Source organism: Vipera ursinii (assembly GCF_947247035.1).
Source record: "Vipera ursinii genome assembly, chromosome: 5".
Lineage (NCBI taxonomy): Eukaryota > Metazoa > Chordata > Lepidosauria > Squamata > Viperidae > Vipera > Vipera ursinii.
In genome coordinates, this window is record NC_139518.1 from 18,150,785 (window position 1) to 18,294,963 (window position 144,179).

At 38.1% G+C, this 144,179-nt stretch overlaps 1 protein-coding gene across 1 annotated transcript; it reads left to right on the plus strand.

The window, feature by feature from the left end:
* Positions 1-292: 292 nt before the first annotated feature.
* On the plus strand, positions 293-85,222 carry WDR49 (WD repeat domain 49; the record flags this gene model as incomplete). The annotated part of the gene is made up of 17 exons (XM_083364875.1): positions 293-829; positions 979-1,155; positions 2,423-2,597; positions 9,777-9,944; positions 14,810-14,958; positions 17,944-18,180; positions 34,830-34,994; positions 38,091-38,206; positions 49,841-49,971; positions 52,507-52,605; positions 61,482-61,607; positions 65,431-65,618; positions 69,184-69,381; positions 70,989-71,173; positions 80,825-80,937; positions 81,865-82,011; positions 85,077-85,222. The coding sequence occupies 17 exons, from the start codon at positions 293-295 to the stop codon at positions 85,220-85,222; spliced, it is 3,057 nt and encodes a 1,018-aa protein (XP_083221001.1).
* Positions 85,223-144,179: the final 58,957 nt, after the last annotated feature.

Below are 144,179 nucleotides of genomic sequence, written 5' to 3' on the forward strand. Positions count from 1 at the left end.
AGAAGCACTGAACCAATCGAGTTGTGCACAACTCAGAATTATGGTACAGAAGTTGGGTACCCATATAAGTTTTTTAAATAAATACCTAAATAAAATATTGCTCCAATGTCTTCCTCCCAACATCTTTATCAGAATGATTACCTCATTCCACCTAACAGTAGGACTAGTTATAGTTGGTCAACAGTGACCTCTTATTTAGTTGTGCCAATCCCCGAATCTGCTCCAGATTGGAGTATGTTCATATACAATTTTCACATTGCTTAATGTCCCTATAAACTCATGAAAGCTTTCAATGAAGACTGATGAAATTGGTCCAGTAAAAATTGTTGAATTACTGCTATTTAATCAAAATATAGCAAACTTTAAACTGTGTTCTTCTTCTAAGTCCTCAGAATCCAGTGGAAACAGGGGTCTGATGACTCGAGAATCATTTATCAATACAATGTCTGCAAAGATCAAGCAAGGCACTAAGGAGGAATATGGTGAGCTTTTTGATAAAATAGATTTGATCCGGGATGGCCTTATCGATTGGGATAAATTGACTTCCTTTGTGCTTCTTGAGCTATATGAGAGAGATGAACGAACCAAGCTGTCAGTCATTCCCCAATGGAAAGATCTCCGGTTTCTCCCAACGATACATAAAGATGTTATTCAGAATGTGCTATATTTTAAACATCCCAGCAAATACTTGACTGTGAGCAGGAATGGATTGCTCAGCCTCTGGGGCGAAAGTTTAAAGTTACAAAAGATGGTGCAAATCACTACAGAAGCTGTGAAACCCAAAGACCTCTGGGTGACCTCTCTGATTGCATTACCAAATGTTAACAAGGTAGGTTGATGAACTGATGAAAATGGAGCACAATTTTTGAGGGAATGGTGAATAATAACGATAACTGACTGATGGTCCAAGAATGGTGGTTCTCAAGGAATATTCTTTTTTCTCCTTTTTCTGTCCCCACCCCTTCTCTCACCCTTTAGGTAGCTGTTGCATTTACAAACAAAGAGATCCATTTTGCAGAGTTAAATTTCAAAAAAGGGTTCTCGTGTCAATACAGGCTTCAAGGCTTTGAGGGAACAGTGACATGCATGCACTACTGGTATAACCCTCATGATGGAAATGAAGCTATTCTGACCCTGGGAGATGTCCGTGGACAGGCAAGTATGGCACAACGTCTAGAATTATGGTGCAATATAATTTTGTAATGCTACACATTCAGTGCTAACAATTTCATTATATGAACCAGAGAAAGTTCCCTACAGGGTTTGATGTAAGAGAAAGCTGGAAACAAGATTGTTTGGAAGATATGAAGCTAACCAAACCTGGTGGATCTGACTGAAGATTTGAGGTGACCTCATGATATGGGACGCGGTGGCCCAGTGGGTTAGGATGCTGAGCTTGTCGATCAGAAGGTTGGCAGTTTGGCGGGTCGAATCCCGAGTGCCGCGTAGCAGAGTGAGCGCCTGTTACTCGTCCCAGATTCTGCCAACCTAGCAGTTCGAAAGCACGTAAAAATGCAAGTAGAAAAATAGGGACCACTATGGTGGGAAGGTAACAGCATTCTGTGCGCCTTTGGCGTCTAGTCATGCCGGCCACATGACCACAGAAGACGTCCTCGGACAAATGCTGGCTCTTCAGCTTTGAAACGTAGATGAGCACTGGTCCCTAGAGTTGGAAACGACTAGCACGCATGTGCAGGGGAACCTTTACCTTTACATGATATGGACTAGTGAGTTCCATGGCTGCCCATGGATTTGAACTTGGATATGATCAGCTATAGTTCAACACTCTAAATCGTATACCACAATGGTTCCCTAGATCTCTTTAGATCTCTCTAGATCTATACTCCATCTAGTCCTACCTGGAGAAACAAGAAACTGAACTGAAATATGTTTGCATCCAACCCATTTGATCTATCAGTGATCAATATTATACACTTCCTCTCCTTACAGATTTTTAAACAGAGGTTAGATGGCACCCCTTAGGGACTCCTTGCATATTTTGAAATAGTTCCTTCACAATTCTATTATTTAGGATTTCTTCTCTTCCAAACCAAATGCCCCCTGAGCTCAATTGTTTCTCATTACTCCTGCTCTTGAGCTACACAAAACTAATTTGGGTTTCCCAAGTATTCTTTTACATCCTTTGACTAAGTTGAGTCAATTTCCCTTCCATAGTCTGGAAATCTTGCCCAGATACACTGATCTGAGTTGCTCCCATTGTCGTCTCCTAAATATTTCTCTGAACTATCAATAATAACTACTATTATAACAATAAAATAGTCTTAGCTGAGGCCATGAAGTTTAAATGCCTACAAATTATGAATTTATAACAAAATAGAGGTATTTGTGTGGTACTGGTAAAGGGTTGTCTTGAAATTTTTAGAAATAGTTTAAAAAATGAAAAAATTCTCTTCTTGTCTAGGTTCAAGCAATTGTCTTCAATGCAGCCTTAATTTCATTGTTTGAACGACCTCCCAGTTCTCTTGAAGATGAAAATGTGACAGTGACAATTAATTGGCAGGAATTGGTTTCTGGATATCACAAATGCTGCCACACCTTAAGACACAAAATCCATAATAAAGAATGGATTAAGCAAGGTACATATTTGAAGAGTAATAAAAGAATGTCTTCTTTTAATCTCATGTACTACTTTTGCCATATATTGTGATGTTAGAAAGAATATTGAAATGATGAAATCCGGCTTTTAAACGGCAAATGTATCTATGTCTCCTAAGCCCTATTAAATATCCTGTAAGCCATGTCCTCAAGTCAAGGTCAGCTTACCCATCAATGCAGTTTCCTGGGTTACAGTGCAGAAGTAGTTTGTCATTGCCTTCACAGATATTTTATTTTATTTTATTTTATTTATTTAACTTACAACCCTGGGATATTCTGGTACCATCTGAACCCTAACTAGATCTGACTTTGCAAAGCTTATGAATCTATATAAAGTTTGCAAGGAGCCATTTATTTTTAAAGTAAATCTAAGCTGAGATTTATTTTCTCAGAAAATGCTACCGGGAGGTCTTAAATGGAAGGCTATAAGAAAACTCCCAGAAATGATGGACAAAAAGATCTTTCAGCCTTGTCTGGAAAAAGATGTGTTGGCCTGTCACTTAAGACCTCTGGGACTTTGATCTCCATAGGGCAGGTCAACCTACAGAAGTTGACAGAGATAGGACTGTAGTTCAAGTCCTGCCCTTTTGTATGATGTCTTTTGAGGGTGGAGGAAAGGTGATAGATTTGGGAAGCAGGGGGAACATTTAACAACTGTTTTCACTGAGGTGGAATGCTGTGAAGGACATGCTTTTTATAGGCATTTAAAGGTTTTTGCCCTATACAGTATATCAATGATCAGTTGTCCACCATATCCTTCAGAATTTCAAGTCAAAGGTGGAAATAATTTAAAGTTAGAGAAAAGGAGGACTCCAATTGATTACCAGAATGAAGGATTCATTAAAATACCGTGTCCATCAAACTTGATCTCTTGTTTTTAGTAGTCCTATATTCTTTTTAACTCCAGCATTTGCTCACTTTTAAATGATAAATAATATGAAATGCTTCATATTATGAAGTCGCTCTTTAAATTCTAAAACAATAAAGCAATTTACATAAATGACATAAATTATTTATATTTGAATAATTAATTCAAATCACCCCCCTTTCTGCCATAAAAGGGTCCCCATTAATACAAAATTTCAAACTTTCATTTCAACATTGTCAAGTTGCAACCTGGAGACATCTGTTGGATCTATTTAAATCCCATAGTACAGTTTAGGAAAAGACAACCACAGCATCTATTCTGCTCTGTCCTATTATTCATTTCCCTTACCTGGATTTTCATTCCAGAAGTTAGAATAAGCAGATAAGTGGGACTGAGTGGAGAAAAAAAGACCCACAACAACCATCTGAATGGCATCAAATACTTCAATTAAGAGAACTCCAGGTTGCAATCTAGATGCCTTATTCTCCTCTTAAATATGGAGGTTTCTGAAATAATTAATAATAATAATAATAATAATAATAATAATAATAATAATAATAATAATAATAAACCTTTATTGTCAAAGTACAACATGTGTACATTGAGATTAGCTGAGCCTCCCCCCGTGCTCTCTCCCCCCAACAGTACTGTTGTGTACTGTGCTCTTTATACACTTATGATTGTGTAGCATCTGACCCATCCACTGTGATAATCAAGTTCGCAGATGATACAACTGTGGTGGGTCTTATTACAGGTGGGGATGAGGCAGCATTTAGGGCAGAGGTACAAAAACTATCCATATGGTGTAGTAACAACAACTTGCATCTAAACATTGGCAAGACGAAAGAGATGGTGTTAGACTTCAGGAGAAAAAAGGAGGAACCTGCCCCACTTTACATCGGGGAGGACTGTGTAGAGAGAGTTTCCTCCTTTAAATTTCTGGGAGTCTACCTCTGTGAAGATCTGACCTGGAAAGTTAACACAACCCAGATGGCTAGAAAGGCCCAACAGAGGCTTCACTTTCTTAGGGTCTTGCGGAAGAACAGGGTAGAACAACGGCTAATGACCCTCTTTTACCGGTCTACTATAGAGAGCGTCCTCTCGTATGGTATTGTGGTTTGGTATGCTGGTCTGACAGCCGTGGACAGGAAAGTATTACAGAGGGTAGTGAGCACAGCACAAGACATTGTGGGCTGTCCCCTGACACCACTGGATGATATCGCCAGGTCCCACTGCCTTGGAAGAGTGAGGAAGATTCTCAGGGATGACTCACACCCTGGACTGTATCTCTTTACTCTCCTACCATCCGGTAGGAGATATAGGAATATAGCCAGCCGTACCAACAGGCTGAAAAATAGCTTTTATCCGTGGGCTGTTAGGCTTTTAAATGGGACATAATCTTATGCAGAATTGACTTGGGAGGCTGGTGTGTGGTGTAGTTGGTTCACATGGTGTGGTAGGATGGTGGGTTTGTTGTCACTGTGTGTTGGGGGGAGAGAGCACGGGGGGAGGCTCAGCTAATCTCAATGTACACATGTTGTACTTTGACAATAAAGCTGTATTATTTATTATTATTATTATTATTGTATGCTGGGGACTGTCAATCACAGCAAGCCACTAGGACCAACAGGTGGCGCCAGTCAAGGCTCGGATTGGCAGGTCAGCATTCGGCGGGAATTCCAGATGTGGGGATTGGTTTTGGGAATGTACCTGGCTAGGTATTTAAGGGGGCTACGGATGGGCTCCATTATCCTTTGTTCCTGCCTGCACATAATAAAGACTGTTGCTGTGAATCCTGTCTGTTCCTGTCCATGTGTTCCTGACAATATACAACAGTTTCATTTGAATTCTGAGAATTGTAGTCCCATTGCAATGGAAAGTTAGTGTGACAACTCAAACATGTATCAACTTTAACCTTGATTTGTCTGCAGTCCTTTGATGAGGAGACCAGCGATCATTGTAGTTTGTGCATGTCAATGTACCTGGTTTCTTCTATCTCTAATCGTTTTTGCTCCCCATCGAAAGTAGACATTTTCCCCACAAGAGAATGAGCTATCAACAAAATTGGGAGGACAAGTGCCTGTGTCCTTTTCCCTCTATGATGCAGAACCTGTTTCAAGATACTTTAGAGGGCTGGCGGGATGTTTAAGAATTCTTTTAAAACAAGTATTTCATATGCTAGCTATTACAAGTAAGAGATCTTCATTGCTGGGGATTATCAGGGCAGAAGGTAGATATTTTTGTCTTATGAATTCCCTAGTTGTGCATTTTCTCCACCCAAACTAGTTAAATTAATAACCTTCACATCTATTTCCAATTCTGATTTTATCATTCTCCAAGAACATACTTTTCTGCTGTTTAATTTCTTCATCTTTTCTTCAGGCAGAGAGCATTTTAATTTGTCATCTGTGCTCTTGATGCAAAAATTGCTCCGACATCACCTTTCACAGCCAGACATCTTCCAAGGAGATTGATTTACAGCTTCATTTAGTCAGCAGCCAGTAGAATTGTAAAGATTAGTTGGCTCATAACATATATTTTATTCTCATAAAAGTCCCCAAGGCCTCCTGTAATGCTAAAGTATGCTCTTAATTTTTTTAAGGGAATTTTATTTCACTACATAAATTGCCAAGCAAACATTTCAGAAGCGTATAGCAAATCTGTTCCCCAAATACTTACACCTTCTGGTAGCAAATGTGTTTATTTTAAACAGGGGGTTGGACTAGATGACCTCCAAGGTCCCTTCCAACTTATTATTATTATTAATGTTTCATTCTTTCAGAGGCATAACAACTTTGAATTCCAGAGGTTTATTTGGCAACTTTCTTACCCAGTAGGTTTTTTTTAAAGGACGGTCTTCAATTGTTTCCACATGAGCACATAAAAAGTGCAATGTATGAACATACCACCTATACCAGGGGTAGGCAACCTTGGCTCTTTTATGACTCGTGGACTTCAACTCCCAGAATTCAGCTGACTCAGGAATTCTGGGACTTGAATTCCACGAGTCATAAAAGAGCCGAGGTTGCCTACCCCTGACCTATACATTTCTCAGATTGCTGAAATTCATGAGGGTTCTTTAAACAAACACTTACATGTTGGAGATTCCACGATGAGCTACACTGAATTATACCTGGCAAAGATACCAGATAGCTGTTAAAAATAAAATAAAAAAAATCTAATTCTGATATGGGAAAATGGTGAAGCCAAAATATGTAAATGTTTGGGGAATAAAAGCACAATTCTACTGTTGGTTTTTTTTAATTCCAGAGGAAATGCTGGGGAAAAAACAGGGAGTACTTTTTAAATCTCAAAACTCCAAGGGATATACAAGGAGTTGAGGAAATTCATTTCAGATTGATCACTAATCCTACCATCCTCATCAGAATGATGTCTGTGCTTTTCATTTACCAATAGGCTAATTTATAAGCAAAGTTTGTCTAGGATGCATGTTTATGAAGATTTTATAGCTGTTCCTAAAATATATTTCATAGGCATGCGGTGACTCAGTGGGTTAGGACGCTGAGCTTGTCGATCAGAAGGTCGGCAGTTTGGCGGGTCGAATCCAGAGTGCCGCGTAACAGAGTGAGCACCTGTTACTCGTCCCAGCTTCTGCCAACCTAGCAGTTCGAAAGCACGTAAAAATGCAAGTAGAAAAATAGGGACCACTACGGTGGGAAGGTAACAGCGTTCCATGCACCTTTGGTGTCTAGTCATGCCGGCCATATGACCATGGAGACGTCCTCGGACAAGTGCTGGCTCTTCGGCTTTGAAATGGAGATGAGAGAGTCAGAAACGACTAGCACGCATGTGCGGGGGAACCTTTACCTTACCTTTACTAACATATATTTCATTGACCCAAGTGGAGGCAGAAGCTAGATTCATCACAGGATACTTAAAAACTGTGCTTACCTGCCCTTAAGTAGATCTGCTACAAAGCATTTTAAAAATCTGGATTAGCATTAGAATGTTAAAAGCCTGATAATTTATGCATTGAATGTGAAGATGTGTGTGGGTCCTGTGAGGGTGCAGATGTCCTGAGAACAGATAGGTCCATTATAAGGGCAATGCACAGATATCAACCACCTCTCAAACTGAGAGATGATCAATCCTTAGACTATTAGGACACAATGGTATGAAAAGCAAATGGAAGTTTTGTTCCTGGGAAGAGATGAGAGAAAGAGAAAGCTAGCTAACTCCACATATGTATGTATATACATGTGTGCCTGTAATTGGCAATTGCTGCTTTTCAGCTGTAGTAACAGCTTTCCTGATAGTTAGAATATACAATAAACCTAATTTATCAGAAAACAGGTTCATCTCTGTCTCATAATAATAATAATAATAATAATAATAATAATAATAATAATAAACCTTTATTGTCAAAGTACAACATGTGTACATTGAGATTAGCTGAGCCTCCCCCTGTGCTCTCTCCCCCCAACACACAGTGACAACAAACCCTCCATCCCACCACACTATGTGAACCAACTACACCACACACCGGCCTCCCAAGTCAATTCTGCATAAGATTATGTCCCATTCAAAAGCCTAACAGCCCACGGATAAAAGCTATTTTTCAGCCTGTTGGTATGGCTGGCTATATTCCTATATCTCCTACCGGATGGAGATATATGTTCAAGTAATAGCCAGCATGAAGCCAGTCATGGATCTTCACTAAATCACACCAGGTGGCAGCATCTAGCTGATCTTTGCTGATCTAACAGGTTAAGCAGGGCTGTAGACCTGTGTGAGAAATTAAACATAAGGAATAGAATCCCAAAAATAAGTGATGGCAAACCAACTCACAATGGCTAGAAAACTGCATGAATGCAATGTCCAGGAATTAAGTTCAACAAGAACGTCTTTACCCTACCATTCTCAAAAAGGTTATGCCAAGGTTTCTGGAAGGACTCACAGCTCTGAAAGAAAAACAGTTAGGACATACTAAGTCTTCACTTCCATAGAGAATAAACATGGGGGGGAGAGAATGGAACCAGGACTTTACATGGTTAGATTTTAGATGGAGAAGAAGAGCATTCAGAGATCCATACTAGATATTAGCATATACAATATAAAGTTGCATTAGTTTGTTACAAACCTTTACAATTTTTGTAAGTTCTTCATCTTTGCAATAGAATGTTTCAGTGGTTGAAGTAAAAGCTGTTTCCATCCTATTGAGACATACAGATTCCAGAACAAAATAGAAATCAACTTGATAGTCTATAACTGGGTTAGCTCAATATGGGTTTAGTTAAAGACCTACTAACCTATATTTACACAATGTAATAGGTTTGGCTACTTTTAACTTTTGTTTGTTTTATTTCACAAATTTGGAAAACAGGTTAATTCAGTAATCAAATTAAATATGTTGTTCAATTAAAAGCTTTACAGTATATTAACCAAGAAAGATACAATTGGGAGTTGTTATTCAAGAAACAAAGCTGCCCATTCAGGGAAAAAGAAATAACAACTGAAGTATTAGTTCAAGAAGGTGACATAAAGTTCTCCACTAGTCTTTATTATGGCTAAATATATTTTCAAAGTCTGTTAAAAAGCTATAATAACCATGTTGTTTGTGAAAACAGAATCCAGAAGTGACAGTTAGGTCATCAGAAGTGGTACAAAATCACTGTCTTTCAAGCAGGAAGTAATTTTGTAGGGTCGCATCCACCTGCCTTTTAAATTTCATGTTGTTTACAAGGATCTGGTCTGTCTACATCAGTAACTAATTTCCTAAAATGTTTTCTTGATTTTAGCTCTTTGACTATAGTACTGTATACTTGGGAAAATAACTGGATGTTTTTTTGAATGCTGGAATTTAGTTTCTTATTCAGAGCAAAGTGTGCTTTAAATGCACATTTTTAAATAAAACGCTTTTAGAAATATGTGCATTGCATTTACTGTATAATATTGCATTTACATATTTTTGATAGAGTTATGCATACGTGAGCCACCATGGAAATTGAAATACACACACATGCATAAACACATTCACACATATAGACATACCCTTGCCCCTACAACTCAATCTAAATACTGTATATATCTGCATACAAGGTATTACAAAGTGTACAAGGCTTCTTACAGAAATCTACATATGAATATGGAAAAGAATGGGATGCATTTATGAAGAACCTCATCTAAAAGTTCTAATGTCTCAAAAGTCCTAATGACTCAAACATCCAATAATAAACCAGCAATAGTTGAGTCACCACAACTGATTCAGCTGAAGCTAAGAATTGTTGCTTTGGCAGAACTTAATTATAATGTTATCTCTGTCCTATTTCAGTTTTGTACAGCTCGTCTTTAGATGCATTCTTGTCTGTCACCACCAGTAGCACAAAAACATTGGTGCTAGCCTGGAGGGAAAAATTAAGTCCTTGCCTAACAATGACAGCTTTCTATATTGACCAAGGAGTCAATGCCTTTGACTTTCATTCCAGGCTTAACTTAATAGGTATGTATATTCCTCCTGATTTCTCCATTCTTATAAAATGTAATGGGTCAATTAAAAGAACAGAAGAGGACTCAGATAAAAATTCATAACATGACAGTAGAGAGAAAAGTTCACATATATTCTGGTTGGGATCTGCACCGACATGAGCATGTTGGGTCCCATGGAGGTTAATCTTGGTTCCCTTGGGCTTCTCCTTTAAAAAAGAAGATTTTATAGAGAAAGGATTATTAGTCCACTGACTATGTACATAAAGACTGACACTTCGAAAAAAATCTGCATTTCCCCCCCTCTAGTAGCTACCATTCTGTTTCATGAATGAGAATTTGCTTTTGAAACTTATTTCAAAGGAGAAAAGAATTCCAGAGAAATTCTCTTGGGTGGAATCTGAGGTTCAAGCACTCCCATCTTGGTTAATTGAATTTTAAATGTATGTTTTTTTTATCATTTAACATTTTATATCATATTTTAATTATAAGCCACATAGAGTTCCTCGGCAAGATTGGTGGCATAGAAGTCAAATAAATAAATAAATAAATAAACAAACAAACAAACAAACAAACAAATAAATAAATAAAGCAAGCAAGCAAGCAAGCAAGCAAGCAAGCAAGCAAGCAAGCAAGCAAGGGATTAGATAGCTAGGGATATACAGTCTTTCGCTATGCAGCTATGTCTGCAATGGTCTGCTTTCTTCCTGGCTATCCTTGCTTCAGTTAAATCCCAACGGAAGGCATTCTTGGGAATCTCTTCCCATTGGGCTGTTTCAAGTTAGAAGCAACATCCAGCTATCCAGTAAGCTCAAAACACCAGCAAAGAAATTCCCAACCATCATGAGTTTATAACTTCTCAAGAATAAAATATTTTGCTAGACAGTGGTGTCTGCAGAAGGAATCAAAATCTGCATGATTTAAGGCCCAATTATTTTGTATGTGCTTCAATATTACATGCATGTACAAACAAGGGCTTGAATTGTGATGGCTGGATTGTGATCCTGCAAAACCTTGAAGCCTTTGACCATTGCAACCTCCTTTGAAGATGTCTCTGCTGGTAGGAAGAAAATCTCTATAAAGCTACAAATCAAGTGTTGGCCCAGTGCTAATTCCAGATGTTAAATATATTTTTAAAACCATTTAAAAACCATTTAAAATATACTATTCATTTCCACAACAAAACTGTGCTCATTGCCAAGTAAGACAGAGTTGTCTAAAATTATTTTGCCTCCCTGAAATCTCTAGCTCTACTAATGGTGACAACAGCATTTGTGTTTATCATATACTGTATATGAAAAGCAATGTAAAATCAATCACTTGTTTCCTGGGTTTGGATTCCACCCAGAGAAGTTCGATAAATCTCTGTGAAGTTGTAAAACATAACATTTACTAAGTGGTGGTTGTTTCTTAGAGTTATATATCTCTGGCCTTTTGTATGACAAATGCATTACAAAACAGTCCTAGATAAATATATTCAAGATAGGTTTGCTGAGGAACTTTGCAAACCAAGTTTCTGTGAGAGCTTTGGAAATTCCGTCTTCCTATTCTCTTCACAAAAATGGCTGCACTTCCTGTAAAAACAAAACATTTACCCTGTAAGGCTTCTTGTACAGATGGATGATACACCTATGTCCCACTACCACTTCTGTGATTCATAGATGCTAGGCTGTAGCTTTTTGGTTTTTTGCCTCAGTACTCAGATTTGCAGAGAGAAGACATTTTAAAAAAAAGTCATACAGAATTCAGGACTGGATGCAGAGCAGTGCTGCTAGACAAAGTGAAAGACAGGGAGCTTGTCATGAATTGGATTGAAGTGAAAACCAATGAAGAAAATACCACAAAGAAGTCACAGGGAGGCTGGGCAGTGTGAACAAGAGGCAAACTAGAATAAAGCATATTCTGTTCAAGTTACAACTAATAGAAAAGCTTGAAGGAAACAAAGACTGAAATACTAGTATAATCCAATTGTAGAATAGAGTTCAGACATGTCTGAAAAGACATGTGCACGATAGTGATATTGTAGAGACCCTTGCTGCTAGTTGAAACATTTCCTCTTTATCCAAGTTATTAAAGTCAAACAGATAGATATATCCTGTATTATTTCATGTTTGAATGGGTTTAATGAGTATAAATATTTCAAATCTATGGCAGTAAATGGGAGGAAAATTGGATAGAGAAACCAAACATTTTTGGAAAAGCTGTCTTTCCCTAGTAGAGAAAAAAAATGTTGAACCAGTTTAATTTTGTGATATAGTATATTTGAGCTGTAACAGGAAGAAAAATATTTGGCAAGTATTTCTCAGCTGCCAGATTACTTGTTCTGGAGGTTTGCCAGTGTCATGTGGATAGATAATTCAAGGTTGATTTATTTTCTAGAAATCTGGTCATAAATTTTACTGCCATAGATTAGCATCTTATTAAGGTGATGTATGCCAAGGGACCAATATGTGTATACTGGTCAATATTCCTTCCTCTTTCTAGAGATTGCTTCTACTCCCCAATTCATTCTGAAGGAAGGAAGGGGATCCTGATATCCTTCATAGAGAGAAAGGTGTTTTCTTTCTGTTGTAAGAGAATACAAAGGTGCACACTAAAAAAGTGAGGGTTGCATGTGGTGTGGCAGGTTCTTGCTTGAGAACCTATGGGTTGGATGGAAAGACTAGGTGGGCCTTACAAAGCCAATGCCCAAAGGATGCACAAGAGGGTTTTGGAAGAACTCTCTCTCTCTCTCTCTCTCTCTCTCTCTCTCTCTCTCTCTCTCTCTCTGTGTGTGTGTGTGTTTGTGTGTGTGTGTGTGTGTGTGTGTGTGAGAGAGAGAGAGAGAGAGAGAGAGAGAGAGAGAGAGAGAGAGAGATTGAGATTGACTGAGTCTTGGCAACTTGCCAGAACAAGTCCCTGCAGTTTTCTTGGCAAGGCTTTTCAGAAAAAGTTTGTCGTTGTCATTCTGATTGGCCCAAAGTCACCCAGTTGGCTTTATGCCCAGGGCATGACTAGAACTCACCATCTCCTTATTTATAATCTGAGGCGTTCACCATATTCCTTCCTTATAAATATATTTTACCCTAAATGGACATGTGGTGGTACAAAAGTAAAGTATAGGAAGTAAAAGGAAAGTAAAATTGTTTTACAAGTCTTAGGGATTTGATTCTTATTTCTCTGTACGCAAGATGCTCTTTGGATACCTAAGCAATGACTATCATGCTACTGTTATAAAACATGGGGAATCATAGTTCTGAGTGAAGCTGTCTTCTATGCTACACCAGCATATTAGATAGATACCTAAAAGAGAGCCTGGTGATCAAGTTGTGGAATTTATTGCCTTGGTAAACACACAGTATGCTCCCTGCTACTGCCACAAGGACCACAATTAAAAGTGACTTTATTCTTATAGATTTTTAAAAATCTGGATACTAACACACTGGTGATTTTTCCTTTATTTAATTCTGGTCCATATTTCTATTGATATATTGATGTTAAGGTATAAATTAAGATAGTACCCTAACTATGTTAATATAGTAGAATGGTAGGAACTGAATGCTAAGAGAATTAATTGTTGCTTTTTAATAGGTAACCACATGAACTGAATCTAAAGGATTACATATAGAGTACTCTATAAGGTAGGGACGCGGTGGCTCAGGGGGTTAGGACTCTGAGCTTGTCGATCAGAAGGTCGGCAGTTTGGCGGGTCGAATCCCAAGTGCCGCGTAACAGAGTGAGCGCCTGTTACTTGTCCCAGCTTCTGCCAACCTAGCAGTTCAAAAGCACGTAAAAATGCAAGTAGAAAAATAGGGACCACTACGGTGGGAAGGTAACAGCGTTCCGTGCGCCTTTGGCGTCTAGTCATGCCGGCCACATGACCACAGAAGACGTCCTCGGACAAATGCTGGCTCTTCAGCTTTGAAACGTAGATGAGCACTGGTCCCTAGAGTTGGAAACGACTAGCACGCATGTGCAGGGGAACCTTTACCTTTACATGATATGGACTAGTGAGTTCCATGGCTGCCCATGGATTTGAACTTGGATATGATCAGCTATAGTTCAACACTCTAAATCGTATACCACAATGGTTCCCTAGATCTCTTTAGATCTCTCTAGATCTATACTCCATCTAGTCCTACCTGGAGAAACAAGAAACTGAACTGAAATATGTTTGCATCCAACCCATGCAAGTAGAAAAATAGGGACCACTATGGTGGGAAGGTAACAGCGTTCCGTGCGCCTTTGGCATCTAGTCATACCAGCCACATGACCACGGAGACGTCCTCGGACAAGCGCTGGCTCTTCGGCTTTGAAATGGAGATGAGCACCGGCCCCTAGAGTCGGAAACGACTAGCACGCGTGTGCGGGGGAACCTTTACCTTACCTTTACCTTACTCTATAAGGTATAGGTTATCACTATTTGTTTCTCTGAATCACATTGGGTTTAAATCAAAGTAAACAGTTTTATTAATGTTACAAAGAAAAGAAATGGAAAGAAAGCAGAAAGGAGATAAAACGCAGCCTTTCCCAACCTGGTGCCCCTGAGATACATACCAGATTGGGAAAATTATTAGAATCAGAATGTGTCTATCTTCTTACCAATGTGCCAAAGGCACAAACTGTCAAACTGAACAGAGCTGAATCGTATAATCAATTAGAGGAAAAAAGACGTGGCATGCGTTACAAAATGTTAAATCACTAAATCTATTCAGCGGCATCAATTCAACATTTGAATCAATGTGATAATTCAGGTAAGAACGTCAATTTAATTTGGAGATTTGATCAAATCACAGTTCACTTGAATCTCTGCATCAGAAATTTTTGCACTGATAATACTCATTAGTTACACCTTGGAACCGTTTTTGTAAAACCGTATTTCAACTTTATGACTCTGAACAGCAACTGCAGGAATTAATTGCTCCGTCTGCCTTTGGAATCCTTATGTCACATCAAAACCTGCTGGAATCCTGACAGGTCATTCAGACAGTGTAATAGCTGTCCAGTTCATTACTGAGCGCAAACTGCTCTTCAGCTTTGCCAAGGATAAGGTGAGTGTTTGAAGGAGCCTGTCAAACATAGCTCATTATACTACACAAGACCCCAATATAAAAATCTAAACTCACTGTGCCACTTAGTAACATTAATACTAGACTTATTTAGAAGTCTTCCTTAAACTATTTTTCTACATACATATTGAACTTCATTTGTCCTAATTCTCCCTTCTCTTCTTCATAGTACAGTTCACACAGATGTCTGAATCTAGCTGACCTTAGCTGAAATCAGAAAAACTAAGCAGAAGTGGAAAAGATTATTCCTTGGATAAGAGGCTACCAAAAAGTCCCAGAGCTTAGACTACACTATGATTAAAAAAAAAACCTCAGTAGAAGGCAATAGCAGACTACATCCAGGGTATCCAAGAAAACATCATTTATGTATCCAGAACATCTCTGAGAGTAAAGAAGATTAGCTGCCCACCTCAGTTCAGAGATTCATCACTTCACAAATAGTTCAGAGTTGCATCCATGTCCTTCCTCCTTGGCTAAGGCTTCCCAGGAGATGACATGTGGTTGAGTTTTGGTGGTAGAGAATTTGCCTTTAAGAAAGGGGTGGTTTTGCTGGGTCATGCAAAGGAGGTGATCTGCCTCATCTGGCCCTAATGATTCAATGCAATTTTCAAAATTTTTCCAACTTTCCCTTTTGGAAAACGGTATTGGAGAAGGAAATTGCTCCAGTCTGGAATAAGTAGATTATCTGGATACTTTTCAGTCAAGATTTGGATTAAGGTGTGAGACCAATATAGTATTGGTCACACTTCTAGATGACCTCTATTGACCATCCTATAGTTCAGGAAGAAGTATCATCAGTGTGCTGATTATATCAACTTTATGTCTACAACCCTGGCCACCTGAGTGATATGGTGAAGGACTCTTCTCATCTGGGGAATGTGGGGGAATGCATGGGGAACATCAAGCTTCATCTCAACACTAACAAGACCAGTTTGAAAGTCCACTTGGACTTATTCCCAAAGGGCAAGTGGCAATGGTGGCTCAGAAAGTCTTCACACAGGTACATGTTGTGCACCAATTGAGCATATTCTTGACCAGGAGGCACTGCTCATGATCATTCAATCCTGATTGGAAGATTGAACTATTTCAATCTGCACTACATGAGGTTTTCTTTGAAGTGTATCCAGAAGTTTCAGCTGGACCAAATGAAGCCACAAGGGCAATTATGGGCTTAATTCATTCAGTGCATGGAACACCTCAAGCTTCATTGGTTACCAGTATACTTCTGGGTTTAATTCAAAGTGTTGGTAATGACCCATTAAGCCCTTGATGACATGGGGCCAAGTTACTTGCAGAACTCTTTCTTCTCACTTGCATCTACCTATTCTATTAGAACAGCAGCCCCCCAACCTTTTGGGCACCAGGAACTGGTTCCATGGAGAGAGGTTTTTCCATGAACCAGAGGGGGCATGGTTTCATGTGCTACCTGCATCTGGTATATGGGTCTTCTCTTGTTTGCATGGACCAGTTTCTGGCATGCTGCAGACAGGTGCTGCTAGAGTGGTTAAAAATCACTTCCATTGTCACATGAAGACTTTAGATCAGTGTTTCTTAACCTTGCCAGCTTTCAAATGTATGGCCTCCAACTCTCAGAATTTCCCAACTATTAAGTCTGATTGGGGAAATCTGGGAATTGGAGTCCACACATCTGAAAAATGCCAAGATTAAAAAAACACTAAATAAAAGTGTCACATATCCAGTGGGTCAAAGATAAACTGTGCCCCTGAAAAGGTATCTCTATATTGGAAAAACATTTGTTAATTCAATGAGAGATAAATGCCATAGACACAAGCTAAAGTTGAAACTCTAAGCTAATTTCTTCCATTAATAATATCTCTCATGAAGATGTGAGCTTGGAACTTAGATATGGAGAATACAGAATATGCTCCGATTGAAAGATTGAACAAAAATATTATGTTATTAAGTTTCAATAATTATTTTAACACTTGGCTAACATTGTCTTCCCTTTGTTGTTCAGCCATTATTTTATAAGCAATCTTGTGTTGTTTTTGGCATTAGCATAAATCTGTTTCACCCTGATGGATGAATGGGCATCAGCAATGGTAGTTATTTACATACAAAGCCTTCTGCTCTGCTTAAGCAATCTCTTATTGACTGCCAGCAATCCAAATTAAACATCACAATCCTGTGTAGGACAAATGGCAGAATAAAAGAAGATAAAAAGCTTTCCTTTCCATAAAGGATAGCTCAGAGAAGAAAATGACAATGATGAAAAGCCTAACACTGGTTTGTGCGTCCCATGGAATAAGAATGACTCCAAAACCTTTTTAGAATCAGAGAGGTGGAAGAAGCCATTTCGGAGTCTTCAATATTCAAATTCACTTTTCTGTACTAGCAATGTATAGCTTATTCTAGAGACCTCCAAAGATCACTGGGCCAAAACAAGAATGACATGCATGGACAGGTTCTAATGATAGCTGACTAGGTGATGATACCACCAATGACTTGGACTCTTGGAAAATGACTTCAGGTTAGAAATTAACATCAAAGTGTCCCAAACATATGGCTGGTTGTTCATTGAGTTGATAGGAAGTCTGTCCAGCTCTGCTTGAACAGACATATTGAAGGGGAATTTCCTATCATTCAACCAATTTTTTTTTTACTATATAACATAAGATCATAATTTTGTACCCTGTACTCTCAGACAACAGAGAACAAGTCTCGATCTTCTTTCTGGAACTTGAGGAATTATATCTTTCTTAATCTTTATTCTTAAGGCTAACCTTTCCTTAAGCCATCTATAGGTTTCAGGACTGAGTATGCAATATTTTTTGGCCTGAAATTCCATGTTTTACCTTTGTGTATTGATGATGCCATGAATCATCAAAGTATTTGGGTTGAACACATTGGTCTGGCTTTTTGATGAGAGGTTGAGAAGACTTTGGATTGGGTTTTTTGTTTTTAGTTCTAATTTATTTTCCTCCCTCTCCTCCTTCCTCTGCACAGATATTAAGGCTTTGGGACATTCAGCATCAACTTTGTGTGCAAAGGATTGCCGGATCCTTCCCTAAAAGCGTGGATTTTCACTCCGTCCTTTATTTTGATGAATCACAAGGTCTCCTGTTCATCTCAATGAACAACCAACTGATGGTCCTGGAAATGGAACAGGAGTTAGGGAAAAGGAGAGTGGCAAGTCACAAGAAAGCGGTGACCTGCCTCCTGTACAATTCAGTGCTCCAACAGGTAAAACATAAAAGAAAAGGATCCTTTTGATAATTGTCTGAGAAGCTATTTGAAATTCACATTCACTGTTTTCTGGAATCTCTTTTCAGCAAGTAAAAATTGAAGCACAAGAGGCATTTACAGAAGAATTTCCTCTGTGCTGTGATGCAATAATTGTATTTCTCTGGCTTTTCTGTAAGACACAGGCATTCTGCCTTCTCTAGAATTTTATTTCAGTACTGGAGGTCACCCAATTTTTTGTAGCTTAATTAACACTGTTCTGAAGTCTGGCTTGCATTTTGTCAAAAGCTTTCTTCTCTTCTGCTTCTTCCTCTGCTTTTCTGTATTATTCTCAGGATGTGCAAGAATTTCTTTTTAATTTCTGCTGGCGGCATTTTTGAGCTGACTTTATTCATGGAATAATAATACAGTGCCACTATTTTCTTTTATACACTTGTTCTTCACTCGGAATTTCTGTGCCTGCCTCCACTTCTCCATCTGAAAAGGTTGCGTGAGAGGTTCTGTCACATTCTTCCTTTGGGATATAATTGAGGTACAGGAAATCAGGGATGATGCAGATAGTTGAATAGATGTTTCTCCAATGAAAGAGAGGATATTTATACATAGTCTTGGCATCATATTATTAAATAAGTATGAGAACTGTACTCTTAAAACAGGAAATTCTGTTTTCTTCTAGCAGCAAATTCTTTTCTACCACAGTGAGTGAAAACTTCAAGAAACCTTAATTATGGTTTTATTCAATTCAAATGTCTTCTAGAGTCAAATAGTGCAAATAGAGTCTTACTCTTTATTTTAAGTTTAAATAGATAAATAGATAAGTAGATGCTAGATAAGTAGAGATAGATAGATAGATAGATAGATAGATAGATAGATAGATAGATAGATAAGTAGATGCTAGATTAGAGATAGATAGATAGATAGATAGATAGATAGATAGATAGATAAGTAGATGCTAGATTAGAGATAGATAGATAGATAGATAGATAGATAGATAGATAGATAGATAGATAGATAGATAGACAGAGAGAGATAGGTAGATGGATGGATAGAGAGAGAGAGAGAGAGAGAGAGAGAGAGAGAGAGAGAGAGATGGTGAGAGAGAAAGAGAGGGAGAGAGCAATGGATAGATAGCTAGAGATAGAGAGAGATGGAGTTAGAGAGAGAGAGAGAGGCAGGGTAGTCCTCAGTTTACAACTGTAATTGAGCCTGAAAGTAAGGTCCTGAGCTGTGGTGGCACAGCTGTGGTTAGAATGCAATATTGCCAGGCTACTTCTGCTGACTGCCAGTTGCCTGCACAATTTTGTATGTGGAGAATGCATGGAAAGATTTACTACACCCTTACTTTGAATCGACCCAGTTTTACCCTTCCCATAATTAATTAATGTGGAACAACTGTTTCAAAACTGTAACAAAAGAGCTATAGTTGTCAGCTCCACACTGGTCCCGAATAAAAAGAAAGAAGACTAAGAACTGGGGCTGAGAAGAATAATATTTAATGAATTTGCTTTTGAAATATTCATGTAAAATCACCTTATGGCCCATGTCAGCTATAAAATGTGCAAACAATGTACTTAGCTCAGATCCATATATTGTCTTATACAATTTTTTCCAATAGAAATTCATAATATAATGGCCATGGATCATAGTTATATCTTTGATAGTAAGAGAAATGAATTAAACACACAGACACTTGGTATGCAAGCTGGATGTTCATTTCCTTTGTAGCACTGCAGCTCTTGTAAGCAGAGATTTACCTACATCTCGCCTGAGATTCAGCAACCCCAGCCATCCTAATACAAAATGCAATGAAATTAATCTCTTGGCAAATTGCCATTATCTCCCCCTTCATCCTTTTCTGAAACAACATGGTTCTCTTTTGTTCAAGGTTTAAAACAAAGCAGGAAAAAGAAATTATTTACTATCACAAGTGCCATCGCTGCTATGAGAAAAATAAATAATCCCCCAGTCTACCATAATATGAGTTCTTCAGCTTCTTTGTTTTTCCCTCGAATATCTTTGAACTTCATGCCAAAATTTGATGGCACAGATGACAAAATCAGGGATGTAGTGTCTGTCATTTTAAGGAGATGGTGGGAAAATTAAAGGATAAGTGCTAAAAGAACATTAGGAACATCTTTTTCCCCCCCCCAAAAGAAGTGAGCCTTGAGTCCACCCTCCAAACAGAAAGATTAGAAATATCCAGCCCCACTCATCTGTTTTAACCATTGAAGCCTTTTACTCCCTGGCTACCTCTGTCCTTTGTTTTTATATTTAACATGAACTTTGGCTACAGTCAAATGCACAGAGAACTGGAAGTAAGCAGTAAAAAAATCAAGAAATACTTCTGAGTTAACATCATATCAAGCTGTATACCCCATTTTCTGAAAGTGTTCTGTATTAAAGATCAAAGCCTGTGATTCTTAATGTTTTGAAGGCTTATACAATCCATAAGTAAAATGATAGCTCCCTGAAAATCTCTATTAATCACAATATCCTGGCTTTTGTAATCTCAGAAATTCTCTCCAGCTATATATTAGTATTCATGAGGATCCGAATTGCAAAACCTCTGTGCCTACCAAACTCTGTGCCTTTACACCCTAATGATATGCTGAGTGAACTTCTCTGATTTTGCTGCTCTGTGTGACAAAGTCAAAGATGAGGTGATAGAGTCAGATGCACATGGAATTGCTGCGAGTGAAGTTAGTGTGTATACGCTTCAGTCCAGTTTGAAATTTTACAAATTCAGACAAATCTTGAGGAACCATCTGTCTTTCAGTTTTGAAAATTCCCACAAGGAACCTGTCCAGAGTGAAAATTTTGACTGATTTTCTGTTATGCACATCTAAAATTATTAACCTATAAATCTATAATGGGTTACAATGGGAATATATATACATCCATAAATCTTTAAATAAATATATCTGTAATCAGAGTATAACAGGTTCTCTCTCTCTCTCTCTCTCTCTCTCTCTCTCTCTCTCACACACACACACACACACACACCAATTGCTTTTTTTCATTGTTAAAACCAAAAGAGAACACTCATAGTCATCATTGGATTAGACAGAGATTAGGTTGGAACATCTACTTACAAGGAAGAAACAATCAAGGATGGTTTAAGTCAGAGGTGTCAAACTCACAACATCACGTGACATGTTGCTATGTATCGTGACTTTTTTGCCATTGCCGGCAATGGGGTGGGTGCAGTTTCGCTATGATGCATCTGGGCCATTGGCCAGCAGTTTGACACCCCTGGTTTAAGTGAAGGAGAGATCAAGGACAGTTTGGTCTAATGGTTAAGACACCAGACTACAAAGCAGGAGACAGTGAGTTCAAGTCTGGCCTTAACCATGCAAGTCAGCAGGTGACCTTGTGCCAGTCCTTAATCTCAGCCCAACTCACCTCACAGGGTTGTTGTGGGGAAAATAAGAAGAGGAAGATGTGTTGGATATGTGTTGGATATGAGTTATTTGTAAAAATAATACAGGCGGGAGATAGATAGATAGATAGATAGATAGATAGATAGATAGATAGATAGATAGATAGATAGATAGATAGATAGATGATAGATAGATAGATAGATCAACAGACATGATAGATAGATAGACATGATAGATAGATAGATAGATAGATAGATAGATAGATAGATAGATAGATAGATAGATAGATAGATAGATAGATATAAAGATAGATAGCAGGCAGACAGACAGATAGACAGACAACACAAACACAGAAATAGATAGATAGATATGATACATAGATAAAGAGATAGATGATAGATAGATAGATAGACAGACAGAGAAAACACACACATAAACACATAAACACATAAACACATAAACACATAAACACATAAACACATAAACACATAGATAGATAGATAGATAGATAGATAGATAGATAGATAGATAGATAGATAGATAGATAGATAGATAGGATACATAGATATAGAGATAGATAAATGATAGATAGACAAAACACACATACAGACAGACAGATAGCTAGATAGATAGATAGATAGATGAGATAGCTAAATAACTGGCAGAATAAAATAAACCAATAAAGCCATTCATTCCCATTTATTCATGATGTTATGTCTTCTCCCCTTCTTCAATTTATGATCACATTTGGAACCATAATTTCCATTGCTAACTTAATAACTTAATTAAAATGAAGTCGTGCCTGATTTTACAACCTTTTTTGCCGTAGTTAAGTGCATCACTGCAGTTGTTAAGTGAATGTTGTGATAGTTAAGTGAATCTGGTTTCCCCCCTTGAATTTACTTGTTAGAAGCCAGCTGGGAAAGTCACAAATGATGATCAGATGTCAAGCACCCAAATTTTGATCATGTGACCATGGGATTCTGCAATGGCTGTAAGTGCAGGATTAATCATCAATGACTTTTTTTCAGTGCCATTGTAACTTTGAATAGTTGTAAGTTGAGGACTACCTGTACAGAAGAAGAGCAATACAAGAAACTACTGGGTTGGCAAAGACAACTGTAATTATATGTATATACTCACATACACACGCATGCGCGCGCGCGCACACACACACACACACACACACACAACACACACACCAGCCTTTTTCTTGTCTTTAAAATATTATTTGCTCTGGGGAAAGTGGCTGCATGGTCATTATGTACAAGAACTTCGGGATCCCTTTATTCTTTAGAAATCACCTTATAAATGAGAAAAAGTCTGTCCTGGTGAATATTCTTCTTGTTTCCATTGCTTTGCTTTTTGGTTTTCCTTGAAATCTCATTTTCTGCCTGCTATTGTGCATCTCAGCCATTCTGACTCAGAAAAAAAACTCGTTGCTCCTGTTGAGATTTTCATATTGCTATTTCACTTCTGAACACTCGTTCTGGCATTGCCAAGCTTCAACAGCTCTCTGGACCCCTGAGGCAGAATAATTTTAAAACTTAGAATTGCGCAAATGTCATATTGAGAATGCTTATAGAATGTCCTTCTCCATGGTGATATACTGTAACTGTGCCTACCTTATAACAGTACTGACAGTGTAGCTGCTGATCTCTCTGCTTCCATTCCATCTTTGAACTATTTGTCCAATAGAATTTTTTTTAGCAATGTGAAAATGTTGTTTAAAGAGCAATGTGGCATTTCTAAGGCACTGGGAAGGGAATCATTCATCTCTCCTTCAGCTTGACTGCCTCATTAATATGTTGATGATTTTGACAGTACTGCTGGACATTAGCATCCTGTTGCATTGTAAAAATGAGAGGAGGACTGTGTAAAAAATGCTTCTAAATAAATAAATACATAGTTCTTTAGATTTCCAATGCAAACATAAACATGTTCAGCTGATTAACATATTTTGTACCAGCTGTTCAGTGCAACAAGTACTATTTTACAAACTGGAAGTACCCACAAATATAAATAAATATACAGAAATATATACAGGTATCAATAATGAAGTTCATGCTAGAGAACAAGAAAGAACATGGAAAATTTGAAAACATGAAATGAAGCATATGGAGAGAAGGCCATTGTGTAGGAGTGGAGGTACACCACATGATCTGTATGCAGAAAATTTTACAGTCTGTTTCTTGGCATCTGCAGTTAAAAAGGATTCATTCCAAAAAAATCTACTGGGCTAGATGGATAAATATACTAATTAGTTGAAAGGCAGATTCACAGTATCCTAAAAGTTGCATAACTAGAAAAAGCAGCTATGAATAACATGGAATAATTTAGAAGGATATAGATGATGGTTGTGTATAGCAGGAAGAGAGAGTGGAAGAAAATTGCAAACTAATACTTATAAGTTAAGAGTTTTCCAATGTTCCCTTGAAATGTTCTCAGATAAAACAGAGGGGGGAAATTAGAATAGAATATAATAGAATGGAATGTAATGGAGTGGAGTGGAGTGGAATAGAATTGGAAGGAACTTTGGATGTCTTCTAGTGACTAGAATCTAGTCCAACTCTGTGCTTGAGCAGGAGACTCTATACTGGACAAATGACTGTTCAGTCTTGTTTTGAAAGCCTCCAGTGATGGAACACCCACAACATGTGAAGCCAAGCTATTCCACTGCCTGATTGCTCTCACTGTTAGGAAATTTCTCCTTAGTTCTAGATCGCTTCTTTCCTTGTTTAGTTTCCATCCATTGTTTCTTGTCTTGCCTTTTGGTGCTGCTGGGAAAGATTGAGGGCAATAGAAGAAGGGGACGACAGAGAATGAGGTGGCTGGATGGAGTCACTGAAGCAGTAGGCGTGAGCTTAAATGGACTCCAGAAGATGGTAGAGGACAGGAAGGCCTGGCGGAACGTTGTCCATGGGGTCACAATGGATTGGACACAATTTTGCAACTAACAACAACAACAATCTTTGTAGGAGCCCCTCAAATATTGGAATGCTGCTAACATGTCTTCCTTAGTTCCTCTTTTCACTAGATTAGACATACCCAGTTTCAATTCCTGCAACCATTCTTTGTATGTTTAACTTCCAGCCCCTTAATCATTCTTGTTGCTCTTTTCTGCACTCTTTCCAGAGTCTAAATAGATTTTTTTTTAATATTGTGGTGACCAGAACTGGATGCAGTATTCAGTTCTAGTCATAAATAAATAAAAATAATCCTTACTAAATATCCATTTCTTGCACTTTCCATTACTTATTCAAATGTTTAGTGTAAGCAATACAGGGAAATTCAGCAAAACAGAATAAGAAGTCATGTGGTTTAGTAATGTTCCCACACTTTTTCTTAATTAACAAAGAAATGCACTTAAGCAAGCTGCTATGTGATTTGAAAAGCAAAGTTGAGATGCAGCCTTCTGAATTAAGTCCTACATGCATTGTTTTGGTTGTCCAATCTGAGATTACTTGGAAGGCTTAAAAAGAGGACTAGATAAACTTATAACTGCTATTCACCCTGACTAGAAATTAATTCTAGTAAGGGAGCAACTCTGGCCTTCAGTATCATTTGCTAGGACCATGAGTTGGAGAATGCATTTCTATTTATGTTCTCATTTTGAGGATTTATGTTCTCATTTTGAGCTTTCCATAAACATCTGATTATGTGGGAAGAAAATGCTGGTTCACATGGTTTTCCTTATGCTAACAGGATATCGTAGACTGCCCATTAACTGCACTGGGGAATTCAAAAATTCAAAGTATAGAAAAGAAATAGGAGTTTATGTAGAAATTATACAGTATAGCTGCCCATTTCAAGGTTGTGATTCCAGGTAATTCACATTACAGTAAAGTTACACAGTATCATAAAAGCAGCGTTACAATGTAGCCAAGGCTCCTATAAAACTATTTCCTAATCAAAATGCATACATATCGAATCTAGCAACCTGACCCATACAGGATGTTTGAAGGAAAAGGAAGACCTTCAAGACATATCAGAAAGTTAACAGGGTTGGAGCTGTTTGGATCAGAGGGGAGGTTGTTTTAATGGGCAGGCACCACAACATTGAAAATAGGCCTCCTGAGTCCGAAAGGATAGCTGGCAGGAATAGCCAACACTCCAGAAGACAGACTTAAGATACAGAAGGATCTTGAAAGTCTTGAACATTGGGCACTATCTAACAACATGAAATTCAATGGTGAAAAAGTAAGGTTCTATATTTAGGCAAGAAAAACCAATTGCACAGCTATAGTTTAGGAGGTACTTTTTTTTAATCCCATTTATATCCCGCCCTTCTCCGAAGACTCAGGGCGGCTTACAATTTAAAGCACAAATCAATGTGCTTAGCAATAGCCTTCATTCTATGTATATGCCTGCTTATTAGGGCTTTCGCCCCTTCCCAAGCGGCATTATTACAAAGTCAGCTTATTGCCCCCAACAATCTGGGTCCTCATTTTACCTACCTGGGAAGGATGGAAGGCTGAGTCAACCTTGAGCCTGGTGGGATGCGAACCTGCACTAATTGCAGGCAGCTGGTGTTACTTAAGGAGGCATTAGCCCACTGCTCCACCAAGGCTCCTTTGTTCAATAGTAGTAACTGTGAGAGTAACTGTGAGAGGGATCTCAGAATCCTAGTAGACAATCACTTAAATATGAGCCAGCAGTGTGCTGCAGTTGCCAAAAAAGCCAACATAGTGCTAGGCTGCATTAATAGAGGGATAGAATCAAGATCACATGAAGTGTTAATACCACTTTACAATGCCTTGGTAAGGCCACACTTGGAAGGCTGCATCCAGTTTTGGTTACCATGATGTAGAAAGAGTACAGAGAAGAGCAACAAAGATGATTAGGGGACTGGAGACTAAAACTTACAAGGAACGGTTGCTGGAATTGGGTATGTCTAGTTTAACGAAGAGAAGGACAAGGGGTGACATGATAGCAATGTTCCAATATCTCAGGGGCTGTCACAAAGAAGAGGGAGTCAAACTATTCTCTAAAGCGCCTGAAGGCAGGACAAGAAGCAATGGATGGAAACTAACCAAAGAGAGAAGCAACTTAGAACTAAGGAGAAACTTCCTGACAGTTAGAACAATTAACCAGTGGAACAACCTACCTCCAGAAGTGGTGAATGCTCCAACACTGGAAGTTTTTAAGAGACTGGACAGCCATTTGTTCAAAACTTCCTGACAGAACAATTAACCAGTGGAACAACCTGCCTCCAGAAGCTGTGAATGCTCCAATACTGGACGTTTTTAAGAAGAGACAAGACTGGACTGTCTGAAATGGTACAGGATTTCCTGCCTGAGCAGGGGGTTGGACTAGATGACCTCCAAGGTCCCTTCCAACTTTATTATTATTATTAAACTTTTATTCATTTCAGTCAACTGAACACTCAAATTGATTGGGACTAATGGTTGACATGGGTTGCTGCCAGCATCCTAGGTATCAACCAGATATCTCCATAAAATGTAAGATGTTCTGAGTAGCATCTCCTGGTACAGCGATATCAATCAACTGTAAGCTTCAGTTCTCTATGTGCGATATCTAGTGTGTTGTGTTCCAATTGGTGATCTGTCTGTATTCGGAAGTCTCACAAGATCTTCACCCTCTCATTTTCAACAACTTTTTCCACCCTATGTTCCCACGACTTTTTGGACACAGGCAAGTCGTATTTTTTACACAATACCCAGTGGATTAGTTTATCAACTCGGTCATGTCTAGCTTTGTAATCAGTTTGTGCGATTTTGTTGCACTCAAATATTAAATGTGAAATTGTTTCAACTTTGTCGTTGCAAAGTCGGCATTTTGGATTGTCAGTAGATTTTTGTATCTTCGCTTTCATGGCATTGGGGGAGAGAATGCTTTTGCCCTCCCCCCCAGACTGGCGGCATTGGCCGGCGACGCGAAGATCGACAGAGGCCTGGCCTGCCTGCTTTTTGCTTTCTGTGCTGACAGGCAGGCATCATGGCTATCTCCATGCCCGGCGGGAACTAAGAGCCCCCCCTATTGACAGTCCAGTTTGGCTGGGACTTGACCGTGGTGGGAGGATGGTTTTGGACTGGTCATTGACCACCTCACTGGTGTGAGAGACCAGCTGGGGTGGGCTTGGCACAGGACTCCCTTTTCTTTCCACTCCAGATTGGACTCCTCAGCCGGAGTGAGAGGACGGCTGAGGCTTCCCTTTTGATTGCCATCTCAGGTGAGAGCTGAGATGGTCCTGTGGATTGAGAGACATGCCTACTGGACTTCTTTTTCCATCTATACAATATCATCGAACTACCCTTTGGATATATTTATAACATCTGCCCTATGTGACTATTCTAGCGCTGTATGGTTTACCTCCGTTACTCCGAAGCTGATCTGTATGCCCTCAGGGGGGTTCCTGCCTCCTGGGCACGACCTACCGCCTGTTTCCACACTCCCCTTAATGACGAGCCCAAGTGTTGGGACTCCGAGAGGTGGCTGGGCTTAGATAGGGGCCTCGAGTTGAGACGTGCTAAGAGGCCCCTGATAAAATTTTTAGCCGGTTATTTTAAAAGGTTAGGGAGGGGGAGGGATAGGAGGGTGGGGAGGGAATCTTTAACCGGCACTCAGTCTGGACCTGTTAGGGGTCCTGACGGGACGGGGTCGGGGGAGGTGGCTGCTGGTTCAGGGAATGTGGGGGTGGGGCTTCAAATCCCCACGGCGATAGGGAATGGCAGCAGGTGCTCGCACGGAGGGCCATATCAACACCTGGGATCGCGCCCCCGCTATCTCCGAGCAGTGGCGCGCTCCGACCCTCCGGTTAGCACCCTCTTACCCGGGGATGAGGGTGATCAGGTCCCTGAGCTCAGGCTGGTCTATTTTAACGCTAGATCCGTAGTTAACAAAGCTCCCCTCATTCATGATCTGATCGAGGAGGAATGTGCGGATCTAGTGTGCATAACTTATTTTAATTGGTGTTTTAATTGCACAGGGTTAGTTTAATCTTTTTAAAATTGGTTTTAACTTTTGTATTGCTGGTTTTTAATTCCCTGTAAACCGCCCTGAGTCCTCAGGGAAAGGGCGGTATATAAATGTAATAAAATAAATAAATAAATAAATAAATTAGTTTGTAGTGCTTGTTCTTGAGCAGCCAGTATTAAACCTTCTCAAGAATAATAATTCTTCTTCTTTTCTTCTTCTTCTTCTTCTTCTTCTTCTTCTTCTTCTTCTTCTTCTTCTTCTTCTTCTTCTTATTATTATTATTATTATTTATTTATTTATTTATTTATTTATTTATTTATTTATTTATTTTATTGCATTTATATACCGCCCTTTCCCTGAGGACTCAGGGCGGTTTACAGGGAGTTAAAAATCAACCATACAAAAGTTAAAACCCAATTTAAAAAATATTAAATCAACCCTGTACTATTAAAATCCCCAATTAAAATGAGTGTCTCCTCAGCCTGGGCCCGAGAGCTCAAAGAGCCAGGTCTTCAGGCCCCGGCGGAATGATCGGAGGTCGGGAGCAGTCCTCAGCTCCACCGGCAGCTGGTTCCAGAGGGCAGGCACCCCCACTGAGAAGGCCCTATCCCTGGGTGTCACCCGCCGGCAATCTCTTACCGTCAGGACCCTGAGCAGACCCTCACTGTGGGAGCGCACTGGGCGAAGGGCATTTGATGCCGGCAGCAGGTGTTCCCTCAAATACCCCGGACCCAGGCCATGTAGGGCTTTATAGGTGATAACCAGCACCTTGAATTTCACCCGGAGGGCAACCAGAAGCCAATGCAGCTCGCGGAGTAGAGGTGTTACATGGGAGTATCGGGAGACCCCCATTACAACTCGCGCGGCCGCATTCTGCACCAGTTGAAGCCTCCGAGTGGTCTTCAAGGGCAGCCCCATGTAGAGAGCGTTACAGTAGTCCAAACGGGAGGTCACAAGCACATGAGTAACTGTGCGTAGGGCGTCTCGGTCCAGATAGGGACGCAACTGGCGCACCAGGCGAACCTGTGCAAAATCCCCCCTGGTCACGGCTCCTATGTGATCTTCAAAATTAAGCCGTGAATCCAGGAGGACGCCCAAGTTGTGAGCCCTATCAACGGGGGGTAACACCTCACCCCCCATCGTTAGAGGTGGAATAACTTGGTTAACCTGAGATGCCGATATGCACAGCCACTCAGTCTTGGCGGGATTGAGACGAAGCCTGTTTCTCCCCATCCAGACCTGAACCGCCTCCAGGCACCGGGACATCACGGAGAGGGCATCACTGGGTTGGTTCGGGGTGGAAAGAAAAAGTTGGGTATCATCAGCGTACTGGTATCATCAGCAATTATTATTATTATTATTATTATTATTATTATTATTATTATTATTATTATTATTATTGCTTAATTATATGGAGGGAAAGGGAGGGGGAAGTGCACACACAACAGGGCCATAAGCACATGCGACACAAATGGGGCGGTGCTAGTGCCTGCATGACACTCACTGGCACCACCCCATTTTTCCTGTGCAGGTGCTAGCACCACCCCATTTTCACCGTACAGTGCCCCATTTTCACTGTGTGGTGCCCCATTTGCATAGCGGTGATAGCATTAGTAGTGGGCTGTGGCCCAAAGGTTGGGGACCCCTGCAATAGATGAACATAATTGAGGACAGGAAATCCCACAACTAACTGTGGCACCTCTGTCACATGGAGTTTTATAGGTAACCAACAGTGATCCTAGGACCAGGAGTCTTGTAGCTTGAAAAATAGTGGTGTTACTTAGCTACAACCAAAGATATACCTGAGCAATACCACTATTTGATATACTTAGGTACAACCAAAGTTGTCTCCATCACTGCATTCTGGAGCAGTTGCAGCTTATGAGCATTTTTTAAGAGCAGCTCCATGTAGTACTCATTTCAATAGTTCATTTGTCAACTGAGAAGTTACTAAAACATGTTTCATTCTCCAACTTCCTTGTATTGATAATGATCTGTAGATATTATATCCATATTCGGTCCAACCTGAACAGAGTGTTTTGTATAAATAAGATCTCTACTGTGCAGAATTTCCAACCATGCAAAATATTGTAACTTATGTTCCATTGACTTTCTTTGCCAAATTTCCAAATCAGTATGGGGACAATGGGAATTTGAGCTACATTGACCTGTTTTTGTTGTGTCTTCGTTTTTCAAATTTGTAGATTAGAATGATATGGCATTTGCATATTTGTTTCCTAACAAATATAGGAAAGAATGGTTGTTTTTTTCCAAAAGTATTGTGCTAACTTTACTTAATGCTTCTTTTTACAAGTCTTTCTTTAAAAAAGTATAAAGCTATTTTGGAAAAAAACATATTTTTTTCTTAGGCCTGATGAGTTTTTTGGCTGATTTTTCTTCAACCAAGCATGTTTATAAAAAGACTGTATGCTATTTGTTTTCACAAAGCTTATTTAATTCAAAGACTCCCCATGTCTTTAACAGAAATAAGCAATGGAAGCTCTACTCTGATCAAAGCAGGGAAATAATAATAATAATAATAAAGTTGGAAGGGACCTTGGAGGTCATCTAGTCCAACCCCCTGCTCAGGCAGGAAACCTTATACCATTTCAGGCAAATGGCTGTCCAGTCTCTTCTTAAAAACCTCCAGTGTTGGAGAATTCACCACCTCTGGAGGCAGGTTGTTCCACTGGTTAATTGTTCTAACTGTCAGGAAGTTTCTCGTTAATTCTAGGTTGCTTCTCTCCTTGACTAGTTTCCATCCGTAGCCTAAGAACTCCCATCCGTTTGACTTATACATCCAAAAGAAGGCTTCTAGCTGATTTTCTTCTTTTTTTTCCTTTTGCCAAGAAAAATAAAAGTTTATTTTACATTTGCCTTCTTGAAATAACAGGTGTTATCATTCAGGTTTTTTGGAGGATAATTTTTAATAGGCCAGCATATTAAAAGCATATTGGATACCAATTAAAATTCTTCATGGGTGCTGTTCGTAATTATGCTTCCAGGGGTTTAGAGGAACATAATTTAACACAAATATGTTTGCAACTTCTCATATCATTATAAGGAAATTTTTGTTTAATTATTATTTATTTATTTTATTTATTTAGAAAATGTATATTGCTGCCAACTCGCACATGGTGACTCGAGGTAGCTTACAGGACATAAAAGCACAATATCAAAGAAATACAAATAAGAAAATAATAACCCCTCTCCCCCCACTCCCACCCTGGCGACAATGCACATCCATGCCAGGCATTTAATGGGCTCCATCCTGCTCTGGGCTCCACAGGCCCGCCGGCAGAACCACATTTTCAGGTCCTCCTGAAAGAGTGTTAGAGTGAGAGCCAGTCTAATTTAATATTGAAAAACAGCAAATTTATTTCACTTACAGGTAAATAGCTTCAGTCTGATTTACTAATTCAACCCAGATTTACCTGCTTGCAGAATGTTGTAGCCTCAATAAATATGTGAAATATAAGCAGCACATCTTCCTTGTGAAAATAATAAAGGTATTATATTATTGCACCACGTTTATGACTATACACATCTACTCAGTACGATCTGTACCAAACAAAACGAAGAAATGCTTGGGATGCAGTTCTGTAGATGACATTTATATTAAGCAGTAAGAACTTTAAACAAAATAAATGGACTAATTCACTCAAAACCTATTCAGAATTAAGGATGAATAAAAGCCATCTATAGAGGAACAGCTCTCTTGTCTTTTCTGGCAAGCCATAAGTCACCATTAGAAAAAAACTGGTATGATGATTTCATTGTCATATTTTAATGGAAAGAACTGGTTCAACTGCAGAATACATTACAGAAAAAAAATAGTAGTGATGGAGGTCAACTTATCTCCCTCAAATTGAATTCAATTCTGGTGATATTATGGGCACATCCATGGAATTTTCTTGGTAGCAGTTTGGAAGTCATCTGTTGTCACCTTATTTCAGGATATTTGTAAACTTTCTCAGCTGAGATTACAGATAGTCCTCACCTTACAACCAAATTGAGCCCAAATTTCTGTTGCTAAATGAGATATTTAAGTGAATTTTGCACCATTGTAAGACCTTCCTTGCCACAGTTGCTAAGTGAATCACTGAAGTTGTTAAGTTAGTAACATGGTTGTTAAATGAATCTGGCTTCCCCTATTGACTTTGCTTATCAGAAGGTCAGAAAAGGTAATTGCATTACCCTGGAACAGTCATAAATATGAGTCGGTTTCCAAGTGTCTGAATTTTGATCATGTGATCATGTGCTGCAATGGACATAAATGTGAAAAATGGCCATAAGTCACTTTTTTCAGTACCGTTATAACTCTGAACAGTCATTATATGAACTGTTGTAAGTTGTAAGTTGAGGACTACTTGTATTGTGAGGATTCAAAGTATGAACCCCTTCATGCCTTAAATATGGAGCAATTTGCTGAGCCTCTGGCTATAAATTGCAGCTAATGCAACTTTAAGTCACCAATCCATACCAAGAATATATTCATTTCTGGGAAAGGTGAGAAAAAGAAGCAATGTATGTAAATCACCATGGATATAACAGTCATCTGCACTTTCTCACTCACACTGGGCAATCAGCTATTTCAAGTAGCTTCATGCTTGTCTGCAGTACAGATTCCTTTCTGTCCAAGCCAAGCCATCTAAGAGGAACAGGGCTATGCTTGAACTTCTTGAAATTGATTTAATTCCCAGTCTTTAATAGGGAAAATCTCACAAATGACATAATGGGAATCTTCCTGTCGGCCATTCCAACTTGGTCAGTTAGAAAAGAAAGACTTTCAAATCCATGATTAGCTAAAAGTATACTTTACTAAAGCCAAGTGGTTACAGAGGAAGCAAAGCTAGATCTGAAGTTTTTGCACCCAAAGCATATGGTTATCTTTTTCCTTGTTCCCACCTCTCCCCCCACCCACCCCGGTTAGCAGTGAGTGTTCAATTAGGTGCTAACAAATTGTTTGGGGGCTGGATGGTTCTGCATGACCTTGGAACAGCTAGCGGCTTTCATGGGCTGGTCCAATGCTTAGTTTCAATTCCTTTCATGCTATCCCCCCACCTTATCCCCTCCCCTTCATGTATGGCAGACTGACAGCAGGCAATGCATATCAGAGCAGGATGGCTGTCCTGATGCTCTTTCTCAGATATTGACCAGGACTAACCCTGCTCAGCTTTTTTGAGATTAGCTAACATTGACTATGTTAAGTAGTGGGCTCTTGGGTGCAGGAATGACGGCACGAGGCTGAGTACAGGATAACTCATACTTTATTCTTGCTAGAACTGTACTGAAACTTGGGCTGCAACCAGCCACAATATATAGTCTAGCCCCTAGGCAGCAGCCAATAGGTTTGAACCCACTCATGCTGCCTGGGGCTAGCCAATTGCAGGACAGGAGACAGCTAGTCTGGGTTGCTGGAGAGCCGTTAGCTGCTCCAGCAACGCACGTGGTGTATCACCACAAGCCCAGTACATAACAGACTAGGTAGGCCATTTTCATGACAACACCAACTTGGATTATTTTAAAAGGGAATTGGAGGAACACAAATGAGACAGCACTTATCTAATCGGTCTGGCTTCCCTGAGAAAGTGATTGGGCAGTGTGGGGGAAAAAGGATACAAAATTATAATAGGCAAGAGAGAACTATATTTTACTAGGAGCATACAGTAACAAGTAGATTTTACCAGCACCTAAATATTTCATAAATATTAAACATGATCTATTGGTATACATGGGAATGGATGTGTGACATAAAAAACTGGGGTTGCATTCTGAAATCACAACACATATTTTACCAAGATTTTTTGTGGGGATGTGTGTGTCATACGTCATGATTTATCCAAATGACACTTCCTCCAATATACAGGGAAAATAAATGCCAATATACTGTTAAAATAAATGCATAATACTGATATTGCAAGCTAATGCATTCAGAAACATTCCCTTAATACTTTATATATGAAGCAGTTTGCTGACATAAGGAAGCTGATATTTATTACCTGTATATCACAAAGCTTTATTGCATCCTGCTGTAAGAACAAGTCACCTCTTTTCTTTGTTAAATGATAACTAGATAGTTACTCATCAGTTAAATAAAGCATGCTGTGAAGAAAGATATTTAGCATAGGATAAAAATCAACCTACAAACTTTATGATTTGGAAGAAAGGTGGGAAAATCAGCGTTAATATTTTCCTTTTGGATTTGCATTTCAAATTGATACTTAGTAGACTGCATATGTATTAATTTATTATAATACAGGTGTTTGGAAGCAAAGCATGTCAGCAAGATTTTAATTTGAGTGACTTTTCTCTCTTCCTCTTCCTTAGGTAATCAGTTCAGATACTGGATCTACAGTTATCTTCTGGTTGATTGATACTGGGCAGAAAATCAAAGAGTTTACCGGTTGTCATGGCAATGCAGAGATCAGCACTATGGCTCTTGACGGGACTCAGACACGGCTCTTCACTGGGGGCACAGATGGAACAGTCAAGGTGAGCACTATGTGTGTTTAAAAAAGGCGGGTGGGGGAATGAAGTGGGCTGAACCATTTCATATTATCAGAGGGGGAGCATCCACCAGTTAGAAATTCCACTAGTGGTACTCAAAGTGGTACTTATTTTTTTATAAAATAGCCAATACTTTTAAACAATAATAACAATATTTTTTATTAACTTAACTGGAAAAATAAAGAATTTATAATCCTTTTCTGTGTTTCCATGTAGATTGGAAAAGTAGACTGCATTACCTCAGACTGTGTTTAATTTCTGTTTCAATTCTTTCTGGTTTCTTCTTTACCTTATAAATGTATGTTGTCATGATTTTTTTTTTCTTAATTCATGGCTTAGGATCACTTTTCACCTCAGATGGAAGTTAGGATGAGAAAGCATTTAAATTCTGGAATTGGGATACAGTCAAGGATACTAACATAAGGATACTTTGAATATGTTCTTCTAACACATGGATCACCTAAAGTTCTAGCAGATAATTTGCACAACAGAGCAAACCTGATTTGTCCTAAAATTGATGAGACTTTCTTTGGCATGTCAAAACCCTGCTCAAGTGCTTAATGTATAATTCAAAATACAGTGCAAACCCAGATTAATTCAGTAAACATGTTAGGTGTCTTGTGTAAATGTAGTCTTTTGCATAAATCAAGACTGTGCTCCAAAGAATTCTAAATTGTGCTATATTATGATTTGTTGAAGAAATAAAGTTCATTGAGCTCACACATGCTGTGTTGTAAGTAAGTGATAATATACAAACCACAATAAACAGATCCATAGAGCCTACTCCAAAACTGAAATGGGCCTACTCATAATTTAGCACAATGAATGAATCTCATCCTCTGTAGGTTCAGAAGCACCAGTTATTTACAACTTTATTTTATTGACCCCTATGGACATTGGCAATTGAAATACCAAATAAGAGTCCCTCTCTTGGTTTCTCTTCTGGCCTCTGTTTTTTTTTTATTTCTGATTTTAAAAAATTCAGATATTTTCCTTTACATATAGAATACTTGCTTCCTTTTTTACTTTCCTCCAGTGGCGTAGCGTGGGGGGTGCAGGGGGGGCCAGCCGCACCGGGCGCAACATCTGGGGGGGCGCTCGCACTCGCAGCTCTCTGCCCCTGCCTGGCTCACTCACTCTCTCTCACAGCAGTGCTGGCTGTGCGAATCCGATCCGAGCCACCGGGTTGCCGCCCACTGTGGAGGGGGGGTGCCAGGCGTGCGGTGCGATGCGGAGAGAGAGCGAGGGACTATCTGGGGGAGGTACAGTGCAGACTCGAGTGCTAAAATCCACGGATTAGGGGGCGCAAATTACTTGCCTTGCCCCGGGTGCTGACAACCCACGCTACGCCACTGCTTTCCTCCCCGCCATCGTAGGGACAAGCAGGAAAGTCTTTGACTCTACTAGACATAGTTAATAAAAGATACATATTCTTTTGAACATTAAGATCACTACTTAGATACTATTAATGGCTTGATTCTACTCCCATAGTGTACACCTTTAACTGGGACTCGGCAACTGAACTGAAAGCTGGGTTTGCCTTAAAATTTTCTCTACAAAATTTAGTTTCTGAGCTATCTTTGGAAGAGCAAAGAAACATAACAGGAGGTGAACTTAAGCCCAGGGGAACTGTGAATTCAGAGATGCAGAGCAAACAAGATTTCTAGGTTAATAAATAGCAGCAGTAACAGAGAAGTCTAAGGAAGAAATGAAAGAAAACATAAAAGAAGGAGCAAAATTGTGGTATATAAATATACTTCACAGAGGAGGATGAACCACTTTTGGACATGATAGTGGGTTTGTAAAGGGAGAAGTAATTTTAATTCATATGTATGAGCCAAAAATCACTGAGTAGATGAGTGTGTCTCTCAAGTCAGATTAAAAAAATACATTTATGACAAGTTTTTGATTGATGTGACTGTGTGAACAACGAACTATTTCCACAAGGATACTACTTCTGTCTCTAACTCTGCTACAGATAAACATCCTGAGTGTATCAAGCTTTGTCTTCTGATGTGATCAAGAATAAAGGATGGGTTTATTAATTTGAACTGTGCCAAAAGCTTCCATATGATTAACAAATCAGTAGATGAAAACTAGCTGTGCTTCACTTAATTTTTGGTTGGCTAGTATAACATTAAGGGACATGGTGGCTCAGTGGGTTAGGACACTGAGCTTGTCGATCAGAAGGTCGGCAGTTTGGCGGGTCGAATCCCGAGTGCCACGTAGCAGAGTGAGCGCCTGTTACTCGTCCCAGCTTCTGCCAACCTAGCAGTTTGAAAGCACATAAAAATGCAAGTAGAAAAATAGGGACCACTACAGTGGGAAGGTAACAGTGCTCCGTGCGCCTTTGGCATCTAGTCATGCCGGCCACATGACCACGGAGACATCCTCGGACAAGTGCTGGCTCTTCAGTTTGGAAACGGAGATGAGTACCGGCCCCTAGAGTCGGAAACAACTAGCACGCATGTGCGGGGGAACCTTTACCTTACCTTTACCTAGTATAACATTAAGTTGGTTTTGTACAGTAAATTAACTGCAGTTGTAAGATCTTTAGATTTTAAAAAGGTTTACAGATAACATTGGTTCCCCATCAGTTATGTTGTTTCCTCCCCAACACATGAATTTTGTAGCCTTAAGATTTTTAACATTATTTTTGAAGTTACCGAGAAACATTTTACTCTACGGTTTTGATACACTGATTTTTCTATTTTCCAATTTAATTGTTTCATTGTTGAGAATAATAAATCATAAAATACAAATTAAGATTGAGTACAATGGTATCTATAGAGCAGAAACTAGAGGCAAATAGCCCTATGATGATGAAAGTAAATTAAAATGTCCAAAATAAAAAAAAATCAGTGTTAAATCTGATTTGTAATATATATATGAACCTAGAGCTCCTTATATTGTACTGTTGATGCTATTGATAAGAAGTTGTAAAGTGCGCTGAATTATTTTGTAATATGAAAAATGTTAAACTTAATACTAAAGTCTCCATCCTATTATTGCTATTGCTATTTTTCAGTATTTTTTTTTAAATAGTATAAATCAGATATCCTGATTTTTCAATATTTTCAGGTCTGGGACTTCAACGGATACTGTCACCATAAGCTCAATGCTGGAAGAGACCAAACAGTTGAAATTTCCCAGATTTTGGTGCTAAGCTGGACTATTTTGGTCCTAGGATGGGACAGGTACTGTGAAGAGTATTCTACTTAAAAGGGACTGTAAATATAAGCCTACAATATAGAAAACTGTACTAGTGCACCTTTTGCTTCCATTAATGGGTGATAGCATCTGCTAATAGCCTGTCCCAGTAATTCAAGTGCTACTTGATAATGGAAATCAAGAAAAGATGTTTTCACTGGTGTAGTATAGTAAGAGAAGCTGTCATTTGTCTTGATCAATTTAATTTTAATTTAATTTAATTTATTGAGATTTTTATACCGCCCTTCTCCCAAGGGGACTCAGGGCGGTTCACAGGGCATAAATATAAATAACAATACAAACATTAAAAACAATTAAATCAATGCCCAAGTTAAAACCAATAATAAAACAAGCCTATATAAAAACAACCCATGTACCCCCATCAGGCCAGACCCGCTAGTTCAAATAAATGGGTCTTCAACCCGCGACGGAAGAATCGGAGGTCTGATGCCATCCGGAGCTCTACCGGCAGTTGGTTCCATAATGCCGGAGCACCCACAGAGAAGGTCCTCCCCCTGGGGGCCACCAGTCGACATTCCTTGACAGGAGGCACCCTGAGGAGGCCCTCTCTGTGGGCGCGCACAGGGCGGAGGGGAGTCGACGCCGGCAGCAGGTGGTCCTCGAGGTATCGCGGACCCATGCCATGTAGGGACTTAAAGATCATGACCAAAACCTTGAACCTTACCCGGAAGACAACTGGCAACCAATGCAGCTCACGGAGCAAAGGTGTAACATGGGAGTACCGGGAAACTCCCAAGACAACTCTCGCGGCCGCATTCTGTACCAGTTGGAACCTCCGAGTAGTCTTCAAGGGAAGTCCCATGTAGAGAGCGTTACAGTAGTCTAGGCGAGAGGTCACGAGCGCATGAGTGACGGTACATAAGGCCTCCCGGTCCAGATAGGGTCGCAACTGGCGCACCAGGCGAACCTGGGCGAAAGCCCCCCTAGTCACGGCCACTATGTGATCCTCCAGAGTGAGTCGTGAATCTAGGAGGACTCCCAAGTTGCGAGCCCTATCCACAGGGGGTAAAAGCTCACCCCCCATAGAAAGAGGTGGAACATCCCAGGTGTCCCGGGAAGCCGGAATGTACAGCCACTCAGTCTTGTCAGGGTTGAGTTGAAGTCTGTTCCTCCCCATCCAGACCCGAACCGCCTCCAGGCAACGGGACATCACAGCGAGGGCATCACTGGGGTGGTTTGGGGTCGAAATAAAAAGTTGGGTATCATCAGCATATTGATGATACCCAACTCCAAAACCACGAATGATCTCACCCAGCGGTTTCATATAGATGTTGAACAGGAGAGGCGAGAGGACCGACCCCTGAGGAACTGCACAAGTGAGAGCCCTAGGGGTAGACCTCTGCCCCCCTACCAACACCGACTGCGAGCGTCCCTGGAGATAGGAGGAGAACCACTGGAAAACCGTGCCTCCCACTCCCAATCCCCTGAGACGCTGCAGCAGGATACCATGGTCGATGGTATCGAAAGCCGCCAAGAGGTCTAATAGGACTAGGACAGAGGAATATCCCCTATCCCGAGCCCTCCAGAGATCATTCACCAGAGCGACCAATGCCGTCTCCGTGCTGTGCCCGGGCCTGAAACCCGATTGGTAAGGGTCCAGATAATCTGCTTCATCCAGGACCAGGGGGAGCTGATGCGCCACCACACTCTCAACAACCTTCGCAAGGAAGCGAAGGTTGGAGACTGGACGAAAGTTGTTCAATACAGCTGGGTCCAAGGCAGGCTTCTTGAGGAGAGGTCTCACCACCGCCTCCTTCAAGATGGTGGGGAAATAACCCTCGCTCAAAGAAGCAGATATAACCGCCTGGAGCCAGCCTCGTGTCCTCTCCCTAGCTGCATAAACCAGCCAAGAAGGGCACGGGTCCAATAAACATGTGGTGGAACTCAGCTTCCCCATAATCCTGTCCACTTCATCAGGGGTCACAGAATCAAACTCCTCCCAGATAACATTGACAAGACCGCCCGCGTCCTGATCGCCAGACTAATAAAGCACTTTAGTTTTCAACAGGAAAACTAATAAAGCACTTTAGTTTTCAACAGGAAGGTCAGCAAGTTTCTTCTCAAGGTTTTTCAAGAGCAAATATATATGTGTGTGTGTGTGTATGTGTGTGTATATATATATATATATATATATATATATATATATATATATATATATATATATATATATATATATGTGTGTGTGTGTGTGTGTGTGTGTGTGTGTGTGTAAATTACTAACAAAGAATTAAGGGAGACTGAAATGCATTTCAAACTTATTAGTTTTCATCAGTCAGCCATACTGATGGCTGACTGATGAAAACTAATAAGTTTGAAATGCATTTCAGTCTCCCTTAATTCTTTGTTAGTAATTTACACACACACACACACACACACACACACACACATATATATATTGTGTGAATATATATATATATAAAGGAATCCATTATGAAAGGATTTGTTGAGTTTACATTCCCCCCCCCATTTCTTAAACCCTTTGGAGAAATGAAAAAGAGTGCGTTTGTGTACACACACAGGCAGAGACATATTCTTTATTTAAATGGATCCTATACTGAAGTATAGGGACGCCTGTTATTCGTCCCAGCTTCTGCCAACCTAGCAGTTCGAAAGCATGTAAAAATGCAAGTAGAAAAATAGGGACCACTATGGTGGGAAGGTAACAGCGTTCTGTGTGCCTTTGGTGTCTAGTCATGCCGGCCACATGACCACGGAGACGTCCTCGGACAAGCACTGGCTCTTTGGCTTTGAAACGGAGATGAGCACCAGCCCCTAGAGTTGGAAACGACTAGCACACACGTGCAGGGGAACCTTTACCTTTTTTTATACTGAAGTATATTGTAAGCCCACTTAAAATTCATGTAGAACACCTTCCTTTGTTTGCTAAGGCTAAACATTCATGTTGCTCAGAGCAGAAGTGATTCCCTGGGGTCATTCCTGTTATGATGGAGTCACAGCTTCCAAAATTTCTAGTGAATTCTTGGGGTTCTAATCATCAACCACTTAGAGATCACTAGATGTCAGCCCTTTGAGGTAGACCAGATCATGAAATCAACTCTGCAGGAAGATTAAAATATTTTTTTATCGAGACAGGCTCAATAAAAAAAGATTAAAAAGTGTATTTTACCCAATAATAATGTGATAAACCAAGAATTGCTTAAGTTGGGTGGCCTATAAATATTTTAATAATAATAATAATAATAATAATAATAATAATAATAATAATAATAATAATAATAATAATAATAATAATAATAATAATAATTCCTGCATATTCCTTTCTACACCATGCCAGGATGGAAAGGATAGCATAACATTGGTAAACAGTTAGATTTGATTTAAGATAATTCTCATGTTTATTTATTTGTTTATGACATTTTTAGCCCTTGGTCCCCCCCCCCCCCCCAGTGTATCACGGCTCTGAGAAGCTTACAAAATAAGACAATAAAAATGAGAATATACATCATCAAAAACATCAGTATGAAATGCAGAAGAAAAAAAACACACCATCTAATAGACCAAAACACTGCAGAAAGGATCATTCACCATTCTCGCACAGGACTTGGAGGAGGTTTTAAAGACTAATTTAAACAGGGTGAGGGTGGGGGCCATATAAATCTCAGAGATAATGTGGTTTCAGACAGCAGATGCCATGAGAGAAAAGACCCACTTCCTGCATCTCATTTGCTAATATTATTTATTGGATGAGAATTAGAATGTGATGACTCAGAGCAAAGGGGACCCAAAAGAAGGTACAGCCAGTCCTTGACTTACAACCTTTTGTTCAGTGACTGTTTGAAGTTACAATGACACTGACAAAAATGGCTTACAACCAGTCCTCACATTTACAACTACTGAAGCATCCCCATAGTCATCTGATCAAAATCTGGACATTTGGCAATGAGCAGGTATTGACAATGGTTGCAGCACTCCAGGGTCATGTGACCCTCATCTGTGACCTTCCCAGCCATCTTCCAGCAAATAAAGTCAGTGGGGTAAGCCAGATTTGCTGAGAGACTCCCTGATTCACTTAAGAACTTCAGTGGTTCACTTGACAACTGCAGGAAAAAAGTCATAAAACTGAATGCAATTGACTTCACAATTGCTTAACAATGGAAATTCTGATCCCAATTGTGGTCATAAGTTGAGGACTACCTGTACTGAATATGTCCAAATCATATGACACATCCTACAATATCATTCTGTACTCTGTATTCTATTGCAGATTACCACTGACAGCTATAGTAACTTTTGCCATGCCCTATTAGCTACTGGTTCTGCCAAAGTGGTACGAACTGGCTGAAGCCCACCACTGGTTATAGATCATTATAGGGTGTATGCAATAATACTGCACATGGCAATTTGCTAGATTTACTTTCTCTCTTTCTCCCTCTCTCAGAATATTGCTTGTTTTTATAAAGTCTTAGCTTCTACACCCATGAGCTTTGCAGATGCTAAAGAAAAATTATGTTAGGCTTTAATTAGAAACACTTCTGTCAATATACTTGAACGTTCAGATAACACATACAAGTACTTCCTCTATAATAATCATTGCAAAATTAGGCTGCACAACTGGAGATTTGGATGAAATAAATTGATTTTAGGGTACAAGGTTTCCTTTGAGTTAAGAGCTGTTTATTTCATAGGCTCAAAAACATACACGCTGAAATCAAAACTGAATTAACCAACCCAACTATGCCATCATTCAGCATGTGTGAATATAGTTATACCTTGTCGGACAGTTCTCAATATTTACAACAGAAAACAATAGTTTTAGTCTGCAGAATACTAACAAAGGCATTTCTCCATTCTACCGAAAGCTCTAATGACACCAGAAAAGATTTTTCAGTTGTTAGGGAAACTTCCTACTACTATTACTATTATAGTCATGTCAGAAGCTGAAAGGATTGAAGAGTGACATCACCTTTGCCCAGGGGACACCCAGTTGGGGGTTCTTTTCATATCCCCATTAAGTGGTACCCTTTATTTATTTACTCATGGTCGCCTGCTTTTGAACTGCTGGGTTGTCAGGAGTTGGAGCAAGAAACTGGAACTCAGTCGCAGCAGTACCAGGTCTTGAACGCGAGCCTACTGATTGTCAGCCCAGTGTCCAAACCATGTGAACCACCATACTGCTCCAACTTCCTAGTACAAGTGAGATAGAACACAGAATGCTGCAATGTAATGTTTGAATTTTCCTTTGATAAGATCTGTATATCTCATCAACATTCTTCAAACATTTTTTGAAGAACCCCAAAACACAAATATTTTTTCATAGAGTAATTTTATTCTTAAATCATAAATTTATTTTATATTTGCAGGCTGTAATGTTAAGTTAGTACTGTATCAGTTGTAAGCATTGCCAAATGAAAGTTGTAGAGGCAAATCACATGCAAAACATAATCTCCTGAAGTCTTTGAAACAGCCATTAGAAATCAGTTGATTCAAAATATTGATCCCTTATTTGGCCAAACCATTCCAGTAAAGCATCTTCCCCCTAAATTTCAAATTAGGGTTATTCTATTCCAGGGGTGTCAAACTGCCGGCCCAGGGGCCAGTTGCATAATGAGGAGACCGCGCCCACCACAGCTCCGGCAATGTACAAAAAGTTGTGATACATCGTGACACCTCACGTGATGTGGCAGGTTTGACACCTGTGTTCTATTCTAATTATATTTTCATATAATTTTGGATCAACTATGAATAACATTATACATTATGAATAAAGTATACATTTCATTCAAAACAATCAAAAGGCTAAAAGGCCACAATACCTCCTAGCCAGCAATCAATACCCAGATAAGCAGCGATTAACACCAAGCAGTAATCAGTACCCCAATCAAGAAACTACCAACTCAGTAAACAACAGCTTATCCTAGGAGCCTCCTACCAACACTGACAAGGCAAGCCACTTGCATATAAACAGAGAACAAATTCCACTCCCTTCTAGAACTGATGATGTTACCTAGGTGGGTAATGAAAGCTCTGCAAGAAAACAACCAAACTCAAAGAGCACCAAGGACTTCACAGTTCAACCCTGAGCTACAAATATTCTCCACTGTTGGTACTGATGTAAAGCTTAAAGCAATAATGACTGTAAAATAGGAATGCAATGGATAAAAGTGGGAGACTTCTTTTAACAATAAAACATTTCTGTGTGATGCATAGTCACTACTTAGTTGCACAATAATCTGCCCATTTATCCAGAACATAGACACATGAATGGGCTGTATATATTCAGAAGGCTTGGATCACAAAATGTTCTTAGTGATAAATAATTATTAAGTTTTTGCACAGTCACAATGTACGTGGTATTGCATACAACTATCTTTCTAAATCTGATATCCTCACTATATATGGGACTAAAACTCCCAGATGTCCCAGTCTATATCTCTTTCACTGCATGAGGACCCAGATTGTTGGGGGCAATTAAGCTGACTTTGTAATAATGCCGCTTGGGGTGTGTGTGAAAGCCCTAATAAGCAGGCATATACATAGAATGAAGGTTACTGCTAAGCTTGTAAGCCGCCCTGAGTCTTCGGAGAAGGGCAGGATATAAATGGAATTAAAATAAAATAAAAATAAAAATTACCTCTGGTGCTGTATCTCAACCTTGAAAATTTGGGTGGTCTTCATTGGCTGGGGAATTCTGGGAGTTGCAGTCCCACCCATCTCAAATTTACCAATATTGAGAAATACTGGCTTAAGGATTTAGGGAAGTCCAATCCATCATACCTTTAGGGTGCTAAATTTGGGGGAGATATTCCACACCAGGGTGTCAAAATGGCAGGCCATGGGCCAGATGCATCACATGCAGGCCATGCTCACTCTGGCTCCGCAAAGGCAAAAAATGTCACAATACATCACGATACATCACGTGATGCGATTGAGTTTGACACCTGTGTTCTACACTATTAGCAACTTTCAAGAACTCAGTGCATTCCAGGAATACATTTGCTCTGTTAGTGACCTGATGCCTTTCTGTCTGGTGATATACAAAACATGTCCTTCTAGAGATCTCTCATGTCTTTATTTTATTTATTTATTTTATTTTTATTACATTTATATCCCGCCCTTCTCCGAAGACTCAGGGCGGCTTACAAGCTTAGCAGTAGCCTTCATTCTATGAATATGCCTGCTTATTAGGGCTTTCATACACCCCCCAAGCGGCATTATTACAAAGTCAGCTTAATTGCCCCCAACAATCTGGGTCCTCATTTTACCTACCTCGGAAGGATGGAAGGCTGAGTCAACCTTGAGCCTGGTGGGATGCGAACCTGCACTAATTGCAGGCAGCTGGTGTTACTTAAGGAGGCATTAGCCCACTGCTCCACCAAGGCTCTTTAAACATTAGTCCTCATGTGAATAATTAAACTGACATCCTTGAACCGTAAAAATGCTACTCACCATGAGAAGCAATAATAAATTGTATACATTCACTTTTAATGTGTTTAGAAACTTGCAGTCTGTAAATCAGTTGCATTGTATTTGTGCTGAAAAAAGGCTTAACAAGATAGTAATTGTTATAACTGAATTTGAGTCTCCTTATTTGAAGTCTGAGTTTGGCTGATCTGCAAGGAAATAGAAAATCAATGTAAATACATTTAAGCAGAATAAAATGTATCTGTGCTGCATGCTGTACAAAGCTTGCTTTAGCCAGGGCTAAGTGTTATGTGTTTATAAACATAGATTAGACAGGATTAAAGGATCTCAGCCTATGTTTGAAAATCTTTATTTTCTCAGCAGCCTCATAAAACCAATGCTGTTCTTTTTCTGCAAAAACTCCTGTTCTTCGTTTGATTCTGGCATAATGAAATAAAGAATGGGAAAGTGTAAATTGGGGTTATAGAGAGTTTGGAAAGTACTACATATTGAACTGATTCAGCTGCAGAATACAGTACAGAAAAAATAGTGGTGATGGAGGTCAACCTATCTCCCTCAAATTGAATTCAACTCTGGTGACATCATTGGCACATCCATGTAGTTTTCTTTGCTAGAAATTTGGGAGTGGTCTGTCACTGCCTTATTTCTGGATAAACGTCTCAGCTGATATTACTCTGAGGATTCAAATGTGAATCCCAAAACGTAAGTTTGGGGTATAGAAAATAGCTCAGTTTGTTCATCTCCTTCTCTTTCTTGAAACTGAGATAAAATCTGTGCATCCATCCAAAGTTTAGCAATCAGGAATTTTAGGTATGCAACAGGGAACATGTTCTTAATGCCTGCCCTATGCTTCCCTTTAAGCAAACTGAAGAAATTGAAACCTAATTATATAATTCAGCATAGTTTTGGAACATAGATTTTCCTAGTGTGGTCTTCGGTTTGAGGAATTACCTTGTGTGAAATTTAGATTTGCATAGGAGCAGCTACTGATACTGGGCAGGTCTATTGAGGTACATTCACATAAGAATGACCCCACCACAAGTCAGACAATCCTTTTGAAGGTCTTCCATGAAATAATTACAGATAATTCTTATTTAATGACTGTCTCAATGATTATTGAAGTGATGACAGGGATAGAAAAATAACTTCGTGATCAAAGCCCGTATTTATGACCTTCACAGTATCTCTCTCAACGATGTGTTCACCTTTCAGTTAAATAGTATATGTTGTCCTGTTACTTGACCTATTTTTTTTCTTTTTATCCCAACACAAGAACGGACAGATTGTCTGGGCAAACTATCTCTTCCTGAGCTACTTTTCTGTGAACCACCTCCTGGAAAGTGCTGACTGCAAATTAACAAGCTCAGCTTTGTGACATTAAGATTAGAACCTTGTGGCCATCTGTCTCTGCTGCCTGACCCTGACAAGACCATAATCAGTTTCATACTAAATACTTTTGTTTGAGTTCTTAGTGGCTCATGGCTCACAGCAGAAGTGCACTAGGCAAATAGCAGCACAAGTACATTCCTTTTAATCTGCATTCTCCATTGTGTGACTGTTATTCTCTTGTAATCCCTTCCTCTCCAATAATGTAAATACAAACATCAACTCTGTTCTTACTAATTATCCCAGAGCAGGGTGAGCATTCTAAAAGGGAGGGATAGATAAAGGGCTATAAAATTTACTCTTTTTCTTGGCTTCCCTGTGAATCAAGTTCTGGAAACCTTCCCTGTTCTTTAAACTTCCCTGCCATATCCTTCTGATGGTTTAGGGCAGACATGTCAAACTTGCGATGTCACGTGATGTCGCGCAATGTATTGCAGCTTTTTCTCCATTGCCGGCAATGGGGTGGGCACAGTTTTGGGATGATGCGTCTGGCCCGTGGGCTGGCAGTTTGACACCCCTGGTTTAGGGTTAGGGTCTGTTACTGGAAAGGAAAGCTGGAGTAAAATGCTAAGCACAGTTAATGTTACATAATTGCTTCACTTAATGACCAAGTCACCAGAATCTACTGGTAAGAACTTTTCTACTGAACTTGGGAAATGGTTAGCGTCTATGCAGAATGTGAGTTTATATTCAAAGGTTAGTGAATAACACAGAGCCAGGTACAGAACATTCTGGAGTCTTCTGGTAACAGGGCAAGAATTACTCAGACAAGTTCATAAGAAAGCCAAGCACTTATGAAGACTAACATTTACTAAACTAAGTTAGGAAGCTATAAGCAAAAAAATGTTTCAATTCAAGAATAAGCCCTCCTATCTAGAAAGAGGATGGGTGTGATGGCTTAGCAGTTAAAGACCCTGAGTTTATTAGATGGAAAGATGGCAGCCCAGATTTGAGCCCTGAGCACAGAATGATGGGGTGAGCTCCTGTTACTTCCTGCCAACCTAGTAGTTCAAAAGCAAGCAAATGTGAATAGAGAGGTACCACTTTTGTCGGAAGGTAACAGTGTTCCATGCTCCTCAGCATATGTCATGCTGGCCACATGACCAGAGAAATGTCTTTTGATAATGTTGGTTCCCTCGACAAAGAAATTGAGATAAGCACCATCCTGTAGAGTTGGACACAACTGGACAGGGAAACCTTTACTTTTACCAATAGAAAGAGGATTCAAACCCTGTTCTGTTTCTTATCCTTCCTAATGACTGCTTGTTCTCAACACTTTGCTCAGGCTGGCCAGCTTCCACTTGCCCTTTGTTTTGCAATGATCAGATTTGCTCTTATCTGACTATGTGAGAATTGGTTCTCACATACGTACTGTTGATGCAAGCTGCAAAAATTCAGTAGCACAATTTGCTCTCTCACTACTAATTTTTCACATCATTTCAAAATATTTTTTTTGTTTTTTTAAATAGTATTTATAACACTGAGAAATAAAGACAGTTTGTTATTTGTTACTCTTTGAGCTGCTACAACACAATTTGTTGCTTTTATAATTGAATAATAAAGGTAATTATTTAACCTCAGGATTAAATCATGGTATGATAAGCCTTAGTTTATAAGGTATGCCACAAGTGGCTGGATTTATATAACAATTTAAGTCAGAAAACATAGTTTGGAAACCCCAATAGTTGACCTGAACAACATGCCAAGACAAATCCAGATGTGCTATGTAAAAAATTAGGATGTTCTGTGAATTCAGCATAGAATTATTCAAAAATAATTCATTTTCCTTTTTTTCTCTGCTGCCTAAAATATATATACAATGAAGCTGAAGGGTAAACACAATCATTTGGTTCCTCAGCAACAAACTGTACCTATTTGTTCAGGATATATCTGAAGTATTGTTGTTGTTTTTTAGGACTCCACATTTTCTGCATTATTGTTTTCAAATAAAGGGTTTACTTTTTCCTTTAAGTTAATTTTATAGCAGATTTTAACAGCGCTGTGAATTGGTTAGGACAGTAATTATCCTTGTCATCAACTATTATGGTTAGAAACAATGCAGGGTGCACTGGAGACAGATTTTTCGTTATGATTTGGCAGTAAGAAATGTAATTGAACAATAGGTTTTTTTTAAGAAACATAGAATGAGGTTTGCAACATACAATTTCTGCAACAAAAGCGCAGAAAAGAACGAGAAAATAAAAACATGAAAACATCACATTTAATGTTGCAAAGATATCTGTTAAACATTATCATTTCTTGCAGATCAGACTGCTTTTTGACGATTAACTCAGTTCCAAAAGTGTAGTATTTCCATCATATGAAAATAATTTGTGGCTTATTGCAGGAATGGCCTGCAAATATGGAGTATGAGGAAGATAAAATACAAGGGGATGAATAGGGGGAAAATATTCTGAGGTGTACCTTGTCTGCTAAACTTTGACTAGAGAATATAAAGTCTTCCTTGGGTTGGGTATTCGCATCCTGAGGGATATATCAACTCTAACTTAAAAATATATATTGTGATGCACTTACATATTTGATTTGCACTTCCTTGTGAGATTGCTAAAAGGGACTGTCCTTATAATAACTTTCCTTATAACAACCTATAGTATCAATAAAAGTTAAGTTAGAAGAGAGCTGGTAACTCAGATAAGCAAGTTCACCATTCAAAGTTTGTACCTAGGACTGATGCTTACAACTTCTTTTGTCTCCTTCTGCACACGGGATGTATACTTATTCTATATTTGTACTCCTTAGCCAAGGGACAAAAAGCTGAGGTACAAAAAGGTCCACTCATTGGTTTCATTTGTGCTTGTTTGTATCTTTAGGGTGATCACCGTTTTCCGCCTAAATAATTTGACTCAGTATCTTGTTCAGCCTTCAGAATGGAAAGGAGCGGCTCAGCATCAGGATGACATTTTATGTGCAGCATTTTTACCTCCACAGACTCTTGTCACAGGTAGAAAAATATTTAATGACTGAACTAATGGTGCTTCAATGCAGAACTAGATCTGCTGTCTGGTCTAAGTTATTTGTTGTATTTTGTAGAGCTTAATTGCTTCTGAAACATAGAAAGAAGAAGAAATAAAGAAGAAATGAAATCATGCAATAAAACAATTATGGGTCTGGCCTTCCCTTTTTTTTCTACTATAGTTTTCAGCTTCTAACTTAGAGAAATCTGGGAACTATGACATTTATTTCTAGATTATCTTACACTAGAAGAGTAGAAGAAATGAGTTTTGAGAAACATATGAGTGGATAAAAAGGTAAAGGTTCCCCCGCACATGCGTGCTAGTCGTTTCCGACTCTAGGGGCCGGTGCTCATCTCCGTTTCAAAGCCGAAGAGCCAGTGCTTGTCCGAGGACATCTCCGTGGTCATGTGGCCGGCATGACTAGACGCCAAAGGTGCACGGAACAAACATAAACTTTTAAGTCTTATTTTCCATCTGAATGGAAAGCATATGTTCTACACCAGAGTCTCAACTTCTTCCCATTCTACTTCTCTTATCATTATTAATTAACATCAGTTAAAATATTTTTTCAGTAAACTTTTATAGGGTTACTCCTGAATATGAACTGGATACATTTAGGATTGATTTCATTAAATAAGCACAGGACATTTCTGACTCCATAGCTATATGGCTCTGTGGCTCTATTTCTTTTGACAAAAATATTGTGTGAATTGAGCTACTAGTCTTTATCTGCTTCCCTCCCCCACGTTCACTGCAGTTAAGACTTACTGGTTCCTGTTGCTTCCATCTGCGTTTGACTCTTGACAGTTATTGTGAAGTTGGATTAACAACATTTTAATATTGGATGATTATTTTAATTTATTATATTAATTTCAATGATCATTTTCTATCCTGTCAACATCTTCAAGAATGCCCCTATGGTTTACTAGCATAGCACTAATTAAAATGTCCATAGCAAACTAAATTAAATAAGGATTAAAAATGGAGCAGCAACAAGCAAGCAATAAGGCATTAGCTTTCAGAAGGAAAAACAAAAGAAGGAACACATTTAAATTCTAGAGAGTGGCTTTTGCAAAGACACCACTACTGAACAACAACATCTCTGGGTGTCCGTCCCATTTGCCACAACAGCTGTTTTTCCAAGACAGAGTGAATTTGAACTGCCCCTGGTGTGCTTTGGAAGCAAATGAAAAGTCCACTGGTCAGGTGTAACTTGCAATGAACACTAGTTAGCAAGTGGGCTGCTATATTTTTTACTACTTGCAAGTTCTGATGAGTCCCTGGGGTGAGTACTATGTGGAACGCATTGCTGTAATCTTATATCAAGTTACAGATTTGTTCAAATGTTTAATCAAATTAATTATTCATAATTAACAACACAGTAATCCTTACCCACACAAAAGGATTACATGTAGGGCATGGGGGCAGGGAAAGAGAAATTTACATCTTGTATAGGTTGATAAACTCATCACTGTCCATATTGGCTTCCTGCTGCTGGTTCAGTTTTCTTTCCAGGATCCACAACCACCCCACCCTAATGCAAAGACTTCATAATGTTGCAGAATTGACTTTAACTTTTCACTGGTTCTTTTCACACTAATCCCCTATGATGGATTTGACAAGACAAAATTGTGAAGAGGGATCTCTTTTACTGCTGGATCCCATCCCATCAATGGTTTGATGCCACTGTATACAAACTTAAATCTGAATTGTTGGGACAAAGGAAGATGTTGAGGATCATACCATTAACTTACCTTTTTTATTCACCTGTTCATCTGATTTGTATTTAAATGGAAATTTGTGCAATGTTTTGTTATTAACTTTTGCATCAGTTTAATATTTTGCATTGCATTGTTTGCTTATTTTGCAAACAGAATGCATTTTGGAGAAACAGATCAATACATGCCAAGGGATCCTAAATAAGATGTGTGTGTGTTTGAGAGAGAGAGAGAGAGAGAGAGAGAGAGAGAGAGAGAGAGAGAGAGAGAGAGAGAGAGAGACAGACAGACAGACAGACAGACAGACAGACAGACAGACAGATATATAAGGGAAAGAAAAAAAATAGATGGGGCAATAAGATTGCATGAAACAATACATAGATCATGGTTTAATAGTTAAGTTCACAGCATTCTTAATCTGATTGGTAAAGATGTAGAACCTGCATTCCACAACATATTAAGTTTGGTTATTTATAATATTGCTAGTTTTCTTATGATTAGTTATATAAACCCAAATTGTAAGATCAGTTTATGGTTCATTATACTGTATTGCCTGAACCCAGAAAATTAGTTAATTCAGTAACTAGGGAAAGTGTGTTATATGCAACCCTCTGTATAATGCATTTTTTTCTTATTAGACTATTACTTATAGAAAATTTCAGCCATTCTAACAACCCTGAATGTAATCTTTCTATTCACCAAAACGTGAAGCATTCAGCACTTCTCAATCTTATTTTTATCTTTGATTCATCATTGCATACTATTTTTTTTTGGTAATGCATTTACTTTTGTGATTTAATTCAGGCAGTTCTGATGGCAAAATTGTTGTATGGAACAATAGTACTGAAAATGCTATCATGAAGCTTTGCTACAATCCTGAAAGATCATTGAGGTCCAACTCAGGTTAGTGAGTGTCATAATGGGATATTAGTTTTCTTAGACTTAGAAACTGTTATTTTGTACAGGAAGGGGAACCACAAATGACTCCACCTTTCATTACATTGAAGTTTTCCATTGTAGGTTGGTGCCTGCCAGGAGTAGCCCAAAATGAAAGCCATAAATAATTTTGGGAACTGTCCATTGAGTGATGGTGCTGAATTATATTAGTTGAGTTGGGGTACTTCTGAGCTACATAATGGATGGTCATATTGTAATGGTCAAGGGTGGTAGAAATTGGAACCATTCTACTCAAGGCATATGACTGATAGCCTCAAATGTCCCTGTTGGTATGAGACAAGAGATTGTACTAATGTACATAAATCAGCTATCCCCAACTTGATTGCTCTCCAGATGTGTGGGATTCAATTCAGCTATGGAGGAATCCAGGCTGGGGAAACATAACATAGATAATCAATTACCTAACACCGCTAACCATGTTGAAAAGGTAATTATATGTAGATTGGGCTGTCATGTTCTTATATAGGATAAAGGTAAGTTCACCAAGCATTTAAACTTGGATCAGAAGTCCTAGAAAATAAAGGAATGCTAGCTGGTCTGTTGAAATATGAGCAGCTGCTACATATATACCCTCCTGTGTATCTCCTATCATATTACTGCTTGGTAAGTTATCATTTGTTTTTTAATCTAGCAAAATTGCAATTATCTTGTTCTATGGGGTCAAGCAGGCCAGGAAAATTTTGATCTCTGGAATTAATAATAATGAGTTCCATCTAGGAGATTGTTTATACCTTTGCTTGCCAGAGTAACAAAAGGCAGCAGTAACGAGGCTTTTTCTTGAGATTGTTTTCTAATTCCCCATCACACTGAAAATAATTGCCCCTGTTTATTGTCTCAGATCTACGTCAGCAATTTTTGTGTTACCATCTTCAGCAGGGAGTATTTCCTTAATTTCTGCCTTGTTTAAGTGCAAGATGATAAATCATTTCAGGGGGCTCCCTTGCAATGGAGCCTCCCCTTGAGACTGTTGATAACCTGAGAAATTTCATTTGGCTGAGTCTTCACACACTAATGATTATCATATATTAAGCAACATGCCAGCAGGCAATTCATAATTGCTCCCCATTCTACAAATCTCAGTTTCCATTATGGAAGAATAACTTGCATATACAAGACAGTGAGATGAGAAGGGTTTCTTATAGTAGGGACAGAAATGTATCTTCAGCTAACATTACAGAATGGCTTGGCACATCCCTCTTCTACTCCTTCCTTAAATTGCATGGCAATTTTAAAAGGGCCAGCTATATAAATTTTAATCTTGTCAAATCTTGCTGTCAGGATAGCCTATAATGCACAAGGCAGAATGGTGAGAAAAAAGAGACTTTTGATCTTTTGCACTGGTGTCAGTTGCAAGAAGAGAGGCTTTTTTTTACACAAATTGGAGGATATCTAATCTTCACTAGATAAATAATCGCTTCATCTAGATATGCTGGAAAATCATTTTGTTACGAATAGAGCTGAAATAATGATGTTGGAAGAAGATGTCTAAGCCCTTAAGGACCAAAATTGTGTATGAAGACTGTAATGAACCAACAGAGAGCAATTTGGTGGCTGTAGAGCATCCCTAATTTGAAATGACCTCTGCTGGTCCATGTCTAGCATGAGATCATTTCAGTATATTTGTTCTGCAGAAGCCCATTAAATTGGTGTTATATTATTTGCAAATTTGTTACTATATTAAGGACAGAAGACTGAAAATATACTGCAGCATACACTTCAGAGAAAGAAAGAGCCAAGTTTTGTCTTTGAAGAGGTACCAAGTACAACATATTAAAATTGGGGAAAGCTAGAATAAAACATCATACATTATATATAAAATCCCTAATAAGTTGTTCCCTTCATATTTAATATTTTCCCCTTCTGTCCCATTTAAATAGGTATTTGGCAGTAACATTGCTAGGATCCTAGGGCTATACCCAGAGCTTAAAGAGGCTGTTCATGGCCTCAGAACATAAAACTTTATTTTTTAAGATCCCAGGGAGTAAGAAGTGATAAGACGAAAACTAAAATAAGGAGCAAACAAGGAAGATAAGGCAACATTCAGCATCTGTTACTTAATACATTATGTGGCATAAAAATTAACTTTGAAAATTGTGTGCTACCTATGTGTTCCTGTGAATATAGGAATAAATATTCTATATTTGAGTGATAGCAAATGGTGGCAATAAGATGACCCTGAAAAAAATAAATAAAAGGCAAGCATAAAGTGAATGGGAGACCGCCAGGAAATCACAGGGCTATAGATTAGTCTGGGAAAATGAAAACAAAAGTGATCATGGGACAAAGCAATGGCAAAATACTTCCAGATTGCTGCCAAGAAAACTACATGGACATGTCTAGAGTTAAGCTGAAAGAAAAACCCATTTATTTTTATCCTGTTGTTAGGTAGGTTTGTGATACGTATTTCAGTAATGATTGGTTCTAATTTAACTAATTAAAACCCATATAGAGGCACAATAATTTAACTAATTAAAACCCATATAGAGGCACAATATAATTAAGGATATTATTTGGCTTTTTTGATAGTTTAGGGTCAAAATGAAATAAAACGCAATGAAATAGCTTAATCTACTTCCTGATTCTTTTCTTTATAGCCTGCTATTCCAAAGTAGTGTTGTTTTCTGGTTGTTGCCATTTTTAAAAGTCAAAATTATAAGATCATAGAAATGCACCTTGATGAGACCTCAAGAGTCATCTTGTCCAATCCTCTGCAATGAGCAGGGAAACAGCCAATTAAAACATCTCAGGGAGATTACTCTCCAGACATCTTAAAAACCTTTAGAGGTGGAGAACCTACAGTCCCTATACAGTAGGAAAATTGGTTTTCCATGTATTTAAACCAAATCTACATAGCTGCAATTTATATCCATCATTTCTGGTGCTATTTTCTGTGGCCACGGAGAACAGTTCTTGGCCATGTTCTTATATCCAGACTATGTTTCTGTATCTGCTCTACACTGTTTTCTTCATACTGAACAGTAAGGAGGTTCCTTCAGCCTATTCTCACAGAGTATTCTCTTAACTCTTTGAATCTTTGTTGCCCTCTGAATCCATTCCAACTTGTCAATATCCTTCTAGAAATGGGAGTCACAGCATTATACAAAACCCCAAGCATGGTCTCACCAGTGAAGAGTCAGGAGGAGCAAAGTTTTCACATTTCTTTCTCTTTCTTATAATATATTTTACTATTTTTTTAACATGGTCATCTTAATATTTAGTAAACAGTGTGTTGTCTGGATTTACATTTAAAAAAACATTCACTAACAATTGGTTTCTAAGATCTATAATCCACATAGTAGCTTTACTTGATTCCCTCTTCTACCCATTATGTTCTCTTTTACCAACCTTAAGTTAATAGAATTCTTATTGTTTTGATAGATAACAATTGAATAGAATTTTTTCCCTAATATTTCTGCAAATAATAATCACATCAATATAATATTTCTTTTCTATCTAGTCATTCTGATTGCCTCATCATAGGCATCCCTATTTTTGACAAACCTATGTTGACTGTTAGCAATTACAGCATTGTGTTCTTGATGCTTGCAAATAGTCTGCTTTATAATCTGCTCTAACATATGTCCAGCTATTGATGTTAGTTCACCTGTTAATAATTACTGATATCTTCTTTCCCCCCCCTTTCCTTGTTCTTCTCCAAACCCATGGCCCCTCCCAAGTTACCAGAACTTCTGAAAGTTAATTGATAAAGGTCTTTAACAAATTCCTTCAGTATTTTCCTTCAGCATATTTCATCAGTGCTTGAGGAACTGAAACTCTTCAAATTAGCTAGAAGTTAATTTAGTACATCACTCTGGACCTTTTATCCTCCCCTGTTGTCTCTAAGGATTAGAAGTAAAAGAAAGAAAGGCAGAAAATGATCTCTAAGGCAAGCAACATTCAATAAGAATGATGACCAAGACAAAAGAAGCAGTGATTTGACTTGCATAAACTAGACACTGTTTATGTGATTCAAATCACCACTTATTTTGAATGCAAAATAATAATTACAGGTCTCCTTTTCTTGGTCATCTCTTAAGATCTCTCTCTTTGGATTAAACAATGAATTAAAAGATAAAGCTGCCTTTGTCTTCCTCCATAGTTTATGGGTTGTTGTTTTTTTTTTAAAATCCTCCCTTCTGGATTCTGCTAGTCCTAGCTGATTATCCTGCCTTTGCCTTCCAGACTTCATTCTTCATTTCTGACCTGAAGCTTTGTTGACTTCCTTGGTTGTTAAGCCATCCTTCTATTTCCAGCACTCAATTTCAGTCTTAATTCTTTTGTGACTATCTATTTAAATTGGCTTTTTTAAAGATGCAAAATAATATATATTTCTGAAGTAATGTTTTATTTCTCACTGGTATTCTTTGAGATTGTGCTAGCCTTAATATCCTTTTCAAGAAGTCTCAGCCAGCTGTCCCATCTTTTCAATTAAAATTTTTCCTCTCATGGCATCTCCTTTACTACTTCTCTTTCTTTAATAAAATCAGTTAATAAAATTCATGGTTCAATTAAGAATCAGTTAATAAAATCCATGGTTTCAGTTTGATAGGTTTTGCCTTTTTTGTTTTGCTATTAAAAATCAGTTCTAAGAATGTTTGTTCATTGCACCCAAAGTTTCTATTTTTTTCATATCTTCATTTAAGTCTTCCAGTTACTAAGGATCAAATCTGATCTAACAGATTCCCTAGTATGCACTTCAATCTTAAGAAAGGCAAAATGACTGCCAACCCAAGTAAAAATAATATTTAAAATCTTGTGTTTGGCAACATTTGCTGTCTAAACAAATGTCCAGGTATGTGAAATCTCCCATTGCAACTGTTTTATGTTTTATACTTTAGTTATCTGCTTTAATAAATCTTCATCTATGTCCTCTGTTTGGTTTTGTGCCTGTAGGAAACTCCTTGTATGGGAACAGCAGGCAGAACTGCCAGGTGAAGTTAAGCATGTCATCAGCTTAGAGTCATTGTGTTCCCACAAGCACTCCTAGTCCAACCCTTTTGAATTCTGCTAATCCTTGTCTGGCACCAATTTAGTGTTGGTCTTTAGCTGACCAGATTCTATTCTGCAATCTTGCAAAAGGTTCTTTGCATTCAACATTAAACTGGTCAACTCAAGTTCAACACTAAATTGGAAGCTGATAAGGGTCAATGAAATTCAGGAGGACTTGGACTTGTGGGAATGCAAGAACTCTAAACTGATGATGTGCTTAATTCCTCCCCCTAGCTTTGCCTACTCTTCTCCTATACTCCTAGCAAGTTACCCATTCTGTTAGCTTGCCATATTATCTTAACCATTCAACATTATTATTAACAGGAGTCTAACGGACCTCTGTTCATATATGTTCTTTCTTGTTATATAACACAATATCCCTCCTCTCTTGTATTGCTTGTTCTTCTGAAACAAGGTATTCTGCAAGTAGGTAAGATTCATCCTGCCATTTTTCTCTAATCCTAAATATATCATACTTGCCTTTATGTTTGAAAACATTTGAAGAAGGCTACATTCAGAGTAAATGAATCAGCTAGTCCCCTGAATTATGTGGACAAATGTATAGGAAGTTATTGTAACTCTGTAGCCTCTTCTGCCCTTAGAAACTTGGTGATATTAAATAAATAAATTCAGATTCCATGTTCCTATTTCTAAGGAAACAGTACAGATAGAACTGCTCATTGAGGGAAAAATGCTATAATATGTAAGCTGCATTACTCTGAGGAATTGCCTACAAAATGATTCATTTGAATTTATTAATTTTATTTATTTACTAGACTTTGATAACCTCTTATCTCATATGATGACCCAAGATAACTCACAACAATCCATAAAAAAGCATAGTTAAAAACAAAAGTAACCTTCCCCCAGATGCCAGACCAATCACTTAACTCCTACCCTAACTCGATGCTTGAGGGAAGAGCCAGGACTTCACAGCCTTCCAGAAAGCTAAAAGATTCCTTGGGTCCCAGGGGGGGAAACTGTTTTAAAGAACTGAAGTGGTCCACCGAGAAGGCAGTCTTCTAAGGTCCCATCAAATGACAACGTAATACACCCATCCTATCTAACCTAGTAAGATGGGCAAATACCCTCAGGGAGAGACAGCCCCACAAACACCATTCTATTAATTTTACATTTATAGAGCTATACATTTATAGAGTAGGAACTTTGTCAGCCTTTAAATTATAACTTTCAGCTTCCCTCCTCTTAGAAAAACAAGAAAGCCAAAGTAGCTGGGTACTTTTCCCTTAAAAAACAACAACAAAAAACCCAGCAGCTTAGCTAAGGGACTAATTAAGATACTACTCAACAGTACTACTATCTCAACAGTATAAGCATATTTATTCATGCTAATATCTCTTGTAGACTGGGAGCCAAAAACCCACAGAAATTTTTCTTACGCCCAGAAAGATTTGGGGATTTCATTTCTCTTCCAGCATTCTTACTCCATTCCCATGTTGCCCATCTTATATCCTTTTGATACTGAACAGGCTTAGTGATCAGCCCTTCATGGATCAACAAAGCTATAGTGTTTGAAAGCTGAAAAATGAATACAAAACCCCTCTGAGAGCATGGAACTTCTCATATTTATATTAAAAAAATGAGCTGTGTGGATGCTGGGCATGGTAAAATACAGAAATGTAACATTATTAGGCCACAGTGTTTACCTAACTAGATCAAAATGTAATCAAAGCAACTTGCTGTCCAAGTTACCTCAAAAGCCAACAGGTAAGATCATATAATTTTAGAGCCATTTTTAAAGTTTTATAGACCTAATTAGACAGCTTTTAAATGTCCCAATGTTTCTATATACCACAAAACAGAGTTTATTATTAGTTTTTTCCCCCTCCCCTCTGGATATTGCAGTGTGGACATAATATTCAATTATTATTATTTTAACCTATGATCCATACCAAATCTGAATGAAGACGGAAACAAGTTTATTGCATGTAATATTGAAATCTGATTACTGAGTCTACTTGTTCTCTTCTTCTCACTTTTGCTTCCCTTTTGCATCCAGTCGTGAGAAGATAACTAGAAGTGTTCATTTTCTTTTTTGTTTCCTGAAAATCGTTAGCATAATATGACATATGAACCTAAACTATAGATTCATATGTCAACTTCATTGTGCAAAATCTATTTACTTTCATAACTATTTCATGATATCGGCAGGTTCCAATCAAACTATAGATAGGGTAAACATAGCCAGTTTAATTTGGATAGGGCTAGAGAGTAGCAAAGAGATACAGATAACTGTAAATCTCTATTTCCATCTAGCAGTGATTCAGATTGTTTGCAGTCTTGAACAGATAGTCCTAATGTTGAATGACATGACGAGTTGATTTTATTTATTTATTTCAAGCATGTATACTGCTACCCATCTTGTCCTAAACTCTGGATGGTTCACAACCAAGAAATAAGACAACATCTATTTATAATAAAAATATTAAAATCAAAACAATTACAACCCAAAGACCTAGCCCATAACAAGTACATTTCACAATCTCACCCTACCCAGAACCTGGGGGAAAAGCCAGATCTTCAGTGGTCTTTTTGGAAGGTTAAAAGGGCGGGGGACTGCCAAATTTCAATGGAAAGGGTGTTCCAAAAGGCACAGGCTGCCATGAAGAAGGCACACTTCCTAGGTCCCAGATGATGGCAGCATTTAAGAGGGGAGACTGGGAATGTGCCCACCCTACTGAATCTGGTCAGACAAGCAGATGTTATTAGGAAGAGGTGGTTCAACAAATAACCTGATCCTGTTCCATAGAGGGTTTTAAAGATAATAACCAGCACCTTGAATTGCACTTGGAAGAAAACTTGGAGCCAATTCAGATTATGTAGGAGAGGTGTAATGTGGGTGAATCTAGGGGGACCCATCACTGTACACACAACTGCATTCTGGACCAGTTATAACTTCTGGGTGCTTTTCAAGGGCAGCTCCATGCAGAAAGCATTGAAATAATCCAAATGGAAAATGACCAAGGTATGAGTGACCATGAGCAAGGCTTCCTAGTCCAGGAAGGGGCATAATTGATTCATGAATCAGTGCAAAAGCCCCCATTGGCCATGGCAAGAGTCACAAATCATGACCTCCAAATTGCATACCAGTTGTATGCACTGCTTCTTTTGTAAAAGAAGAACTCACACACGTCATACAACCCACCTTGCCTACCCTACAAGGTTCCATCCAAAAAAGGTGCTGGAACTCCGTTCTGAGCGTTCTGTGACAAAAAAGCCCTGGTTGTATGTATTCAATGTCTATATGCATTCAGAGATACATACAAACTGCATTTGGCATGCTAAATCCTAAAACCAAGTTACCCTAACACACGTTTTGCCCCAACAAATTAACCATACTAAAGGTGAAGAGAATAGCCAATTTATCCTAGGTTCCAAACCACCCAATCCCATTTTTCTAGCTCTAATGTATTATGTGAACCTGGTATAATTGTATAACGTGGCATAAATTTTGTGATCCTAAGAATTCAGTCCCTATGTCAGCATTTAAAAACATTTTAAAGTGTCTAGCAAAGCTAGTTGGTTTAGAATTATAGAAAAGAAAATTACCAATGAGACTTCTTTTTATGGAAACCTTCTATCACAGACCTCATATTAATCTCTCCAAATAGCTCTTCAAAATTCTTTGATGTGCATTTTCAGTGATCTGCAGAGGAAGCCACTAAAATAAAAAGCATTACACACATTAAATTGGGAACAGAGATACATCTTTTGTGTTTCGGATCATGAGCATTGCTGGCACCTTGTAATCTGGCTTCCCCTCCACCTCATATACACTAATAAAGTTTTTTTTGTTTTAAAATTCCCCACAGGTTCTCAAATGCTACAGAACAAAACATTTGACAAACATATGAAGTCTGCAACTAATCCTGAAGCTGAAAACTGCAATGCTATAACTAGACTTGTCTTCTTGGAGAATAGGAATATCTCAGCCACAGGTAAAATATAAGCCCTTTCTGATGCAGGTAGCCCTCAATTTACAATCATTTGGTTAGCAACCCAACAATGGCACTCAAGTAACTTATGACCGGTCCTTGCACTTAAAACCATTGCAGCATCCCAATGGTTGTGTGATCAAGATTTGGGTGCTTCACACTGGCATATATTTATGATGGTTCCAGCCAGTGGTGGGATTCAGCTGGTTCACACCACTTTGGCAGAACCAGTAGCTAATTTTTTGTTGCCCAGGCCCAGAACGGACTTCTGGAAGCGGCATCCACACAGAGAACTGGTTGTTCACATATTTGAATCCCATCACTTGTTGCAGCCTCTTGGGGTCATATGCAATCTTCCCAGCTGGTTTCCACCAAAGTCAATGGAAGGGGGGGTAGGTAGAATTGCTTAATGACTGTGTGATTCATTTAATAACTACAGTGATTTGCTTAATAACTGTAGCAAAAAAAATTAAATTGAGGCACTTAATAACCACCTTGCTTAGCAATGGAAATCAAGGTCCCAGTTGTGATCATAAGGTGAGGACTGTCTATAATCCTCTCCTTCATTTTTCTGAGGCCTAGATCATATAATGCTCCTTGGAGTAAGGTGATCCAGTGCCTAACTGAAATTTTTAAAAAGAGGGCAGATTAGCAGAGGTTTCAGACAGATGAATAAAGGATTTTGATGAAGAAACAGAAGACCTATCTCACTTTTTCTTCTCTTTTGGCATATGTGAATTTTTTTCTTCAGCTCTGATTTATGATTCAGGCAGGGTGGCTGCATCGTGGATTTATACAGCGAAGTTGCAAAATTGGTATTTTTATTTTCATTCATCTTTCTCACAGTTTCTATACTTTTCATCCCAAAAGATATTTAAGAAATATTGAAACCTCCTTACTTTGTCCCATATCTGCTCAAACATAATAGATCCATTCATTTTGATAATTAATCAAATTCACCCCCTTCCCCAGTTTCTGGAATTAACCTTCTCCCAAAATTAATGTCATCACTTACCAAAATATATAAATATTTCTAAGCAGATCGCTCATTTGCTTTCTTTTTATTTGAATCAGAACTAAATTGTGTTTGATATTGAAGGTACATTCCAAATGAGCAAATCTATAATGAAAGACTGGTTACCCAGAGAGTGTCTAAGTAAATAAATATTGATTTATGCCTCTGTAAGTTGGAACAGCATTGCAAGATGATGATGGAATTTCTGCCTAGTTGAGAGCTTTGGTGCAACTAATCTTCAGAAAATAAAGTAATTTCTCAGCCACTTTTCCCCCCAGATGTTTCTTGAATGAAAATATCATTGTTTCCCTCTAAGGTAAATTGGAATTTTTTTGCAGATTTATGTCCAATGATTTAAGAAATCTGTTGCTTTAAGGATTATTTAGGGTTCTTTGGTGTCCATAAAGTACATAAAACTGACAAGAGGAACTTTATTTTGCCAAAGTAAAAACCATTTATATGAAGATTTACAGTGCCGTGTACAAGTTTTGCAAATAAAAAATAAAAAAGTCTGGGAAATAGGTTTCTAAGGCTTAATTTCTTATTGTGATAGCTTCTCTTGGTGTGAGAATGCTAAGGATTTCTGCATATTTCACTGCTGGCAGAAAGCTGCAGTATTAAAAGGAAGACTAAAAGCTACACAACACCCATCTAGCAAGCTTCACATGCTGTAAAAATGGCTCATGATGAAAAAAAATGCACAAAGTTAAACCAAATGCACAATTCCATTTTACTATTCTCAGAAAGAAAGTGTAAGAGAAGACCTCAAGATTAAGGCTTTAACCCTAAAAATATTTGCACAAAATAGAACAGAGTACACTCATGGGACAAAACCCCATGGCTATGTACTCTCCCACTCATGCACACACATACACACATACACACAGAGCTCACAGATGTAAGGCTTCTGAGCCTGAATTGGCATTTTGCAGCAATTCCTTGTGTTGGCACCAGCTCAGCCCCAATGAAGTGATATCCTCCTCTGAGCTGACATCTACAGAGGTATCTGGGAAAGCATCTGGGGTTGTCATCCCAGGCTAGTAGGACTTATTTCCATCCATAGGAGCATAAATTATGAAGTTTATGGTTCAAAGTATTGTTCAAATTTGGAAAATAGGTTTATTCAGAATCTAGGTTAATCATGTTGCCAGTGGACTTTGCACCTGAACTCAGCTGATTCTGAGTCACTGAGTTAGTTTTTTTTAACCTGCTGCCCTTCCAACCCCTTCCAATAAAATTCATTTATTTGATTTTTATCTTGTCTTTATTATTGCTTATGAAAAACCCAAAGTGGTGAACATACCTAATATAGCTCCTATGGCTTTCAGCCAACAACATATTGGAAGGGAATAGGGCAATTTATGGTTTCACACATTTGGAGGGCACTGGATTGGCAAAGTTGCATTTTGCAACAATGGCTCTCCCAGGCATTTTTATTTCTTCTTTAAATAAGCTTAGAACTTTGTTTCAGAGGTGAAGAGTTTCATCTAGGGAAGAATTTGGTTAATTTCTTATCAAAGATCCTGGAGACATTTTAGAGCAGGGGTGTCAAACTCAATTTCATTGAGGGCCGCATCAGCATTGCGGCTGGCCTCAAGGGGCCGGGTGGGCATGGCTAGAGTGGGTGTGGCCTACTGGGTGGGCATGGCCAGCTCTACATCGTTCGCATCAAGGGTGCCTATGGGGACCTGGGCAGGAGTGGGACAGATCTGAGGGTCTCTGGCAGAAGGAGGGTCTCTGGGCCAGGGCCAAGGCAGTGGGGGCCGTTCCCTCACTGTTTCCAGGATGGCTTCGCGGGCCACATGAAACCACTTTGCGGGCCGGATCCGGCCCCTGGGCCTTGTGTTTGACATGTCTGTTTTAGAGACATGTACAAATGGTGGTACAGGCAGTTCTTGACTTGCAACCATTTGCTGGTGACCATTTGAAGTTGCAACAGCACTGAAAAAAGTGACTTGTGTCCAGTTTTATTACTTATGACTGCTTTCCAATGATCACACGATCAAAATTTGGCCGCTTGGGAATTGGCATGTATTTATGCGGGCTGCAGTGTCCCAGGGTTTATGTGGTTACCTTTTGAAACCTTCTGACAAACAATCTCAATGGAAAGCCAGATTTACTTAACAATTGTGTTACTTAACAATACTAGTGATTCACTGTGGCAAGAAAGGTCATAAAATGAGGCAAAATTTACAAGAACTGTCTGCTTAGTAATGAAATGTTTTGGTTTAACTGTGGTTATAAGTCAAGGACTACCTATATGTCACAGTTGGCTAGATGAAATAATGACATGTCCATTTATGGAACAAGGTATCTTGAAATCCAAGCAGCTGTGTACGAACGTTTGATGGCTAAGAGTTATTCTTAATATTAAGCATGGCTGAGGCCTCCATGGTCAAGATCAGGGTACAAAATGGATGGCGCCAGGGTTTTCAGAAAATCTTCCTTTAGTTTTGAGGAGAGCTTGTGGAGAGTCTTTGTTTTTAAAACCTTGTGAAATCTGAAAATTGTGAGTGTTACCCATCTTGGGATACTAGGAAATTACTTTATCAGTCTACAGTAATTGTCCTCCAAGATTGTTTGAGAGGTGCACAAAACAAAGCCCCAAAAGCAGCATGCTGCCCCAGAGTCTTGGGCTATTCAAATAATCTATTTTTTACGCATGTATTTGAGCCAAGCATCATAATGTAAGCTAAGCTTGTAAGCCGCCCTGAGTCTTCGGAGAAGGGCGGGATATAAATGGAATTTAAAAAGAATAATAATGTGAGATTAGATCCACCTTCTTTACGTCTCCTTGTTTTCCTATTCTAGGTGGAGCCAACCTTGTGTCTTGTGGAGGTGCTGGTTGGGTCCGGTTTTGGAATACACAAAGAAGCAAGCTACTGGCAGAATTTGAAGCTCACAGTGGAGTAGGATCTATTATTATGACAACTGAAAAACGAAGCCAGTACCTCATCACAGCTGATCTGGTTGGATGGCTAAAAATATGGGACATAGAGGTAAGAGGCAGGATTTCTGCGTTAACTTGATGGAGCTAAAGCAAGCAAACACATATGCATACACATAATGCTCAGATCCTACTGTGCTCCTTATGTGAAACATACAGTTTTAAGATAAATTCTACAAAATGTAATACAATTTCCCAGGATTTAAAAAAAAATCTTAATGGCATATAATTTTCAGTTCTTGATCATGGCATTTGAACTTAGGTTTCCCTCACCCAAGTTCCAATACCAGTCATTACATCAACTTTCCCTTATGTGGCACACCCAGCATTGATACCATTTCTGGAAGAAAGACATGATTGAGATAAGCTGCACATGTTTTCATACTTTGCAAATATTTACCCATCCTTAAAGATTTGCATATTTTAATCTTAGACCTGTGCTGACCCATATCTGCTTACCTATTAATTTATCGATTAAGCTAGAAGCTGAAATTATATGCCATTTTAAACTGTATACGGTACCATGGTTTAGAAATCAATATATCTTGGGGTTGCGTAACATACTAAGTTAAAACCAGGCTGAGCTTTTATATGATGTAAAAATCCTATTTGGGCATTATACTTATGAGGTAGTCCAAAAGGTGAGCAAGCCTGCAACAAATATCTCACACACTATATAGTCTCTCTCTTTGCACTTATACACACATCACACATGCATATTTCTTACATATAACTGTGTATTTTTCATGTCAAATCATAACTATGAGGGCACATTGGTCTATACAATTGTATACACAGAGGCGTTCTTACAGATTTTTACTTTATGTGAATGTCAGATTACATATTTTTATTAAGTTTGAAATGGAATTGTTAAAATGGTTGGAGTTCGGGGTAAAATGAGAGGAAGAAGGAGAATTAGATATGAGTTATTTAGAAAAATAATAAAAGTGAGGTATAAGTAAATTCATGGGGGAAGTGTTTCTGAGTAATTATGAATTATGGAACCTCCATGTTCTGCAGAAGAAACAAAACAAAACAAACAGGCAAATGAAATGTTTTGTTTGGGGTTTCTTAGATTCAGCTGTCTGGACATTAATGGAAAAGAATGCTGAACTAAATATTGTACCTGGTCTGATGCTATTGACTTATCCTCATGTTCTTCTGAATACAACAGCTCTCAGCATAGCTGATAGCATAGATCTTTCGATTCAATTGCTGCTCTTGGCTACTATATTCATACATATGCTGTTAGGATATTGGACCGTATAAGAATTTAAATTAAAGAGTTGAATTCTTTAGTTTTGAAGTTTGTATGGCAAGGAAAAAAAGCTAGAATAAAGAAGAAAACTTTGCAAGATACTAAAGAAAATGGAGGTTTTGGTTTACCTGAGTGGGCTTTGTATTATCAAGCATCTGTATTGACATGGGTGAAAGAATGGATAATGCTTAGGAATAAAAGGTTGTTATGCTTGAAGGGACATGACTTACAGTTGGGATGGCACGCGTTTTTGTGGTATGGGAAAAACAAAATTCATGGATATTTTCAAAACCATTGGATTAGAAATGCTTTGATAACAGTATGGGAAAAAATTAAAATGAAAATATATGTAAAAATTCCAGGGTGGTTATCAACAATTGAAGCTTTTTCACATGTAAACTTATTAGATTTTGAAAAAACTTGGACGTATAGAGACATTTTAAATATTGATGGGACATTAAAATCAAAACAAGAACTGGAACATTAGGGTATCAACATGTCATGGTGGGTACGCTTACAAATACAAAACACATAAGAAAAAGATATGAAAATGTATGGATTTTATAAAGAACAAAATGTATTTGATAAGATATTATTAACTTCTGATGAGAAATTAATTAAAAAATTGTATAATTTTTTTTTAACTTTAGAGATGGAAAGTGAACAAATCAAAGGGACAATGATAAGGTGGGCGAAAAACTTTGGTTATAACATAGATCTAGAAGAATGGCAAAAATTGTGGGAGAGAAATTATAAATTGACAATGTCAACTGCATACAAAGAAAATTTTTTGCCCAGGTTCGCCTGGTGCGCCAGTTGCGGCCCTATCTGGACCGGGAGGCCTTATGTACGGTCACTCATGCGCTCGTGACCTCTCGCCTAGACTACTGTAATGCTCTCTACATGGGGCTTCCCTTGAAGACTACTTGGAGGCTCCAACTGGTACAGAATGCGGCCGCGAGAGTTGTCTTGGGAGTTTCCCGGTACTCCCATGTTACACCTTTGCTCCGTGAGCTGCATTGGTTACCAGTTGTCTTCCGGGTAAGGTTCAAGGTTTTGGTTATGATCTTTAAGTCCCTACATGGCATGGGTCCGCGATACCTCGAGGACCACCTGCTGCCGGCGTCGACTCCCCTCCGCCCTGTGCGTGCCCACAGAGAGGGCCTCCTCAGGGTGCCTCCGGTCAAGGAATGTCGACTGGTGGCCCCCAGGGGGAGGGCCTTCTCTGTGGGTGCTCCGGCATTATGGAATCAACTGCCGGTTGAGCTCCGGACGGCATCAGACCTCCGATCCTTCCGTCGCGGGTTGAAGACCCATTTATTTGAACTAGCGGGTCTGGCCTGATGGGGGTATATGGGTTTTTATAGGCTTGTTTTATCATTCTTGTTTTAACTTGGGCATTGATTTAATTGTTTTTTAATTTTTGTATTGTTATTTATATATGCCCTGTGAACCGCCCTGAGTCCCTTAGGGAGAAGGGCGGTATAGAAATCTCAATAAATTAAATTAAAATTAAATTAAATTAAAAATTTGTATAAAATGTTTTATAGATGGCATTTACCTCCAGATAGATTAGCAAAAATGTTTAAAAATGTATCAGGTAAATGTTGGAAATGTAAACATAATTTAGGTACATATTATCATATTTGGTGGACACGTGACAAAGTAAAGGCTTATTGGGGGAAAAAAATACATGCTTGGCTAGAAATAATGTTAGGAGAACATGTAGCATTTAATCCTGATTTTTTTTATTAGGTATTGTACCAGAAAAGACTAACAAACAAAATTTATATTTGGTTTTACATATTGTAACTGCAGCAAGAATAAGTTATGCACAGTGCTGGAAAAATGAACAAGTACCGTCAGAAGAAGAGGCAATAAAGAAGATATTGGAATGCGCAGAGATGGACAGATTAACTATGAGATTAAAAGACAAAGAAGAAGCAGAATACTATAAAAGCTAGAATCTATTTTACAAATGGTTGGAAGAGAGAACCAAAGACTAGAATTTGTATATGTATTAGCGTGTTATGAACCCAGCTCGCATGCTGTTTGAAAAACTAACATATGTATGTAGAGAATAAAAAATAACAGTAAAAACTTTAAAAAAAACAGAATTTAAATTAATGTAAGGACTATATGATGCCCACTTTGGCATATCTGAAGACTGTCAAAATGGGTAGCATATATTTATGTAGCCTTGCTAATTATTTCCGTATGTTGCCACATGTTACATGAGTCTTCTTAACCTACTTTAAATTGGCAATATGGTTAAAAACAAAACAAAATCCAAAATTATTGCTACACTTTTGTTTCCCCTCTTTCTCTCTCTCTCTCTCTTTTTCCTGCTCTCCATCAGGACTACTGCTTTGCTGTGGGAGAAAACTTCATAACGCAACCACCTGCTCTACTAAGATCATTTCAGGCACATGAAGATTGCATCACTAGCCTGGAGTCTTGTTGGCAAAACAACCGTCTTTTTATTGTGACTTCTTCGACAGACCGTAGCATTATTCTCATGGACATTTCTGGAATTCTGTTTGGGATATTTGGACAGGTAGAAATGTGAACATTATTAACATTATTTTTGACATTGTTTTCTCAGCATTGCATGAATTATTTTCATTTTTTTTATTTATTTAGAAAATGTATATAGCTGCCTACTGACTCACAGCAACTCTAGGTGGCATAAGTCAACTGCCAATAGCAGTTGACTCTGCCAACTGCTGCTGGCAGTTGGCAGAGTCAGCCTGCAGTACTACATTCTAACCACTGCACCACCATGGCATCCATAGTGCCATAGTGGCTAGTTACAAGAAATCAGGGATGAGGATAAAGTTCAAAAAGTACTACAAGTTTATTTCATGCTGCCTATGTACCAGAAGGGACGCAGTGGCTCAGTGGGTTAGGACGCTGAGCTTGTCGATCAGAAGATCGGCAGTTTGGCAGGTCGAATCCCGAGTGCCGCGTAATAGAGTGAGCGCCTGTTACTCGTCCCAGCTTCTGCCAACCTAGCAGTTCGAAAGCACATAAAAATGCAAGTAGAAAAATAGGGACCACTACGGTGGGAAGGTAACAGTGTTCCGTGCGGCTTTGGCATCTAGTCATGCTGGCCACATGACCACGGAGACGTCCTCAGACAAGCGCTCGCTTTTCAGCTTTGAAACGGAGATAAACACCAGCCCCTAGAGTTGGAAACGACTAGCACGCATGTACAGGGGAACCTTTACCTTTTACTTTATGTACCAGAATCTGAACTACTAACAGTCAAGGTAAATTGGCACCAGCTAAGAGTCAATGGACTTCAAAGGAGGCTGGACTTTTGCCTAAGTATTAATTCCTTGCAACATCCATGCCTGAGACACTATCATTTTGCTTTCAATGCCTATTTTAGCAGTCATATCAAGCTAAAAATAGGCACTTTTGTAGTGTCAATCCTACAGTAGTTGCACCGTCGTGGAGCTATTTTTTTCATCCTGAGGGAGAAGAAACAAAAAAGAGCAAGAAGTGTGTGTCGGGGGGAACCAGAAAGGGAAAACATTTTCTGAAAGAGGGAGTGGGAGAGGGAGAGGGAGAAGGAATAGGAAACACACACACACACACACACACACACACACACACACACACACACAGAGGAGGTATTTGAAAATAAGAATGTCAGAAACAAATAATAGTAGCACCACCTGTTTAACCATGGCTTCATCCTAATTCTGCTTTGACCACATCAATCACTGTCAGCCATGAAAAGACTGATCCTACGGCATGGCAATGAGGCCCCCAAAACAATGCACACTCCACTTTAAAACAATTGCTTTATATCTTTTTCTTAGCATCTAGAAGAAAGAAATTATTTCTTCATCTTTCCTGTATTTTATTGAAAGTACTGAAGGCTCACTTTGTCCTTTAGATATGACACTTTTATCTCTTAAAAGATAATACACAGGAACAAAAATTCTCTTGTTATAAAAGATCTACAAAAGATTATCAAGGAGGGGGATCAATATAAGATTTTTAGAAAGATAATACCATAGGATGGAGGCTATGTTTCCTTTCTTTCCATGTTAGACTCTACAGACGAAGAAGAAAGAGTGATCCAGGGCTACCTTCTAAAGCTCAGAGATGATATCTGTTTGATGTATCCTTTATCCTATGATCTGTTTTTAGGAGGAGCACTGGAGAATTGGAAATCATGTGCGATCCTTGTCTGAAAGAGAAAAAGTTACCCAAAGAGAAACAGAGAAAGATGTCATAAAGAGCAACCCTGTACAATTGGTTGAAGACAATGCTCCCCCTACTATTGTGCAACAAATTCAGTCTGTTGGAGAGGATAAAGACAACTCTACATTCATGTATGTAATGTCTCTGAAAGCTGATGTAAAGTGATATATTTTTGAGAGACTACGCTATTAAGAAAGAGTCAAAGTGTTCCATTATCAGGAGCGCTCTGTCTCTCTCTCTCTCTCTCTCTCTCTCTCTCTCTCTCTCTCTCTCTGTGTGTGTGTGTGTGTGTGTATGTGTGTCTGTCTGTCTGTCTGTCTCTGTGTGTGCACTTTTAATCCCCCCAGTCCATCAAACCACAAATCACATTCTAATATCTCCAAAGCCATTCTAAGTGATACATCTCTGAAATACGTAGGTTTGAGGAGGTAATTCAATAAGATCCTTCTAACTGAAGAATACTTTAAGAGCTTTTTAAATACTAACATTTAAATCCTCTTCCTTATGAGTTTTTTTAAAAAAATAATATATAAATAGAGCTCAAAATATTGACAAAGAAATATAACAAATAAGGTATTTTCTTTGTCTTTTGGACTGTTGTTATAGGAGTGTAGTACCAAAAAAAATCTAGCACCAACAAATGTAACACCTGAAAAAAATCTCTATGCTAGGTTGTTAAAAATTCAGGAGCACGATTTTGTGAGAATGGGGACTAACCTGTTTGTAGATTTTCTGTGGCAGCTTATTGTGTTGTGTTTTATAAACAACAGTTACTAAAAGGTTTTCTCCCCTCTTATCCTGGTATATAAAAATACACTGAATAAGTAGTTGGTACTGTATAACTTAGTAGTTTTCTTGCCAAAAGAATTTGCAAGAATTTGATTCTGAGTGAGTTCATATATGGCAGAATGCATAAATCTTTCATGGATGTTTGTAAAATATGAAAACGTAAGAATGATAGGTTAAACTCTGGCTAAGTGCTTCCTCACTTTAACTTATTTGATGTAACTTAATTAAGTTTCTGTGTTATTAAAATGCTAATAACCTTGGGCAAAACAAAGTAACCTTCATGTACAGGGCCAATGCACAACTAAACGACGTTCGCAGTCGGTGTTGGCAGGAGGGCAGAGGTCGACCCCGAGGTCTCTCGTTTGTGGAGTTCCTCAGGGGTCGGTCCTCTCGCCTCTCCTGTTCAACATCTACATGAAACTGCTGGGTGAGATTATTCGTGGTTTTGGAGTTGGGTATCATCAGTATGCTGATGATACCCAGCTTTTCATTTCGACCCCAAACCACCCCAGTGATGCCCTCGTCGTGATGTCCCGTTGCCTGGAGGGGGTTCGGGTCTGTATGGGGAGTAACAGACTTCAACTCAACCCCGACAAGACTGAGTGGCTGTGCATACCAGCATCCCGGGATATTCAGAATATTCCACTTCTTTCTATGGGGGGTGAGTTTTTACCCCCCGTGGATAGGGCTCGCAACTTGGGAGTCCTCCTAGATTCGCGGCTTACTTTGGAAGATCATATAGTGGCTGTGACTAGGGGGGCTTTCACCCAGGTTCGCCTGGTGCGCCAGTTGCGGCCCTATCTAGACCGGGATGCCCTGTGTACAATCACTCATGCGCACGTAACCTCTTGTCTGGACTACTGCAACGATCTCTACATGGGGCTTCCCTTGAAGACCACTCAGAGGCTCCAGCTGGTACAGAATGCAGCTGTGAGAGTTGTCTTGGGAGTCTCCTGGTACTCCCATGTTACACCTTTGCTCCGCGAGCTGCATTGGCTGCCAGTTGTCTTCTGGGTGAGGTTCAAGGTTTTGGTAATGGTTTTTAAAGCCCTACATGGCATGGGTCCGGAATACCTCGGGGACCACCTTCTGCTGGCGTTGACTCCCCTCCGCCCTGTGCGTTCCCACAGAGAGGGCCTCCTCAGGGTGCCTCCGGTCAGAGAATGTCGGCTGGTGGCCCCCAGGGGGAGGGCCTTCTCTGTGGGCGCTCCGGCTTTATGGAATCAACTGCCGGTTGAGCTCCGGATGGCACCTGACCTTCGCTCCTTCCGACGCGACTTGGAGACCTACCTATTTGAACAAGCTGGCCTGGCCTGATGGGGGATGCGTTGGGGTTTTTATTGGGGATTTTTTTACATTTTTCTAGTGTTTTTAGTTTGGGCTCGTATTTAATTCTCTTTTTAATTTTTGTAATTTGTATTTTTATATATGCCCTGTTCACCGTCCTGAGTCCTTTGGGAGAAGGGCGGTATACAAATATAATAAAATGAGAAATGAAAATGAAATGAAATGAAATACAGTAATGAGTAATTAAATGTGATGCTGTTCACTACAATTGCAGTGTTACAAAGCTGGAAAATGTTTCCCAAAGCTACACTGCATGTTCATCTAACTCTAAGTTTTTTCTTCTTTTTCTCATAGCTGAAGGGAAGCCTTCCATAACCTGACATCCTCTAGATCTGTTGAGGTTGTAATTCCCAGAATTCTTTTGGCCCTTCCAGCTCTATTCTATGCTAAATGTGCTAGGTCAGATCAAAGAATTTGCTTAGTTTATGCTTATGGCTATGGAAGCCAACAAAATGCATCCAAAAACAGAACATGTTTGATAGACCTTATCTCATCCAATGGTTACTTAACAACATAGATGTCAGGATACATGCATTGGCTACACTGACTGGCAACATCATTCATGAATCTCAGGCAAAGGGTCTTCTCTATTACCTGATTATTTTAATTAGAAATAACAAGAATTGAACTTGGAATCTTCCGTCTACAAAGCACAGGCTATTTAATTGAGTTATGACCCCTGTCAAAATACATTTAAGCTGTATTTAATCATTCCATGGTGCATGGGTTTTTCAGTTTGTGCCAATTTTCAATATGTTCAGATTAAAGTTAGTGACTGAAGATTCAGATAAGGTAGGAGAAGTTAGATGGAGGTGCATGGGAATCAATATTTAGATTGGGAATTGTAAAATAATATAGTTTTCATTACACACAAATCTACAAACTATCTTCCTTCCTTTCTTCTTTCCTCTTTTCCTTTTGTCCTGCCATGTGGCCTATTACGCATTTCTCTAGAACTCTGAGAACTCTTCAAACCCCAAAAGCCTGTGCACCAATGGATAAATATGTGTACCCAACCTATATCAGAATTTATGAAGATTGGAGAATATTCTGTTTGCTTATTCAAAATGTCAATGGCTGCCTGTTACAATCAATGACTCTGGGTGGCTTACAATTCAATTTTGATTATTTAGTTCAGACAGAGCTGTAAGTAGCCATAGTCAAATCAAATTTGAATTTTTTGTGTCCAGATCCACTTCCCTAATGGTTACTATTGGAGCTAGAACTTGAAGAGAGATTCTAAAATGCAAAGCACAGAAAGCTCAGCTGTCTTCTCTAAAATGGAAACTTAGAGTTGACTAAATGAAACTACACCTCTATACCTCTAATGAAGCTGTAGTAATGACAAGTGTCTCTGTATGCTTGAATCCTATGCCATTTGGAACCCAATGGAAAATTCGTAATTCAACTCTTTTTTTTAAGAAGGAAAACCATCCCTAAGTGATAATTTGCATTGTAGCCAGAGAGTCTGAGATTTAAGTCCTGGCATCTGCTTTTTTAATGTACTAAGTCATTTCCAATACCTCTGTATAGCATGCTGCAAATTATATTGCTACTGGGCACAATTATGAGACTATAGGCTTTCATTTTTCTGTTCCAAGTAAACAACTTGATATAAATTGCATGCAGATGTGCACACAAGATAGCTAACAGCATGAATGGAAACCTGATCTTAGTGACATATGATGGCTTCATCATTCTTGCTTTTATGAGAAACATGTTCCTGTTTGTATTTGCATAGATGCAAATAGAACTCCCTGCACAGTTAATAAACCTGAATAAACAGCTATTTATTAGTGCAGAAGAGATCTACATCCAGGGGATACAGAGAGATGGCTCCTTCAGACATTGCTGATCAATGTTTAAATGAAGTATGGGACACAGGAGGTTGGAGTAGTGCAAAACAGGCTCCAGAGCTTAATTCAGCCCCTGAAGGGCAGTCTCCAAAGGTTGTATTCAAAAGGGCAAATTTATTACATACACAGCTGGAACACAATTTTTCAAACTATATTTAATTTCCAATAAGTTTAAGCATGTGTGTGAATGCAATACAACCACATTGAGCTTTCATCCTGGTTCTATCAATTCTTTTAGGAGTGGAGCTCCAAGCATATCACTCCAAGTCAATAACTGTGGGCCACCAACTAGATCTAGCCTTCTGATTACAAAAGTGTTGGAGCATAATCATTCACTAGGTTAATTCCCTCAAAGCACAAGTTTAGTTTCTATAATGGTAGCATCTGCTATGAAAATACCATGTATGGCACACAGGGTTTTATGACAGTTCATTATTCATGAAGAAGAAATTCAGCTTGCACAAGTGAGCAGTGCACCAATGCCAACTTTACCAAATGTCATGATTGCTGATTGATGTTTATTCTCTGTAAACAGTGGTATTTTTTATTTTTTTATCTTTTTTTTACTTTTGAGGGAGGCATAGCAAGTTGAAGTCATCTTCATAAACATGGAGTTGACAATTATGACAAAAACTAAAGAAATGGTGAGCAATCCATTTCTTCAGAACTTCTCCAAATGCTCTAAGTACAAGATAGGAGATTATCCACACGTAGTCTGGAAGACTACTTCTCGTGAAGAGGACCACAGGGCAGGTATCTTCAGTGAGTTTGAGTACTAGGAGACAACAAGATCAACCATCTTGTTTACAACCAAGTGGAGCCTTTTAAAGGACACAACTATGGTGGAGTCTTTTGAAAGATACTTTCTAATCACATTTGGAAATTGCCTATTAACCATTTTAAAACTACTTGAAACCTTTAGAATGACAAGTTTGAAAAGTTGCCAAGTGAGTTTAACTTCAGCTCTGAACAACAGTAGCAACAACAAATAATTACAAACTTATGAACGTGAAATAAGCAACAAAAAGCTAAATAAGATTTTGATCTAAGGAGGACTTCCAGTTTTGCACCCATAGTGCATGCCCTTGTGAGAGCGGACCTCCACTCCCCTTGGCTAGTTTTGTCCTGCCAGGGGGACCCTAGATGGGTCTGAAGTCACCCCGAAGAGGTGACCGTGAAGGAGGGGCATCCAGGTGATCATGAAGTGATGGTAATCACTTTGTTTGATCCAGGGAAAGCCCTCCAAACCCAACAGGAGAAAGGCTAGCATGAGATCTACGTCTAGCCCAAGCTATTTGCAACCGAAGTCCCAGAGCATGAACTGAACATTGGTGAACAGCATGCTTGGAATTGGTGAGAGTACTGATTTTCTTTCTTCTATCTACTAACTGAATCCTTGAAAAGATCTCCAAAGCAAGAAAACCTCCAGAAGTGAAGGGAGGGGAATATATCCCCATTCCCTTACAGATGGAAGTGGCAAATTAATATTAAAGGAGGAAAGAGATATACGAAAATTTGATTTAAAATACTACAGTCTGGATAAATCTAGGAACTAAAAAACTGTCAATATTATACCCTAAAGAATTTTTGATGGAATTATAAAAATATATAACAAAAATAATTTTTTGATTAGAAAAAAACTGGAAAAAGAAATAACTGCTGACATCTAGTGGAGAATCAGAGAATAGAACACTAACAATAAGGACTCAGAAATTGGCAGAATGCCTAGAAAAAGTTGTTCCTTTGAATTGCAAATAGCCTTGAAGACAGCTGGGAACAAAGGAAAAGCCAGCTATAAGATTAAAAAGTGTCTGAAAGAAAACAACAACAACACCTGGACTGTTGCTTAAATCTAAGAACTATTTATGGAAAAGAAAAACCTTGGCTTTTTGGCTAATCTTTTAGAGGAGAATCTATAGAAAGGATTTAAAGTGGCTTAACACACTGAATTGTAATTTTGACTGACTGATAAATTGACTTTTGAATTAAAACACTGATGAAAGATTATTTGAAGGGGGGAGACAACACAGATATCACATACGTATCAAAAAATGACAGGACACCACCTTCAATATTTTCTCCTGAAGGACTTAGCCTGGAAAATCAAGGGCCACCAGAAGAATTACTTCAAGGCAAGATAAATACTTTCCAGGAGGAAATATATGTAATGTTAAGACAAATACAAATGAGAAAATTTGGAACAACTTTCCAATCTAAATCTACAATTAAAAAACACCCAGGAAATAACAACAAATGAACAAATAAATCAGACAGAAGATACAAATTAGAAGAGTATGATCAAATTGATGAAATAACAAAGGAAAATAATTACAATTTGACACAAACAGGAAAAAAATCTACAAGGTTCTGATACAACAAGAAAAATGGAATGGACTATAGAATTATAAGGAGAACCATCAAAGTTTGGGAGACAGAAAGTATTCATTTTACTTACTTCATTTTTGTATTCCCAACAACATTTGTAAAAATACAGGAACTGCTGGGTAAGTGGATTACATCAACTTGGAAAGTTACTCGGCAAAAGAAGAAGACCAGAGACAGATACAAGAGATTTGACTCACCCTACCAGATGGACTATTACATGAATAAACATTTGTTTGAATATGGCTAAAAGAACAGAGAATTTTGAACATAAAGGGGCCTTATAACAAGAAGGATAAGAGATTTAAGTAATAGAGTATGTTCTATAATATATGAAATGTTAAAATAGCAGGTTGATGTAACTTTTATTAATATAAGTGAAATATCTGATTTAAAAGGATGTTATATCTAGATACTATGATAGATGAAAAGTATAGTATTTTTATAATGCATGACATAAAATATTGGGATGATGTACCTAAATGGGAAAATTTGGACAGTTAGATGACTAATATGAAGAAATTATGACTGATAAGAATTGGATTGAATATAAGGGAATTTAAGCTAACAAAAATTATAAAAATAGGATGTATGCTGAACTAATGAGATGATGGTTATGAGAATAATATAAGCTGAAAAAATGTTATATAGAGAGAGATTATTAATATTTGTATAAATATAAAAATGCCTATATCTAATCATTCATACTGTATATTGAAAATATTAAGAATTATATTTTGGCTAAGATTGAAGAAGGAGAATACAAATGGGAGAAGGAAAGATCAAAGAGATATATCATTAATTAATATATTATTTATGGAATTATCAAATTTAATTATTGATTGTTAATTAATTATTGTCCTTTTTTTCTTGTTAAAATATCAACCAAGGCAACACGCTGTATACCAGGCACTGGAGATTGTCATTGTTAAAAACCAATAAAATATTTATTAAAAAAAAGATTTTGATCTAAGAACATTATCTAGATTTAGAGGCTGGATAAATTTTGAACATTGAACATTGGCTTTTACTACAAGATTTTGGAATTAACTATGAAAAATAAATAGCTTCTTATGGGAAGCAAAGATAAAGATAATAAAGATAATAATAAAGATAAACGACTTTATAATTTTAGAAATTGGATGCTAGAGGGGACTAAATATTGTAAGTTGAAAGAGAAAAAAAATACAAGCCAGCTTTTGGTATTGATTAACTACAAAATGACAAAATTTCATAACATGAGAAATATTAAATATGATATTTGATATTTGAAGAATGGAGCCAGAAATTAGTAGTTACAATATCAACAATATCATTAATGATGTCAGATTCTATGGATAGATCATGTCCAAAGATGTCAGTGAGGCAATGGCAGACATGGAACAAATTTTGAGAAAATACTGAAATTGGAATTACAATGATAAGCCAAGAGAATGTCCTGAAAAATATTTTCTTATTGGATCTACAAAAGAGGCTTGTTAAATGCTTAAAGAACTTTGTGTGATATGACAAAGAATAATTGAAAAGAAATCAGATCCTATGATAATATTTGACAATATTCACACAATAATAAACTAAAAATAAGATAATTAATTATATTCCTTCCATTTAATTACAATGTTTTATAATGCTTATATATAACAGATGAGATATTGTAAACCAATAGGGAGGGATGAATTACTAAATTTGTTTATATTTGTAATGAAGATTAGAAGTCACATCTTTATATATTTATTATATTTTTATCATATTACTTTTCTTCTTTTTCCTTTTTTCTTGCACTTTTTTTACCATTCTTGTTTCTCTTTTAAAGCTTAGTTTGTATTAGTTTTTATTGTGTAACCAAAATCATTAATAAAAAAATATGCACAAAAAATATCTTAACATCAACCCACTGAAATATGTTGTGGAACTGGGCTTCTAGTGTTAAAATGGGAATAGACTCATTCATGCATGCAATAAAGCAACTGTTTCATCTTGTAGCTGAACATGGATAGATTTTGAGAACCAACTCTTTTTAAAAAGAATATCCTTAATGTAATCACATCAAAACTGTAATTCAGTACAAAACTACACATCATAGGCCACCAGACTAACAGCTCTTTTATTAATAGCAAAAATTGGTGCTAAGGCTTCCAGGACATAATGAGAGGAGAATTGATGAGACAGTGATTAATCTTTCCCCCATATTTTTTTCTTCATTTTAAACAGCCCTTTTCATGATTTTTCATCCTTCCGGTTTCTGAAAAATGTGTTTGCAAGGGCAAATGTGTGTTTCAAATTCAACCGGCAGATAATTACTTGGGGAGCAATTTGGAACAGCAACACAGCAAGTTGGCAATAAGGTTAAAAACTGTGCCCTTTACCCTGTCCCTTCAGATATACCTTTTCATTAAAAAACAGACACACTGTTCTTTTATTGTATAATTTACTCTCCTTTTAACTGATTGGAAACTGATTTGCAGAACATCCAGTTCAGTTTTTTATTTTGTTCTTTTGCGGTGATTGAAGGTTGTGCAAAACCATTTGACAAATGAATAAGCAAAAGCCACCTCTTATGTTTAAAACAGCAAAATTTTATTCCTTGCGTATTTTTCAATGGCTGAATTCTGAATTGTAAGATGGAAAGATTTTTTTTCTCAGTTAATGTTAATGTGATGTGATGTGTGGATTTTAAACAAAAGAACTGTTTTTAAAACAAACAGGAATAAATTCACACAGTCTTGTCTTAAGGTTGTCTTAAAATTGTCTTAAGGTTGCCTTAAAATTGTCTTAAGGTTCAATAACAAAAGAGGTATTAACTTACATCATTACAACTTTTTGCACATTTGTCCAGAAAAACATTACCATTGAAATGATATTTAACTTCCAAAGAAACTTTCTATACATGGTTAGGCTTTTGTTGTCTCTCTGTCTGTGTTTGTTTGTTTGTTTGTTTGTGTGTGTGTGTGTGTGTGTGTGTGTTTGTATACACATAAATAAAATAGCAAACTCTTTTATGAATCTCTCTTGAAAATTCTTTGATTTTCCTATCTCATATTCGACCTTGTAATGAAAGGTAGCCCTTTCCAAATTCAACTTCTCATCCTGAAGACCTCTGATTGACTATTATAAACATCTCAGGGAGTTGGTACCATGGAACAGTTTGTTTTGTTGTTTAACTTGGGACATTCATTTGATTCATTCAGCCCTATTAAGCTCTACTGAGAATCTATAGCAAGGTTCATTTCAGAGCAAAGTTTTCTTTTGCCCTGTGGTCCAATCACTCTACTACCTTGCCTTGTTAAAGTGTCAATGGTAGGCACATCTTCCAAACTCTTGCTCCCTTGTACAAAAAAAAGAGCAATTGAAACAAAGCATGATCATGTCAAAAATATTTCATTTTGTTTCATGTTTCCATCCATCTAGGGAAAATAATATATGGGAGAACACAATACTGGGGAAAAAATTCCAAGCGAGACAAAATGAGAAAGGAAAGAAATACAGTCTCAGCACTAGAATGACTGGAATAAAGCCAACAGGTATGCTATATTCATTGTTAACAACATTATTATGCACTTTTATATACTGTATATACCTTAGCATTGTAGATGTACACTGCTGTCTTCATTGATTTGGGGGAATACATCTGGTCTGTTGCTAAAAGAGGTTCATACAGAAAGCTGTGGAAAACATGGGATAAGCAATGGGACATTGAAACCTCCAAAATTGTCAGGCTTGATAAATCAGGCTAGGACCTTCAAAGGCCCAGAACTGGATTCCTGCTGGTTTCTTTAGTAAAAGTCATACCATAATTCATTATGGCCACCCCCATTGGTGGCTCTAAATTTAGGACATAGACACACTACTTTTGATACTTTGGGGGTTGCAGTGAGTGAAATGATGATATGAAATGGACAGAGTCAGAAAATGGATGGAATGAGATTAGGATTTCCAATAGTTGTTCTTCTCTAATGTTGCTGTTTCTCTTCTTTTTCTCTTCTTCCTCCTCTTCTTTTTAAAGTCTCATTGAACCTATTTTAGGGATTTATGTTACAATTTGTGTGTGCTTTCTGCCTTAAATTGGGGAGAAACCCCACCATGCAAGCTTTTGTAAGAGGTTCTGAGGATCGGAGAGAGCATGTTTAGGAACACAATGCCTGGCCTTGAGTTAGGTAAGAGTGCTGGAGTCTGTGAGTGGAAAGTGACTGAATGTGTCAGGAGCAAATTTTATGATAAATTGGACTTCAGGCCAGAGATGGGTTTTATACAGCTTTCCTGAAAAAAAAAGCCATTTAATTAAAATTATGGAGTGTTTCTAGAGCAATCAGTCTGAGGACTGATATTCTAAGTCTCTTTTTTTGACTTATGGCTGAACATTTTTAGCCACACAAATGGCTTTAATGTGTTTAGGTGATTTTACTTCAGCTGGAATTTGTTTTTGGAATGATCCTTTGGTTCTGAACAAGTTGTATTTAGGTCATTGAAGATTGAAGCCCTGAAGGAGATAACAGATACGAATGAGCTGGACTTATTTTTGCACCCTGACAAATACTCTGGGGAGAAGTTGGCAGAGAAGTCTTCTAAAGATTTAAAACCACCTACTCTTTCAGCAAGTAAGTAGATACTCATTATATTGTCATTATACAGAGTCTGATAAGTGAGAGGCAAACATTAATACCACTAGCTTATCTCTTTTAAGAAGAGGGGAAGGTAATGGGGAGGCCTTGGATTTATTGTGTGGCCTGTGGGAGTCCTTTCAGGAATTAACAAAGCTGGAAGATGCAGAAAATCTGTGATCCAAAGCTGTAAATGATTTTTGCCATGTATCAAAGTCAGACAGCCCAGGCACTTTTGAAAACTCTAATGGATATTAAATTCTTTGCACATTTATAACTACATTAGAAGAAGATTGGGCTAATGCTCGCTGGTTTTATCATCTCAATCTTGTGTTGCAACCCTCCATTTAATTTGTCTTTTATTACATTTACATCTTGTTTTACCCCTGGATAGGAAGTTGACAGCCTTATTGTAACTCTGGGAGTGAGTATTTATTTATTTATTTTCATTAGCTATAGAGCAGAGGTCCTCAACCCCCAGACCAGAGAAAGGTATTGGTTTGTGGCCTGTTAGGAAATGGGCAACACAACGGGGGAGGGTGTTGACTAGTAAGTGAGCAAAACTGCACATGCGTGGGATCTAGGTTGCACACTACTCCTCTCCCTTCCCTGGTCTATGGAAAAATTGTCTCCCACAAAACCGATCCCTGGTGCAAAAAAGGTTGGAGACCATTGCTATAGAGGGCATATCTGGTGAATTAGCGGCATCCTGGAGGACAGTAAGAAAAGTTTGTGGATGGATGCTTGGGGAACATGGCCCTTTAACCACTATCAGCCAGGACAATGCTGACCACTCTAAGGTAGAGCAGGTAGGTAGTGCCTGTTTGGTGTACCTGGGTAGGAATTGTTTTGGCATGTATTCATTGGTGTCCTATAAGAACTGGAATCAAGATAACTGGTCTAATAGTCTTCTAGAATGGTTGACACTAAAAGGACCTGATTCAATTCTTGTTCTCTTTTCTCTAAATCAGTTACCATGGATGGAAGAGAGAGGAATAAATCTTAGATGGTGCTAATTTGACAAACATAGTGATTAATCTGTGATTTTGTGAATTTCAGACGTGAAATAAGCAGATTCCTTCCTCATTGCTTCCCTTGTTTTAAACCATTCCTTAATTTATTTTGTTCCCAGCATTTCATAATTGAAGAACATGTATTTATTTGCTAACATTCATCTTGATATCTTTCAACAAATTAAGAGGGGGTTAATCAGATAAAAGAAATATTGTTTAGGACTGTACATGGGTCCGGGATACCTCGAGGACCACCTGATGCCGGCGTCAACTCCCCTCCGCCCTGTGCGTGCCCACAGAGAGGGCCTCCTCAGGGTGCCTCCGGTCAGGGAATGTCGACTGGTGGCCCCCAGGGGGAGGGCCTTCTCTGTGGGCGCTCCGGCTCTATGGAACCAACTGCCGGTTGAGCTCCGGATGGCATCAGACCTCCGATCCTTCCGCCGCGGGCTGAAGACCCACTTATTTGAACTAGCTGGTCTGGCCTGATGGGGGAATATGGGTTTTTTAATGGGTTTTTTTTTACTATTTTATCGTTGTTGTATTTTAATTGGGCATTGGTTTAATTTCTTTTTAATTTTTGTACTGCTATTTATATATGCCCTGTGAACCGCCCTGAGTCCCTCGGGAGAAGGGCGGTATAGAAATCGAATAAACTAAACTAAACTAAACTAAACTGTACAGATACAATAGGATATGTGATTCCCCCCCCTTAGATGTCCAAATGGTGTCTTGGGAGGATACCTGATCCAAAAATATCCACAGCAAATATAAGAACAGAGAACCTTTATCATAAAGGCAGCATACCTGAGATCATTCATAGATTGTCAACATGAATGGAATAGGATTAGCAATAAGACTACTTTCATATATCAGCATCAGCACTTTTGATGGTAGAAGAAAAAAAGCTATTGCCTCTTCAAGCAGTGTATTAAGAGGCAACTGGGAATTAGGTGGAAAGTAACTGAAAAACAAAAAGAGTGAAACTGGAGTTATGCTGATGATTCAGCATAAACCAAAAAAAAAGGATCCTGCTCAGCCCCCAAACTCAATTTTTAAAATTAAAAATAAACATTTTGGAAGTCAGATCAATTTCCAAACAGCTTCTTGATTAGCTAGGTATATGATGTCAGTTGGCAAAATACTGATTTTCTAGACTGTTATTAATCTTGCCAGACAGTTGAGTCTCTCCTATTCCCCTGGAGCTTTTTATATAAAATGCTATTCTTAAATTTATATGAAGCACTTCAGAATTCTCTCATTAATCCTTGAGAAAATCCTATTTTTAGACAATGGAGAGAAGCCAAAATGAAGTAAGCTTCAATATTAACTCTTTGGTTTGAGAAATTTGCAGGCGTTATTTTGCTCAGAAGGGTGTTTAACACAATACAATGGTAATTTTTTTTAAAGACATAATATTTGATAGGTCTTGGGGACATTGTTGTATTGTTATGTATTTATTTATTTCACCAATTCTCCTTAGAAATATACAAGTTAAATCAACCACAAGGTTAGGAAAAGAAAAACGTTGTGATATCCCAATGTCACAGTGTTATAGCCAAACTTTGACTTGAATTTTGACTTCCAGGTCTAAGATAGTTACACTGTATAAGAATTCAGCACGTAATCTTAAAATGATTGCCATAAATGTTCTTTCCTTCTCATGATCCTTGGATTTGCCACAAATCCAATACAGTGGTATTACCAAGGATCAGAGGACCTGGGACAATAGAATTTAGAACATAGAACAAAGAATATCAGAGTTGAAAGGGACCTGGGAGGTCTTCTCGTCCAACCCGTACTCAAGCAGGAGACCCTGCACAATTTCAGACAGGTGGTTGTCCAGTCTCTTCTTAAAAGCCTCCAGTGATGGAGCATCCACAACTTCTGAAGGCAACTTCTGTTCCATTGGAGCCCGTGTTTCCTATTGCTATTTTAAGACTCATTCTGAAATGATAAATGACTAACTTGAAAATAAGTTTTTTTGTTTATTGCAACCATTTAAAATACATATTTTTTGGAATAAGGACTTTGTTTCATTTGGTCTGATAGCTCTGAAAGCTGCATTTGATGAAAAGAACTTATTCCCCAAAGAAATTCTGGACCGTGAAAAATGGTCAAGACAATTGCAGGAGGAATTGTGTCCCAAAGACAGGATAACAAGTGAGAGGAAGCAAGGGAAGTTGAAACGAAAATGAATCATTCCTGGTTTCAAAAGGAAGGTAAGAATGACAATGTAAGAGTCCAACTTTTGTTTCCTCTCATTGAGAAATACATAGGATGGAGAAGATGCTAAAATGAGAAAAACGTGCATGGTAAATTCTATAAAGAAAGCATGAAAACATAAGGAATGATTTTTCTATGTAAAAACTGACAGTTTCCACTTTGGAACTGCACAAAGAACATGATGTCAATGAAGTAAAACCAGATGACAATGCAATTTAATCAATCACTTTTAAAAGGTATTAGAAAGAATAAATTTGCCTTTTCCCTTGAGGATGAGCTGAGGGTCTTTTATAATACTAATAATCTTTATGATATAGCTAGATGAAAGCCTTCAGGATAGCTAGTTGCTGATGTTGCCATGGAGGAAAAGAAATCCAGAGTTACAAAGACAGAATAACAGTTGAAATATGGAACATATTAAACATGAATGAAGGAAAGCTCAGCATGGTGAAAGATGAAATGAATCAACTACAAATTGACATTTTAGCCATCAGTCAGTTGAAAAAGACTGAAATTGCACACTGCCAGTCAGAAAATCATACTGTGCACCTTGATAAAGTGTCATCAAATCATTGAAACTCTAAGTGACCACATGCAGTATATAGAGTTTCTCAAAGACAATCTGAGCCTAATCTGGCCTTTCAGTTTTCCATTGCCACTGTAACTGAATTTATCCAGCTTTCCTTCCACCTTCCCCAGTGTTACACTCTTCTCCAGGAAGCTAGATAATGTATCCATAGTAGAGTAATTAAAGTCATTTATTCCGTTACTGAGTTGATTTCTTTGCTGATGCATTTTTAAAATATTTTCCTAGCTATCCATGGTATTCACAAAAGTCTTCTCCAATATCAAGTTCAAAAGTGTCAATACTTTTTTAATCCCGCTCCTTCAAACTCCAATCTTTGCTTCCACAGAGTGTTGCAATGAATATCTTTGCTTGCACTAGATGCATCATGACATAGGAATATCTTTTCCAAGGACTTCATGGCTGTTCTACCAAGTTCTAATCTGTGGTGGACTTCTTGCCTGTTTGCTTGCTTTTTCTTTTATTGTTGAGGGTTGGTCCTAAAAGGCAGAAGCTATCTACCATTTCAATATCTTCATTATCAATACAAGTTTACTGTATCTGTTGTCATTAGGTAATCATCCTTATACTGACTTCCAATTTTTCCATTATACTCCTTGACTTTTGTTACTTGACTTTGCAGATCCTTTGCATTTTCAGCTGTTAGTGTCATCAGCATGCCACAAATTATTGCTGTTCCTTCCTCCGGTTTTAAAACCATGCTTATTTTCTTCCAAACCAAATTTCCTTAATAAATATTCAGTGTATGGCTTGAATAAATAAGAGAATAATATAGTCCTTTGCCAACCTGGAGCCAGTCAGTATGTACTTCCCAACCTGTGTGTAGGTTTCTTGTCTTTTTGAGGACAATAAGATTTTTTTAATTCCTTTTTTTCTAAGCATATTCTAGAGTTTAATATTGCCACAACTGAAGGCCTTTCTATAACCAATGAAGCACATACTGACTTCTTTTTGGTACTTTTTGACTTTCCTAATTACTCAGCATGCATCAGAAATAATGTCTCATGTTCCTCTACCATCTAGCATCTTTTTTTCCATGTAGGGCTCTTATCTGCATTGCATAGTCCTAAGCAGGATTTTCCTAGCTTGTAATATCAAGGACACTGTGTAATAGTTTGTATGCTTTGTGGCAGGGGTGTAAAACTGCTGGCCCATGGGCTGGATGTGTCATGGCAAAACCATGCCCATCCGATTGCTGGCAATGGAAAAAAAGTCATGATATTTATTTATTTATTATTTATTATTTGGATTTATATACTGCCCCTCTCCCGAAGGACTCGGGGCGGTGTACACGGCAATTAAAACACTATATACAACACATAATATACAAAATTAAAATAAATTAAACCAAGTAGCCCTAAACAATAAAACACGTTCTAAAATGTAAAATTTAAAATTTAAAATCTAAAATCCCAGTCCCTCAGTCCAGGCTGGCAAGTTCAAATAGCCAAGTCTTCAGGTCGCGGCGGAAAGAGCGAAGGTCGGGAGCCATCCGGAGCTCAAGAGGGAGCTGATTCCAGAGGGCAGGCACGCCCACAGAGAATGCTCTCCCTCTGGGGGCCACCAGTCGACATTCCCTGACCGACAGCACCCTGAGGAGGCCCTCTCTGTGGGAGCGCACAGGATGATGGGAAGTTAACGCTGGCAAAAGGTACTCCCGTAAATAATCTGGACCCATGCCATGATATGTCACAACACATCACGTGACATGGCGAGTTTGACACCCCTGCTCTATGGAGTCTTTATTTGGGGTATTGAAATGTTGATTGACCTCTTCCAATCTGTTGGCAAATGCAAGCTTGTAACACTCCTTGAAGGGAAAAGTCAAAGAAGGGACATTGCAAATGGTCCCAATTCAACTGATGAGAGAGAAGTTAAAGATTTCAGTTCAAAGGAAGAAGGCAATACAAACGAATCTGACAGTGGAAAAATTATCCATAAAAAGACAATAAAAAGATAGGGGCAAGTCCAATGGATGAGCTATTCTGTACTACTAGAACTCTGAAACAGTTTTCAAGCCCTCATAAATAAAACAGGTTGATAATTATTTCTACCTACTAATGCATGTATGGAGATATAGAACTGCACGGTACAGCTCTAACCACATTACCATGGACTTTGACCATTTCAAAAGGAACCTCAAGGTCTTGGGGTAGTGTTCTCATGGAATTCATGGAAGGGGAAAGAGAAATACCAAAAATCAGTAACTTACCATTCAAATTATGTTGATGGAGAGATTTGGTTTAGAGGACTTTAATCTGAGTTATCGAGAAGATGTAGTCTTGGCGTGAAATGGGTTGTAGCTTATAAAAAACTGATAAAGCTATATTGGATAGAAGCATGGTGGGTTTGAGTCAGGTAAATTTAATTTCTATAATATAATACCTTTCATTATAGTAGATGCAATGGATGTAGAGTTCTTTAGTATAGGAAAAAAAACAGGAGTATTGCTTTGAAATTTATTAAAGCACTCAGTGAAAATCAGAAAGGAAATGGCTTAGCAAGCATGACCTTAATTGTTTATACATTAATTGTCAGAGCATGAGAAATAAACAAGTCAGAACAAATATGATTTAAGAAGTATAATAGATATTTGGTAGGATGAGTCCCTTGACTGGAATACAATGGTTGACTCATAGAATTAGTTCAGAAGGAACAGAAGCAATAGATGGGGGAACAGACTGCATGTTAAAAGTATCCACTCCTTCTCAGAAATCCAAATAAAGAAATTAACAATACAGTGTAGGACATGTGGATTAAAATAAGCAGACAAACCAATAAAACTGATACTCTTGTGAATGTCTATTGTTGCCCACCTATCGAAGGAGAAGATATGGATGATGCATTCTGAAAGAAAATTGCAGATCTTTCAAATATGCATGAAATAGTAGTGCTGTAGGACTTTGCTCACTTGTAAATATTTTGAGAGAAATTCTTGACTTGTCTTGCTGACAGATGTCTTATTAAAGGGCGAGGAAGGTATAGACCTTCTATTCTTGAGCGTTCCCAATAGGGAAACTAACTGAGGAATTGGAAGTAACAAGGAGATTGGTGGGAAAATTATAGTGTAATGCTGACTTGCTTAATTATAATGGAAACTAAAGCAACATGAAGTCAAACACGTATCTTGGACTTCAAAAAAGAGAAGGTTTTAATGAACTCTATCAACTGTTTATGCTAAGTCAGATAGCACAGGAGGAGAAGTAGGAAAGCATAGAGAACTTCAGCGGACTCCTGATAAATAGGATAACATTAAATGAGAAACTAATGAGAACAGGAAGAACTATGTCGATATGATTTCAGAAAAACTAAGCCCAGAATGGTTGGTAAGGTTGGTGAGAGGTGTTGATGAATACAAAAAGAGTTTCTTTAGATACAAACTAAAAGGAAAAGAAAAACAGAGTCTTGTGCAGTTTGCAAGGGGATAAAAACCTGATTATTCTTGCTACCTATGAGACTAATATCTGTGGATATAGATTTTGTACAGAAAAGTATAATGAAACATGGAATTATTATTTTTTTATTAAAAAGTTTTACAATACATTTTATCTTTAACAAACCAAAAAAAAGAAAAAAACCCTCCCAACCCTTTCCCCTCCCACCACATGGAATTATTATATAAAATACAGTAGATTAAAGAAGAATTGTAGTTATATAAATGTATTATAAATTAATATATATGCATTTGAATAATAGTCCTTGACTTACTATTCATTTAGTGATCCTTCAAAGTTCCAACAACACCCAAAAAAGTAACTTATGACTGTTTCTCACACTTATGACCGTTGCCACATACCCATGGTCATGTGATCGGAATCTGGGTGCTTGCCAACTGGTTCATACTTACGACGGTTGCAGTGTCCCGGGGTCATGTGATCACCTTTTGCAAACTTCTGACAAGCAAAATCAATGGGGAAGCCAGTTTCACTTAACAACCCATTATTAATTTAACAACTGCAGTGATTCACTTAACAACTATGTCAAGAATGGTCATGAAATGGGGCAAAAGTCACTTAACAGGCTGAAGGTTGGCTCAGCCTTCCATCCTTCCGAGGTAGGTAAAATGAGGACCCAGATTGTTGGGGGCAATTAAGCTGACTTTGTAATAATGCCGCTTGGGGTGTGTGTGAAAGCCCTAATAAGCAGGCATATACATAGAATGAAGGCTACTGCTAAGCTTGTAAGCCGCCCTGAGTCTTCGGAGAAGGGCGGGATATAAATGGAATTAAATAAAATAAATAAATAAAAAATAAACAGCTCATTTAGCAACAGAAATTTTGGGGTCAGTTTTGGCGGTAAGTGTAGGACTACTGTACATAAGTATACAGAGAATTGTAACTGTTAATTGCTGTAATGATATGTTATGCTTTGTTTCTGTTCTTTTTTTTCTTTTGTATTTTTTCATTCTTAAACACTTTCAATACATAGTTTTACCATGTATTTGCATTATAGCTACCTTTGTGGGTTTTCCCCTTCTTTTTCTGTTTTTTAAAGAGGGATAAAAACAGTGAAAATGGCAATTAGCATCACAATAAAAATCCTGCCTCTTTGTGTGTAACAGTGACACATATGCAAAAAAGAGATAGGGCTTTGATTGTGGTGCTGTGATTGCCACACAATCAGTTTCAACCTTTTATTTCTCTCCTGTCCCCCTCCCCCCACTACAGATGCTGCTTCGTCTTCTTCAGCAAAAAAGGATATGCTCCAGCAGGAAATTGTGAAGAATGGGATTGAAGATTTTTAAATTAGAATGATCACAGAATAATAATTCTTTGAATACATTTAACTTTCCAAGATCAGATGAACTGCACTGTAGTGTTCTGAGGGAAACTGCTGAACTTTTATCCAACAGAAATCTTGACAAACTGGGTCATATGCTAGATGACTGAAGGAAAACAAATGTCTTGTCATCATAAAGATGATCCATGGAACTATAGACCAGTCAGTAACAGAATAATAGAGTTGGAAGGGACCTTGGAGATCTTCTAGTCCAATACCCTGCTCAAGCAGGGTATATACCATTTCAGACAAATGGGTGTCCAGTCTCTTTTTAAAAGTCTCCAGTGATGGAGCACCCATAACTTCTGAAGGCAACCCATTCCACTGGTTTATTGTTCTCACTAAAATTTCTCCTTAGTTCTACGTTGCTTCTCTCTTTGATTAGTTTCCATCCATTGCTTCTTGCCCTGTCTTCAGGTGCTTTGGAAAATAGATTTGTGGCAAACTCTCAAATATTGGAATACTGCAATCATGTCTCTGCTAGTCCTTCTTTTCACTAGGCTAGACCTACCCAATTCCTGCAACTTTCATATATTTTAGCCTCCAGTCTCCAAACATCTTTGTTGCTCTACTCTGCATTCTTTCCAGAGTCTCAACATCTTTTTTATATTGTGGTGACCAAAACTGGATGTAGTATTTGCAGTGTGGTCTTATAAAGTGGTAGTAACACTTCAAATCAGTCTGGCACGGATTGCAGCACCCGTGGTTGCTGAGATTATTTGGCATGACTTCCTAATATTTTCAACAAATCTTGTTTATCTGTAGTGCTTCAATTGGTGAACTTGACAAAGTGGTTCATTCCTGACTGTTGGGTGAAACCTGATATCCACTTAACCTTTTCTTAATTTTTTGATCAGGTAGCTTCATGAATTGATAAAATGTTGCATCTAGGTTTTAACCAAAATAAACTGCATAGCATTTTGATTAGCAAGCTAATTAAATGTGTGCTGATGGCATGACATGGATATATAGTTGGCCTGAAATACTCAAAGAATGTCATTAATACTTTTTCATCAAAATGGAGTTAGGTATTAAATTGGATGCCTCTAGCTTCTGTCTTGGATTTTCTACTCTTCAATATAATGACTTGATTAAAATAGTGAAGTGACTGCATAGTCAATATAATAGCAATCTTCTAATAGCTAATCTTCTAATAATAGCTATTAGAAGATAGCTAATATTCTATAAAACAAAACTCAAATTCAGAAGTGAAAACTTATAGAAGTGGTTTGAAAGGAAAGAGATTCTAAATTATAGGAAGTAACAATTCCACATCATTCTACTTTTGTGTTTTTCTCAGTGGATAACTTCAAACAGAAGTCAGTCACAAACTAATTTGAAATGTATGTTATATTTAAACACTAAAAATCAATTGCTGCTTGAAATATGTATAGATAGAAATTGTACATTAAATGTAATATCCATAAAACAAAGTAAAATGAGAGTTTAAAAAGTCAGTGTAACTTTAAATGAAGATTGGAACACATTTTAGAGCCATTTTAATTCATTGTAAGCCACACAGAGTGACTTTGTAGAGTGAGATGGCCAGCGTATAAATTTAATAAATAAATAAATCTTAGAAAAGAAGATCATGAAATTATTTCTTGAATTTTGTCTGAAGGCCTTGTGTAGGCTAGCAGATTTATGGGTGGAAAATGGTGATGAATGCAGTTTTAAAACTTACTTAAACATGAGCCAACAGTGTGCAGCAGCACCCAAAAAAGCCAATACAATTCTTGGTTGTATAAACAGAGGCATAGAATCAAAACCAGGTGAAGTATTAGTACCACTTTATAAAATCTTACTAAGGCCACACCTGGAGTACTGCAGCCAGTTATGGTCACCAAATTATTAAAAAGATGTTTGGAAAAAGTGCAAAGAAGAGCAACTAAGATGATTAAAGGCCTGAGACTAATACATATGTAGAAAGGTTGCAGGATTTGGGTTTGGCTAGTCTAGAGAAAAGAAGGCTGTAGGAACATGATAGCAGTATTCCGGTATTTGAGAAATTGTCACAAAGGAGAGTTGGTGGGGGGAGGACTTATTTTCCAAAGCACCAGAGGGCAGGACAAGAAACAATGAATGGAAACTAATCAAGGAGAGAAGCAACCTGGAATTAAGGAGAAACTTCCTAACGGTGAAGACAATTAACCAGTCGAACAGCTTGCCTTCAGAAGTTGGGGTGATTCATTACAGGATGTTTTTAAGAAGAGACTGGAAAGTCACTTGTCTGAAATGGCATAGGATCTCCTGCTTGAGCAGGGGGTTGGACTAGAACAAGGGTGTCAAACTCGCAAAGTGATGTGATGTGTCACAACGTATCACAACTTTTTTTCCATTGCCAGCAATGGGGTGCGCGCAGTTTCACCATGACGCATCCGGCCTGTGGGCCGGCAATTTTATTTTATTTTATTTTATTTATTTTAATCCCATTTATATCCCGCCCTTCTCCGAAGACTCAGGGCGGCTTACAATTTAAGCACAAACCAATGTGCTTAGCAATAGCCTTCATTCTATGTATATGCCTGTTTATTAGGGCTTTCGGGGGCCCCAAGCGGCATTATTACAAAGTCAGCTTATTGCCCCCAACAATCTGGGTCCTCATTTTACCTACCTCGGAAGGATGGAAGGCTGAGTCAACCTTGAGCCTGGTGGGATGCGAACCTGCAATAATTGCAGGCAGCTGGTGTTAGAAGATCTCTATTCTGATTGATTGATTGATTCTATTTGATTGAAATAACTGCTACATTGATAACACTGTTCTGGGAGCTGAAAATGGAGAGGATTTGCATGTTCTAGTAATAAAAGTCAGAGACAATATTGAAAAAAAATGAGACTAGGATTAAATGTAAAGAAGATCAAACTAATAGCAACAGGTGCAAGCACCAGACTTAGAACTGACAATGAAGATACTGAAGTGTAAATAGCTTTTGCTATTTAGAATGAACTATCTAGAACATGGTTGACAAACTCGCCGCGTCACATGACATGTCATGATGTATTGCGACTTTTCTTGCCTTGCCAGAGCTGGAGTGGGCGCAGCATCTGCATGATGCAACTGGCCCATGAGCCAGCAGTTTGACACCCCTGATCTAGAATAAAGAAACAAGCAGTTCAGAAATATACCACAAAATTGCACTTGATAGAGTAGTTATGAAGGCTTTGGAAAAGATACTTACATGCTGTGCTGTATTTATACTTACAAAGATCAAAATTGTATAGGCAATATTATTTACTATGAGATTGTATGGAAGTAAATTTGGATTTTGCAGAAGAAGATAAAAACAGTATTGACGCTTTTAAATTTTGGGTTTGAGGAAGATAACTAGAAATTAAAAGGGAGACAGAAAACAAATGGATCATTGAATAACTCAAGCCAAAGTCTTACTCAAGGCACAAATAACCAAGATCAAATTATTTGGACATGTTATGCAGAGGTCTAGTCAGACATGTCAAACCCGCGACGTCAACTGATGTCACGCAACGTAGTGGGGCAGTTTTGCCATTGCCAGCAATGGGATGGGTGCGGCTTCCGCATGACGCATCCGGCTCACAGACTGGCAGTTTGACACCCCTGGCCTAGCTTTCTGGAGAAGACTCTAATTTTGGGAAAAATGGAAGGAAAGGAAAGAAGTGGGTAGCCAGCAGTGAAGTGACTGAATGGGTGCATTGTTGGAATACCTGAAAGATCAGGCTAGGGACATGGAGACAATCTATGTATTCACCAACTAAAGCTTGATAGCACCTAATCAATTCATACATGAGTTGGCAATTCATATGTCATTACCAGAGGGAGTGTACATCACAAGGAAAAAGAGGATAAGCGAGCATTTGTGCATAATCTTTACATAAGCTAATTTATGCCTCTGGTTGCCCACCAAATAGTTAACAGAAATATAAAGCCTATTTTGAGTCTATCCTTTTCCAAGTAAACTTATTTTGTGATGAGTGTATGAGAATTCACATAAGAAAGGAAAAGCCTTACCGTACTTATTTGCCCTGCATCCAAGGTTCAGTGGACTTGAAATTTGAATCCTTCCTTGCCCAGTTCCGTGTGCAGAGGGCAGAGTGGTATCTCTGGGTATGCTTTTTCATGAATATTTAAAAAAGAGCCTTAGAAGCACAATTTTGTTTTTCCTCTAGAGAATTCTTCCAGGAAACCAAATACATCCTAAATCAATTTAGGGAAAATACAACATCAGACAGCTTTAGATGCTCAGCTGGACTATCGATCTCCATAAGATGGAGAAGATGACCTCCAAGGTCCCTTCCAACTTATTATTATTATTAAGTAGGCACAGCTTTCTGCTAAAATAACCTGAGAGCTGATATGTGAGATTCTGCTAATTAGAAAAGAAATAGTAAAGTTTTGTTGATAAATTCACATTGCTTTTATAGACATGAGGGGTCATTACCTAAACTAGGTAACATCAACCATGCTTATCAGTCTGCAAGAAAACAATCAACCTCAGAGAGCATCAACCTGAGCTACAAATATTCTCCTTTATTGTTATAGAAGTTCTCAAATAAGACTTTTGGGAATCAACCTGGTGGAATTGTGGGATTAGGGCAATATACCTATGTTCAACTAAGAAACTTCCCAAACTTGGACAAAGCCTTTCTCAGTTTATTTCTTCCACTTTTGTTCTGTTTCATTCCCTTTGACATTTACAGTCACTATGTGAGAAATTATTCTGCAGACCCGGAATAGTGTTAATTGTTATCAGATAACTAACTTTGTCCTCTGAATTCATTCCTGGATATCATAAATTAGGGAATGTATTTAAGAAGATCATATTTCCCATCATATTTCTTTGGCAGAATGTATTTTGAAGATGTATTAAATATGTACCTGAAGATCCAAAGTATAAGGATGTTAAAAAGTCTGGGTTTTATGTAGGAATGCTGGTTAAGAGACCAGATTTGGCTACACACAAATTTGCACACATAGGTACATCTTGGCACTTGTATATATCTGAGGGCACATTCTGTAGCAAATGCACTTTTTTTTACTATGCAGTATGTAAATTAGCATTTTTGCTCTTCCTGTTTTTTCCATTCAAAACCACTTAGTACATATAATGGGCTAGCATTTTATTCATATTTCTTTTGAATGACTCATCTAGGGACTATTAAAAAACACTTTGTGCACTGAATTTGATTTAATCTATGGCAGAAACATTTTATACCCTGCCTCTTGGGGAACAAATGTACTGCTTGGCTATTTTTTTTAAAAAAAAAACCAAACAAACCTGTAGCAGATTTGGAAGACCTCATGGGCTCTGTTCATCCTCTGACAACAACACAAACAGTGATTGTGATAAAATGCTCTTGGGCTTTCCAACATTTTTTGAGTTATTGTACACAAGCAATCACCATACATTTAGCTCTAGTAGAGTGTGAATTGCTTGCTCTTTTGTTTATTTTTAGCTGTCACATCTGGCTGATCTTGCCTTTGCTCAGAAGCTAAGTATGGCTCAGCCTGATTAGTATTTGAATGGGAAATCTCCAGAGAATCCAAAGTCTGTAGACTAGAGTGGGAAGTTTTTCTTTTTTAAAAGAGATTTCTTGCATATTCTTGCATAAAAAACCATCTTGCATATTTCCATTTTGTTTAAAAAAGAATAAATGTTTCCATGTAGTCAACGGGATTTTTGCTCAACTCAAAAAACCCTCTTTATTTGTGATTATAAAACAAAGATTATGGGGAAAATAAAAAAACCCACCACCTTTTTTTTAAAAAAATAGTGATTATATTTATTTATTCCAAAACATTTTAGTAGAGCTGGACCCAAATGGTTTCTCAAAATTCTCCACCTTATTTATCAGCAGAAAAATTTAATAGACAGTGTCTCTGACTTTTTCAGGAAAAGGAATTCATTATTAATAATGAGGATAGCATGGGAATTAGGGAGGGGATGGTGGGTTCGTTGACTGGCAATTCAGGCATTGGGTTGAAGCTTTGTCCCATTACAACCTGAAATGGGTTGTAGCCTGTGCTGGAGTGAACAGCATTGTTGTAAGCCACTTCTGCAAAAGGAACCAGATCGGTCTAATTGTCTTGTTGATAATTAATAAAGCATCTAAATATTGTTCCAATACTGAGTTCTAACATTCTGTCCCACCATTCGTTTGCAGATGATGACTAGATGACAGGCCCTGGGTGGTCCCCAGGAGGTCCAAAAATGCTCTCCAGAACTCTGAAGTGAATTGAATCCCCCTTTCTGAAATTATGTGTTCTGGAGCCCCATGTACAGTAATTGGTAGATATGTTGTACAAACATCTTTGCTAGAGTCTTGACTGTGGGAATCTTGATGCACAGGATGAAGTGCATCTATTTGGAGAACAGGTCAGTCACCACCTAAATGACCATGTTTCCTGCACTCTCTGGTAACTCCACAATAAAATCTCCCACCAAGGAGCTGATGGGCTTGCTTACCACCTGCAATAGCCCCGGTGTTCTACTGTATCTTCATTTTGCCACTGCACAGATGGGGCAGCTAGCCACATAGCTTTCAGTGTCCTTCTTTATGGATGGCCACCAAAACTGTCTCTTCACTTAAAGGAGCATTGTTACGAACCCAAAATGTCTAGCCATTTTTGAGTCATAACACAATTGCATAAATTTCAGTCTCTGGGCTTTGGGCACATATAATTTTCCACCCACCCAAGGAAGTCCATCATCCATCGAGCGGAGGTTCTTATGACCCAGGAAGCATTTGTCTGTTTCCAAAGTCTGTCTGAACTCTGTTCCTGCTTTGCTATCTAGGGGCTTTGGTTTTTTAACTTGCAAGTGTGTAGTTACTGGAGCCGCTAAATGTTTAGATGGCATGAGGGGATCCACCACTTCTGTTTTGGTGCTGTTATACTATGGCAACCTTGACAAAGCATCTGCCAGGCAGGTATTTGATAGTAAAGTTAAACCAGTGGAAGTGTTGAGACCACCTTGCTTGTTTTGGTGACAGTTTTCTGGCTTCAAGGTTTTTGTGGTCAATCCATACCTGGAAGGAGATTTTACTCCCTTCTAGGAAGTGCCTCCATGTGAAGAGGTTCCAGTGCACTGCATAGGCTTCCTTATTCCACACTGTCCACCTCTGTTCCATCTCCGTGAGTTTTCTGGATATGTAAGCACAGGGCTGCAGTTGGTCCTCTTGGTTTTCTTGAAGCAGTACTGCTCCTACTGATACATCACTAGCATCTGTTTCTGGGTGTTTCATGACCGGGTTCAGCTGCAAGAAGTCTTTTCATTCCATAGTACATTTTAATAGTTGGCTAGGTTTTGATTTGCCCTCCCCTCTTATTTTTAGTAAATTTGTAATGGGAAGTGCAATTTCTGCAAAAGAAATTAGTGAACCCAAGGAAACTTTGCAATTGTGCATGGCGGTGCCCAGTTCAGCACTGCCCTGACCTTTTCCAGATCCATTTCTATCCCATTATGAGATATGCAGTATCCTAAATAGTCAATTTTTCCTTTATGGAATTCACACTTTGACAGCTTGGTTTAGAGTCAAGAAGCCACAATTTATTCAGTACCACCCTGACCAGTTTTACGTGCTCCTCCCTTGTTTTGGTGAAAATTAAGATGTCATCCAGGTACACAAGAACACCCTTGTAAAGTGCTCCTGGAGGACTCCTGCCTAATGTGAACTCTCAATGAGTTCTTCCAAGAAAGCAGAACTCTTGAAATGGCATCATTTCAAAAGGAACTTTTATTGGGAGGTGTTGACAGCAGGGATAGAAGGCAGGATCTGATGGTTTCCCACATAAATCAAGTAGTTAAAAGTGTCCATAGTAACCCCACCCTAACTGTCCATCTGGATGGTTCAAACACGCCAATCCACAGGTGTGAAAACACCGTGGGAAAAGAGTGATAAGGCACCAAGGCTGTTAGGTGTCTGCACTGTTTCTTCCACACTTGGAGATAAAGCAGATGGCCAGAGGTACATTCCATTCTCACCTGTTAGAGACACATCAAAGAGGATAGAGCAAGAGACAAGCAAAGGAAATACACATCAGCACCTCAAGCTTCCCCCCCCTCCAGAATAATGGCAGAACCCAAAAAGAATAAGAAATCCCATGCACACAGAACATAGGGTTCTGACAATAGGATATTTAGTGAGAAGTAAAACATTCACACTAATACCTTGGCAAACTATGTTGCTTGACAATAACTCTATCCTCACCTGGTGATTAAGATGGCATTCCTGCTTTCACCTAAAATGTTGGCAGGCCCTACTGCCATCTTACATTAGCTTGTATATTTTGCCCTGCTCCTTTGGTTGCCTCTGGTGCACTTATCTTGGCATTTTGTTCTGTCTTTAAAAGAATGTTGTCTGCTGTATCTAATAAATAATATATTGTATATAATCTGAACTCTAATGTGTGATACTACATCCTGTTATATTATCTTATGATTCTTTTTACAATATCTTTGTATCGGTCTCACAAATGGAAGAAAATTTTGTTATTTTTGAGGTGGGTAGCTTAAACTGCAGTGCAAATAGTGAGTTTGGGGTGTAATGCATTCCATGTACCCAAATAAGGGTTATTTCTGTTATTTCTATTATTAGATTAGGTCACAACTATGACCCATGATAAAATTTTATTTAGTTATAAGAGGAACAAGCAGTTGAAAGCCTTCAGCATTTTACATGCTACCTGTTTACAACATTGGCATACTGCAAGCAGGAAGTCAGACCTTTAGTCTAATTAATTGCAGTAGTTCCTTGCTGCAACCAGGATATTACATTAATTCCTTTTTCTGTGTTCATATCATACTTTAGACCAAACAGGATGAGGTCACACAACTTGCTTAGCCACAAAGTATGCTGTGCAAATTAATCTACCAGGTTTTTATTTGACCTGGTTCAATGTCTCTTGTGAATACAACCATTTTGTCTGCACCCGAGGAATAGTGGTTACTCTTACCTATCATAAATCAAGTAGCCATAACTTCATTGGATTTTCTACAGTGATATTTTGCACAGTGGTGATAAAAGCAACCAACCAATTAAAAATAATATTTTAACTAACCAGCAGAGGCAAAGAATATGGGAAACGTTCAAAACTGAATTTAAAAAAGTTGGCACATTTTGTCTTATAATAGAATATAAATTCAATCCTTTGAATTTATTATAGATTAAGGATTCCTTTACTTTAGAATGAAAATTATGCTAAACATTTGATCCACCAGCAGGTTAATAGGAAGGATGTCAACACAGCAGCTTTACATGCATATAATTATGTTAATCTGTCATATACTTGTGTCTTGTTTATGTATCGAGAAAACATGCATAAGCCCTTTTACTAAAACTCAACAACTTGTCTTTATAAAAAAAATAATAAAAACTATGCATTTCCCCCATGTAATAAATATTTACCTATTCTAAACTATAAGAGCTAAAAACTGCAAACTTACTCGGCAGCCTTAACTAGATACTGCATCAGAATGCAAAGAAGCATAATTGTATGGAGGATTGCAGGATTATGCACACAGCAAGTCACATATTATGCTACTCAATTCCACAAGGAATACTTTCGATTCTTAATTTCATATATTCTGTTAAACTTTAACCATGGTTATCTATTTCCACTTAATATACCAAAGTCATAAGTATATACAACCTCACAGAATGCTTAATTACTGCCTCTGTATGACTGATTTCATATTTTTAACCTAAGGGATTTTCAGAGATGCCTTATTCTGAATGCTGGGAGTTATGTATGCAACTTATTTTTTAAGAGAGGGAAAGACACTGTCTAGTGTGTGATTTCCAAACATCCTATGTTTAAGGACCAAATTTACCTTGATCTTGTATGGAAATGTAGAGGGGGAAAAGCTGTGGAACATGATTGCTATGATGAGAACTTAATGAATGTTTCTTATGATCAGGCCATAATAAACTAGAAGAATAGAATAGAATAGAATAGAATAGAATAGAATAGAATAGAATAGAATAGAATAGAATAGAATAGAATAGAATAGAATAGAATAGAATAGAATAGAATAGAATAATAACTTTATTGTCACTTTAAATGTACATTAATCAGCATACATGAAAATGGGATTTCATTGCATACAGCTGTCAAAGGATAGCCACCTCCAATATACACTACATAAACATGACAAAAAAAGAATTATGCATATACTCACATACACACATATATATGACCCAGAGAAACAGCACAGTCTAGTTTGGACATATACATATACACAGTGCTTTTTTTGTAAAAGAAAAAGGTGCCGGAACCCATACATGTCATACAACCCTCCCTGCATACCCTACAAGGTTCCATCCAAAAAAGGTGCCGGAACTCCGTTCTGAGCGTTCTATGACAAAAAAAGCCCTGCATATACATGACGAGAAAAAAGAATCTTGAGAATTTACCAGACGGATGGCATAGGGAACAAAGCTGTTACAGAATCTGAGATTCTGTTACAGAAACTGAGATTAGTTTAGATGAATAATGACTAGCAGCTGGAATCCAAGGAGAGAGATGATCTTATTTCTATTAGCCCTTGTAATATTTTTCCATACCACTCAGGTCTTATTTTTCTGAGCACTAGTATTTTGTTCCTCCATTTTCTCTTTTACCCAAGGTACAAACAATCACATATGGTGATTTATCAGCATAGATTCACCTGTGTATAAAATACCCTTGTAAAATGCATACAACTCACATCTCTCCATGGACAAGGACTGGAATACATGCTATGGATTCAGTATTCCTCCAATGCAAGCAGTCCCTGACTTACAACAAAATTAGGATGGACTTACAAAAGGCTACTTACAACCCATCCTTGAAGTTATAACTGCTGTATCATAATCCTTCGTATAGTTATATGATCACATTTTGGATACTTGTCAACTGTTTACAATTGACCACAACCTGTGGTCATGTGACCACTATTTACAATCTTTTTGCCATTTTCTGATTTTGTTTTGATTGACCTAGATCACCTTCTCCTGAAGATAAATTACTGCAGTCTATCAACCTTTCAATAAAAATAGTTTCTAGGGCTAATTTGTAATTCAAGAAAGTTCTGAGGATTCTAGCTGTCAATTAGATTCCTAATAGCCACTCCCTATTTCTGGTTATTACAGTATTCCCTGTTGCTAAAGGCTTTCAGTATTAACTACTTCACTAGTGGAATTTTAAACAACAAAATCAATTACTTACCATTCCAGTATCGTCTTGGAAAGGAATTTATATTTCAATCAACATTCTGAATAAACAATAACAAATTGGAAATACTTTATACCTCAATTCTTGCAAGTAAAAACCCTTTATGTTCAGCTAAAATGCTTAGAATGATTTGCCAAGAGAACCTGTGATAACTAAAGACAACATGGTTTATCTATCAGGCCCACACTTAAAAAATGCATTTTTTTTCAGATAACCACCTGTTCTGTATCTGCTTCATTAATCAACCCATTTTCTGTGATAAATACCCTTGACTTTCTACTTGTTCCCTTCATTACACAATAATCTGTGTTGGATGCACAGGCTGGCTGAATAGAGGACTGCCTTTTGGTATACACATATCTTTTTAAGGTTTTACTTATACTGTGCTAATGACATTATTCTGATAAATGAAAATAAAAATGGTCTGAAAGTTCTACTAATGAAAGTCAAGAAGTACAGAATTAAGATTAAGTAGAAAAAAGACCAAATTAATGATAGCAGCTAAAGCAATCAGCTTTAAAACTGACAATGAAGATATTGGAAGTTGTGGATAGTTTCTACCTTTTATCCTCAATTCTCAAAGAGAAAGGATCTAGCAGTGAAGAAATACACAGACTAGAATTTGAATAACATAATGATTTTTTTGGGGGGGGGGAATATTCAGATACCATGATGCATCTACACCTATAGAGTTTATAAAAGTGCAGGGAATGCTTTTTTCCTATGGCACTATATAGAAAAGAAAGATGGATTTTGAAGAAGCTGAATTAATGCTTTAATGCTTTAAACCTGGAATTAGGAAAAGACTCTTGAGAATACCAAGGGCAATTAAGAAAACAGACAAATGGATAGATTTAAGTTATCATATTTGAGGCACATTATTCTGAATTCCAACTCCCTTGAGTAATCCATAATATTAGGAAAGGTGAAGGAAATATCAGCAGCAAGGTAGATGAACTCAGTTACAGTAATGATAGGTCTATAGTTAGAAGATTTGAATGGCCTGGCTATAACCTGATGTCATATAAAACAATCAATCAATCAATCAGAATTAAAAAGATAATGGGAAAAAATATGGCAACAACCAGCTTGTAAAATACCCAAAGTATTATCTTTTCAGACTGTCTATTCCAGACATGTCAAACACAAGGCCCGGGGGCCGGATCCGGCCCGTGAAGTGGTTTCATGTGGCCCGTGAAACCATCCTGGAAGCAGTGAGGGAATGGCCCCCACTGCCTTGGCCCTGGCCCAGAGACCCTCAGATCTGTCCCACTCCTGCCCAGGCCCCCATAGGCACGCTTGATGTGAACGATGTAGAGCTGGCCATGCCCACCCAGTAGGCCACACGCACTCTAGCCTACCCAGTAGGCCATGCCCACCCTGGCCATACCCACCCGGCCCCTTGAGGGCAACCGCAATGCTAATGCGGCCCTCAATGAAATTGAGTTTGACACCCCTGGTCTATTTAGTTTTTTGAATTTGTTCTTTATAGTTGGTATACAGTGAAAAATGATACTAATCCTGAAGAGTTCACAAGAGTCAGTTCTAAATAATTGACAACTTGATTGTCACTTTAAATGTACATTAATCAGCAACAGTGGTGGTATTCAGCCGGTTCTCACCACTTTGGCAGAACCAGTAGCTAATTTTTTGTTGCCCAAGCCCAGAATTGACTTCTGGAAGTGGCATCCACACAGAGAACCGGTGGTTCACATATTTGAATCCCACCACTGATCAGCATACATCAAAATGAGATTTTGTTGCATACAGCTCCCAAAGGATAACCACCTTTGTGATGTATGCTGCATAAACATGATAAAAAATATGCATATACCCACATACACACATATATATGACCCAGAGAAACAGCACAGTCTAGTTCAGATATATACATATACATGACGAGAAAAAAGAATCTTGAGAATTTACCAGATGGATGGCATAGGGAACAAAGCTGTTACAGAATCTGAGATTCTGTTACAGAAACTGAGATTAGTTTAGATGAATAATGACTAGCAGCTGGAATCCAAGGAGAGAGATTATCTTATTTCTATTAGCACTTGTAATATTTTTCCATACCACTCAGGTCTTATTTTTCTGAGCACTATATTTTGTTCCTCCATTTTCTCTTCTACCCCAGGTACAAACAATCACATATGGTGATTTGTCAGCATAGATTCACCTGTGTATAAAATACCCTTGTGAAATGCACACAATTCATATCTGTCCGTGGACAAGGACTGGAATACATTCTATGGATTCACTACTCCTTCAATGCAAGCAGTTCCTGACTTACAACCAAAATTATGATGAAGTGCAAAAAAGCTGGAATACTGCAATCAATTTTGGTCACCTAACTACAAAAAAGGTGTTGAGACTTTGGAAAAAGTTCAGTGAAGAGCAACTAAGATGATCTAAGGTGTGGGGACTAAAACATACGAAGAACAGCTGCAGGACTTGGGTTTGGTTAGTGACTAGACTAAAGAAAAGAAGAAACAGGTGACATGATAGCAGTATTCCAGTATTTGAGAGGTTGCCACAAAGAAGAGGGGGTCAAATTATTCTCCAAAACACCAGGGGGCAGGACAAGAAACAATGGATGGAAACTGACCAAACCTGGAATTAAGGAGAAAGTTCTTAACAGTGAGGACAATTAACCAGTGGAACAGCTTGCCTTCAGAAATTCTGGGTATTCCATCACTGGAGGTTTTTAAGAAGAGACTGAACAGTCACTTGTCTGAAATGGTAAAGGTTCTCCTGCTTGAGCAGGGGGCTGGACTAGAAGACCTCCAAGGTACCTTTCTATTCTATTCTATTCTATTCTATTCTATTCTATTCTATTCTATTCTATTCTATTCTATTCTATTCTATTCTATTCTATTCTATTCTATTCTATTCTATTCTATTCTATTCTAGCTTGTATATTCAGCACTGCACTTATTATATCCTGGTTAGTTTTAGAAAGAAAAAAAACAAGGAACAAGATAAAAACAAAACAAAACTAAAAAAAATGATGTTAAATGATTTATTAACAACCAAAAACAACCCATAAAATTATATAGTTATGTACCTTATTAGTAGGACATCTAGGGATATAGAATGAAGCCAAAAATGAAGAAGAATCTGTCCTCTATAATTAATGCAGTTAGTTGAATCTAGAGCAACTATCATGATCTATGAGTGACAATGAGGTAAGATTATTTGGGACATTAATTCAGTAAGTATTTCAAAACTCTTTGGGTAGAAAGAATTGTTATTGAGAGAATAAATGCAATCAATCTTTTATGCAGTATAATGATGAATTATTGGAAAGGCCATTTTATAATGCAACAGTGCCAAGTACCTGCTGAATAATTGTGTGATATCATGGTTTTATTGCCTGGTTTTCTTATTACCATTTTTGGGATTTATCTATTAAGAAGGCATACTTCAACCCAATACCTTCTGATATCACATACTTTACAGTGGATTTCTTCCGAGTTGTTTCCATATGTAAAAAATGTGGAAATGTTATCTTTTGCCACTGGTAGCTTCATTGGTTCCTGAAAAGGTATATATAGGAGCAAAAGGGACAGCATAAAGTAGGATCTGAGAACATGTGAATTTCCATGGAAATGACAATGAGTATTGTTGGATTTTATAAGTTATCTACAAACTTAAAATATTTGTATTCCTAATTTTTAAATTTCATGTTATGCAAAGAGGTCAACAATACTGAAGCTACAAATACTTTTAAAAAGGGAGAAATTGGAACAAGAATTAAAATGCATGAAATTAGCATTAAAATGGTAATATCTAATAGTGTAATTTAATGAATAATCCCAATTAATTCAATGATGTTCATTGTGAAGGTTAAATCCTGCTATGAATTCTGGAAACTGTTATTTCAACTTACGTGAAGGAGCCTCAGTTGAGGAAGAATGATATATAGCAGTCTCCAAAGTAAATACTGTTGAGTGCTTTTCTGATTAATCTTGCATAGGATTGCACAATAATTATTCACTAACACTGTTCAGATGTAATTCTATGCATTCTAATCCAGGAATAAATCTGCTGGAAGATACTGAAGATTAATTAAATGCTACCATCTGAAATCTAACTACTCTGAGAAAAGCAAAGGCGGAAGGTCCATAATTTAGTTGAGATCACAGAAAGTGTGTCCTCTGCAGCTATAACCTATCTGATTTTCAAAATGTGGTGGGATCAAGTTGGAGATCTCTAGAAAGAGTCTTAAATAAAATGCTTATGTCTTAGATTTTATGGATAGAAAGTCCAACTGTTGTTCAGATAAACAGTCTTCAAATCTTTTAAAAACAATGACTCTTTAAACAGTCTTGAAACAAAGAAACGTATAAGATTGGTTTCATGTTGAGCAATACCTACATATATGCATGTGACAGCCAACAAAATGTTACAATATGAATTGGCTTTTTTGTTCAATTTTTTTAACCACCTCTTACACTTTAGTTTTCCCTTTGTGGTGACCAGATCTCATCGGCAACAATCCCAACAATCATTAGATGGCAGCTAAGAGAAAAAGAATGAACCAAACCCTAGTCTTTGAACTTTGAACTTTATAGTTAAGATCTGGTAGTCCTATCACTGTCAGACAGCATTCTATGTTCACCAATATGTGTAATCCTTGGTTGCTTTTTGGAACCTACCCTTCAGTATTTTCCTCTAAAATTTGCTCTTTTATTGCTGAAAACCCTGAGATTTTCTCACCTGTTAAAGCTTCCCCTGTGTTCACACTTGAAAAAAAATATTTAGTGACTGAATTTGCATATTATTTAACAGAATAACAGAGTTGGAAGGGACCTTGGAAGTCTTCAAGTCCAACCCTCTGCTCAAACAGGAAACCTATAACATTTCAGGCAAATAGTTGTCCAATCTCTTCTTTAAAATCTTCAGTGTTGGAGCACCCACAACCTCTGGAGGCAAGTCATTGCCCTAATTAATTATTCTGTCAGGAAATTTCTCCTTAGTTCTAGGTTGGTCCTTTCCTTGGTTAGTTTCCAATCTTGATTAGTTACCAATATCACACTGATATAAAATATGCTTTATAAATTACATTGATTTCCATTCACTGCACTAGACCAAAACTGAAGGAATTGTACCATAGCTCCGAATGGGCAGATCCAACCATTAAACCTCCTTTCACTTTCCCATTAGTTATTTCAAACGCCAATGAATCTGTAAGAATCTTTTACAAACTTAGTTTATATATAAAAAACCTAAGAATAATATGCATAATAAGGAACCCAGCCCATTATTTTTTGTTGGTTGGAAACATAATTGCTTGGTTTCATTTGAGAAAAAGTAGCAGAAAAGAAAAAAGAAAAATAATGTGGCTTTCTATGCAGCTAAAACAGGCAATAATTGGAGGCTGCTTTCAACTGCAATCTCTAAGAAAATGTATTAAGCTGGTATAATTGATTATTTTTCATGCACAATCTGAACAAAATGCAATCTACAAATCAAATCAAGTGTTCAGAGAACATATTTGGCATCACTTTACTGTATAGACTATGCTGTATTGAAACCCCAAACCCTCTTTGACTTCCAATCAGCAAGAAAACATCCAAAAGACAGAGAAGATATTTATAGTACCTCTTTAGACCTTTTGTAAATGATCTAAATCTATTCATTCAAGGAGATGATTGCCTACTATTTCAGTATGGCTCAATTTTGTTGTTGCCTTTAGAAAATTCATTTGAGAAGAGACCCTTGTGCCTCTAAATTCCACCAGATGTCTTGCTGTCAGTCACAGACACAAAGGAGGTTTTTCAGATATCTGTGTAGTGTAATTACAGGTTCTAGTGATGATGCCGTAATTGGCTCAATGTGTTGCAGTTTTTTCTATTAAAAAGGATGTCACTCCTATAGATTTAAAGAGAAAACAAGGGCAAGAGATTGCTGGATGCTGAATGAAGCAGCCCTCCACAGTAACAGCAAATCTTGATTGACAGGATAATGCACTCCTCTTTCGTTACTAAAATGAGGATGTCCCTGAGAATGCTGGTTCAAAGAGGGAGTACACATTTATAACAGAGCTTCAGAGGTCCACAGATACCCCTGAAGATTCATAGTAGTAATAATTCCAAGAGTTGATTTTCCTGGTGCCCAGTATTATAGATCAGGATTTTTCAAACTAAGGTTCCACAAAAATTGATAGGGTTCCATGAAAAATTAAGGTAAAAAAAATCATTTGAATACAGTCAATATTCTATTACTAGAGTTTCACCTCTTGAGCAAGGATGCAAGGAATTATTTTTTAATGAACAGATTCTGTGACTGAAAAAGCCTGTTGTAGACGACTAGAATGCTGGTACTATTGTTCAGCCCCTGTCTGTCCATAAATCTGGTTTACAGCAAACTCTACCTTGACCTTGGACTCCTCTGGATAGGTGTTTGTGTATGGCATTCAGCTTGGTGAATTCGATCTCATCTGCAGCCTTTGAAAACAGTTCTCTTTAATTGTTGATCAGTCTTTGGTTGCTTGTAACAGTCTAATTGAACAAGTTTTCATAATTCCTGTATTGCCTGCTTTAGACCATTAAACAGAACATTGTGCATGCTATTAGCAAACAGTAATGGGTTTTCTTTTCTTACTAGCATTATTTATTTATTTATTTATTTATTTATTTATTTATTTATTTATTTATTTATTTATTTATTTATTTATTTATTTATTTATGGGATTTATATCCCGCCCTATCTCCCGAGGGACTCAGGGCGGCTAACAACAGCAAAACCTGAAGGTCTCTGTACAGTAAATTAAAAATAAAAATTTGAAATAAATTAAAATAAATTAAAGAATAGAGTTAGAATTGTAAATATAATTAAAATCCCTGTCAGTCTAGGTCAGCCAGGTGGAAAAGGAGTGTTTTGAGGCCGTGGCGAAAGGACTGGAGATCTTGGGCCATCCGAAGCTCAGGTGTGAGCTGGTTCCACAGGGCTGGCGCTCCCACAGAGAAGGCTCTTCCCCCGGGGGTCGCAAGCCGACATTGTCTAGCCGACAGTATCCTGAGGAGGCCTTCTCTGTGTGAGCGTACTGGGCGATGGGAATTCGTTCCCGGCAGCAGATGGTCCTGCAAGTATCCCGGGCCTAAGGGGTTCTCCCCTGCTCCTGGAAGGGTTAATGCATCCAGTTCCTACATATAATGAAACGTTTTCATTCAAGATAGAAATTGGTACCCTTATAAACCTGATAAAACTCTAGAAATGACTCGAGGCCATTTTTCATACTATTGAGCTTTCCAAGCATAACCATAAGTGTTAAAACTCTAGTTTATTTTCTGATTTATTTTCACACTTTCCTGGTTTTGGGTCAGAATTTCTTCCTCTTTCTTTCTCATTATTATTCCCATATGCTTTCATTTGCTCCTTCAAATACATTTAATAAGGCTTCTAGAATGGAACACCAGGTTGGTTCAGGTTTTTTTTTTAATTGGCCAATGAAACAGCAAAACTACATATTCTCCATCAGGTTCTTATGGATGAGGAGCATTAGAACCAGGCTGAGACAAAATTGCATGAAATCTTTCAGTTGGGTAGGATCTGGGCTAACAAAAGGATTTCTGACCTCTTTCAATGACTTCAGAAATAGTAAGAGTATATTCAAAGTGAATGTTGTCACTTATGGTAAAATCCAGTAGAGAGATTGATATTGGCACTGTAGTAAGAGAAAAAAGAGATTGGAACCATTTTTCTTTTATATTATATTTTTAAACCAACCATGGGCAGAAACTGTGCAGGTCAAGACCGAGCCAAACTATTGTATAGGAGCTGTAGTGGTGCAGTGGTTAGAATGCCATATTCCACAGCCTGGAATTTGATCCTGTCTGGATCAAAGTTGATGCAGCCTTCCATCTTTCTAAGGTCAGTAAAATAAAGACCCAGGTTGGTTGGGGGCAATGTGGTGGCATTTGTAAACTGCTCAGAGAGTCCTGCAAAGAACTATGGAGCAATATATAAGATTAAGTTGCTATTGCTAAATGGTTATTTTTTTAAAAAATATGTAAAGGAAGGAGCAGCCTTTATGAGAACCACATGCAACTTACAGTAAACAAAGAAATTAAAGAAATTAAAAAGTTAAAATATTAGTTATTTCTTACATTTTCAAAAAATAATCTTTCTTTTCTTGAAAATCCTAGTTGGATTAAATCTCAGTCTTTCTCCTCCCCCACATTTTTTTAAAGCAACCTTCAAATATAAATTCATTTTTTTGCAGAACCTATGGCATGATTCTTCTATATCTCAACTTTCAGATAAAAATATTAGTTATATTTATTAAGAATATATCAATACACTAGAAGATAAATCCAAACAGGAAAACCAGAAATTGTAGGCATCTGTCCTTGAGGTACATCTTATTATTATTTTTTTATTATTTTATTTCCTTTTATATCCCGCCCTTCTCTGAAGACTCAGGGTGGCTTACAAGCTTAGCAGTAGCCTTCATTCTATGTATATGTCTGCTTATTAGGGCTTTCACACACACCCCAAGCGGCATTATTACAAAGTCAGCTTATTGCTCCCAACAATCTGGGTCCTCATTTTACCTACCTCGGAAGGATGGAAGGCTGAGTCAACCATGATACATGGTTGCCTCCCAGGAACGAAGACAAGAATATTTGAAAGACATAGAATAGGTTTTCAAAAAATCTTTCATTGTATGAAACATGAGCTGAGCAATGCCATGAAAAGTAACATTCACTATTATACAGAGATAAACTTTTACAGAAAGAATACAAGTCAATTTGATACAAGTCAATTTTAATCACAGCTAGAGCTACTTCCAGAAATTCAATGTATAATCCACTAGAGAGCAATGAGAAATTGTTTTAAATGAAGCAAACTGCAAAATAATGTGTTCACTAGTGTAGATTCTGTGCAGTGTTGGATCTGAGCAAGTTGTGTCATGAAAATAAGTTGGCTTTATAGGTTGAAATTTGGGTCCTTAAGTCTTTTACATCAGTGCTTTGTATGATAAAAGGACTATTTCCAGGCAAAGAATTATGCTTAGCTATTGAGTGACATCCTATGGCCCACAGTCCCAAAAGAATTTATTTGGTTTCTGTGCCATCTTTCTGTTAAAAATGAATATTTGCAATGCTTATAGTTTAACTATAATATACGTAGTTAAAATAATCTCTTATATACCCCAAACCCAGAATATGCAACATAAAAACAAGAATAAATCAGTGATATTTAATGGTCTGTTTAACAAGAGATGTTCTTCGGTTTTTCTAAAGGCAGAATGAATGAAGGCTGAAGGTAACAATGGTGTAGATTTCATAGCTTAGAAATGATAGTCGTCTCCCAATTGTCACATAATAAGAACCTCTTTAGATGGGCCTCCCCTTATCATCTATCACAATCATAACAGAAGAGGTGATCCCTCTGATAGTTGGATGCTAAATTATGGGTAGAGCCAGGTCTACTTTGTGAACAAATTTGACAATTATTTTGTTATACTGTAAGAATAATTTAGGGTACCAGCTCAAACTAAGGATGCACAAGAATAAATAAAAATGAAATTCAGACAGCTGTGAAGAAAGGAGAATAATTTAATCCCAAAAGCAAAGAGGTTTGACTAGGGCAGACATGTCAAACTCGTGATGTCACGTGACATCGCACGACGTATCAGAACTTTTTCCCCATTGCCGGCAATGGGGTGGGCACGGTTTCTTCGTGATGCGTCCGGCCCACGGGCTGGCAGTTTGACACACCTGGACTAGGGGGACAGCTGCAAAGCAAATAGGGTATAGAGCAGAGTTGTCAAAGTGCTGGCTCATGGGCCGGATGCATCATGCCAAAACCACACCCACCCCATTGCCGACAATGGAAAAAAAGTCACGATACGTCATGACATGTCACATGACGTTGTGAGTTTGTCCTCCCTGGTATAGAGAGATTGTTTTACAGGGGAGCTTGTCCTTGGTGTGGAACTGATTCTAGGGCGACACTTGAAGGACATGGGCATGTGTATGTGTTGACCTTAGAGAAGGGGTTGATTAAATCAAGCAATGTGGATTGGGTCTCCCCGTTTGAACTGTGACTGTTATAATTATGTTTACATTATGTTCATTGTGTTTTGTGTGTTTACTATGTGAAATATGTGTTTAATTAATTTTTATGTTTGGATAAGTTTGAAGAATTTTGGAGGCTGTTAATCAGTAACTTGTTAGACCTGGGTTAGTTAACATGATTCCCTATACAATATTTCTAATACAGTTAAATAAATTTATAAATTCTTCCCATACTTTTTGTTGTCATTGCAGGGGGAGTTTATTTTTTCTTCTTGGCATCATATTCTCTTGTACAATTTGCAAAGAAACAGCTTTAAACAGATATCAGATATTTCTCTTCTGTCTGTCATATAAGCAAAATACTGTAGTAAGTTTTTTAGCAGCCAATTGTTATTAAGTTAAGATGGGATAAGATAAGATAATATACCCTTTATTATCATTTTTTACTGTAGGCACACTGGCACACATTAAAAATGAAATTTTGTTGCCTGTTACCCATATCTATACATGTACACATATACACATTCTTTTCTGTCTCTACACACACACACACACACACACACACACACACACTATATATATATATGAGGACCACTCAGAGGCTTCAGCTGGTGCAAAATGCAGCTGCACGGGTAGTAATGGGAGTTTCCCAATACTCTCATGTAACACCTCTTCTCCGCGAGCTGCATTGGCTTTCAATTCTCCTCCGGGTGAGATTCAAGGTGCTGGTGATGACCCATAAAGCCCTAAATGGCATGGGTCCGGATTATCTCAGGGAGCACCTGCTGCCAGCATCAGCCTCCCAGCGTCCTGTGCGTTCCCACAGGGAGGGCCTCCTTAGGGTTCCGCCGGTTAGGGAATGCCGACGGATGGTTCCAAGGGGGAGGGCATTCTCTGTGGGTGTGCCTGCCCTATGGAATGAACTGCCGGTGGAACTTCAGATTGCCCCAGACCTTCTCTCGTTTCACTGGGACCTTAAAACTTGGTTGTTTAATCTTGCTGGCCTGGACTGAGGGGTTTTTAATTTAATTTTAGTTTAATTTTAATTTGTTTAATTGTGGGCTAGTCTTAATTTAATTCTATTTTAAAGTGTACTTATTTGTATTGTTTTAACTCGCCCTGTAAACCGCCCTGAGTCCTTCGGGAATAGGGCGGTATATAAAATCAATTAATTAAATAAATAAATATTAATCATTGTCAATTTTGAATACATAGTGGAAAGAGGAAGCTCGAGAGTTCACAAGATTGAGGCTACAGTATATGGGACAAAACTGTGAATGACTCTGGATATTCTGCTTTGGATACCACGAAGCCTTCTCCCAAAAGGTAACAAGGAAAACAGGTCATGAAGAGGATGTGTAGCATCCCAGACCATCTTGCAGACCCTTCTCAAGCATCGCTTATATGCTATGTCCTGAACAGAAGAAAATGAACTCCCAATAATCTTTTCTGCCATCCTCACCATTCTTTGCATCTCCTTCCTGTCTGAAGCAGTAATGCTTCCAAACCAGACTGTAATGCAATATGACAGGATGCTCTCGATCGTCCCTCTATAGAAAGTAGTAAGGACAGAGGAAGGAAGATGTACTTTTCTCACGCGATGAAGAAAATGCAAGCGCTGCTGTGACAGCTTCAACAGTGTCTCGCTGTTGAAGAACCAGGCCAGCCTACCCATTAGCCGCATATCCAGAAATATGATGCTGTTAACCACCTCCACAGATGAATCATTTTTAAGGATATGTATGATATGTTAATATAGTGAAATATAAGACTTTCTTGTTAAAATGCTACATTCTGAAATAAAAAATATGACTTTGGAGCTCTTAAGATAAGAAAATTCTGATGTCCACTTATAATAAAATCATTTCAGAGATTGTGGTCAATAGCTTTTATGGCCAAAACAATCCATTTTACTAGAAAGCATGAAGACAAATAACAAAGTAGCACACTTATGAATTGGACTCTTTCCTAGGCTGGATTTAAAGAACATAGTTAATCTAACTACTAAATTTTCTGGATTTACACAATCTACTGAACCAACTACACAGGCTAAGTCTGCATAACATACAAAGAAGAGAAAAAAAATCTAATGTTTAACTTAGCAATGTATAATACAAATGCTTTTCTTGCACTTTTCAAATGCCTCATTAAGCATCCTTATGTGAACATAATCATGATGTAGTCAGATGATAAAGACCCTGATGATAATAGGTTAGGTTAACTAGATTATGGGGGTTAATACAATACATAGGTTCCTAATAAATCAGGTAATTGAGTCTTATAATGCTGAGGTGTTAGTTTTAGCCCTAAAAAGCCAAAGGCTTTTGGGGAGAAAAAAAGTCATACTATTCAAACAGCTTAGATTTTTTTTCTTCCATCTCAACCAAAGTCTGTCTCCCTTATCCTTTCATCGTCTGTCACCCCATAGCAAAATTGAAAAGGGCAAAAATGGTGGAGGGATAACTCCCTTTTTCTGTCTGCAGCAGTTTCACCCACCTAATTTGGTTAGCACAGATTTTTTTTTTTACTTTCTGGCAGAAACTCCTGAATCCCAGGAACAAGAAAGGAAGTGATATCATCCTTCATAGCTTGGAGAACTCAAAAATGTCTGAGAGATGATTGATCCAGTCCTTCTAGTTCATGCGTTGCTGGCACATACAAGAGAATGAATTCGCTGTGGGAGAGGATGATTGACAAGGTCAACCATTTAAACGTGGTCAAAGTTTTCCTTAAGCTATAGCCTGTCTTAACAGATAATGCTATTTTAGCCAGCAGTCTAGTCTATTATTCATGGAAATGAATTAATTATATTGACTTTTTGCTTTTTCTGTGAGGAGCTTAACCCATGTTCATCTCTGTATGAGCTTCATGATGTCCCTGTAAGACAATTTAGACATATGGGCCAAACATTGTGTTATTCCATGACTTATTCAACTGGGATTTGTTGATACACCATACTAAGCTAGAGTCAAACAAACTGAGTTATGGCTTGGCACAGTATATGCCATAATACAAAGTACCAGGATCATGGTGTACACATGACTGGAATCAGATAGTTCCTATATTCCTATAGGTTTTGCAGTATAAATTATTTTTCTTTATTTTAAAATGATGTAACTGTTTATACTCTGTTTTGCCTGTGTTTCCTGGATCAAATGACAAGGTGAGTGATGTGGTGGATAGACTATCCTACCAATTTTTCACAAGTGATTCCAGGTGCCATATGCATCCACAGTCATATATATGAGATGGGTAGCTATATAAATGATAAGAATGGATGGAGAGATGGATGGATGGATGGATAAATGAATGAAAAAGTTCTTTGGGTTCTGAGCTTCAGATTGTCCATTTTTGTAATAGGTAGTACATGCTCCAAAAGGACATTGATAAAATTGTTAAAAAAAGAATTTTCATTGTTATTTGAAATAGAGAATTTACCAACTTTGATATTTTGAAGTTTTACTGCAAGTTTCACCTACATTCCTTTGTGCAGTATCATATAATTATCTTGCTCAATTCCTTAGGAATAGTTCCCTACTATGAAATTTCTCACTTCCATTCACCAGAAGGTGACACTCCCCCCCATTTTATTACAATACAATTTTTTTCATTATTGACCCCTGTATGCAAATCCATAGGTTTTAATACTTTTTGATTATCTCTATATCATTCAATGGTAGCACAGATTTTCCAGCATATCACTAATCCAAAATATGTATAAGAGAATTAAAGGACTTCTGCTCACTTCTGTATGGATAGCCAAGAGAATATTGTATCAACCATAGGTCGCATTAATAGAGATATGGGTTCCAAGTAGCTTCATGATGTTATATATGTACACATATATTCTCTTCAGTTCTATTCAGTACATGCATGAAGCCATTGGATGAGATCATCTGTCACCATGGACTAAGATACCATGAATATGCTGTTGATACTCAGCTGTATATATCAGCCCATGGTGAGTTAAGCGATGCTGTGACTTCCCCCTCGCAGGCTGTTAGGGGCTGGATGGGAAGCAATGTGTTGAAACTGAACCCTGGCAAGACTGAGTGGTTCTGGGTATGGGGTTCTTTGGCCAATGGATGGAGTAGCACTGCCCCAAACAGACCCTGTGCATAATCTGGGGTTTCTCCTGGACTTGCAACTCCTACTTGAAGAGCAGATGGCAGTCATGGCCAGGGGAGCCTTGCACATCTGCTGGTTATGCACCAGTTATGCCCTTTCTTGGACCAACAATCCCTACTCACAGTCACCCATGCCTTAGTCACCTCTCATCTTGACTATTGCAATGCGCTCTACTTGGGGCTGCCCCTGAAAAGATCTGAAAACTCCAGTTAGTGCAAAATACAGTGGCCCACATGGTTTTATGCAGACCTTGGTGTGCAGATGTATCACCTCTCCTGCGGGAGCTGCATTAGGTGTCAATTTGCTTCTAGATGCAATTTAAGGTGCTAGGTGTTACCTTTAAACCATTTCAGGCCTTGAGATGGACCATCTCTTGTTGGTCACATCTACCTGACCCACTAGAGTCCCATCCCCTAAGGAGATACATCTGGCAGGACCCAGAAGAAGGGCCTTGTTTGTGGTGGCTTCCTCCCTCTGGAATATTATCCCTCCAGAGACTAGACTGGCCCCTACTTTAACATTCATTTGGAAGGCCCTGAAGATGTGGGTTTGCTAGCATCCTTGGGGAATCCAGATTATTTATTTATTTATTTATTTATTTATTTATTTATTTATTTATTTATTTATTTATTTGTTTTTATAAACCGCCCTTCTCCCGAGGGACTCGGGGCGGTGTACAGAGTAAGGTAGGTATACAGATTGAACAATAGTGAAAAACAATAGTAAAAACAAACTGGGACCCCAATTAGAGCTATCAGGCCAGGCCGGACTGCTGGAACAGGTAAGTTTTTAAGTCGCGCCGGAAGGTTGGGATGGAGCCCATTAAATGGCTGGTATGATTGTGTGTTGTCACTGGGGTGGGGGTGTGTGGAGGATTATTTTATTATTTTTATCTTTTATGTTTATGTTTATTTGTTTTATATTGTGCTTTTATATCCTGTAAGCTGCTTAAGTTGCCATGTGCAAGTAGGCAGCCATATAAATTTTCTAAATAAATATCCTTGGAGTTTGGATCTAGCGTAATTTTGGGCCATACATATGTAAGATAGAAGAATAGAACATATGTTGGATAGAAAAATGTTGAGTGTTCATCCTGGAGACCAGAGTATCAAAAAAGATGTAACACTGAATTTCCTAAAAGAATGTGTGTGTGTGTGTGTGTGTGTGTGTATTTTCAGGCAAGTCTTTCCATCATCTTCTCAATGTTGCAACTTGGATTTCTGATAGAGATATGAAAGAACTCTTAGGCTGCAGATCTAGGTATATTTGTTTAATAATCTGCTCCAGTGAATGCAGGAAGACTTTCAGCTCAAGAAGCATACATGGAATTGCTTTTTTATTCTTCCAAAACATATGAATTGTTCCTATGGATATTCTGCTTTTGAAAGGCTTCATTGAAAAAGTTCAGAACACTTTACACATTTTATTTTTTAAATTTTATTATACCTTAAACCAGAGGTGTCAAACTCGCAACTTCATATGACCTGTTGCAACGTATCATGACTTTTTTTCCCCATTGCTGGCAATGGGTTGGGCATGGCTTCCATATGATGAAACCGGCCTGCAGGCTGGCAGTTTGACACCCCTGACTTAAACAGAAGCTTCCTCCCAATGCTTAAACGTGGCAAATGAAAAGTAACTTGCATATTAGAAGAAGAATATACATTACAGTAAGGGCCAGTGCTAAATATTCAACCTAGGTCTTTCCTAGTAGGATAAATATAAGATCTAATAAAGCACTCTTAGTATGGCAATCAAAATTGCAAATCTTTCTGTTTTCAAAATTCCATAAAGTCAAATCTTACGTATAGATGATTTCCTAATTTCCTTTAGTCCCTGAAAACATTAAAGTACTATTTCCTAATTAATATCTATTTAATACTCTGTGATATGGAAGGCAGTCTGTAGGAGTATTTACTGAACATGATCTGTTCATGAATGTATTTTCATTTCTTGCATCTGTGTGTGCTCTGCCTTTTTTACCTATTGATAGAAATGTGATGTTAAGAGCTTTCACATCCATATCATGAGAATATGTAGCCTGGGCAATAGTTCCTGATGCTGGTGCATTAGATGAAGATGCCACGTAGAATGGTATTAATTACATTAATCCAGAAACCACCATTTCAGCAATAAAAGTAAACAAACCACATTAGTTAGTTGTGATTAGCCTATTTTAAAGGCTAATACTTATCATCCATTGAAACCAACTGGTAATCAACACCAAATACGTCTAGCACATTCTCAGTTTTTAAAAGCTAGAATTTGGAACTGGTGTCCTTTCTGCACTGGAAATGATCACAACTACTGTATTACTGAAGCTTACATCAGTAATGACCATATGGAAGCAGACAGAATAGACACCACAAACCACTTGGTCTTTCCTACAGTAATGAGGTAAGCTGCATTTTAATTTAAAGCATACTATTATTTCTAAATATGTGTGGTTTATTTTGATTTATTTATTTTGGTGCCTGCAAGTCAGTGTGAACACCTGATGACTATCAGAATTATTTTTGCAGATTATTTAGCAAGATTTCAATTGCCATTGCTTCCTTCCTAGGGCTAAGAGAGAATGACTGGCTTTGGGTCACCCAGCTTTATGACTAAGTCGGGATTAAAATGCATGGTCTCTTGGTTTCTACCCCAATGCCTTAACTACTACACCAGTCTCACTCTCTTGGTATAAATTAGCACATGCAAATTTTATTCAGCTCAGGCTTGTTTCTCAACAATGCATTTTTTTCTAATGCATTCATTCTTTTTTTTAAATGATGCATAAATTCTGCAGTGCCCGAGACAGAGCAAGGTCTTCCTAGTTACATTCTTCATCTCAATTACATGCCTACAGAGCTTGTTTGAAGGCTGGGTAATTTGGCAGTGTCTTTTTCCATCTTTTTTTTCCAGGAAACTGTCTTAGCTTGTTCCTTGCAATGTAATACACTATCTTTTTAGGAGATATCAGTCAATAGTAATGCAGACCAGCTCAAGGCATTTTTTTCTGATAGAGAGAAACCCTTTCATATAAAAAAAAGGAAGACTGGTCAAAATGAAACTGTCAAGCCCCAAGAACCATGAATGACATGAGGAGTTACATCTAAGTAGTTTCCTTTATTGTTCTTCACCTGTAGACAGAATCATGCCAGACTAAAGCAAACTATAGCTATACTCTGTGAACTCCTAGGGTGGAGCCATTTTAACCCTCTTCCTGCCAACCATACTAGTTTAGCTTCTTTGCCTTTTTGCCCTCTGGAAAGTAACCCCTCCCTCTTGAGAATCCAGATGATGTTGTATCCCAGAAACTTACTCAACTCTGACAATGGGGCATCATCTCCCATTGCTCAGAAAAGCAGCAGGTTAATGTAGGGCAGGGGTCTTCAAACTCGGCCCTTTTATGACTCATGGACTTCAACTCCCAGAATTCCTCAGCCAGCATGCCTGGCTGAGGAATTCTGGGAGTTGAAGTCCATGAGTCATAAAAGGGCCGAGTTTGAAGACCCATGATGTAGGGCATGTGAAGGTAGTTTCTGTCGCACCAAATAGTTCTTGCAGCTGTCTTACTAACTCTGTCTAAATAGAGTAACTTAGGTAACGAGACTGGCCCTCAGAATGAATTTACTAAAAGATCTAAAACCTGAGATAATCCAGTATATCAAAGCTATAGCCAACAACATGTAGCTTTTTGTGTGTAAGAACAAGCTCAACTCTCCTGAGAAGAAAATTCACCCTTTCCTTACATATACCTCATTTTTTCAAATAAATCACATTTATGTCATGGCTCAGAAACCAATGGCACTTTCTCCTTTGTAGGTAGATCAGGGGTCTTCAAATTTGGTCCTTCTACAATTCGTGGACTTCAACTCCCAGTATTCCACAGCCAGCAGGAGTTGAAGTCCACAAGTCATAGAAGGGCCAAGTTTGAAGACCCCTGAGGTAGATTTTCCTTATAGGCCAATGTGAAATTTCAGGCAATTTGAAAAACAAAACAAAACATGTCTCTCTTGCATAGGAACTTACAGTAATCATATGTTTGGGTTCCTCAAATGAAGATCTTAAATCTTAATGCTTATTTTCTTCAGGTGAAGTGTTCTACCCTGTTCTCTGCCACCTCAGAAAGAAAAGCAGTTATATTTAATCTTGCCAACGTCCTCCACCTTCAAGAAAGATTCATAATGAAAGAGCAGTATCTCCATAGCAACCAGGAATTATTTCAGGCGGCTGTAAAGCTGGTGAATTTCCAACACGCTAAAGCTTCTGCAAAGGCCATAAGTACTTGGGAAGAAAAACAAAACAGATGGTTAAAAAAATCCACTCTCTCTTCAGCTTCTTTGCTTTTGGTTGCTTCATAGGATTCGCTAGTTAAATTTGTTTTCTTCAAAGCTCAAGTTTGGCAGCTAAATGTATATTTACATAAAGGGAGTGAAAATCATGGAGACTTTCTATAGCACCCAGTACAACTGTGTTCTCTTGTTCTTTGAAATAAATATTGAAAATTTTAATTTCATCAAGCTAAGGGAGAATTGATCAGGAAAAAGGCAAGACAATTATTTCTGCAGGCACTGTTCCTGCAAATGTCCTATGTTTGAAGCAATTCTCCAGAGTCTCCCCGTCATTCAGCTTTGCTTCTTTCCTTTCTCAGATACAATGAGGATTAAGATATTGGTGGGACAGGTGGACAGAACAGTACTACTGAGAGGACAAAAAATAAATAAATGAAAAGAGTAGCCCTTTGTCCTTGGATACAGTGATATGGTGAGAAATATCTGGAAGGGAGGAAGCAAAGGATCTATAGGAAATATTCCAATGTAGGAAAAGTTGTAGAAACAATGTTTTGAACAAGGTGTAATTCAGACAACCTGTGGATTTCCAGCTGTTGCTGAATTCTAACTTACAACATTTGATGCTAAGGAATTAAAAAATGAACGACAACAATCGTTATACATCTGAATAAAGAGTAATAATTCTCAATCTTGGAAAATCAGTGAGTCCAGGTTTTCAGATGTACAAAACATACTTCTTAATGAAAACAATTTATAAGAACATATTATTTTGTGTCTACTAAAGAATGTTTAAAAGTTAGATTTGTGTGTGTGTGTTGACACTGAAAGAAATTTGAGGGTTTTTTAACTCATAAAATCTCCTCTTGTCCAATCATAGCTTTCCTTTCATTTCAGATCATAGCAAATATTAATACAACTTTGGAAGGAAATATAATAAAGAAGTATATATGATGTTAAAGTATATTCCTAAAATATAACATATGTTGTTTTGTGAAAAACCTTGGTTCTTCTATCAAGCCTAGTACTCAAAAAAACTAGGCTGAGGAAAAACTTATGTAAATTGAAATAAATTTATCCTTCTGATACCAGGGAATGGATTCATGAGATAAGTCTTACCTATTTTGAAAAAGAAACCTTTGTTATAAAACTGAGCAAAAGAAGCAATATGACTTCACTTTAATGATAAGCTTAAGGACTATACTAATTTCTTATTGATACTATATGGTTATATAGAGAGATCTTTTTCCTCCTTTTACTTTATTCCTTCATTTTTAATGTTTCATTTATTTTAGCCACTATCAACATAATTAGATTCTTTTGTATTTAATTTTTTATATTCCACAAATTTCCTTACTATTTCATCAAGCTATATCTTGTATATTTTGGCATCACACAGGCAGTCCTCGACTTACAACCATAATTTAGCCTAGAATTATGGTAGTAAGTCAAGCCAGTCATTAACCAAGTCATCACATGACTGATGAGACTTTTAGAACATCTTTTTGCAGCAGAACATCATCGTCTTTAAGTGAATCCATTGTCCTCAACGGGAATTTTTTTACTGGAAATCAGAAGTAAAATCCATCTTCTGGCAAAACTTATAAATCATAGTCATATGACTATGAGACATTGCAAATGGCCATAAATGCTGGCTGGTTGCCAAGCATGCAGAATTGAATGACTTTGGGCGAATCCGTTTAAATTTGAACGGTCACTAAATGATCAATCATAAGTTAATTTTCAGCTTAAAAATAAACCAGCAGCAATATTAACAATTACTCAGAAAGCAGAAAGTGAACAGGTAAAGCTTAGCACTACTGAAATGGTGGTGTGCTCAATTGATTCCACAACTGATATATTTTGAATGGACCCATCGGTCATTTTATTTCATATAATGGAGGTGAAATCTGTTTTATGAATCATTCTAGGGATTCACATTTCTCTAAGTTTATATTTATCTTGCCTGTTCTGACACCAGATGACCTAGCTAATCGGGTCAGTCTCATTTTGTTTGGTAGATTCAGACTTATTGTATTTTTTTGTAAATTAGTACTGGGGAAAAAATCTTTAATGGCTAAAATGGGGACAGACCAACTGTGGAGAACCTATTGTATTCTAGTATCTAGGTTGCAAGCCTATACAGTACATGGCTAGTAGATAGGAGTAAGGCAATACAGAATTATTTTTTTTCTGTGATCTATTGGTCATTTGTTCAGATCTGATACCCTATGTCTATGTCTCATTTTTATCTTCTATTTTTATATTCACCTTTGTGTGAAGAGAAATAATAAAACAGGAATGAAATGGACAAAATCAATGAAAGAGCCCCTATTTCCCAGTTGTTCTATGTTCAGTGTCTGAAGGCTAGAAAGGAAGTCTCAAAGATGCTTTTTCTAAACGTAACTGGACTGTTTTCTCCTTGAGGAAGGTGTTTCACTTCTCATCCAAGAAGCTTCCATTCCCCACCTTCATTTCCAACCAGTCAGAAGCTTCTGGGGTGAAAAGTGAAACTTCTTTAAGCAAAAAGAAAGAAAGTCCAGCTGCCTTTGAAAAAGTGCCTTTGAGACAACTATGACCGGGATAACTGAGAATCCCCACAGACAGCTGGAAGGAAGGATTAATCACATATTCTCTCTTCCAAATCTAGAAGATTTGAGAATGATTTCCCCCATTTTTCATGCTGCTCTTGCATCAATCCCCATGAAGATCAAGACCACTTCATAGGTTCACCAGGGAGGCGACACTTAATGGCTTACCTAGGAGAAAGGATTTAGGAGAAAAGATTCTAAATGACTGTCTACCTACTCACCTAATGAGCTTATTCATATTAAGTGACACATGAAACTACACTGGAGGACATATATGGGGTACCCTTCACCAATTTGCTGAGACCGAAGAAAAGCAGTGAAATGTTTAAAATCAAAAAGAGAAGAAGTTCCATTGCCATGACTCAACTTCCAGACATACCTATCTGAAGTATACCTTTACATTTTTGAGGCTATTCCTTTTAGTTGTTCTAAATAATAAAGTAATAGATTATCGAAATTAGTATAAGATCATATTTTGGGGATGCTCTAATATTTATGTTGTCCAAAAGAGATTGGTAGCTTAGCATTGATTTGTTGCTCTAGCTGTTCTTTTTGAGAGGCTCAGTATTATTATTTTTAAAAAATAAAACTTTTTAGTCTATAAACTTTATATGCTGTCAAAGATTTCACATTAAGCCAAAACCTCTTCTGCCTTGATTTTGTTTAATATCAACAAGAACCATAGTGGCGCAGTGGTTAGAATGCAGTACTGCAGGCTAATTCTGCTGTCTGCCAACTGCCAGCAGTTCAATTCTCACCGGCTCAAGGTTGATTCAGCCTTCCATCCTTCCGAGGTCGGTAAAATGAGGACCCAAACTGTTGGGGGGCAATATGCTAACTCTGTAGACTGCTTAGAGAGGGCTATAAAGCACTGTGAAGTGGTATATAAGTCTAAGTGCTATTGCTATCAACAAATAGGGACAAAGAGGAACTTGGACACACTTTCAAGATTCTGTTATTATACCTTGTAATAATAAAGTAGCATTCCAGGAATCCCTGCAGTGTCTATTTCATGATCTGGCATCTCTTGAACAGTTGATAGGTAATTTTTATTGTTTTAAAATCCAAATTCCTTCTAATTGTAGGGCAATGTTTTCAAATGTAAATGAACTATAGCTTGGCTGTCTGACCTGAGGAGGTGGGAGTCCTTGATGATATAGTAGAGCATAAAGAAATATCTCCAGCTCATTATATAGACCATATGTAACCTGTCCCCACCACTCAACTCCCAAAATTGATCTTTTTTTAAGCGGGCTTGGAAATGGATGTTACCAGTAATATAATTGGAACATAAATGCCAAAAAATCCTGAACGCCATTGACCACTCAAAATTTTGCAAAATGCTACAATAAAAAAAATATTGTTCTGGGGAACCATGGAAAAATTGAAATGGCAGGTGATCTCTGTCCATCCCAGTGGATGCCTTCAGAAAAATCTGCAGAAGGAAAGACTCTCCATTCTCTGAGCCATAGAAGCCTGATCTAAGCTGCTGCTCCTGCTAAAGGCAAAACAAAGGACCAATAACTGACACATCAGACAAGGTGGAGGAAGAACTGTCAATTCCACCTTGTTTTTCTACCCTTTTCAAGCAGAAGCAGTCAAAACTGTAATGAACTTATCAGCTCCCTATAGTATGGAGCTGGTCGGACACTTCACGTGGCTTTTCAAAGGAAAAGGAGGCTGTTCTCTTTTTTATAACACAGTAACATGAAATTAAGTAAAGATTGCCTTTCAAAGAGGCTGTCTTCTGCATTGCATGGGGTCAAGCTAATGAGCAATCATGCCTGAATAGAGCTAGTGCTGAGACAGTATTAACCAGATAGAAAATGGCATTTTCATTATTGGCTGGAAGCACCTGAAGAAAGCTACAGCTATTGATTTTTTTTCCTTCCTCTTGTGTACTTGTTAAAGGTGTGAGGGCTACAAGTATGTCTCTGTGCTACCGACAGACACATTTTTGCCTTGTTTCTCAGAAATTTCAGGTTTTTAAAAAAATATATTTTGACGACCAGAAAATATGTTTCCGGAGATCTATTTATTCTGTCTCTAACAAGGGGGAAAGACAAATGCTCTGTTTCCCACAACTGCATAAATCATTATTAACATTCATTAAAAAGATGAGTTCATTTGTTTGGCTAAATGCATGTCGTTAACCACAGCAACATTTCAGGATGAAGTTGGAAAGTGCGTCAAGAAATGTGATACCACTGCAAAGATAGAAATAAAGGACCTACAAAAAAGTCAGTGATGCCAGTTGACATAGAAACATTTGTTCAGGCTCTTCTGGGAAATAGAGGAACCAGTGAGTTGTAATTTCAGATCAGTTTCATCTCCACAGGTCCAGAAGTAGGGCACATTGTCCTAAAAGTGATTTCTATCCTACCTGACTTCATGAGCACTGTGGTTTAATTATTTAATCCTTGACTTACAACAATTCATTTAGTGATTGTTCAAAGTTATGACAGCACAGAAAAAAGTGACTTGTGACTTTTTTTTACATTTATGACCTATGGGAAACTCTCTTATGCTTTGAAATAATTTCTAAAATAAATGGTAACTGACTAAAATTCAGACTTTTGAGATCCAATGTGATACAACGATTAAGTACAAGACTAAAAGACATGAGGTACCCAGATTCAAGTCCACTCTTAGTCATGGAAGCAGAGTGGGTGACTTTGGGTGAATTACTTCTCAACTCACCTACTTTTCTTGGGTGGAAATAGGAGTTCTACTTGAGCTCCTTGAGATAAAACGAATAAAATTTTGAAAAGACGAATGACATGCTAGATGTTAAAATAAAGGTGAATCATCAGATTTTCTTCCTGTTAGCATTTATTCTATCAGGGATCCTCTAGGAGCAAACTCCAAAATCTACTTCCAGCAAGATTCTTGCCAGAATTTGTTCCCATTCTTATCCCTAATAATGCCAATCATTCATATTGTTTCAAGTCAAAGGTGTTAGGTTAAGGACTTTTCTTTCCTCTCTGAAAGATGGAAATAAATGTATAGGCCATGCACATCTGGGTTGAGATATTTGCATGTGGCAGTGCCTAAACTCGTGTTGCTTAATCTTAGCAATTTTAAAATAGGTGGACTTCAACTGTCAGAATTTCCCAGCCAGCATGCGGGAAGTTATACATAGCTGGCTAGTTAATACTTGAATGAGAAACCTTTGTGAATCCAAGGACTGAGGGCTAAACCAGAAGGTTAAAAAAATAGGCCTGAAAGAAGCTAACTGCAAAAGTTTTCATGTTGTTGTCAAAACAAAAACCCCTACCATGCATGAATATGCTTATAAGTTGTAAAGACATCAATGTTTTTGAAGTGTAGTTTGAAAGAGAAGTTTAAAATATATGTAAGCTGTCTAACTCTACCCATCAGGGAGTTTTATTTTATATCTAGGTTTAAGCTAGAATGTGATTCAAATGTTCAAGAATGGGGAACCTGTGCTGAAATAAATCAATTTTCTTTTTCAATCTGCCTTCAAAATCACAATCCTAGAATGTTTCATTGTTTCTGAGCCACACATATATCAATATAATGTGCTGACATCCTACTTTGTATTGACAAAAATTGGCTGCGGGTAGTCTTAAGTAAACAATATGCCAAGGTCTGAGAACAAAGACAATGAAAATTCTTCTAAGATCAAGGATGATACTTTTGCCTTGTGGATCACAGAAACAATGTGATAAGGAATTGTTGTGCAGAGGTCTTCTTGTGCTACCAAGGAGTTGCACAGACAAGGATGAGTACTGAGAGCAGTAAGAGTCACACAGTAACCACAAGAGTACACTGAGTTGTAAAAGCAAAAAGTATTTTACTTTGAGGTGGTGTAAGAACAAAAATGCACAGTCAAAAATAAACAGTCCAGGTCATACACAATAGCAACAGTCCAAGGAGTAATCCAAAATACAAAGTCTTCTTACCGGTCCAGAGGTCAATACACAGTTGTACAGGTTTATCACAGTAGTAAACCAACAGTACAGCAAAACAGAGCAAAAACAGTAATAGTAGAGAGCAGTGAATTCAGAGAGAGAGAGAAGCTACATTCCTAGCTCCCTCTTATGGCCATGAGAATACTTACACACCCATTGGCCAATTAACATCTTAAAGTCACAATATCATAGTTAATATATTTTCAACCCAACATTGTAGGCTATCACCATATGCCTAACACAATAGGTGGAATACATATTTATTCACATCCATATGTTGAAGTCCAGGATCAGCCATATTTCCCTAACTCAAATGCTTCTTGCTTTGTCACCTAATTTTGTCAACTACTTTCACTTTATGTCCACTAGCAGGATTCTTCAGAATGATTGTGCAGTGCTTTACTCAGAAGTTCCTATAGTTTGCTGCAGCAGGAAAATATTCTCTAGATCAGGGATCCCCAACCTCCAGTCCATGGACTGGTACCGGGCCGCAGCATGCCTGCAACCAGTCTGCACAATCAAGCAAAGTCCCATCTGTGGGATGCAGGCAGCACATAAAACCATGCACCATCTTTCTCCACGGAACTGGTCCCTGGTGTCCAAAAATGTTGAGGACCTCTGCTCTAGATAATCTAGCACTCCTGATGATTTGCCATTAGGGAGAAAAACACTTAGAGAGGGCTGTAAAGCGTGGTGAAGCAGTATATAAGTCTAAGTGCTATTGCTTTTGCTATTTCCCCTTAAGGGAAACTGAAAGCAAACATTCCAAGCAGAGGATGCTCATTTGATACTTTTTTACTGGAAGCAATGGCTCTGCAGTAGAAATATCAATGGTTCATTTTCAGCTCACAGCAAATCCTAACAGTTTTCCTCAGTCTTCATGTATATATATTGATGGATGGATGCTATTAAAGCTATGAGGGTGAGTATCGATCTCAAAAATGTCATATAAGCATCCAAACTAACACCAACAAGCCTCTTTGAATAATATTGCAGAAACTAAAAGAGGGACTGAATGTGAAATAATATATTTGTTACATACTAGTCTGCAAAAAAAATGCTAAAAACATAGACAATATTCATCCTGTTACGTGAAATCATACACATAATATTCTTCTAATTCTTGTACAACAATTACACACTTGACATATATTTAAAGAGGATGAGAAAATGCTTTTGCTGAATGCAATATCTAGGCCAGTGGGCAATTGGCACTAAAATTTGCTGTTTTTATTATTTGTACCTATGCTTATAATTAAATATACAGTTAAGAAATGCAAAACTATTTCTTAAATAGCACATAAAAATAGTCTCAGAATAATGGAGCAGAATAGCAGAAGGAATCTTGGAGGTCTTCTAGTCCAACCCACCTGCTCAAGTAGGAGAGCCTATAACACTTGAGTCAAGTGGTTATCCAGTCTCTTCTTAAAAACCTCCAGCAACACCCACAACTTCTCGAGGCAAGCTGTTCCACTAATTAATTATTCTCACTGTCAGGAAATTTCTCCTTAGTTCTAGGTTGGTCCTCTTTCATTATTCATCGTACCTCACACAATATCTATGGCTTATTTGAAAAACCAGATTTTCTAAAATAGAGAAGAAAATGGATCTGGAAGAACCTCTGGGGGATTGGTATTCCAGAAGATAAGAGTGGTGACAGAGAAGGTGTATATCTGAAGTCCCATGAGATTTACAATTGATATCTGTGTATCTATCTTTAGGATATTGCTAAAGAAATGAGGCACATGGAATAGGTAACATTTCTCTTTAAGCAGTAAGAGAAGTTACAACGAAGAAAATGAAAAACAGCCTCAAAGTTTACTTTAGATTTATGATATTAATAGATCTGAACTTCTCCATTGCCTAAAAATTAACCAAGTAATGAAGTTCAGACAGTCTACAAAATGATCAAGCCAACAACATTTATGAGCAATTGGTGTTGGTTTATTGATTCTGTGACTCAACAAAATTATTCTGCTTTAGGATCAAATTCTCATGGTACCCTTCTAGAGACATTTATTCAAATAATGGAGCTGAAGCTGCTTAGTTAAAATAGCCAAGTTTCCCAAAAGGACACAATTAAATAATTGTGAGAACATTGTTGAAATGCTCTCTCTCTCTCTCTCTCTCTCTCTCTCTCTCTCTCTCTCTCTCTCTCTGCATGTGTGTGTGTCTGTGTGTGCACATGTGCCTTCAAGTCATTGTTGATTTCTGGTGTCTGCCTGGACAGGTTCCTAGCCAAATGTAGCTATTTATTTTTATTATTTAGTATTGTGGTTTTGTTTTCAAATAATCCTATTATTGATATCCACTCAGCAAATTGGAATATAAAAGATTATAGTACTTTATCTGATAGGTACATATATTGTTTTACATATCTGACCTCTGACACCATGTTCTGGATCCATGTATAGAACTTCTCCTTAGTGTTAAGTCTATCAGATTTGGGCTGTAAAAATCCAGGAGACCCACTAAAAGTAGCAAAGGATTATAGAATTCTTGTTTTTGCAGTCTAAATTTGGTAGGATTCAGGCCCTTTAGAACAAGGATAGTTTGCTGTAAAGTGGGCCATTGATTATAGCTTTCTTTGGTTACAGGCAGTATGTTCATTTGTTTATAGCCAATTAATGTAAGACTGGAACAAGAAACTGGGAGATTGTGAGCACTAGTCCCACTTTAGGGACAACGCCAGCTTGGTGACCTTGGGCCCTGGGCCAGTCGCTCTCTCAGGCAGCAATGGCTAACTACTTCCAAAAATCCTTGCCAAAAAGGGACTTTGCCTTACCAGTTGCCAGGAGTCAACACTGACTTGAAAACACACACACATACAAAGCCTGTGCCCCATTTTCTCCACTGTTATACTCCTTGTTATATTTACTGATGCATTTTGTTTTACTTATCTGCCAAGATCCACAAAAAAAGTTCTTAGACATTTAGTAAATATTCTTGTGACAAATGACTCATATTTTCCTGTACAAACGTTTTCTTCTCATTCTTGATTTCCATTCGATTTCCTTAAATCTTTGGAGAGCAGTTCATTCCCAACTGTGAATCCCAGAAATGAAGCCTTTGGATAATACAACATTTAAAATGCATTTTTCTTTGGGTATTTTTAAAATATTGATTGTTTTAAACAGAAATGGCAAAATGCATCAGTGATGCCTTTGTCAAAATAGTAAGTCAGAATGACAGCATTCCAATTAAACTATCTGTTCTAGTACATAATAAATAATTTCCAATCATCAGAATCACAGCTTGCTTGTTCTCTCTTCTTTTCCCTGAATCTACCCTGATATATTAAATTAATCACACTAAAAGCATACCAATGTCTTTTCTTTAGCAAAATAAAAGTACCGAATGATTTATTTTGTCCTTATTTGACTTGATTTATACCCTTCCTTTATGGCTGGGCAAGCAGTTAGTTTGGCTAACCAAACTTTAGCTGTGTGTAAAATGCTCTATCTTTATGGATTTTCTAAATTTTAAAGGGCCAAGCTATCTCCTCTACGCCTGATGAGTCTCCGACAGAAGGAAATAAGCTGTAATTCATGAAAGCTTAGGCCTTTAATAAAATGTGTCAGGTGGAAATGTTCCTACCAGAATTCTTCTGATTTTTTTTTTGCTACCATAGATTAACATGGCCCTTTTCCCACAATGTCTGATAGCAAGGATATCTTCTCCTGCCAATCTTAACTACCAGACAGTTTGTCTATGGAGATTCTCAGTCATCCAGATCAGGATTGTCTCAGAGGTGCTTTGTTTCAAAAACCAACTGGACTTTCTTGTTTTGCTAGAAGACATTTCATTTCTCATCCAAGAAGCTTCTTCCGTTCTGACTGAATGATGGAGTATGGAAGGAATGTAAATCCTATAAATCTCCACCATTCAATCAGAACGGAAGAAGCCTCTCGGATGAGAAACGAAACATCTTCTAGCAAAACAAGAAAATCCAGTTGTCTTTGGAAAAAAAAGCACCAGACAGTTTCATAATTGGTGAGGTGGTCTCTTAGACAGGACTGTCAGTTTAGCTTAGAGGGCCCTAAGTGTTCTGAATGAGAAGTTCGTGCAAAGCTGTAAGAGGAATCCTGTGTGCCTTAAATTTCTCCATAGCTGTCTAATTTGTAGAATCAAGGAACTGGTGATATTATTCTTTTTTTATTGAAAAGTTTTAGAATACATTTTAAAAACATAAACTCCCTCCCTCCCCCTCCCCCTCACTTACCCTCCCTCGCCCTCCCACCCACCCACCCCGACTTCCCAGAGCTGAATTTTGTTGTTGTTGTTGTTAGCTGCGAAGTCGTGTCCGACCCATCGCGACCCTATGGACAACATTCCTCCAGGCCTTCCTGTCCTCTACCATCTTCTGGAGTCCATTTAAGCTCACGCCTACTGCTTCAGTGACTCCATCCAGCCACCTCATTCTCTGTCGTCCCCTTCTTCTATTGCCCTCGATCTTCCCCAGCATTAGGCTCTTCTCCAGGGAGTCCTTCCTTCTCATTAGGTGGCCAAAGTACTTGAGTTTTAGCTTCAGGATCTGGCCTTCTAAAGAGCAGTCAGGATTGATCTCCTCTAGGACTGACCGGTTTGATCGCCTTGCAGTCCAAGGGACTCGCAGGAGTCTTCTCCAGCACCACAGTTCAAAGGCCTCAATTCTTTGGCGCTCAGCCTTTCTTATGGTCCAACTTTCACTACCATACATTGCAACTGGAAAGACCATAGCCTTGACTATACGCACTTTTGTTGACAGGGTGATGTCTCTGCTTTTTAGTGTGCTGTCTAGATTTGCCATGGCTTTCCTCCCCAGGAGCAAGCGTCTTTTAATTTCTTGGCTACAGTCCCCATCTGCAGTGATCTTGGAGCCCAGGAAAATAAAATCTGTCACTACCTCCATTTCTTCCCCATCTATTTGCCAGGAATTGAGAGGGCCAGATGCCATGATCTTGGTTTTCTTAATGTTAAGTTTCAACCCAAGTTTTGCACTCTCCTTCTTCACCTGCAACAAGAGGCTCTTTAGTTCTTCTTCACTTTCTGCCATTAGAGTGGTATCATCTGCGTATCTTAGGTTGTTGATATTTCTTCCGGCAATCTTAATTCCAACTTTTGATTCATCTAGCCCTGCCTTTCTCATGATGTGCTCTGCATATAAGTTAAATAGGCAGGGCGACAGTATACAGCCTTGCCGGACTCCTTTCCCAATTTTGAACCAATCAGTGGTTCCGTGTCCAGTTCTCACTGTTGCTTCTTGACCCGCATATAGGTTTCTCAAGAGCCCAATAAGATGGTCTGGTACTCCCATCTCTTTAAGAACTTGCCACAGTTTGTTATGATCCACACAATCAAAGGCTTTAGCATAGTCAATGAAGCAGAAGTAGATGTTTTTCTGGAACTCCCTAGCTTTCTCCATGATCCAGCGTATGTTGGCAATTTGATCTCTAGTTCCTCTGCCTCTTCGAAATCCTGCCTGCACTTCTGGTAGTTCTCGATCCACATACTGCTGAAGTCTAGCTTGTAGGATTTTAAGCATGACTTTACTAGCATGAGAAATGAGTGCAATGGTGCGATAGTTTGAACATTCTTTGGCACTGCCTTTCTTAGGAATTGGAATGTAAACTGATCTTTTCCAATCCTGTGGCCACTGTTGAGTTTTCCAAATTTGCTGGCAAATTGAGTGTAGCACTTTTACTGCATTGTCTTTTAAGATTTTGAATAGCTCAGCTGGAATACTGTCACCTCCACTAGCTTTGTTGTTGCTCAGCTTTTCTAAGGCCCACTTCACTTCACATTCTAGGATGTCTGGCTCGAGGTCAGTGACCACCTCATTGTGATTATCAGGGACGTTAAGCTCATTCTTGTATAGTTCTTCTGTGTAATTTTGCCACCTGTTCTTAATCTCTTCTGCCTCTGTTAGGTCCCTGCCATTTTGGTCCTTTATCATGCCCATTTTTGCATTAAACGTTCCCTTCATTTCTCCAATTTTCTTGAAAAGATCTCTGGTCCTCCCTATTCTATTGTTTTCTTCTATTTCTTTGCACTGTTCATTTAAGAAGGCATTCTTATCTCTTCTAGCTATTCTCTGGAATTCTGCATTCAATTGGGTGTATCTTTCTTTTTCTCCCTTGCCTTTCACTTCCCTCCTTTCCTCAGCTATTTGCAAAGCTTCCTCAGACAGCCATTTTGCTTTCTTGCATTTCTTTTTCTTTGGGATGGTTTTGGTTGCTACCTGTTGTACAATGTCGCGAACCTCTGTCCATAGTTCTTCAGGCACTCTGTCTATCAGATCTAATTCCTTAAATCTATTTGTCACCTCTACTGTATATTCAACAGGGATATGATTTAATTCATACCTGACTGGCCTAGTGCTTTTCCCTACTTTCTTCAGTTTAAGCCTAAACTTTGCAAGGAGAAGCTCATGGTCTGAGCCACAGTCAGCTCCTGGTCTTGTTTTTACTGACTGTATAGAGCTTCTCCATCTTTGGCTGCAGAGCATATAGTCAATCTGATTTCTGTGTTGACCATCTGGTGATGTCCATGTGTAGAGCCATCTCTTGGGTTGTTGGAAAAGAGTGTTTGCTATGACCATCGTATTCTCTTGACAGAATTCTATCAGCCTGTGCCCTGCTTCATTTTGCACTCCAAGGCCAAACTTGCCTGTTATTCCAGTTATCTTTTGGCTTCCTACTTTAGCATTCCAATCCCCCATGATGATAAGAACATCATTTTTTGGTGTTAGTTCTATAAGGTGCTGTAGTGCTTCATAGAACTGGTCAATTTCATCCTCTTCAGCACTGGTGGTTGGGGCATAGACTTGGACTACTGTGATATTGAATGGTTTGCCTTGGATTCGAACTGAGATCATTCTGTCATTTTGAGGATTGTATCCCAGTATTGCTTTTCCTACTCTTTTATTGACTATGAAGGCTACTCCATTTCTTCTGAAGGATTCTTGCCCACAGTAGTATACCTGATGCTCATCTGAATTAAATTCACCCATTCCTGTCCATTTTAGTTCGCTGATACCTAAGATGTCAATGTTCAGTCTTGTCATCTCTTGTTTGACCACGTCCAGTTTTCCTTGATTCATGGATCTTACATTCCAGGTTCCTATGGAGAAAAAATCTTTACAGCATCGGACTTTCCTTTCACCACCAGACACATCCACAGCTGAGCGTCCTTTCGGCTTTGGCCCAGTCGCTTCATTCTTTCTGGCGCTACTAGTACTAGCCCTCTGCTCTTCCCCAGTAGCATATTGGACGCCTTCCGACCTGAGGGGCTCATCTTCCAGCGTCATATCGTTTTGCCTTTTGGTACTGTCCATAGGGTTTTCATGGCAAAGATACTGGAGTGGGTTGCCATTTCCTTCTCCAGTGGATCACGTTTTGTCAGAACTCTCTGCTATGACCTGTCCGTCTTGGGTGGCCCTGCACGGCATAGCTCATAGCTTCATTGAATTACGCAAGCCCCTTCGCCACGACAAGGCAGTAATCCATGAAGGGGTGGAGCTGAATACAGGGTATTAACTTTTACAAACTTAAGCTAAAATATGCTAACTAACTAAAAAAACACATTAAATTCTATCACACTTTAACTCCCCTTAAACATAACTAAATAACTAGCTAATAATGATATTATTCTTTTTGATGTGGTTGCAGAGGTTCGTGGTGTCGTAATGCAGTTAGGGATTAAGTGACATTTGTAACCAGTAAGGTTCTACTTGATGCAATAAAATTTCTAAGACTGACACAGTTCTTTTGTCCACTCCATTTATTTTACACAAATACATACTGATTTAGTCATGAAGGAATATTATGAGGCAGCTTGGTGAAAAATGTTTCTGCAAATTTCTAAATATCAGAGAAAAGTACCTTGGGTTGTGTTGGATGGTATAAGGATAACACCACTGATGTGCTCTGTTTTATTTTCTTGTAAAACGTAGAACCTACATAGTTTTCCAGTCTTTTCTGCATTTTTTAGAAGATTTAGGGTAAAAAATAACACTCTCTTTTTATTACATCAATATCCCAGTTTTTCATCCACATATTTATGATACAATTGTAATAAAAAAAAGTGTGAGCTGGCAGCTTCACCCCTCTTGGAGATGCAAGACTGAGTAGAGAAATAAATCAATGTTTTTCCAGTCCTAATCTGGCATTCTAACTACTGCAAAATGCTCTGTTACTTGAAATAATAAGAAGCTAGGAAAATTAATATATGCACATTGATGATTCACTTTATAGATTGAGAACCTGTAGTTATCATAGCTAGAAAAGGAACTTTCTTTCACATCCTAAATTGTCTTTTTCCTTGCTTGTTAAACCCTTTTGTTCTCCTTCCCCCCAACTTTTGGTCAATTAATAAATTCTTTCTGTCCTTATTTTTTTTATCATAATTAGAACTGCCAGCTTTCAGAGTTGCCATAAAAAGGAGAAGAATTGGTTTCAGAGATATTTTCTTACAGAATGACTATGGGCAGGCAAAAAACTTAGTACTGGCAGGACTGGATGGATTGGGCTGAGAGAAAGTGACTGATCCAAAGGCATCCACCAGATTTCATGCCTAAAGTGAGACTGGATTTTTTTTGGTTTTCTTATTTTTAGCCTGACACCATAGACCAAATTGGCTCTTCAAGTCATTTGTTATGGAAATACAGGTATATATGTAGAGAGTCAGAGCTATTTACATGGACCATTGACAGAAAGGTGTGAAGCAGGCCTTTCCATGGAATGAATGAAAGAAAAAGTTTCACTTGGGTGGCGAGCAACCTGAGATTTTGGGATTAATTTCAGAAGGATTTAAGAATGAGTAGAGAGGGGGAGAGAAAATAGGAGGGGGAGAGTGAGTAGGAAGAGGGGAAGAGGGGGAATACGGGGAGAAGGAGGAGGAGGAGTTAAAATAGTGAATGGCAGAAATGAAGAAAAAGGATATTCCACATCATTTTAGGGATGAATCCAGTAATTACTGGAATATAATTTTCCACAGATGAAGTCTGAAAAAATCTGGACCCTAAGATTCTCACTTTCATTCTTATATTCAGTTTCTTCAGATTCACAACAGAACAAATGGCAGAGTTGAAAAATGTTTTTCGGATGCTCAGTGTTATTGAAATATTTAATAGTGGATTTGACCTTTTGGGAACAGCAGATGCTTGAATTATTATGTTGTTATTACTATTGTGAAAATGTTTATTTTCAGACCCCTTCATCTGCTGTAATAATGTACTTTCAATGAGGAATGTTCTGGTATTTGTTCAAGGACAAAGAAAAACCCTGATTTTTTAATTTTTTAGATTTAAAAATACATTCTTCAGACTCTTCACTATACTCAGACCTTGCTATACTTAACAAAGAACTGCATTCAAAACAAAACAGCCAGACAAATTTGGCCTCAAGTGAAATTCAGTTAGGGTAGATGATCAGCTGAAATTCAGAATTTTGAAATGCACTTCAAGGAACCAGTTATACTTATTGAAAAAAATAGAGTCTAAACTTTATTATATTTCATCTCCATATAATTTCATATCCAATAAAGATATTTTCTTCAAGAGAAAGGTTGTGGAAATGAAAATGATTTAATGGAGAAATATTAATGAAAGTATATTAAAGTATATTAAATTAATGTAATAACTATAGCCTTCTTGCAGACATTGTCCTCATCTCTTATATCTGAACTGGGCAAATTATAGCTAAATGAGTCACATGGACCCATATTAGCAATAGAAATAGCATTTATGCTTACATACCACCACATAACACTGGGCCATTTACAATGTAAGCATTATTTGCATATTTCCACCAACAATCTCTTCCCCGCCCCCCCATCTCTCTCCCTCTCTCTCTCTCTTAGTTTCTCTTTCTCAGTCTCTCCCTCTCTCTCATGTCTATCTTTCCCCCCCCCCGCCCCTCAGGAGAATGAAAACAGTTTTTGTTTTTTCTCTCTCCTCAGATGAAGCAATAGCTCACTCTCTCTTCCCCCAACCTAGCCTTCTCCACAGCTTGCGGGAGTGCAACTCCCATCATCCCGGCCTGACAGGCACAGTCGTAAAGGGATGATTTGGAATTGTAATTCAAGGTGACTTGGGTGTAAAATGGTTAAGGCAGGGGTCTTCAAGCTTGGCCCTTTTGTGACTTGTGGACTTTGGCTCCCAGAATTCCTCAGCCAGCAAAGCTGGCTGGGGAATTCTGGGAGTTGGGGTCCACAGGTCGTGGAGGGGCCAAGTTTGAAGACCCCTGGGTTAAGGCATCAGGCTGGAACTCGGGAGACCGTGAATTCTAGTCCAGCCTTAACTTGAGTGACCTTGAGCTTGTCATTTTCTCAGCTTTAGGAAGATGGCAATAATAGCAAAACACTTCTGAAAAAATACTCGCCAAGAAAACTGCAGGGCTTGGAATTCCAACTACTCCTGGCTTGGAGAGCAGGAGAAACGTGGAGATTTTAAATAGCTTTACTTCTGTATAAAGTGCTGAATTCCAGGGATTTAAGGTTTTAAGGATTTAAGATTTAAGGTTTTAAGGATTTAAGATTTAAGGATTTAAGCTTGTCGATCAGAAGGTCAGCAGTTTGGCGGGTCGAATCCTGAGTGCCGCGTAGCAGAGTGAGCGCCTGTTACTGGTCCCAGCTTCTGCCAACCTAGCAGTTCGAAAGCACGTAAAAATGCAAGTAGAAAAATAGGGACCACTATGGTGGGAAGGTAACAGTGTTCCGTGCGCCTTTGGCATCTAGTCATGCCGGCCACATGACCATGGAGACGTCCTCGGACAAGCACTGGCTCTTTGGCTTTGAAACGGAGATGAGCACCGGCCCCTAGAGTTGGAAACGACTAGCACGCATGTGCGGGGGAACCTTTACCTTTACCAACAATCTGTGTCCTCATTTTACTCTTACTTTCCCCACCCAGGACAAATAAAAATGGTCCTCTCCCATGCACGCTATTAGTGTCCAGAGAATTTTGTGTGGAATATCAAAATGTAAAAATAGTGTGAATAATGAATCTTTCATTGTATAGCTATGTTTCTAGCATTTGGCAGCCTGCTAGCTTTCCAACATTTTAATTAAGTCCTTTTATATGCCTTCCTAGTTCCTGCTGTGCTGCCTCATTGTGGCACACAAGTATTCCTGGGAGGAATGAGTGAAGAATGCTGGGAGTGTACATCAAGAATATGCACTCCAACTTCCAGTTTGCCATTGTGGCTGCCGCACATGCTAGAAGATGAGTTCTATCTTCCACGTTCAGTTTTGCTCCACTGAGGAACCTGGAAAGGGTTGAAAGTCACCCTGTAGGGGCAAAGAGCAAGGAGAGGACCCATACTTGATCATGAGAGGGCGGCAGACCTTCCACTCGATCCGGGGCAACCCTCCAAACCAGCAGAGGAAAGACCAGCCATAGTAATATGGCCTGTCACTAGGCTGCAGACAGCTGAAGTCAAACTCACCACGAAGCACTTTGAAAGCAACGCGGATGAAACTGGGTGAGATCCAATCTTCTCTTTATCCTAAGTATTTTCTTTTCCTGTAAAAGCTGCCCAAAGTATTTTTCCCCCGGTGAGGAGAGAGGGAAGGGAATTTCTATCCCACCCTCTAAGAATAGCGGCAACTGACTACCCAGGGCAATTAAAGCACTAAAAAGAACAATTGTAATCTAATTGGATTTGTATGTTCCTGAAACTTGGGAACCAAAAATTTTCCTATTTTTATTGGAGACTTTTGCTTTTATGTACAAAAAAGAAATAAAATTGGAAAAAGTATTATAAAAAATTTGGACTTAAAAAACTTTAAATGCCATCTGTGACATCTTGTGGCAAAGTTTGGTGTTACAACTTATTATTTCCTAAAAGAAATTTGGCTCAAAGCCCAGACTTTAGATAAGACTCTTTTGACCTTGGCACCACCTACGAGAAACTCAGCTGTAAAGAGAACAGCTGGGTGACATAACTGGCCTACTTAAACTATGAATGTAAACCTTTACTGACTTTCAGAGCTATATGTGGGGAATTGCCTTCCCATTTCTTTATTTGAGGAATATTGGTTACTATATGAGATGATGAAATACTTTGGACTATAAAATCTTGCTTGACCAATGACTTCTACTATAAACACATGAAAGAGAGGTCGGTCCCATACATAGTTATAAACTTATTTTTAACATCTGATTTTAAAGTCCTCAATTTAACACATTATTAAAAGAATATGGATGAAGACCAGGAAAAGATCCTTTCCATGTTGAAAGCAATACATGGAACCATTCTTTCAGCTTGTGATAAAACCTAAAATAGAATAAAAGAACAAGAAGCCAGCTTAGATACACAAACCCAAACTTTCACTACAATCAAAGAACTAACAATGCAGAAGATAACAGAAGAAGTGGAACAATCAAATATTAAGACAGAGGACTCAATTGACCAACAAATACAGTTAATGGAAAATCCAGAAAAGGGAGTAACAACACTGAAAATGGAAAAGACTTTCTATATAAATCAGAAGAAATTTGAGAAAGAAGAACAGATTGAATGGAAGATAAACATATCAGGGCAATCATGGGGAGTTGGAATAATAGAGAGACAACTAGATGAATACAAATGGGCTAGCCCTTCCAAACAAATGGCAATTAAATGGTCTCCTTTATTTTAAATAACATATATAATAATAGAGGGAGATCTATTTGACGATCTAAAAGCACTAATATGGAAGGCTAGTTGGCAAAGGAAGAAAGCCAGAATAAGGCTGAAGAAAATTGGGGTTTTGATTTATTAGAGGGTATTTCATATTATTAATTAGAGGGTTAAAGGGAGAAGTTGAGATATGGGGAATTTTGTTCATTAGATTTAAAATATTTGGAAATTAGTTGAAAATAAGGATTTTATCTGTTTAATATTAAAAAATTAGACCTAAAAGAAAAAAAAATGATTATTATGGATATGTTTGATTTATTGATAAACCCCGGCAATATATATAATGGTTTTGATTTATTAAAGGGGATATTGTATTATTAAGTAAATGATTTAATATGGTGGGAAATAGATAACTTTTAGGAAATAGAACAAGACTATATTCAAATAGATAAAAATGTGTATTTTGAATATTAGATTCTGTTATGAATTGAGATAAGGGAAATTTTGGTTACCTAAAGACTGAAAATTATAAATATGAAAGGTTAAATAGGAATATTGAAGGAAAACTAAAAATTTGGAAAAAAAATAATAACAGGACATGCGCATCCCCCAGAAAGTGGTGATATCAGTGGCAAATTGTTTGGTGCTTCCAACACAGAAAAAAAGCCCACCCAGAATATGTAAAGGTAATCCTCAATTTACAACTATTCCTTTACCACCATTCAAAGTTACAATGACACTGAAAATAGTTACTTAACTAGTCCTTGCTCTTATGACTGCTGTAGTATCCCAACAGTTGCATGATCAAAACTGAGGCTCTGGGCAACAGGCACATATTTATGATGGTTGCAGCATCCTGGGTTCATGTGATCTCCATTTCTAATTTTCCCAGTGGGCTGCTGACAAGCAAAATAACAGCAGAAGCCAGATTCACTGAACTACCACGTGATTCACTTAACAACTGTGGTGATTCACTTAGCAACCTTGGCAAAAAATATCATAAAATCAGATGTGATTCAGTTAACAACCGCCTTGTTTAGCAATGAAAATTCTGGTGCCAATTGTGGTTGTAAGTCGAGGTCTACAACAGCATTCCCCAAACTTTCTGGGTTGGTGGCCCAATGTGTGTGGGAGAAGAGGGTTTTGTGCAAGGGACAGGAGCATGAGCGCATACATGGAAAGCTTCATTTGTGTGAGTGGGACTGCGAGTGCTGGTGCCCATCACCCACACGAGTGGGGTAGTGCGTGCATGAACACCTGCCCCTCACACAAAACCATCCCCTCTCCCCGTGCCAGACCACCAACTTGGAAATGTTGGTGAACGCTGCTTATTATAATCCTGTATTCTGCACAAAGTCTAAATATAATTTATGGTCATCTTTTGATGGTATATACTATTGGAGAGCTGATTATGCACAGCTCTTGACAATATGTCAATAATCCATGTGCATTACATTTTTTGCAATTTTGGCTTCACTTTTTCATATCTTAGGATGACCATCCAATGATCAAGAGACAGACCATTTATTTCCTTTACCCCATCTGAACATAATTAATTAGTCATCACCTTGGGGCATATTTGGAAGATAGATTTTGTACCATTTTACGAGGGAGAACCTCACCATGTAATTTAAGAAATATTTACAGTTAGGATGAGATCTCTTTTGGGGTTATTTCTTTCGCCTCCATTTGTCCTTGGGCAATTGATTATTTAGGCAGAACACATTGTTGCAAGGTGTGGGATTCTAAAAATTAAAGCCCAGAGGATTTTAAGTAGTTTATGTCTCCAATAATTAATGGCTTATACTCATCCAGACATATTGGAATACATTTAATGTCTCTCAACAGTCTCCAGCAGTATAAAATATGTCATCTTAAGGCTGAAATCCAATTGACCTTCCCCTTGAAGTAATTCTCAGAGTACATATGTAGAAGCAAGTTTTTACCCTGTGCAGAAATCTTATAGTATATGTATACACACACACACACACAAACACACACACGGTTGTTTGCCTGCTGGTCCTTTTGTAGACAAAACTGACACATTCATACATATACAAAAGAAGATACCAGCAGAAATGCAGAAATCAAAGTGCTACATAAGTACAAGCAATATAAAGTACATTTACTGGGAGGAAAAAGTACAGGACTGATTGTGGAGAGTGGGAGAAAATGAATGCAGGTAGACCTTGACTTATGACTATAATTGAGATTGGAACTCTTGTTGCTAAGCAATGCAGTAGATAAGTGAGTCACATCCAATTTTATGATCTTTTTTGGCATGGTTGTTCAGTGAATCCAGCTACAGCCATTGAGTTAGCTTGTCAGACATCCCCTGGGAAGGTCACAAGGGTAAGTATGTGACCCTAGGATGCTGCAGCTATTGTAAATACATACCGTTTGCTAACAGCCTGAATTTCAACCACATGATTGTGGGGACATTGTGAGAGCTGTAAATGTGAGGGCTGGTCATAAATCACTTTTTTCAATGCCATTGTAACTTTGAATACTTTCTTTTTAATGAATGTCATAAGTCAAGGACTACCTATAAAGTACCATATAGGCAAAAAGAAACCCATCCCTGAATCTGGCTGAAATGTTCCATTTTGCTGAATTTTCAGTTTGTTTTATTGAAACATCTTTTTTTTCTCTCCAAAAAGTGTATCACAATCTACCGCATTCCAGTTTAAATGAACCGGAGTTGCATCAGAGCCCAAAGAGATATATTGAGCTGTTGCTGGCCGATTTATTTATGATATGCAGAAGCAGTATTTTATATGCTCTGAATAAAATAGCATGAAAGCTGATTATTTCTTTAGGTGCACCAAGATGATAAACAGGTCTATTGATTCTGGGCTTAGATGGAAAAAAAGGAACAAGAGGCTGGCTGAGCATCTATTTCTACTGCCTGAGTCCTACTCCTTCCAGACAGCCCATTGTCCCCTTCCCAAGTTAATAAATGATGGCCACACAGGATGGACTTTGTAAAGCCTGTACAGGTATAGTATAGGTGGTACCTTGCTCAATAGTAGTAACTGTGAGAGGGACCTCGGAGTCCTAGTGGACAATCACTTAAATATGAGCCAGCAATATGCTGCAGCTGCCAAAAAAGCCAACACAGTCCTGGGCTGCATTAACAGAGGGATAGAATCAAGATCACATGAAGTGTTAATACCACTTTACAATGCCTTGGTAAGGCACACTTGGAATATTGCATCCAGTTTTGGTCACCAGGATGTAAAAAAGAGGTTGAGACTCTAGAACAGACATGTCAAACACAAGGCCCGGGGGCCAGATCCGGCCTGCGAAGTGGTTTCACGTGGCCCGCGAAGCCATCCTGGAAACAGTGAGGGAACGGCCCCCACTGCCTTGGCCCTGGCCCAGAGACCCTCCTCCTGCCAGAGACCCTCCGATCTCTCCCACTCCTGCCCAGGCCCCCATAGGCACCCTTGATGAGAACGATGTAGAGCTGGCCATGCCCACCCAGTAGGCCATACGCACTCTAACCACGCCCACATAGTAGGCCACACCCACCCAGGCCACGCCCACCCGGCCCCCTGAGGGCAACCGCAATGCTCATGCGGCCCTCAATGAAATTGAGTTTGACACCCCTGCTCTAGAAGGAATACACAGAAGATCAACAAAGATAATTAAGGGACTGGAGTCTAAAACATATAAGGAACAGTTGCTGGAATTGGGTATGTCTAGTTTAATGAAGAGAAGGACTAGGGGTGATGAGATAGCAGTGTTCCAATATCTCAGGGGTTGCCACAAAGAAGAAGGAGTCAAGCTATTCTCCAAAGCACCTGAAGGCAGGACAAGAAGCAGTAGATGGAAAGTAATCAAAGAGAGAAGCAACCTAGAACTAAGAAGAAATTTCCTGATAGTTAAAACAATTAATCAGTGGAACAACCTGCCTCCAGAAGTTGTGTATGTTCCACCACTGGACATTTTTAAGTAGAGACTGGACAATCATTTGTCTGAAATGGTACAGGGTTTCCTGCCTGAGTGGGGGGTTGGACTAGAAGACTTCCAAGGTTTTTATTTTTATAATAACAGCAACAACAATAATAATAAACAACCAACAACATGGACTTTATAGTATTGTTCTATTTGCTAACTAACACTGATATTTTGTATTTTAATTTGACTTATTCTTCTCTCTTTTAAATGATGTTAATGGTTTACCAAACTATTTGCAGACTGGAATTTATAATGGATAGATTGATACTTCTAACATTCCTAAACTGAAAAGGTAAAAACTGTTTTTGTTCTCCAGGCCAGGATAGGATGGGACCATGTTTGCTTTAATAGAATGTCTGGAGTTTGTCTTCTGATAAGAGAAAGCTTGTTGGTGCTAATTGATACCTGGTTTGTCTCTCTGTGAACTCCAGACAACCTTATGACTTTTTTTTTCCTTATTAACATCTTAAATTTTATGGACACCCTTGTAGCTGATTTCCTGTGAAAAGGGGAGGTTATTTTTGATCTATCCAATCAACTTTTCTCTTATAATTTTCTTTGATGTCTTAACTATAAAAGGGAATGTAAGATGGGTCTTGGGGGGTGTCCCTCTTTGAATGAGAGGAATGCTTTCTAATCAAAACATTTTGAATAAATTGTAATAAAATGATGTTCCTGTCTCAGTTTGTTTCATTAAAAAATATGCAAGCCAAGACAGCCTAGAAGCCATATTTTGGCTCTCGTAAATTAGCAAGCTAAGAAGTTGTTGTCTCTGTTCTCCAAGTCAAGATCAGCTGCCAGAAGATATTGGACAGTGGTAGAATAACCCTAGATAGTTATTTATCC